Genomic DNA, 144,179 nt, shown 5'->3' on the forward strand with positions numbered 1-144,179 from the left:
TTGGTTTCCGAGGTTTTTGATCCATTTTCTGGGAAAATGGTGGTTTGGGTCATTATCTGGGATAATGGTGAGGCTTGGTTTTAAGGATATGTTTTTGTGGGCCAAATGGGTTTTTTGGCGTGCGTGTAAAAATCATATTTTATGGTGCATGTGCATTGGTTTTTATTTCATGCATATTGTTTGAGTTTTATATGTTTTTATCTAGTGGTGTTTGGAGTTTTCTTACCTGCGGCACCATTTTTGGTACCATAGATTTTGGTGCAGAAATCGAGGATGAGGAGGAGGAGGCTGAGCCCGAGGATGCGGCTCCGCCAGGGTGCTGATGTTATGTTTTGTATTTAGTTTAAAATTATATTTGTGTCTTGTAATATTTATTTATGTATGTTTTGAATAGTTTTGTATTAAACAAGAAAAATTCTGGTACTTAGTTATTGACTGGCTTTTCGCTGCGTATTTTCTCGTGCACATTCGTCGCTTTTTCACACACTTGGTACACGTCGATAGGATGATGACCCGTGATATCATCATCCGGACGTCTCGATTTTCCCGTATTCGTGCGTGGGGATTTAGAGGCGTCACACTCCATGATAGTCAAATGCAGGTGTCCCTTTTTTCACCAAACAACATTGCTTTTTGTCTTGCTTTTTTTATTTGTTTTGCTTTTTCATGCGTCAAAAAAGGTGGTCCCATTTGATTTTTTTTTCCACGTGCAAAAGTGGTGCTTTTCTTCTTATGTATGTGTCCTATTGAAAAATCAAAGATTTAAAACAACACTTTGCCTTCTTCAAGCTAGTGCATGCATGAGTAACCAGGTGCCCCAAGCTGTCAAAACATCTGCATAGAGGTCACAGCTAGAATTATTATTTAAAAGCAATAAAAATAAGAAAGAGAAATAATATAGATAGAAAATTAAAAATAAATAAAAAGTAAAAATAAAATATCAAAAATATATTGTACATGTGAGAAAATATTACCCAATTAAATTAAAAGTTATAACTTTAAGTATAAACCATGATATTAACCAATTTAAATCATAACTCAAATTTATACCTATTAACCATTTTTCCAACTAAAACTAATAATAATGTCACAAACCAATAATAATGTCACAAAGCAATTAAAATACATTGGTTGTAAATATATAAAATATGCAATATTTCAGCTCAATCTATTGTCTCAGAAAAATTTTCAAGATCATTTTCTAAATTTTCCAAACTAGTACTTAGTGCATAATGATCTTGAAATAATATTGATAGTCGTCTGGTTCTTTTACTCCCACAACCTCCAACATCAATTCTTGAAGATTGATTTTCATCTGACTTTCTTTTATTCTTATTATTTTGTATTTGAATAATATCATAATTTTCATTGTTAGTGTCCGTGGAGATCTGTTGATTCTCTAAATCATTTAATAAATTTATCTGATCAACTAAAGTAATAAGGTTTGTATTTTTTAAGAAAACAGCATACCTACTTTCTATCAATCCTATTTCAGAATGATAAAATCTGTAACTACTTCCGTTTTCTACATGCCCAATAAACCTACATTCCCAGGTTTTACTTTTTAATTTATCCCTTAGTGGCCTTGGGATAAGCACTTGTGTCTTACAATCCCACATTTTGAGTTTGTTTAAGTCTGGTTTATGTCATGTCCATAACTAGTAAGGTGTTAGAGGTTTTGCTTCAGTTTCAACTCTATTTAATATATATATATATATATATATATATATATATTACAGTCGATAAGACTTCACTCCAAAAATGTGTTGGTATATCAACATATGTCATAATCGATCTCACCATATCCAATAGAGTTCTATTTCTTCTTTTTACAATACCATTTTGTTGAGATTTATATGGCATAGTATAGATTTGTCTTATACCATTCAATTTGGAGAAATTATCCAAAGCTTCAAATTCTCCTCCTCTATCACTATTCAAATTTTTAATGAGCCTACCCAACTGGGTTTTTTATTCTAATTTAAATTATTTAAATTTCTCAATCGCCTCAGATTTATTTTTAATAAGTAGATATGCCTATATCTTGAATAGTCATCAGTGAAAGTAATAAAGTATTTCATTCCTCTATGAGTTTTAGTTTTGAAAGGTCCACAAACATTAGAATGTATAATTTCTAGTAAATCGATGGATTTCCAACTTTTTAAAAAAGATTTACGACTCATTTTCCTTTTGATACATGGTTCACATATATGAAAATGATTTGAATTTATTTGTGGTATTAATCCACTTTTACACATTCTGATAATCTTATTTTATTTATATGACCTAATCTTAAATGTCATAAATATGCACAATCAGTAGACACATTCAAATAAACAAAAATAGATACTTTATTGATATCAATATTTAGTACATACATATTGTGATATTTCACGCCTTTCACTAATACATTTCCCTTAGTTATTACAACGGTTCCAAACTTAAATTCAATTGTGTAGCCTTTTAGATCTAATACAGGCACTGATATTAGATTCCTACAAATACTAGGTACATATAATACACCACTTAGTAAAATAACGGAACCATTTACTTTAAATTTACATGTACCTTGCCCCATGTCATTGTAGTATGTGTTGTTGCCCATGTACATCCTATGCTCTCCTGTTTGTTTATCTTTAAGTTTGACAAATATATCTTTGTTCCTACATATATGTCTTGTTTCTGCAGAGTCAACTCACCATGAATTTGATGTTAGTTCCACAAGCATTATTTCTGAGACTGTCATCACAATTTCCTTACTTTCTTGTGCTTTTTCCTTATTAGGATATTGTGATTTGTAATGTCATTTCTTCCCACACTTAAAACAATTTTCAGTAAATAGTTTCTTTTGTTTAAAATAATTTTCAGTAAATAGTTTCTTTTGTTTCTTTTTCAACCATTTCTTTTTTTTTTAAACTGTTTTGGCTTCATTTTGTTATGTGTAAAACGCTTGTCCTGAGTCATTAACAAATTAGATGATTCACCATTTATTTTCCTCTTCTTCATCCTTTCTCCTTCAAGTACTAAAAGTACTAAAAGTGATGTCATTGTTATTTCATTTCCACTATGTGTTAATGAAATAACAATATGATCCCAAGATGAAAGAAGACTATTAAGTATAGTTGTAACTTGCATTTTATTAGTGAGAGGATAACCCGCATCATATAATTCTGTTGCAATCAAATCCATTTGAAGTACATGATCGCCAATGTCATTATTCTCTTTCATGCAATTTCGGTTATACTTATCTAATAGTAATTGTATATATGTATCCGATCTTAAATCATATTTTGTCTCTACTGCATCCATAATTTCTTTAGCAGTTTTATAGTTTTCAAATAGAGGAATAATGTAATCATTCATACAATACAAGATTAAAGATTTTGCCCAAGTATTGTGTTCTACCCATTTATCTTCACTTGTCACGTCACTTCCGTTTCCATTTTCTACATTTTCTAATGGCTTTAGTGTTGTCAGTGTATATAAGGTTTTTTCATGGGTTAGAAGAAAAGTTATATGCCTTTTCCAAGCTCGAAAATTTCTTCCATTTAATTTTTCTATCCTCGAGGGATCAATAATTTTCTTTGGTGCAATAAGTATTAAACCTCAATAATTAATAATAAAGAAAATGTATAAATAATAAATGTATTATATTGTAAATAAACTTAATACAATAGTTCAACTGTGAATAAATTAAAAATTATTACAAACCTAATAATGATAATACTTGGATTTAATTCAAGGAGGCAACCTTGAAATTCTCCTATTTATGTAAGGAGAATAATGAAAATTACATCCCGATCGAGAATTTCCACGACCTTTCCTCGATATTTTACTGCTTTTAAAGAATTTTCCACGATAATTTTGACCAAAAAATGTTTTTTTTAATGATTTGACACATAATTTGGACTACAACGGTTTTTGAATGGACTAAATTTGGCTTGAAATGATCTCGAACGGCTCGAAAAAGAAAATCTTCATGAATCGGTTCAAAAATCCGGGTAAACTGGTTCAGCCTGCTCAAATCGGGTCTAGCAGAAAATCGGCAGTCAATGGCTCCAGTCTCGACTCAATCAATGGCTTTGGTATTGGCTCGACTCAGATATCGGCTTGCAGCACGGCCTGAGGATCGGCTTGGAGATTGGTTTGTGACTCGGCTTGGATATCAGCTCATGGCTCGGTCAGCGGCTTGGCTTGATGGCTCGGCTTGATTGTTACTGATTCATTCCTGGCCAAAACGACATTGTCGTTTGGCACTATAGGCTCAACGACTATGTCGTTTAACCCACACAGATTTTGATTCTGATGATCGTTGGACGAAACAAGGTCTTCTTCTTCACGTTGGACTTCTTCTAAAATTGAAAAACTGGTATTCTTACTTTCGTTCGGCGAAATGGTCACCAGTGTTGAGGATTCCGACATGCTCTTGAGGTCCACAAATTCCATCAGCGGTGATGAACTCCAGCGACCCCCCCCCCGAAATAGTGACAGTGGGTGATGAAAAATTAGAAAATGCACTATATTTTTGTGTAAAAATATTCCAATAATTTTCTTCAAAATAATAACAACTTACAAGATTTTGAAGATTTTTAATATACTCTAATCCTCCCACTATGATTTGAAAAAGTTTCTCTTGCATTTTCAAGCCTTCGAAGATGGTTATAATATGCAAGTGTGGTTGCCAAACCAAGCACTTGCCTATTTATTGTCTTTAAGATGCGTGAAAAAATTTCCTCTGACATGACCTGGCTCTGATACCACTGTAGAAAAATTGAGAAACAAAATGGAAGAAATTGAACGTAAAATTGACAAAATTGTGACATTCCCATGAGAGTATTTGTCCCACAAGTTGGTTATAGATAAAGGGAATTAAGTAAGTTAAATTGTGCACCAATGACCCCTATTTATAGGCCATCATGTAGCGGTTGGCAAATAGCACAACCATTAGTAACTCAATGATTGGCAAATGATACAACCTTAAGAAATGACACAACCTTTTGACTAAATCAAAAGGTTGTGTCTTTTAACACTTCATTAGTCACATAACCAAAAAGTTATACCTCTTAATACTTCCTTAAACATCACCCCTTATGGGAACCATCACTATGAAGAGGGTGTCATTCCAAGGGGAATACCGTTTGGTGATCACACCTCTTAGAATTACAATAATTACTTATTTATTCACCATAATCATTGTTGTTAGTTAAAAAATTTACAATAAATATTGCTAAATATGTTTAGTTAAAAGAGAAATGATTTTTACAATCGTGGAGTACGTGAACGTCGTACAATTTGTTTAGAAAAAAGTAAGTAAATATGTGACTCTCATGAAGAAAAACTAATTTTTTAATAGTAGACTCCACTTCTTTTTAAAGTGACTATGCAGCACTTGCGCACTCTATGACTGTATATAATATTACTCTTTTAATCTTACCATCCACTTTCATATACCACAATACAAAACATATTTCACAACAAATTATTTAACATTTTCTCCCACATTTCACAAAACTTAATAAACAAAGCATTTGTCACATGGTCCTCTCCTCTCGTTGAGGTTTGCTTCAGCTCTTTCCGTTTTTGGGAAGTGCTGGTATTAGTCTCTAAGGCGAGAGTCTGTAGAGAGTGTTGGGACTATGGCAGAAGATCTTACAAGACGTTGGGAATCTCTAAAACTTACAGAAGAAGAACAAGAAGAAATTATTCTTCCCGAAGAAGCAGTTTTATCCACAAACATCAAGGGAGAACTTTGTCTCCTTGGCATGATCTGCAACGACAGAATTGCAAACAGAAAAGCTTTTAAAACAACTATGTCCAAGCTTTGGAACACTGAGGGATGGATCACCTTCAAAGAACTGGGAGCAAACTAGTTCCTCATTGAGTTCCAACTATACTCAGACAAGCAAAAGGTTCTACTGGAAAGGCCGTGGTCTTTTGACTGACATCTTGTCTGCATGAAAGAATTTGAGGGAACTCTATTCCTTGTTGAACTACAATTCCATTCTGAACCTTTCTGGGTTCAAGTTCACAACCTTCCTTTCACTGGTATGAACAAAGAAGTCAGCTTAATAGTGGGGTCTGATCTAGGAAAAGTCCTTGAAGTGGAAGTCGATACAGAGGGTTATGGTTGGGGTTGTTTCTTAAGGATCAAGTCTGATATCAACATCACTAAGCCTCTCCCAAGAGGCCGTTTCTTGAAGATTGGCAACAAACAGTACTGGCTCTCCTTCAAATACGAAAGGCTTTCCATGTTCTGCTTCAAATGTGGGTGCCTACTACACGCAATAGGGAGCTGCACAGAAAGGCCATTAGAGCATCAAGCAAAGGAGCAATATGGGCAATGGCTTCGAGCTAGTCTATTTTCAGCTAAAGGAGCTTTCATCAAGAAGTACGGTGGATCAATGGACCAAGAGCACAGTAGTTCATCTTGGAGAAGAAGCACAAAGGAGGAAGGAGACTGCAGCCCCTGTCATGGTCAGGCCATGTCAAAGTCAGCAACTGAGACACCTACCCTGTCAGTGGCAGCAGGATTCAAGGGAGTCAACTAGGATAATGAAGGTACGACCCATACCAAGGAAGGCCTGAAGATGTCAGCAATAGGTAACCCTCCTGGTCTTAGAGATCATGTGTTAAACTCATTACATGAACCCCAGACTCTAGCACAGGTTAGCATCTTAGAGGATCCACCCACACCTCATGATCAGCCCATACCCTTACACCCTATAGCCCTTCCTGTTGATGATGTAGTAATGCCTTATTCTGAGACTAACCCTTCAAATGGACTACAAAAGTCAAACAAAGAGGCCATCTATCCCAAGAATACCCCCGAGAATAAAGAAAATTCCTCCTGCTAGCCTGTCACAGGCAAAACATGAAAGAGGAAAGCTAGATCTTTCTCATCCCCCCTCTCTGAAGTTACAAACACAACCAATGATCCCCCTTTGGTTACCAAAACAAAGAGAACCTTTCATGGAAGAGTTAACATCCGTACAAACATGGTCCATAAGAAATAGAAAACTCTGCTCCAACAAGATATGTTCTCAACTCAAACTACATTGGTGGAGGCTGTAGTGCAGCCCCATCTTCCCAAATGAACTGCTTGAGCTGGAACTGTAGAGGGCTTGGGAACCCTCGTACAGTCCAGGAACTACACCTTCTAGTGAAAACAAAGCAGCCCCATTTGATTTTTCTTATAGAAACCAAATGCTCATGAGGAAAAATGGAAATAATTAAAACAAGACTAGGTTTCGATAGTTGTTTCAGTGTAGACAGCAGAGGTAGAAGTCGGGGTATAGCCTTATTGTGGAATGATAATGGAATGGTAGAGGTGCTTAACTATACTAGTTGGCACATCTCAGCAATGGTAAATCACCCATTTGACTCTTTCAAATGACAAGTCACAGGGTTTTATGGCCATCTTAACACAGCCAAAAGACAAGGAAGCTGAGACCTACTTATGGGGTTAAAACCTGCAATAAACATCCCATGGCTGTGCTTAGGTGACTTCAATGAAATCACACACCAAAGAGAGAAATTTGGTGCCTCCTTCAGCCTTATAGACAAATGGTGCATTTCAGAAATGCTCTCTCATATTGCAACCTGTATGACCTGGGCTTCAGTGGAGACAGTTTCACATGGTCTAATAATAGAGAGGGAAATTCACTCACTAAGGAAAGGCTTGATAGGGCATGTGGGAATACCCTCTGGATCAACCATTTTGCCAATAACTCAGTGAACCACCTTGATTGCACACAATCAGACCACAAGCCTATCCTTGTCCAAACCAAAGGCCAATCACATAGAATGAAAAAGAAGAGAATTTTTAGATTTGAAGCAGCCTGGACTATACATGATGACTGCACTAGCCTCATCAAAAAGGCATGGGACTCCCCTTTTACCCACCCAAACTGATTACAAAGGACCTTACAAGGGCTTAACCTCTGTAGAGATAGTCTAAAGTCATGGAGTAAAGCTAGGAAAAGGGACCAAAGGAAAGGGTTAACAAAGAGATCAGAACTACTAAAACACCTGCAAGAGTCAAACCAAGGCAATCTGTATTAGGAAATAAAGAAGGTTCAACAAGAGATAAATGTTATCATGGATGAAGAAAATCTAAAGTGGAAGTAAAGAGCTAAACTGGCATGGTTAAAAGATGGTGATCGAAATACTAAGTACTTTCACAAGTGTTCAAGTTAGAGGAAAAAAAACAACACAATCAGTAGGATCCAATCAGAGTCAGGACTTATTACCCAGGACCCCCATGAAATATGTAGTGTACTTCAGAGCTTCTTCACTAACCTCTTCTCAACCTCACATCCTAGTGGCATTGAGAACTGCATTTCTCACATGAAGCAATCAGTTACAACATACATGAACTCAAAACTCTCAGCCAAATTCACTAAATTGGAAATCAAGGAGGTCATCTTCAGCATGAATCCTCTCGGATCCCCTAGGCCTGATGGGTTCCCTGCCTTGTTCTTCCAAAAATACTGGGAGACAGTGAGCACTAGTGTCTGTAAGGCAATTCTAGAGGTCTTAAATGGAGGAGTGTGGGACACAAAAGTCAATGAAACCTTCATAGCCCTCATCCCAAAGAAACTGAACCCATCTACAGTCACAAATTTTAGACCAATTAGCCTATGCAATGTCTTTTATAAGATTATTGCAAAGACCTTGGCAAATAGGTTGAAAACAGTTTTACCAAGCATTACCTCCCCTATTCAAACTGCCTTTGTGCCTGGAAGCTCATCACAGATAACATCATTGTGGCTTATGAATCTCTACACACCATTAAAGCAAGATTGAAAGGTAGAGAGGGTTTCATGGCTTTAAAACTGGACATGAGCAAGACCTATGATAGGATAGAATGGGCCTTCTTGAAACTTGTCATGAAGAAGATGGGGTTTTCTGCAACTTGGATTGGCCTCATCATGAAGTGTGTGTCATCAGTGTCCTACTCCCTCATCATCAATGGAGAGTCACAACCTTTTTTCTGGCCCTCCCGAGGCATAAGGCAAGGAGATCCCCTCTCTCCCTACCTTTTTTATCTTATGCACTGAAGCTCTCAGCTGTCTCCTGAACCAAGCTGAACACAACAAGCTGATCACAGGTCTGCCTATCAGGAAACATCACCTACACATTAACCACCTTTTCTTTGCAGATGACTTCCTCCTTTTTTGCAAAGCAGACTCCATTGAGTGGAGTCAACTCTACTCTCTATTGGACTCCTCTGAAAAAGCATCGGGACAAAGACTGAACAAGGACAAGACTTCCATTTTCTTCAGCTCTAATACCAGAGAACATACCAGAGAGATAGTTACAAGGATTGCAGGGATTCGAGGGACCAACTCATATGAGAAATACTTGGGCTTGCCAGCACTTGTAGGAAGATCCAGATCTCAGTCCTTCAAGGATATACTAGACAGAGTTCAAGCAAGACTGAGCAGCTGGAAAACAAAGTTGCTTTCTCAGGCAGACAAGGAAACACTCATCAAGGCAGTCATCCAAGCAATCCCCACGTACAGCATGGGGATCTTCAAGTTACCCAAACAGCTTCTTAAGGAATTAAACAAGTTAGTGAGGTCTTTCTGGTGGGGACAAAGAGCGCAAGAACACAAAATAAACTGAGTACCATGGAGCCAAATGTAGAAATCAAAGACCCTAGGAGGGCTGGGGCTTAGGGACTTTGAGAACTTCAATTGTGCCCTCCTAGCAAAACAAGGTTGGAGAGTCATAACTACCCCCAATTCCCTTGCTGCCAGGGTTTTAAAAGAGAAGTACTTCAAGCATAGCTCTTTTCTCTCTGCAAAATCTGGACACAACTCCTCTTTCCTATGGCAAAGCTTCACTTCAGCAAGACCCTTACTGAAGGAAGGATTGATCTGGCGTGTGGGAGATGGAGAGTTAGTGGAAATATGGAATGATAAGTGGTTTCCACAGAAGACATCATACCAACCTCAGAGCACCATCAGGTTCTTCTCAAGTGACTCAAGGGTTGCCATGCTCATCGACAAGACCTCCCACCAATGGAATCTACCACTAGTAGAAGCCATTTTCAACAGGGCAGAAGCTGATATCCTCAGAAGGATTCCTCTCAGTCCTTACCCTACACTAGATAGGATGATTTGGAGATGCACCACCATAGGCTCCTTTACAGTCAAGTCAGCATACCACTTAAGAATTGAGATGGAGAACCTAAGGAAGGGACAATCCTCAGATGGACCAAGTGAAGAGTTGCCCTGGACAAAGATCTGGCACCTTAAGACTCTACCTGCAAACAAGACCTTCCTGTGGAAAGCTAGCTTAAATGCCATCCCTACAAAAGCCAATCTCTACCAGAGAAAGGTCACTAAAGAGGATGTCTGCCCCATATGCAAACTCCAACCTGAAACTATTGAACATGCTTTATTGGAGTGCCTTTCTGCCCAAGATGTTTGGAGTCAATGTGGGAAAAAGTTACAGAAAAGCAACCTCTTTTTCCAGTCTTTCAGAGCTTTGTTGGAATCCCTACTCGAATCTCTTGAAGAATAAGATATGCTAGAATTTACTCTTACTGTTCGGCTTATTTGGAAAAGAAGAAATGATCTGGTTTTCAATAATTAGTTCCCACATCCCAGCTCTATCACTCAAGCTGTCAAGTCACTCACTGCAAATCTTCACCAATCTCAGCAGCCAGCTCAGGCAGCTTCCACTCACTCAAATGCTAAGGCTCAATGGGAAGCCCTTCCACAAGGAAAACTGAAGTTTAATTGGGATGCTGGAATTGAAAAACTCAATTGCAAGGTGGGAGTAGGGGCAGTAATACGTGACTGGGAAGGGACGGTGCGTGCTACTTTAAGAATGAGCCACAACCTTTTCCCAGAACCTCTTCTGGTTGAAGCCTTTGCAGCATATCAAACTTCCATGTTCCTCAAAACTCTCGGGTGGCAAGATGTGATAATAGAAGGAGACTCACTACAAGTGGTAAAAGGCCTGATGTCCCCATCTGAAACAGACTCATACACAGGTCTTCTGATTAGAGACACCAAGATCACTCTGAATTCCTTCACCAACTGGTCTGCCAGGCACACTAGAAGAGCTTGTAACAACTTAGCTCATGTTTTGTGTAAAGATGCTCTAAGCATCAGTAATAGCATCGTGACTGTGGATGCTATCCCCTCTTGTATTCAATCTTTGGTTTAATCTAATGACAACCTCAGTTTAAAAATAAATAAATAAATAAACAAAGCATTTCAAAATCTTCTAAAAAGTTATCAAGATTTTTTCAAAAATTGTAAAACTAAATATGTCCAAACTTTCTGTATCTCCTTTTGCCCCTATGTTTTTTCCTTGTTCCACAAGTGTAACACTAGGAAGCCCCATCGTCAATAGGTAAAAAAGTAAATTAAATATATATATATATATATATTAAATTATCCTTGGTCTTAAATCCATTTATGAAATATTCCCTTATTTCAAAACGATATTTAATTGGCCTCACTTTTTAGATTTATCAACTTGATCATGAGTTGATTCTTCCGTTCATTCATATTCAATGAATCTTTGCACTAAACGATATATTAAACTGTTGTCATGTGAACAATGTTTACTACATTAGTATCTCTTTAAAGAAAACAAAAATTAAAAATCACTAGAAAATGAAAATTAAGGTTCTTCTTGATCCAGCCTTCGTCTTCCCATGTGATAGAAATTAGATTTTGGCTTGTTGAAGTACATTTAAGTATTTTCTAGAGACCACAAAGTAATAGAAAATTTGGATAGAATATATATATATATATCTATTCTATTATATAAATTTCTATCAGTTTGCTACAATAATGAATAGTATTTTCATTGTCCTTCCTTGTAATGTGTGCTTACTTACTCTTTACCCTTCTATTTTATTCCGTGTGCAGTCCGTGCAAAAGTCAGTAGGTTGTGTCAGTGGTTTATTTATGTTTATTTGTATCCAGTGTATGTTTATTTGTGTTAGTAAATTGTGTTTATTTATTTTATAATTTTTGTCGGTTGTGGCAGTCTAAATATCAGTTTATATATTTATTTTGTAATTTCCCATAAGTTGTGTTAATGATTTATTTTTGTTTATTTGTGTTTATTTAAGGCCTTTGTGCGTTTAGTTGTGTCAGTAGGTTGGGTTTATATATATAGCTCCAAAAAAAAAATACTCTATTTAATGAGTGTATATATATTTGCAGGTGGTCCTACTGCCAACCAATTCTAATTATTTTCTTCTCTTCTCAAAAATCAAACTCTCTTGTAGCACTCTCAATGAATTTTTCATTCTATCATTTAAAATATATCATCAAAATTTATTTTTTCTATTTTAAATATTAATTTTTATAATATGTAATCTATCAACTTATCTATTTTTTCTTCATATCATTTAAATAATCTTTTTTATTCTTTTTAAATATTCATTTTTATCAATAAATTTACAATATCCATGTATTTTTTTATATTTACAATTTATTTTTATATGCAATGTAAAATAATTCAGTCTTATACACAAAACAAAAATATATAAGCCAAATAAAAATTAAAAATAAAATCAAAATATGAAAAAATTGGTTTAAAAATATTTTCAAGATATTTTTTAGAAGAAAATGAAATATATGTGTTTTAAATGATGAACAATAGAAAGAATTTACTTACATGGTAAAAATCAAAGTAAAAGAAAATGAAGAAGTAAATGAAATATAAATAATAATAAAATATTTAGAGGATGAACAGTACCTGCTACATATAGCGGGTTATTGTGTCTAATTGTATTTTATATTTCATTTTACATAATCGAATGGAACTCTTTTCTAGATTAATTCTTTAAATAATATACATTTTTTATATAATACAAAAGCCATTGATTAGCAAAGCTCCTTAATCCGCTTTCCATCCTTTTTTATTCTTTTAATTTTTTTTTATATTTTCTTAAAATGGCTAGGTATTCTACAATATTACAAGTGAATATTCCGGTATTTCAAGCCACACATTAATAAAATATGATGTATAAGAAATTATGTTCAATTTTTTCGTTCCATTTTGTCATAAATTCTTTTTTTTTTCTAATTTTTAAATTTGTGAATAAATGTACTTTTTTTCGAATTACCGTGTATATTATTTATATTCCATCTATATATAATTCATATATATCATTAACATATATATTTTCTATACATTGGGCAAACGTCCCTTGGACGTTACCCAACTACTAGTATAATATATATATATATATATATGTATGTCTCTAGAACTTGGGGTGTGGCACTCTGTTTTTAGATAAAGGACCTAGCAAGGATATGTAGTGATAATGTTACCAGTTGATCGACAACACCCAATGTTCAAATTAGGTAAGGCTTGCAATGTTCACTATGAAGTATGAAGTACATGTATGAGGAAAGGACATATGGTTTGTAGTAGAAAAGTAAAGGTTTAGTTTGAAGGCTAAACGTTATCGTATAAGAGATTCATAAGTCTACAAAATCATAGTGTCTAATTGTTTGATTTGTACACCCAAAATAAGGCCAACCGAACACACATAGTTGCCTCACTGATAATTACAACTACATCTCCCATAAGTAGACAAGTTATACAATAGAAATAAGCCTACACGCCTATTGATCGGGCTAAGTTGGCTCTTCCTCATCGGGTATCACTCCTAAATTTATCTCTGCATCAAAGTCTATAATTCTGACACTGAAACCATAGGCAATTATGACAAGACCAATAATGAGAAATAATGCTCGTGAATATGCAATGAATAATTTCAGGTAATGAAATGAATGAGTGTATTAGTGTGGTGAGGAATCATATGCTCAGACAAAAACACATGTATTCGTAAACATGATGAGAAATTACCCTTTCAGTAAAACACATAAATATGATGATGAATCACCCTCTGAGAAATCACCATCTTCTTAGGTATGTAAAACTCATCACACCAATCACATAATCGTTCACAATTATCATATAGATCATTTTCATTACATAGACATCTATCACCTGATAGGCCAATAAGAGAAGAGCCAATCCACTATCTAGAATCTGAAGATCACTCCCATCTGGCCAAAGTGATGCAAGTCGACTCGTATGTCCCCAACATAGGTTGACTCTCACACAAAGATATACATATTGTACTGGAGAACGTCTATTTGACTGACTAACTAACTTGAAGACACCTCACATGATACGCCCAAGGGATTCTTCATCCCGTCTATCAGGTGAGGCCAACACGATACTTCCCTACCCCAATTATCACGGGAACTCTCTCTACTTGTATGAAGCTCATGGTGACACATCGTAGGAATGGTCCAGGGAATTGTCCTTTTGGTCCATGATTATTGCCACACAATACCATTACTCACATAGAGATGACATAAAAAACAAATGCATTCAAATCTTAGAAAACTGAAATAAAAATATTTGTAAACATAAGGGCAAAAACATGTATTATTTCATAATTAGAAAGTTGGAGATTATATAGAGTATGCATATACCAAGATTTCATAACATTCTTACATAACATTTATCCCAATTCCTTGACATTGTCTTATAAGATAACCTACCTCCCTACTTTAGAATTATGGTGTAGTTGCGCTACTCCTTTCTTTGTCTCATTTGACGTTACTTGTTTCCTTAAAAGAATCTGACTCCATTGGCTCTTAGGTGTTCATAATCTCATAAGTTAGATTCTGACTTTTACTTTAAGCCTTTTATAGAGCGGGATTGTCAGATGTCCTTTTGACTCTACACATGCTTGAATAGGAGTCCTTTAGACTAAATTTGGGTATTGAGGAGATCTAAGATAATCTATGAATATAAGTGAAAAAATTGTGAAAAAGTAATGGTAAAATATTGAACAGTAGTGAATAGTAGTAAAAAGTAGTGAAAAGTATGTGAAAAGTAATAATAAAATACTGAATAGAACTGGACCGGTCCAATACTTTAAAAAAAAATCAATTAATAAAATTTTTTTATTTAAAATACTAAATTAAAATTAAGTGACTTATTAAATGAAAATTGCATAGTAAATTCTACAATTATTAATATATACTAATCCTATATATTATAGTTATACATTAAAAAAAATATAATAATACATTGATTTAAATATATATAGTTATAGAGTTAGTACCAATATTATAACTAATAACTATACTAGTAGTAGTATTACTAATATACTATATATTAGTGATAAATTGGTAATACTATATTAAATAATACTCTATGTAGTTATAGTGATCTAATACTAACATATTAAGTTAACTATATTAATAGTATTATAAATTTATACATATACTATAATTTATAATATAACTTTTATAATATGTTAATATATTAATATATACTAGTACTATATATTATAGTTATACTTTAAAGAATATAATATTTATGTAATATTGTAATATATTAACAATTAATTGTATACAATTATTTCTATAAATAATAAAATATAGATTTTTAATTTTCATTTGGTCTAGTCCAGTACGGGGTGAAAAACCCCTGGATCGGGGACCAAACCGAATGAATTCGATCCTACATAATTTGGACTGGTCTGGTCCAAAAATGGTTGGTCTGGTCGGTTTTTTCGGTCCGAACCGGCCGAATCTCACTCCTAGTCCTACTATAGGATGATAGAAACAGACTAACAAGGCCTAGTTCGCACGTCCTTATGACCTGCCTTATGTCCAATCCTCAATCTCTCTTCGAGTAAGGGTCTCCTACATGGCGTTGGACCATACCTCTAGATTCAAATGATATGATCTACTGAGTCACAATCTTTTATGTTGGCCCACTCAAAATGTGACTTTATAGGCAGAGTGTGGGCCTCCATAATATTAGAAAGCTCATACATTAGTAAGGGTCTTGTCCTTGACCATTTCTCACCTTAAACTTGTTTCTCACCTTCATGTGTTGGGCGGCTTTTTTAGCTCACCTACCATAAGATGAAAAGTCCTTTATCACCTTGCACCAGGATGTTTCTGCTAGGCATGCACATTTGCTAAACTAGTTGCACTCTGTAGTAGCCATGACTATTTTTCACCAACCTGATGGAATGGCTTCTCATTCTTTTCTTTCACTCATACTTGATTGGTGGTCTGTGTCCTTACACTAACATGGTCCTTACATTCTCCCCTACAAGAAATGTCATCCTTGAAATTCGGTGAGGGTTCTCACTTGATCTGTCCTTACAAGTAAGGCTCAAGAGGTAGGGTGTTCTACAGTGTTCTCTGCAGCACCACTTGAAGCACATCCCTTCCCTTACCTTACCTCAATTCATTAGTGAACCTGCATAGTCCACTACAAGGACATGAGCTCTCTCCTCTATTGGCTTCTACCATGTCACTTGCCAATTGTGCTCTCTCGTATCCTAGCCGCTAAGTTTGGCCTCATAGGACGTTGGTGAATCCTCACCCTTGCCCTTTTCTTGCTCGTAATGCTCTAACATTGCTCCTTTCTCTCCTCAAGATGCTCTAGCCATACCATCGTGATCCAAAATCTTCGCTTTTTAGGCTTTTGCCCTTCGAGAACTTTCTTCTTCTCGATAGCATTCCTCCTCTACTTGTAGGCATTGGGCTTCCAATCTCGTCGCTTTGCATCTTTCCTACAAAAATCGTTACATTATCTCAGATGGTATAGTTATCCTTTGTGTGGTTCTTTTCTCTTACACTATGGTTATGGTTCTAAGGGCTCTAAGTATTATGGTCCAAAGGGGTAAATTCAAGGCATACTAGCCTTACTTTTACCCTTGATTTAATTGATTTACCCTTATCTCGAATGTTACAATGCACTCATTACTACCTGAATAAATATGGGAACTATTCTTGAGTGACCCACTCACTTTCTTAGGTAAATTTCTCGTTTCTTGCATCTCTCCACTACACCTTTACTAAGGACACAGACTTATATCGCAATCTCTACTCCTTCCATTATATTAACATGATGTAAGATAATTGCATATACATTATTATTCTAAAAACAAATATGTTCAAGATATTATTAGTTATTTTAATAATAAGAATTATTGTCAGTCTCTAGTGTTTGGTCATATTTTTAAATGGCCCTTAGTATAAAAGAGTTCCAAAATGACACCTTAGGTAATACCCATGTATTAAAGAGTAGGTGCTATTCAACCTCCTATTTGTTAGCATTCCTATATAGTTTGACGTGGCAAAGGCCTTTTATTTGAAAAATGTGCTTCTACTCAAACTCACGCTTTTGCCTAGAGGTGCTAACTTCCTTGCACTCTGCCCTCGCATGGGTGAGGGGCTGGGGTTTTCACTCCCACATCCTACCCCCACCCCTCACCTCATCTCACTTAAGCAATGCGAGACTCTTGTATTGTCTTGTCATTTGTCCTCTCAAAGAGTTACCACTAGTGTAATTGCATTTTTTTTCTTTTAAAAATTTTAAACATTTAAAAAATTACACAAATTCATTAATAATTACTTTCTTAACCATTAAGAAAAATATATTATCATCCATTTAAAAAAACAAAACGATCCCCATCACCATCTACCATATGCTTCTCCAAATCTTAAATAAAATAGTTTTTTTCACTCAACAACCTTGCACCACATACTTATTGATGTGAGTCTTTATTTTGTTATCTTTTTATTTTTTTCTTAATAGGTGTGTGGTGTAGGGCTACTAAATAATATATGAACACCTAAATTAATATGCACTACAGCTGCGGCAAAAGAGAAAAAGATGCATCTTTGCAGTCGAAAAATATACAGACATCTTTGCAGCTGCAAAGCCTCAAATTTTTCCATGGATAATAGAGAGACAAAACGGAGTTATGAGATTCTATGATCCTTGTTTTTGTTCTTTTAATGATTGGATTTTCATAAAGTTTCTATGTCATTGTTATAGGGAGAACCCATGTACAGTCATGCATCCATCTACATAGGTTGTCTAACCAGTGATGTATGAGGATGTTGGTAGACACAAAAATGCCACTAAACAAAGTTTGAAAATTTTCAATTTCTAAAAGCTTTCCATTTAGATCTTGCAATAGTATTATAGTAACATAAATGAGTTATCTTATATCACAAGAGTGCTCAAACATTAGTATAAGTAACATGGATTGATTTGCTTCTTTATTTTTATGAGGAGGTAAAACATCAGGGCCCAAAGGCCAAGCCCAGCCCAGGTTAGGGGCTAGGGGGACACGAGGGGGGAGTGGGGAGGCCAGGGAGTCTGAAGGTAGGCAGGGGGCTGTCAGGGGTCAGGAGGCAAGGGATGCGTGGGTTAGAAAAAAGAGACAGTTGGACACACGAGATAGACTTGGCCTTACCATTGTAGGGAGCACAAGGGAAAAGTAATAAGATAAATAGGGGGATTTGTTCTTCTTCCTCATCTGGGATTTCTTCTTCTTCAACTCTACCTTCAACCTTTGGACAAAGGGCTCTAGCATAGGTGTTCATCTCCAGTAAATGCATTTGAAACCATCATGGTATAGTGAGAAATGAGAGACGATGAGAAATTGTAAATAAGAATATTATAGTAGATTTCTCCTCCTCAAACGCTCGTGAACGTAGGTATTATGCCGAATCATGTAAATATGCATGTTCACCTCTTTTATTTTCTCTGCACTTATTTCTTTTCACCGCCATAAATGTACGTGCCGACACTGAACGTGGCACACCGGACCACCGTTGGGGGCACCAAACCAAGCCATTCGAGGCTCGAATCGCCTCAGTGGGCCGGCAATGACTCTTCTCCTCTTCTGGCCTATTGTGCAATTTTTAGAGTATTAACAATTTTATCTAGGTTTGAAACTGAGAGAAGGGGGATCGAACAAATGGGGATGTTTTTGTTTTCATTTTTTATTTATATAAATACGTGACTGTCACATGAGGAAGCCACATCAAGCAATATAATCGGGTGGTGACAAGTAGTATGCCAAGCAATATTTTCCTACATTAAAATGGAAAAAATGATATAATCACTAAGGATTTGTACCGATTATGTGTACCAAAATGATTTTTTTTTAACATGTGTTTGCTTCTTCTTCTTCTTTTTTTTTTTTTTTTAAAGTAGTGTGCATGTTTATTTTTCTGTATTTTAAAAGAAAAACACAAAAAGTGCTGTTAAAAAAAAAAAGAAGAAAAAAAATACTTTAACACTATGGGTATTGTCGATGGCCCATCTGTCTAAATTTAGTTGACTTATTAACGAAATTTGTTTGATATAACACTCACTTATCATGTTGTGACTAGTTAAGGGCAAACACATTTCATAAATGTATAATAAGCTTTTTCAGCAATTTAAAAACAAATTCCAATATAAACATGCCATGAATTGGCTCTGGCCACATGGCTCCCAATGTTCTCCAATTGCTCACCTTGGACATGGCGGTGACTAACATCACCATGTCCAAGAACACCTGGTGTAGCTCCTTGAAATTCTTCTCCATCTCCCTCATCGTATAGTGCCTTTCTTATATATAATGTATTATGTCCAAAACTCTTCCTCTCCCTTGCTCTTGAATCATTTTTTGCAAGAATGTCTCGCTCTCTGTGGATTTATCCTTATGTTATATTCTCTCGAATTTTGCTAATTTGTATATAGAAGATGAAGATTTAATTGATAAGTAACTGGAAAGATCATCTTAACAGAGTTTGTGAATGATGAATATTTTTCCTTGTATTTCATTTATACATGATGAGATATTTATACAAGAGGCGGAGAATAAAAAACGGTTACATCACAGCAGGGACTTCGTCTATAACACTTGCTAGAGTATTCTTATTTTCTATACAACTATCATTTAGCTTAATATGCCCCCTCGAGTCCAATTCGGTATCTAACACATTGAGACTCGACCTAAACTAAAAGAATTTTTTAGAAACTAAAGGCTGTGTAAAAACATATGCAATTGATCTTTAGAGCTAATGAAAGAAATAGTTAGACTTTTAGCAACAACCCGAGCTCTGATAAAATGGGAATCATAGCCAACAAGCCACGAACTCAGTTGAGCATGCCATGCTCTGGGCACTTGCTTGTGTCCATAAATTGCTTTGTATAATTTACAGACATATGTGGGATGAGCCGTATCAATGAAGCCCTGAGGCTGTTGCATGTACATTGTATCAGTAAGAGACCAATGCAAAAATGCATTCTGAATATCAATCTATCTCAAAGTCCAACCATGAGAAATAGCTAGTGCAATTATCAAACGGATGGTGGGCATTTTTACCACAAGACTAAGGTTCTGCTTGGCCACTGAGAATTCTCAGATGAGAATTTTGAATTTTAAAATTAAATATTAAAATATTATATTTTAATATTATTATGGTATTGGGATTTGAAAAAGTTAAGAAAAAGTTAAATTGTTTATTATATTTTGTATGGGGATTTGAGAAAGTTGTAATGATGAGATAAAAATTTTATATTTGAGATGAAAATTTTTTGGGGCCAAGCAGAACCTAAACATTTCATCATAGTCAATTCCATGTTGCAGATGGTAGTCCTTGGCAACCAAGCGCCTTCCATCTTTCAAGTGACCCATTTGTGTGCAATTTAGTCTTGTAAATCTAGCAACACCCAAGAACATTGTTAGCTGAATTAGGTAACTCACTAAAAAATGAGTAGCACAAAAGCTATCCTAAGTGTAAGAGGATGTCATGTAATAATTAGGAATAAAATTCCTAAATCGTCTTCTCGAAAAAAGTTGTTTAAATCTAAACTCATAAAAAATTGTGAAAAGTTTTACATATAAAAGTGGTGGTATATATAATGAATGGAATTGTGCAATGGAAATAAAAAGGGCACTAGTCATAGATTAGATTCATACTTCTGGATTTTTTTAAAGTCGAAATGGAACATAAAAGACTAACAAATTGAAATTAACAATTAAAGATTCAACTACGCTAAACAATTTTAATTAATCTAAAAATTAAATAATAAACTGAAATTAATCTAAAATGTAATTGTAATGCATATTTAATAGAAGCTTAAATAAATAAGAAAAATAACTGACATAGCATAAAATAAACAACAAATAAAATGCCCCACTTTTAATCTAAAAATATCAAGAATACACCATAAATTTCAAATTGAAATTAAATAAAAAATAGGGAATAAAATATCAAGCCAATTGAACGGAGATGAAAATTGAAAGCAGTGAAGGAGGCTAGACTATAGTAGCAATTGGACCTCTCAAAGAGTATTTCAACGGCACTGCGTGAAAATAGTGTACGGTACTTTATGAATTAATTGGCTGAAAAGAAGCCGTTAGGTCGTGCGGCTTGAATTGAATCAAAAATGAAAAGAAACAATTTTTTCTCTTGTGCGGCGTGAAAAGGCTTAATAGAATAAAAGATGTTGCCCAGATCAAAGTTTTATTTATTTTTTTCCGAATATATGTGTTGCCGTGCGCCTAGGAGATAATTAATGTTGCAGTATAGTCTTCAAAGTCCCCCAAGTCAAAAGTTGCCATAGAATCCCCTTTAAATAAATGCATATCAAGGTCAAAGTCCCATAGAAAAAGTTGCCATCAAAGCCTATAGAAAAAGTAGGATCAATTCATTAATACTAAAAGTGCATTCCCTTTTATAAATGAAAAACTCTCAATTTCTTAGTCTATGTAAAAATAAATAAAAATAAAAATTAGAAATAAAGTAAAATAAAATAAAATAAAAATAAAGAATAAAATATTAAAAAAATGTTATGCATGTAAAGGAACATTATCCAATTAAATCACAAGTTATAATATTAAGCAAAAATCATGCTATTTATCAATTTAAATCACAACTCAGATTTATGCATTTTAATCATTTTTCCATCTAAAACTAATAATGATGTAATGAAAGAATTAAAATATATTGGTTCTAAATGTATAAAAATATGCAATATTTCAGTTTAATCATCAGGCAGAACGAGGCTCCATGTGGAGTTTTTGGTTAGAGCATTAAACTCCTGCAACATGGCATGTTGCCATTCGGCCCATTTGGAAGCAACAGAATAACTGAATGGGGCATCCATCAGTGAAGCATTTTCGAGATGGATATAGCACAATGCAATCATGAAGAGTTCGAGATCATGATAAATTAGTTTGGACTCTAGTAATAATGGGAGACCGCAGAGGGATTGAGGGAATGAGATTACGTACGAGATGGACAGAGGTGGACGGAGAGGAAGAACTATGTCAAGGAGACTAAGAAGGGACAAAGTGATGAGAAGAGAGAGGAGATCGCGAGGTTGAGGATGAAGTATGTGAAGGTGGTTGCGCAGAACATGAGAGACTAGTGTAAGGGATGGGTGGCCCATTCTATGATGCCAATTAGCAATGGAGGTGTGTTCGCCAAGTTGAACAGAAGGAGATGCGTCAGTTGACAATGCGGATGGGAAGACATATAAGTCGTTATGATTGGGTCCTGTGAGGAGGATCTTTTCGCTCAGTTTGTCCTTTACAGAGAAATGTGAATCATGAAATTCAAAGAAGCAATTGTTGTCAACACAGAATTTACAAACAGAGACAAGATTTTTAGTTATGGAAGGAATGTGCAGTAAATCATGGAGGAAAAAAGAAGATGTATGAGAAGAGAAGGAGGAATCACCGAAATGTTGTATTGGCTGAGTTGAACCATCGCCAACCCGAATTTGCTTACTGCCATTGTACTGCTCTGAGGATAGGTTAAGATTGTGAAGATCATTAGTCACGTGGTGAGTAACGACAGAATCTGGGTACCATGAGTCATCAAAAAAGGAACTAGGAGAAGTGTAGTTTGCTGAGAAGGAAGAAGGAGCCTCGAGCTAGTATGAATGGTCAAAGCGATATCTTCATTGAAGGGCAATGTGACCCTGCTTGTTGCACACTTGACAAGTTGGGCGAGGGAAGACTTGTTGAGGTGCTTGAGTGGAGGAGGAAAAATTTCTGCCACCCCAAGAAGATGGACTAGATCTCCCATGGCCATTTCTACCCTGTCTTCTACCTCGAGTGAAACCACGTCCACGAGATTGACGACCTCCAACAGAGGATAAATTAACTGATGGTTCAGCAATGTCATTGCCATTCTTTGTAGCTAACTGTGAGACTCTGCTTTCATGGACTAGTAACAAGTGATACAACTCATGAGAAGAATTTGGGTTAGTTCAAGTTGTAATATAAGTGACAAACTACTCATATGAAGCACCAAAACCAATAAGTAGATAGGTTACAAATTCCTTATCAGGTAAGGGATTACTTGTAGCAGCTAATGTGTCAGTAAGAGAGAGTACTTTGCCGAAATATTCAGTAATATTTTGAGAACCTTGAGAGAGATGTGTGAGTTGAAAATAAATGTTAAATTCCTTTGCTTGTGACTGAGAGGCAAACATGACAGCCAGAGAGTTCCATAGCTCTTTAGAGGTATTTGATAAGAGAACATGCCCTATAACAAAGTTTGAAAGAGATGAAAATAGGACACTGAGCATGAGTTGGTCTGTTCTTCTCCAGGAAGTATATGCTAGGTTAACAATGGTTGTTTGGTTTGGCAGAAATTCAGAAGGAGGAGAGACAGAGCCGTCGATGAAATGGAAGAGATCTTCACCTCGTAGGTAGGTGCTGATGTTCACCTTCCATAAATGATAATTTTCAGAGGCAAGTTTTGTGGTTACAATATGAGAGGAGGAGATGATGGAGGTATTTGTGATTGCTGAATTGGAGAGGGCCATGGATCAGAGAGAAACAGCTAGTCGTGTTGCTTTGATACCATAATAGAGTTTGTGAATGAGGAATATTTTTCCTTGTATTTCATTTACACATGATGAGATATTTATACAAGAGGCAGAGAATAAAAAATGGTTACATCATAGCAGAGACTTTGTCTACAGTGCTTTCTAGAGTATTCTTATTTTCTGTACATTTATCATCTAGCTTAATAGTATCTATGAAAAAAGTTCTGATTTCCCCCCTAATCATTCATAGTAATCAAAGAAATTCACCAAATTATCATAACAAGAAATATAAGCACAAATTTAAAAAAAAAAAAAAAAACTTATATCAAATAGAGAGAGATGGAAGGCGTTAAGATTGTGGAAGTTGGTAAGGTAAGATCAAGCTCAAACTTGCGAAGATGAAAATGGCAACTGTTTTGTCATCTAGATTTTCACTGGTGACGGTGAGGTATCTTCGTTGTATGGTCTCCTTATGCTCGAAGGAGATTTGTTGCCTCAAAGTGTTGAAGCTCTCCATAGAGTCCTTGAGCTTCTTCTTGAGATTGTTCACCATAGAGGTCTTGGTTTAGTTGGAGGAGGAATTGGGTTCATAGCCGAGGAGGTTGTGATTGGTAGCGTTGGAACAATCGAGGGCCTCGAGCTTTACCTTGATGAGCTTAGCCTTATTGAGGGCAAGAGAGACATCAGCATCCATGTGGGATCGAAGGTCCTTGCCGGCCTTGGCATCTTGAAAGGTTTGGCTCTACTTATGGGAGCTACAGAGGGTCTAGTTGAGGCAGTCAAGCTCCTTGAGCTCGTCCTTGACGTACTCGACGTCCTTGAAAAACTTGTCCATATTGAGAAAAGAAGGGAAAGAGATGCTACAAGGGAATGTCAAAAGGAGGATGATGTTTTGGTTTAGATCCATACCAAAACGCGCCATTGCATCACTAGGTCCCATTCCCACAACACAGCGTGTAATTTTTTGACGTGGCACGCTAGGTCATTTTTGTGTGCAATGGGTGTGAAAAAATGACTGTATTTAGAGTTTGTTATTTTAAAATAAAAATTATATTTAAATAATTTTTTAACTTTAACTTTACACTTTTATGAAATTCAATATAATATTTGTTTTTAAAGATATTTTTATTCATTTTTTTGTAAAATTTAATAAAATATTTTATTGAAACAATTTTAAAATTTTGCTATTAAAAATTATAAACGTATATCACTTTTCACATTACTTTATATAATAATGTTCTAAAAGGATTGATTTTTTTATAAAATATTTTTTAAGAGAATATCATTTCATAAAAATATTTTTATTTTACAATATATATTATAAAATATGCTGTAAAATATGTCATGCCTATGTAAAATAATTGAGTGCTGCCAAGGAGCTGTTTAGCAGTGACAGTGCCCCCAGGCCAAATTTGTTTTTATAATTTTTATCATTTTTTCTTTCATATTTTATTAAAATTTTTATATATTTTAAAAAAATATAAAAAATATCAATATTCTAATAATTAATTTCTTAATTAATAAGTAATTTTTTTTTTTAAAAAAAATTACATATATGAGCCGTAAAAATAAATGGATAAAATAGAGAGGTAAAAATTCATTATTAAAAGAATTCACTGCCTTACACCGTCGCCGAACTCAAAAGAGAAATGACTTTCACCGTCGGCTTGTTAAACCCCTAAAAAGTTCAAAGCCCTCTGAAAAACCCTAAGGTTTCGCTCCAGTGAAAGAAAGAGCGAAACGTAAAGAGAAAAACCCAAACAATCAGAATCGCCACACCTCTCTCTTGATTATTTCCCAAGGTTCGAGAATATGAAGAAGAAAGGTCCAGTTCCGAAAGGAGGAGGAAGGAAGGGTAAGAGGTTATCACGGGACCCATTTTTCATAACGGAGCAGAAGAAACCGCGGAAGCTTCAGAATGACGGTGACGTAATAGAGAGCGGCGACTCGGACGAGGACTATGGGTTGGTCCGTTCCGACAGGGACGAAGGGGAAATCGGGGTAGAGGAGGCCGAGTTGGCGGAAGAGACTGCAGGCGAGAAGAGGCAGCGCGTGGCCAGGGCTTACTTGGATAAGGTTCGAGAGATTGCGGCGAGAGAAGAGGAGGATGACGAGGAAAAGGAAGGTGGGGAAGGTGAGATGCAAGGCGAGAGGGACGCCCTCGTGGCGAGGATTTTGCAAGAGGAGCAGCTCGAGGAGACCGGTCGTGTTCGCCGAGCCATTGCATCTAGGTATTGTTACTTCTAACTCGATTAGAGTAGCGTTGGGTTGCATTGCAAGTTGAGAGTTTTGACGTAATTTGGGTCAAAAGCATGTGGTATTACGTCTCTTCCTCATATGGCATTGTAATTTGTGGATGGTTTATTGGTGTTAGTCTTTTTATTGGTTTTCGTGTGGGTTGGATGCTACTTTTGACGAGGAAATTACGGCATAAGTCTCCGGTTACATTTTTGGAATGATAGAAGCTTGCTACTCAAGCATTAAATTGCTTTTTTTCGCCGATGGATACTTTAAACAAACGTATAATCCTGAAATAGACTTCTTTAATGGTATTATCCTTTCTTTTGAAGTGCCGGGATATGGAAGATGAGTTTGAACAACATGGTTTTGACTTGATATGGTTTATTGGGAGAAGTGGAGAACATGTACATACAGTTAGATGTTTGGAGATGATCCAGAAAAACTTAGTCTAGGATGCTTATAATGTTTAATACATGTGATGCAGGGTTCAAAAGCTAGAAAGTGCTGATGAGTTCCGGGTCTTGGTGAAGCATCGACAGCCTGTCACTGCTGTGGCTCTATCTGAGGATGATTCGAAGGGTTTTTCAGCTTCGAAGGATGGAACCATTTTGCAATGGGATGTAGTTAGTGGGATACATGAAAGTTATCGGTGGCCTAGCCATGATGTACTGAGGTCCCATGGGGCCAAGGATCCGCAAGGTCCAGCCACAAGGCATTGTAAACGTGTCTTAACACTAGCTGTTAGCTCCGATGGTCGGTATTTGGCAAGTGGTGGTGTAGATCGCCATATTCATCTATGGGATACCCGTACGCGAGAGCATATTAGGGTAAATCTGGTTTGTTACTTATGTTGTGGAAACTGCGTGTGTTGATTTATAAGTTTAAATTTAACTACTTTATAGAAATTAGTCTAGATTGTGAGCAAAGATGTCAATATGTTTTGGCACCCATAAAATGCACATATTGATAAACATGATCTTCCTGTCTGGTCATTCATTAACATGCTCAAGGTGTGAAGCTTTTCAAATGGCAGACAAAATTCTGAGCTATGTGGGACCCTTCATGTGCCCTATTTATTTCTTGTTTCTTTTTTGGGTAGCCTGAACATTTCTTTTATTTGATAAAATTTTTTATGTCCTGTTGTTAAAGGCCATGCTTTAAAACCTGTGACGGTATGGATTTTATTTGCTATTCTTATTGCTTAGTTGTGTGTTGACAGGCTTTTCAAGGTCACGGAGGACCTGTATCATGTTTAAGTTTCAGGCAAGGGACCTCAGAACTTTTCTCTGGTTCATTTGATCGAACAGTCAAGATATGGAATGCAGAAGACAGAGCATACATAACTACATTATTTGGTCACCAAAATGAAATATTAACTATTGATTGCCATCGTAAAGAACGGGTGTTGACTGTTGGCCGTGATCGAACAATGCAGTTGTTTAAGGTAAGCACTCTTTTAGTGATTTCCTGCCTTTAGATTTACTCAGTCAAATTGAAATATATGGATGATAGAAATTTTGCATGAGCGCAAAGGGTGATGTGTGGCTGGTTTCTAAAACAAATGAAAGGACATGCTGGTAGCATTCGTTTTGTATTTGTTCCCTGCACTCCTTTTGACCACCTATGTACCTAACACAGGAAGGGCTATGAAAAAAATATCAAAATGAGGGTGCAGTCTAAAAAAGATCACTAGGCCATGCACAGTACTCGGTGATACTAAATCTAGTCAGTGTCTTCTTTCAATATAATCTTGTTCACCGATAAAAATGTAGTTAATGTCTTCCCGGTCCGTGTGGTAAGAATTGTCTGACATTTCAGAGAGAGGACATTGAATGGTAGGTTTTTCCAGGCATCCTGGCACCATCAAGAGTAAAGAATTGACTAAAAAAATGTTCGCTTACTAAAAGATAATTGGACATGAAGAGTTAAAGCATTTTTTTTTTTTTTGCTTCAAACTATACATGAAATTGATTTGTTGGTATTTTTAGGAGATTGACTGGTCCATAATTATTTTCTGCCACATGCTTTTTTTTTTTTTTTTTTTCAATAAAGATTTACAGCCAAAACAGGAGAGGACATGATTTCAGCTAATCTACATCTTTGCCACCACCTTTGATAAAAGGAGATTTATACAACTTATAAAAGTCTTTTTCTGACTATGATTTCCAATTTTCCACTGAAGATATTTCAGATTTATATTATTTAGCCAAAAAAATATCACATTTATACAATCTATACTGTGTATGTCTTTGTATTGGTTATCTTTTACCAATAAAAGAAACTTTGTAATGGCTATTATTTTTAGTATCATTGAGCTTGTGATGTATTTGTGCTATACCAGTTGGATATCTTTTTCAGTTGTCAGATGCTTGGTCTTTACATTACTTCTATACTTCTGAAATAGGTCCCTGAGGAGTCACGTTTAGTATTTCGTGCCCCTGCATTTTCTCTGGAATGTTGTTGTTTCGTTAGTAATGATGAATTCTTATCCGGTTCTGATGATGGAAGTATTGAGCTTTGGAGCACGTTGCGAAAGAAGCCTGTTGACATTGTGAAGAATGCTCATGCTTTGTTGGGTGCAAACAAGAATCTTGAACCAAAGAATAGTGGGAAAATCCCCAATGGACATATTGGTAAAACTGCAGTATTTTGTTTCCATATGGTTTATCATGAAAGTTGCTTCTAAAGTTTATCACATGGCCATATTAATCTTTGTATTTCTTGTATTACTGTATTTGGATGTGGGAAAATATTTTTGTAGTCAGTAAGAAAATATCTCAACCCATTTTTAGGTAATTATTGTTATTACTCTGTGCTGCTGTTATTACCCATGAATTTGTGGTTTTTCCACGTTTGTATAAGATTCTTTCACCTTTAGGGAGGAGACCAAGTGGTTTATATCAATGAATCTGAAACATCTGAGCAATTTTATTGTTTTTGCCTTTTGATTTTTCATTTGATCTGTATTCTAATAATATGCTATTGACTCCCATGCTGTAGAAAATGGTGACTGTGGTTCTGAAAGTTATAGATGTCTATCAGCATATTCCTGGGTCAATTCGGTCACAGTGTGTAGAAGCAGTGATCTTGCTGCATCTGGAGCTGGTAATGGTTCTGTTCGATTGTGGGCTATTGAAAGTGAGACTAAAGACATTCGACCGTTGTTTGACCTTCCGTTGGTAAGCCAAAGCAATATTGTGACAAAGCTTCACTTTGTGATTATAACTACACAACAGTGTGAATATAGCCTATTATTATAGCATCTGCTTCCACTATTTCTTCGATTGAATGGTTTCCTACCTGTAGTAACCAAAGATTATAGACTTTTAGGCAATCTATAATTTATTATGTAGGAAGATTATTTAAATGAATTGTTCAATAATTGCTACCAAGGTTGAGAATGATAAATGATCATTTGTGATTTTAGACTAGCTTAGAAATGTGGATTTGGTCAGCCTAGTGGTCAAATAGTGGATTTGGGGTGCGGTTTAGATTCAGCTTGGAACACCCCCTTCCCATTGATTTGGAATGCTACCTGCAAAAATAACTTAACACTGGGTAAGAGATCCAAAATAAAACCTGGACTCATTTCTTTCGATGACAAATATAGCATAGCAGGATAAGGTTTGAATAACTGATATAATAAGATTTTTGATGACATCATGACATAGTAAAAGACCAAAATTAATCCTATATGTGAAACACTTACGGAATGGACTAAGTATCACCACCTAGATCTGGTCCGTCCAGTTATTTTCGCCCTCATTACATGGGAATTTTAAAACGTCAATAACAAACAAACCGAGTCGAATACGTAGTAAGTAGTACAACATACCATAAACTTATTTTAACTTCAGATTACCTTGGAAATGTCCAAACACAATTAAGCATGCATTGCATATATGGCAATTAACAACAAACACACATCGACCACATATTTGTCATATTTGTCTTTTGCTTGCTTTATTGCCAAGCCAACAGACATTAACTGTGCATTGGTCCGCTAGACTACTGATGGTTCTAATCATCTCAAGTGACCATACCTCTTGCCCGTGTACTTGGGGTTTTGCCTATTCTGATCAATAAAATTTTATTTACTGATCAAAAAAATCTGTGGCTTCCATATCCATTCATCTCTTTGCATTGGTACCAAGCATCTCATATGGCAAACATGTTATTATTTATTGCATTCATGCCTACACTATGGAATTTATCTTGATTTTTATAAGCTTTTCATAACATTCATGATATGGGCATTGTCACAAATCTCATATTTTCACATTGTGACATTTATATAGTTATTCGTAGCATAAACTCATTCCTGACATACTAAATATTGCATGCATTATGCTAAGGCATTCATTCCTCACTTGCTTGTCACTTATCAAAAAAAATTCCTCACTTGCTTGTCATATTATAGCATAGGTGCATAAAAAGGGGCTTACAATGAAAGGGCAATAACATAGCATAATATTTGATTTTTTTTTTCAACCCATAGAAAGGCGTGATCATTCTAATTAACTTGTGCAATGTAGCTTATAATTAAAAACACCTCCTTTATGCCAATCACAGAATTTCTTTCCTTCTTATTAGGGTTTGGGCCCTTCAATATAACAGAAAATTTGATTTGAACTACCTAATTATTATATGCTAATTTAATCACATGGATACTTCCTGTGTACTTGGGCTATGCCTATTTCATTATCAATAAAATATCTTCTTACTTTTAAAAAAATTTATTATTTGCTAATGCATAACACTTCTATGAGTCATAATTAAAAAAAAAAAAAACACTTCTATGAGTGGTTAACAAGTTCTAACCGAAGCCATTTTTTAGGGTTTCTTTAGACAAGATTAATGTAGCAGAATCTGTCCATGTAATCTTTTTTTACCAAAACTGGATTTTGAAACTTGTAGAGTTTCAAGTATTTTGCTGCCTAGAGTTGTAACGAACATCTTAAATTCAATATTCATAAGAATTTTTGTAATATGGGCATAATACTTGATAAAAACTCACTTAAATTTAACTCTTAGAGGTTGCATAAGTGTTTGCAGCCCCCTAGAACTCCTTAGGACTTGAATTTGGGCTGTTGGAGTGTGAAAAGGTGCAGAAACATCAGATAAAGTCTGCTCTGGATGGCTGGAATAAAACGAAACAGGTGTATTTAAAATAGACTGTGGTGGCCGGTGGGCCTAAGTGGAGGTCTCCAAGGCCTTCTTCTTGAATTATTGAAGAAATAGAAACAAGAAAATCCTGAAAATCTAGCTCATTGAAGTCAATGGCTTTAGCCCATAGGAATAAAGTATTAACAAGGAAATCTAATCTCCTCCAGTGAGCGTTCCCTATCTTCAAAATTCCATTAATTTTGTTCCCTTCTTATGCACCATAGAATACAAATAGGAATGAGCTTCCACAAAGCTGTAATTTGTGGAATACCGCCAATGTCGCTCCAGTTGGCCAGAATCTTGATCACAATAGCTGGCATAACTCAGGCTAGGTCCGATCTTCGAAAGACATCCTCCCATAACACCCTAGTAACCTCACAATGGAGTAGCAGATGATCCACATTCTCACCACTCTTCCTGCACATACAACACCAGTCAATAAGAATCACCTGGCATTCTGTAGGTTGTCCATAGGCAAGATCTTGCACCTAAGAAGTTGTTCATGTGAAAAATACCACTTTTGGAGGCGCTTTATTTCTCCAAATGCTTTTCCAAGGAAAATGATTGTTTTGTGGGTTTGATAGGACCTTATAGAAGGAATGAACAGAAAATGTTCCTCTTCTAGCAGGTACCCACCACATCTTGTCAGTCCCTTGAGTCCTCAACCTCATGGAGTACAAGAGGCTGAAGAAATCAGAGAAACTGCCAACTTCCTTATAATGGGCTGCCCTATTAAAGTTTTTTTTTTGATGTCGGGGAACCTCTCCAAGGCAGGGCCCTTTGGACCCACCCCTGCAGAATAAACCCCGGTCCCGTGCACCGCACCCTCGGAAGTTTCTCTACACGGAATTGGTTAAATCGCTGGCTTTTCACCAGGGGGTGTGGCCCCAAAGGATTGTTTGCACCCATGAGGTGTTGAACCTTGGACCTTGAAGGGAATGAGACCCCAAGACCAAGGCCTTCACCACTTGGGCCAACATCTCCAATAGGTCTGCCACCGATGCCTGCTGCTCTCGTGCAACCCTGCAAACAGTAGGGAATGTGTCCTTGAGGGCTCTATCTCCACAGCAGATTTCAAGCCAGAATTTAATTCTAGATCTGCCCCCCATCATGATTCTAGTGTATTGAGAAAAAAATCCCATCCTCTTCTGATATGCTTCCATATCCCACCCCATAAGCCCCTTGTACTTCCATAGTACTTCCTCCCCCCCCCCCCTCCCCAAAAACAACAACACACACACATGCCTTCCATATTTGGAACCAATCATCGTCTTCCACACAGCCTCTGTCTCATAGTTATACCACCACAACCATTTTCCAAAAAGAGCCCGATTGAACACACTCAAATTTCTAATCCCACAAATACCATTTTTTTAAATAATAACTGACATAAAAGCAGCTATTGATAGTTGCTTTTTTCTATAGGTCAATTTCCTGAAATAGTTGTTTGTTTGTCTTGTCAGAAATACAAGTGGGTGGAAAGAATAATTTGGGCCGGGTTTTTCCCTTTTTTTTTTTTATAAAATTGTTTTAAGCCAGAGTTCAGCCCTTAATGTGGTTATATTTCAAGTTGGCATCTCTTCCTTATCCTGCCCCCTTTTTTCTTCTTTCTTTCTGCTATCTTCATTTGCCTTTTTGATAGTGCTTTTTGATGTTGGACTCAGGTGTAATCAGTTGTCTGATTGAGTTTATGAGGGCCTCCTAAAATTTCTGTTTGTTGCTTATCTATAAGTTTTTTGTGCCACAGGTTGGGTTTGTAAATTCCCTGGCCTTTGCAAAATCTGGACAGTTCCTGGTTGCTGGAGTTGGTAAGGTAATTTTCTTTATAGATCCCATCCTTGACTTTATCACACTCTTTTTTTATGTTATCCTTTCTGAAATTGCTATGAGATCTTAATTTGCATGACTTAGGCTGCGTTTGGATGTTGAGCTGAGTCGAGTTCTTTATGAATAATAGTGAGTTGAGTAGGTGGAATGACTTATGTGGAGCACATCTAAAATGAGTTTAAATGTGTTTGGATGTTAAGATGAGTTTAGTACTATTTATTGGAAATTGAAAAAGGTTGTGGATCCCATGTATAAAGATAAGTTGAAAAGGTTTTGGGTCCCACGTGTAAGGAGGTTTTGAGTTGAGATGAATTTAGTAATTTGAGAGTTGAGTATTTGGATGTTAGACTCAATTGAAAATTAGACTGACCTGAGTTGATCTGAGCTGAGTCTTGTAACTAAAGGGGACCTTGAGAAAATCCGATCTTTTAATTTTAGCTTTATGAGGTTGTTATATCACGTCATTGTATGAAGATTGCAGCCAAACCAGTGTTTCCATTAAACTGAATAATAATGATATGGACACAACTATTTTATAACTCATTTTACAACAAACCAATGTAATAGTTGCTACTTCTCATCTGATTTGAATTTCAAATTTCAAATTTTATGTAAATGCTCTCTATTTAAAACAAAGTTGTAACAGGAGTTGAAAGTTTGTGTAGATTTCGTTTGAGGAAAACCCTTGATTGTCAGTTATTAAAAAAAGGATAGCCCTCTTTCTATTAAGAGGAGGAATATAAGATTCTGCCATTAATATTTATAGCACCCAGGTTAGATTGCTAACACAAATATGATGCACCTGCAACAGGAACCTCGTTTGGGAAGGTGGGGCCATAACGAGTCTGCTCAGAATGGAGTTGCGGTTTATTCTCTTAAGCTTTCATAAGACGGGCAAATGAATTTTATAGCACTCCAATTTTGATTAATCTGAGTAACTGAGTTTTGATATTAAATGAAAAACTATTTTTGTTGTTGGTTCCCAACTATATATATATTTTTTATTACAATTTATTTTACAACCTTTCTGCGTTTGTATCCTTATGAGTTGATTAATCTTGTTTGATTTATTTTTCATCAGGAAGCCAAGTTAGAGACCATCGTTCAATGCAAGGACAATGCTAGGGTGCCGCCCAGCATGTAGCGCTGGACGTGGCCCCTAGTGGATTTAGAACTTTTTTTTCTTCATTTTTTAAAACATTTTTTTAAGAAAAAAAAATATACAGCTTTATTAATAGTTACTTCTTAACCATTAAGTTAAAAAAAAAAAAAAAAAAAAAAAATTACACGGCGCAGTCAACCCAGCTTCACAAGTTGGGTGGCACATTATCATTTCCCTTTAATGTAAAGAGCACTTATCCTTTGTAGTTAGGTAGTGCTCTTGATTGGTATTTAGGATGGGATGGCTTTATGATTTTGGATGTTTGGGGGAGTTTCATTTAGGCATAAATGTCCAAGATACATATTTTGGTCATATACGAACTAAGTGTCTTCGGTACATTGCCCAAAATTGTCTCACCATGAGGTTTATTTAATTCAATTTAGCTTTTGTTTTCCCTGTTATGAATACCATAGGGTTCATTTGCCACACCATACACATGGATAGAGCGTCTGTTCAAGGCACTCTAAGATCAGCATCTCTTTATTTCCATACTTAGCTGAGTTTTGAAATGAAATCTCCGATTTCAATATATTTTGAGGAGTCGCGATACACCCACCATGGGTGTATCCAGAGAAACACTCCCAAGAAGGCCATTTGATATTTTTTATTTTTATTTTATAACATTAAATAATACTTTCTTAATTATTAAGTCAAAACATCTATTGGGATCCACTGTCAAGACAATCCCTCGATGAGTTTAGTGTTTTCCTATTTTGAAAACTGGCAATTTCTGACTTGAACCGGATTTATTTCTTTCTTTTATTTTCTTTTTTTCGTTTTCCTTGAAAACATATATGGTAGGCTTTTCTTTGACATTCTTGTGCCTTTTGTTTTATAATTTTTAGAACTTTTCTAATCCACATGGGACAAAATTTGGAAAAAACCCAAGCATGTAATTACACGCGATTTTGCTAATAAAATACTGTGGTCACAATATGATTTTCCAACCTCAATAATCCCCCCAAAAAACTTATTAAATTAAAACATACTGCACAGTAAAAATGAACTTTCATAGCACTGATTATATTTCATCATCAGTAAAAAAAAATCCAATTGAGAACCATTCCGCATGTTTTAAGAGTATTTTTATTTGTAGTTTGTAAAAGTTATATTGATTTTTATGTTAAGATATTTTATTGAATAATAATTGGATGAAAATGTTAAAAAATTAAACTATAAAAATTTAATGTACATAGATATTTGGTTTGATTTAAAAAAAAAAATTGAAAATATTTGTCAAACCAAATCTGGTCATTACTTTCCTGCAAAAACACTAACCAACAGTTGAAAAAAAAAAAAAAAAGAATCATGAAAAAGATCTTGAAGCAAAGTGACACATCTAATTGTAAATAGGCATTTTCTTTTCTATTTCTTTGATGAACATGTTGTGGCACCCCCTCTTTCATAAAAGATTGGAAAAATATAATTGTAAGTATAATTATGTACTAATTTGTACACTAATATGATGTGATTGGTCAAAAAGTAGATTTTATTGAAAATAATGTTAATTTAAATTTTAAGTATGAATAAATCAGTATTAGTGTACAGATTAGTGCGCGACTGTACTTGTATGTAGCAAAACTCTAAAAGATTTAGCGGGGTTCCATGGTGCTAAGGATGCTAATTGATCGGTCAACACCCAGAGGAATTACTAGGTTGCAGTAATCCCGAAAAAGTATACGTGTATGGAATTCGATTATGAAAAAACGAAAATATAAATAGAACATGTTGTAGTTACAACTTAGAAAATGTATGTAGCAGAAACTAAACTTCATACAAAAGGGGGCTTTTCGCCATTCATAACCTCAAAACATTATATTATTTAATATACATAGAGTTAGACGCCATAGATGGCTGACTAAATAACAAATGAGTACTTGGCTCAGAAATGTACATCCTACAAAAGCATATGTTAGCTATGACGGGTACTTATGCTTAGATGGGTCCTCATCTCCTTAATTAGGAATCAGGCGGGACTGACTCCTCTTCTTTAAGCGTCTTGCTTGGATATGAACCTGCTCAAAGTGTATGGTCTCGAGAGCGAAACAATAGGTACGTTAGGCATTTATGATAAAACCATTAATGAAAGATAATGCTATCAAAGATACAATAAAAACATTACATGTAAATACTAGAAGAATAAGTATGTATGTGGGGAGGTATCACCCGTTCTCTTACAACTACATGGATCCTCAAAACCTGGCAAGGAATTATCGTCTTAGTGAAAACATATATATATATATATATACACACACACACACATACATACACATATATAGGCCTGGCGAGGAATCACCCTCTTGGGACGTATTCCTCTCTTTATACAAATAGATAAAAGCTCAATAATACTCAATTATGGCGAGAAGTTACCCATCTCCATATAATAAAAACCTATAAAAACTAGTATTGGGTCAAGTATCGTTCTTTTCTCATAGGCATTCATCCCCATAATTACTCATAGGCACACACGCTTGTTCGTAGGCACACACTTGCTCAGAGGCACACACTGCAACTCGTTGCTTCGGGAATGCTACGCTACCCAACCGCAACCAATTCGAAGACACCATCACGTGATATGCCGGGGGATCCCACATCTCGACTATCAGGTTAGTCCAAGTACGATATCATTCCACCCCACTCTCTATGAGGCATTCTTTTTCTCATGTGATGTACGTGGCAACACTTCGCAAAATATTCTTTGGGGATTCTCCATCCCTTACCATGAATGTAGACTCTCACTGACTTTATAGACACTTACACACAAACACTGAAGACACATTGGCATCCAAGGTTCCCATTCAAGATTTCACATTAGCAGTAGAAAACAATTAAAGCATCGAAAACAGTGAGAGGATTAGAAACCAACAAGTAAATATAGTTAGAAACATAGTATTTGAGATGTTTATTCATGGTTGAAGAAAAGGGGAGAAGATTATAGAAGTAATGCAATGCCTTTCACACACAACATTCACCCCATATTACCCAGCATTCTCTTAGAAGTTAACCTACCTTCCTATGTCAAAAGTTCACTCGTTGCCTCTCTGCTTCTTGCTTTATGCATCAATCACCTTCTTGAGCTCTAGTAAGGTCTCAAAAGTGAGATCTCGTCCCACGTTTAGATGTTTTAAATAGAGTGGAAATGTCAGATATCTTTTCTGACATATCGCTAGCTCCATATATGCTTAGATATGAGTCTTTCATCCTTGTTTGTCATACTACAATTTGACAGAGACAAGTGACAGGCGACCAGGGCATGGCCAGCATACCTTATGGTCCACAACTCCACAATTCTTCTTTAAAAAAGGGTCCTCCATGTGGCACTGTGCCATACTTCTAGGTCTTGACGACATGACTTGTCGTGCTTTCACCTTTCATTGTAGAGCCATTCCAGATGTGACCCCTTAGATGGAGTGTGGGCTTCTGCACACATTACTGACACTTCTCTGGACTCTTTCGTGTTATCTCGGAAAGTTCTCATGTCTGGTTGTGTCAGTATTTGATTGTAGCTCCTCTTTGGCAAGTGATCATTTCTTGCCTTGGGCGGGTAGTTTGTAACTCACCTGAGCTCATTAGTCTCTTTAGCTCATTGTTCTTGTCCTCATAGGAGACGAATTTTCTAACTCATCTGCCGTGGCCGAGTTTCTCATCTCTGCCTCACTCTGGGACATGCAGTTGGATTCTCATGAGGTTGCTCGCCCAGATGTTGGACTGGCAGCACTCAATGTCTCTTGCTTATGATTCCTAAGACCATTGGAGCGTTTCTCTTCTTTGTCTTTCCTTCAACAACATGAATGACATGCCCCCTTTCACATTAGGTAGGACCCTCACATCCTCCCTCCTTATAAAGAATTTCGTCCTCAAAATTCAGTGAGTGCTCTCCCTTGTTTGATCCTCTCAAGGGAGATATGTTCAGACATGGGGACTCATCAATGACTTCTATGGCTTTGAACTGCAGATGGGGCTTTCCCTCAATTGCGTTAGTAGTCTGACCTTCATCATTTGAGATCGAGACATGAGATGACTTCTCATGTCTCATCCGTCTTTTTCTTCTTCAACCATGTCCCTTGGTCGTGGTCTCTGGTAGCCTAGTTGTGACCAACCGCTCATTTTTCCTCTTGATTCATCACGAGTCTCGCCTATATGTGTTTTTAAATTTAGCGCATGATTTTCTTAAACTGAGAAAAGTGTTTTGAAATCTTCTAAATATTTTTATAAGTCCAAAATTATTTTAATGGGGGTATTTTAGTGTTATTGGACCAAGCCTAATTTTCAAGTAAGCCTTTTTAATTTTGGTGCCACAAAAATAATATAGTTTTAGAAAATCATTTTATGTAAATGACTTTATTTCTTTACAAATATTATTTAATATTCATCATTTTATTTTATGTTAAAAGCTCTACTTATTTAGGTGATTTTATTTTTCCTAAAAAATATTTATTAAACTCATCATTTTATTTTATGATAAAAATATTATTTTTGGACCAAGAAAAACAAAGTTTGATTTACTTTTTACTTATTTAATTTGTCATCCTATTTTATGTTCATCTTTCTTTCTCTATATTCCTTTTATTTCTCAAGAAGTGATCTCCACCCTTAGATTAAAGTTAGGAACCCCAAGTTATAGGGCTAGAATTGGTTTTGAACAAAAACTCTTAACTCCCCTTTCTCTTTACTCTCTTCTCTTCTCTCCCCCACCTGTGCCATCTCCTTCTCCCACTCCCGATTTCTCTCTTATCCTCCTCAACCTACAGTGCCACCTTTAGCCACTGGTGTAGCAACCCACAATAGCCCAGTAGCCCACCACTGTGCCCCTACGTCTCTCTCTTCTTCTCTATTTCTCTCATCTCTCGACCTTAGCCCCTACATTCTAGCGCCACCACCAGCCACCTCTGCCACCACACCTCACCGCGACGACCCCCTCTCATCCCTCTTAGTTTCACTCTCCCTTTCTTAGAGGTTTCTTCTATCTTGTATGCGCTTTCTCTTTCCCACCTCTACTCTCTTTGTGTCCATTGACCACTATTGCAGTCTACAACTTTCTGGCACTACTCATAGCGGTGACCACCCCCTCCATCTCCCTCTTTGATCAGCCCTCATCTCTATTTCTCTTCTCTCTTGGCTGCTAGCTACTATGAGAAGCCACTGTCCTTCACCACCATTAGCCCCATCATCACTAAGCTCATAAGCTTTTAGGCCAAGGTAGCACACCCTCGACCTCTCTTTCCACCATCTGTGGCCAGTTATGCAAAATTGAGAGCCAAACCCTCTATGTCCATCCCAACCTCCTTTGTTTCTAGAAATATGAAATAGCACTACCCAACTATAAACCACTGTCTCAGAGAGTGAGGATCTTGGCTAGCCACCAAGGGGACACTACCATGCACCACCTGCAACCAAAATTGAACCACCGTGGACCAGTAGGCAGCAAGTTGCCTGAGCTCATCATCCAGCTTGTTGCATCACTGCCCAGCTCAGCCCTCAATATATGTTATAATTTTCTATCTCTTTATCGCAAGAAATATTATGTTTGTAAAGTTAAAATGATGTTGTGAAAGGTGCTCTGTTGTGGATAATTGTAAATGTGCTTTGTATCATGCATTTTGAATTGTGAATGGTGTTATTGTGATGTGGTTGTGTGTAATATGAATTGAAGAGGATTATTGTGTAGCTTGTGAAGTGGCAGGATGCCATGTGAAATGTGGGGATTGTGGATGTTGGAAAATTGTGAAGTGTGATGATTGTATGGGTTGAAAATTTGTGAAACCATGTGTTTATGCGGTTGTTATATATTAGGTTTAAGGCCTTCAATTTTGTACATCAAACCACTAGAAATCAGAGTGTTGGGCTATCAGACCATCTACCAGATACTATTTTCTTATGTTACCACTTTCTCTAATCAAAGATTATGAGAAAAATGAAGTGATTGTTTCTTTAAACCAAATTAGACCAGCAAAGTGCATAACAACATAATCTATTGCAGCTTTTAATCATAGTAGCTTCAAGCAGCTTTCCCTAGTGGGAAATGGGTAAGAGCCATTGACTTCTTTTTTTTCTCTTGTTGTATTAACTGGTTCGGAATGATTGTTGGGACCACCTACTTTTTAGATTCTTGTATATTGTAATTGTTTAATAAATGTGTATATATATATTTATACCTAGGAGGCTTGATTAGATAAAAAAGAGTTTAGGTAGATATCATTAATACATCGTCCACATGGTACCATTGCTATTTAATGCTTATGTAACTATCTTTGCTTCAGACCATTGCATTATTGGGCATTATTAGTCTTTTTTAAAAAAAAATCTAATCAAGCAACTTCATTAATAATAGAAAAGTAAAGGTTCAAGGAGGTTTAAAAGAAAGGAAGAGAAGGAAATAAAATTAGGGGGTTATGCTACCAAAGACAAGATTGGTGGCTGCCCATTGTGTAACAGATTGTGCACATCGATTCTAGGATCGATTAATTTTTGTTAGAGTCCAATCAAGGTTGCTCCGGAATCGCTTTTGAATTTCTTCAATGATTGGGGATATTCTCCATAAAGAAGAGAAGTCTGGATCTTTTATGGCTTGGTTTACTTGTGGGTCATCCCCTTCAAAAATGACTTTTCTATGATGAAGTGTTGATGCCATTTGGGTAGCTAGTAAGGTTGCCGAAGCTTTTGCTGTCAATGGGTTTGTCATAGGATTTGCTCTGTTCTGATGTCTTTGATGTCTCCATTGTGATTTCTGCATAATGCCAAGATAACAGAGAAGACATTTCTAATTGCGGCGTCAAAAGTGAAGCTTAGAAAGAGTGGGGGTGGAGCTTCCCATTGTTTCTCAATAATCCTTTGTTTCCTTTTCTAGGCATTTATATAGTTATGATAAACTTGCTTGAGATGAGATTTTGCCCTGTTCAGATCAAAGGATGCATGGTTGTGAATGATGTCATTTCTCAAGCACCAGATGTAGTCCATGTTGACTACTGCATAAAGCTGGAAGTGGTGTTTTCTGGTTCTTGCAGCCCCAGCTCCCTGTTTGGATGTATTATCTTTTTTATCCAATCCGATATAAAGTTAATCGAGAGATTTTCAAAGTACAGTGGCCATGAGCCTTGACTCCAAAGTATGCGAGTGACTAGACACCGTGTGAAAAGATGCTCAAGAGTCTTTTCTGTTTGGTTACACAACAAACATTCATCCTGAGACAAAGAATGAACTACTTCTTTCACTCTTCCTTTGGTGGGGGAGGATGTTCCAAATCATTTTCCATAATAGCAGCTTATGACGTTCATGGATTTTCAGATTCCATAAAGGCTTGAATAGATCCCTGATATGACTCTCTTGAGCTTGAGCTTGTTCATTTATTGCCAATTTATAAGTTGATTTGACTGTGAATTTTCCATTGTGATTTGGGGGCCATACTATTTTGTCTGTCTGTTATGAATTGTTTGAGAGTGAGATTTGTTGGATGCTATTTAGATCAAAAAGAGTTTGCAATTTCTATATATCCCAGGATCTTGGATTTCTGAAAATTAAGTCAGAGACTTTTTAAGAAGAGACGAGTGGCATAGAGCTGTTTTCAACTTGAAGTGGCTTTGGTCTGTAGTTTTTAGCAGTTGGTATCCAAGGGTCCAACCAAATATTGGTTGAGGATCCATCATTGATTTGAAAACATCTTCCTTTCTTGAGGAGTTCTCTCGTTTGGAATATTTCTTTCCATTGGTTAGAATCCGAGCGTTTTGGCGTAACATTCTAGAAATCTTCTCGGTTTAGATATTAGGTGCTTAGAATGTTGAGCCATAACCCATTTCTGTTTTCACTTATTTCCCAACATGTTTTAGCCAATAGAGCGGTGTTGAGATTTTCTATTTTTCTAAGTCCCAACCCCCCTTCCTTTTTTGGTTGGCATATTGATTTTCAAGATTTTAGGGCCAGGTTACGAGTTTTTCCTTTCGGGAATCCCCATAAAAAATTTTTGAATTTTGTGTCTAGGGTCTTGTACATTGATTTTGGCAATTTGAATGAAGTCATGACATATGAAGGAATTTGCTAGCGACAGTTCTGATTAACATAGTTTTTCCAGCTTGTGAGAGTGCTTCGATTTCTAACCTTCTAATTTTTTCTCAATCTTTGTCATCATTTCTAGAAAGTGGCTGTTTTATTAATCCATTTGTAGGTTGGAAGGCCTAAGTATTTCATATTTGTCGATGAGCTTTTGCAGGGCAGTCTTTGGGAAATAGCTTGCTTAACCGCTTGGTTGGTATTTCTTGTGATGAAGATAGAAGATTTGCTCAAATTTACTTTTTGACCTGACCATTCTTGGTATTTTGCCAAACTTTCAGAGATGGACTTTGCATTGCTTTCTAAGGCTCTTGCAAAAATTATGGTGTCATCTGCAAACAGTAAATGAGAGATGGATGGGCTGTTTCTGCTGATTTTTATCCTGTCTAATTTGCTTTGGACTTCTTCTTTGAGTAGAATTCTGGAGAGAGTCTCTGTTACTAGTATGAAGAGGAAATGAGAGATTGGGTCCCCTTGCCTAAGTCTTCTTTGTGCTTTAAAGAAGTCTTTTGGATATCCATTTATTAGAATAGAGAAAGTGGCTATGGTTACAAATTCTTTAATCAAGCCTATCCATTTTTAGCTATATCCCAAAGCTTGCATTATGGTGAAAAGGAAATCCTATTCTACTTGATCAAAGACATTTTCCATATCTAATTTGATTGCCATTAACCATTTTCTCCCTGACTGTCTCTTTAGATGGTGGAAGAGTTTTTGTGCAATGATTGTATTTTCTTTTATGTTTCGACCAGGGACAAAAGCTGTCTGTAGAAGGGAGATGATTGATTACAACCAAAGAATAATGCAGTAGTTGTAGCACAGCTTTAGGGTGTTGATTCCATAGGGAAACAAATTAAAGAATAGCAAAAGGAACAAAGAAACTAAAGAAAAATATTAAATAAGTAATGGAGAACAAAGATTAATTTTAAATGTAAATTAAAGTGAAGCAAGGTGATTAACGAAAAAAGTACTCAAATTTGACGAACAGTAGAGCGTCGGGAATCTTTTGTACAAATCTGGTATTTTAATTATTTTTAATCTATTGAATAACTCAATTAGGAACTCAATTCTTGAAATTCCCAATTGGAAGGTATGGATTTATAAACCAAAATTAAATCAAATGTAACCCTTTGAAAAATCATTCACCACTTTTAAAATATGTAAATTACTATCTCTATTGAGAAAATCTAATGATGACAATATACTCAGGGAGCGATATTGCAGCAAGAACTAAATCAATATAGATAAATAATTGATTTAAACATAATCAAAGAACTAATCCATTCAATAGAAAAAGCATGACTAAATCCATAAACAGAATAAATTCTATGATTATTCGGAGAATAAAACATCAATGATGAATTGAGAATGATAAAATAAAAGAGTTTTAGTAATTGAAGATCAAATACATAAATTAAAAATATCATTTAATTTGCAATTTCATCCCTAACCCTACTGGAGAATTTAGTTACCTATAAATATACTGAACAATAAAAATTTCCAGAGAAAACTGAAGCGAACGGAGGCCATGGAAGTGATTTTCTCATCTCTTTAGATCTGCCTCTTATGCCTCATCCTCCCATTTCGTGCTAATGATATGCTTATATAGGGTAGGAAAGAAAGCCAAATGTTCTCTTAATTTCCGCATAAAAAAATCACCTAAATTTTAGAACTTATCTTGGCAGCCACGTACGCTCTTCAGGAGTTCTAATTTGGAAATTCTTATTAGAGATAAAGTTATATCCCTTTAAAATGCATCAAGAATTGCATCAATCTGATATGTGAGTAAAAAGATACAGTAAAAAAACTAAAGTATGTCTAGACTATCTTCTAGCGAATTTCAGACTTGGACTTCTTGTGGTTTCATTTTGTGATTATTTATTTATTTTTATTTTTTTCCAAATTTCTCTCAAACCCCATGAATGTCCTCATTTGAATTTGACTGGACTTGACTTACTCTTTTATAAACTCTGAAATTAAACATAAAAAGCTGTTTAGGAGTATCCCAACGTAAATAGAAACTTAATTTAAAAATACACATTAATTCCTATGATTTCTATTCACATTTTAGCATTTTATTCCAAGAATAGGATATTTAGAGTGCATTTTCACACACTCATCACATAAAGAAAGAGACCAAAGAAAATCACACATAAAGGATATCAAGTCACACTTTCGAGATTCACATATCAAAATAATTTTAGGAATCCAATAACCCATCAAGATCAATCCACCTATAGCAATCCATAGAGTGTGTGTGTTCTCCAAACCATAACCATCTTACTCATTGCTAGTCCCTATCAATTTTCATGTCAAAATAACGAAAGAGACTAAAGAAAATCACACATAAAGGCCATCAAGTCACACTTTCGAGATTCACATATCAAAATAATTTTAGGAATCCAATAACCCATCAAGATCAATCCACCTATAGCAATCCATAGAGTGTGTGTGTTCTCCAAACCATAACCATCTTACCATTAACCTTGACACATGCAACATCAAGAACGTCTCAAGTAAAAGGTTCAACTCCGTAACTCAAGGGTATAATAGTGTTTCGGGTAAGGGCTCTCTCTATGGAGTTGACAATGGGTGTATACACACTCTCATGAAAAATTAGGCAATTATGTACAAGCAACAAGCAAAAATTAATTTTATAATAGGAACACTAACAAATGAGACTTCCACTAGTTTTTCCAACAGGTTAGTTACGATCAGAACGATCAACACAAAAGGTTTTAATGTGGCTTGGTTTCGGGGCTATATGAAAAAAAATGGATGAAAGGGATTCAAAAACTTCCAAGTACATACAAAAGAAATTTTATTAAATATCTCAATAGATCACACTTCTCACTTGATATACTCTCCAACTATTCAAATCATCAAATAATAATATTTTTTCTTCTTCTTCCTCTTCCTTTTTTTTTTTCAACAATTTGATGGATAAATACATGCCACTTTTGTATTTTTTCCATTTCTACCAACTTTTTTTTTTTGAAACTCACTCAATTGAACACTTTGCAATTTGTACTCTTCTCTTTTTTTATTATGTTGTCTTCTTCTTCTTTTTTTTAATTGAAAATGATAAAATAAAAGAAAGAGAATGCAAATTCTACACCTAGTATACACTTGGAAGTAAAAAAGGTAAGAAAATCAGTGTATAGGTTATACTCTAATGTGGAGAGGCATGGATGATATGTGCATATGAAAAGAAAAGCTACATGTGTTTATTGGCTCAAAGTTGGCTACCAAGGGTCTATGATGGAAATGGATAGCTTGAAAGGCTTAAACGTTAATCCTAAGTTGACCTTCGATATATCCCAAGTATATCCATCATCGTACCACAAACCATGTAATGATATTCTCAAAAGAAGTGCCCAATTCAATAGATCAATAAATGCTTATCACAATTTACTATATTTGTATGCTCTCAATCCTCTCCAAACTCACATGAATACTTAAGCAAAAGAGTTTTTTAGCTATATGTGTCAAACCACCATCTTACCATAAAACTTGGATGAGTGCATTAAAGGTTCTGTGAATGTTTCAGCAAAAATGATTATGGTGGATTTGGTGAATTCACGAAGATGGCTATGAATGAGAATGAATATACATGTGAAAATGATGCACATGCGATGCAAATTAAAAAAAAAATTGACTCATGAAAATATGCCACAAAGTTCAAACAAACATTTTAAATACTGAATTTGCTCCACCACCCCCCAACTTAAATGAAACATTGTCCTCAATGTTTAAGAATCAAAATTGAATGGGGAGTAACAAAAAATGGTAGAAGACACCTGATGAGTGACATGGGTAGTTTGCTAAGCACCAAAGATGGTAACTTGAACTGACAGAATAAAACTAACCTATAAACAAAGACAAAGAAAACAACAGCAAACAAAAATAAAAAGAAAGAAAATAAGAGAAAATAAAAATAAAACAAAACAAAACAAAATAAATAAAGAAAAACATACTTGGGTGATGTGGTCAAGGTTGATAGACTGGATCCACAAGTGGAATGTCTTCCACTTTTGGAACTTGCCTATCAATTAATACTTTAAAGCGTTGACCATTTATTTTAAAGATTAGACCATCCTTAGGATCGTCTATTTCTACTGCCCCATTTTCAAAAATATATTTCACTATAAATGGGTCAGTCCACCTAAACCGAAGTTTTATTTTGTGCTTGTAAAATCCAAAATCATATAAGTATATTCGATCATTAAGTTCAAATATCTGCCTAAGAATATTTTTATTATGAGACGCTTTCATTTTAATCTTATAAACTTTAGACTTAAGCAAATGTTTCAATTTAACTCTTGATGCTTTTATACTTACAGGAATCTATTTTCCACCTTTCTTAGACAACTCCTCAAATTTCTGTTGCCAAGCCTATGTGCCATAATCCTTAATTTCATAAAAAATAGCACAAATATCAATAATATCAGATGAATCACTAATAGTATCAAACTCAGAATTCACAAGGGAATATTCAAGGGGATCAAAATCATGAGTTGTGTGAACTCTCTTATCTATGAGTGCGTCAATCATGTACGTTTGGTGGCACTCGTCATCTGTTGGCTGTTTCTTAATATGGAAAATGTTGACCTCCATAGTCATGTTTCCAAAAGATAGTTTTATCAACCCATTCTTGCAATTTATAAGTGCATTAGCCGTAGCAAGGATATGTCTACCTAATATGAGAGGAACCTTAGAATTAGATTCAACAACTGATTGAATGTCCAAAATTAAGAAATCAATAGGATAATAAGATTTTGCTTGGCCATTGAGATTTCTCAGATGAGAATTTTGAATTTTAAAATTAAATATTAAAATATTATATTTTAATATTATTATTGTTTTGGAATTTGAAAAAGTAAGAAAAATGTTAAATTATTTATTATATTTTGTATGGAGATTTGAGAAAGTTGTAATGATGAGATGAAAATTTTGTGTTTAAGATGAAAATTCTTTGTGGCCAAACAGTACCTAAAACTTGTCAATTTAGATAAAAACATCCTCAACTATCCCTCTCGGTTTCTTAACTGAACAGAAATAGACTTAATTTCACTCAAATCAAGTTGCAAATAAATGGAATAATACATCAAATTAATACTAGCTCCTAAATCTAGCAAGACTTGTCCAAACTCATAATTCTCAATACTGCATGCAATGGTTGGATAACCAGGATCCTTGTACTTGGGAGGAATCCGCTGCTCAATTAGAGCACTAACTTGCTCTGTCAGGAATGTTGTCTTCTTCACATGGTGTTTCCTCTTAACTGTACATAAATCTTTAAGAACTTTTGCATAAGTGGGAACTTGTTTAATAACATGCAAAAGAGGAAGGTTAATCTTTACCTGCTTAAGGTTCTCTAAGATTTCATTACTAAAATCCGAAATTCACATACCAGATTTTAAAACTTGAGGAAATGATACCTTAACTGGACTCTTGATTACCTCGGCTTCCTTGGGGAATTCAGTATTATCATTGCTTTGTTCCTCTTCAACATCCTTTGGCTTATCAGTTGTTGGAATGCGTAAGGACTTACCACTTATTGTCACAATGGCATTGACCTCTTTCAAATTTTTGTGTGCCATATGCTGACCTTGGGGTGCGATTTGAACTTGAAAAGGAAACTTACCACGCTCATTCATACTCAAGGAGCTCATTATCTTGGATATATGACTCTTTATCTCTTTATTTTTTTCAACAACCTGTATAATCAAATATTTAAAATTTTGATTAGTTTTACTCTGTGCCTTAATAAAAGCATGCAAAATATCTTCTAAAGGATTCATAAAAGATGAAGGTGCATGATATGGTGTAGGATATGATCTAGGGGGTTGTGCAAGTGGCTGGTTTTCAGACTTCCAGCTAAAATTGGGATGATTACGCCAACTTGGATTATATGTATCAGAGAAAGGTGTAAAATGCTTTTTGTACATACCTAAGGCATTACATTATTCCTCATACATTCCTCTTATTTCAGCAAATGTGGGACACTCTTGGGTAAGGTGATCTACCCCGCCACACACAAAACATGGTTCAAAAGATTTGCATGATTAGCCACGTGTGTTGGCTTTAAGTCTTTATTCTTCAACACCTCTAACTCCCTAATAAGCATCTCAACCTTAACTTTTAGGTTATCCTCTTCCATGAGATGTTAAATTCTACCACCATTTAGGTTTCCTGCAGGTCGTGACTTATTTGTACTCTCAGCAGCACTTGGTCCAATCCAAATGTGAGCTTTTTCAGCAAGCTCATTGAGGTATTCTATGGTCTCATTAAGATTGTTCTGTAAGAACTCACCATTACACATCATTTTCAAAAATTGACGCTCTTTAAATGTAAGTCTCTTATAAAAATAACTCACTAAGCGCTAATGCTCATACCCTACATGGGCGTGCATGGCTTGATTGGTTTGTAAGGAGGGGTACTAGGCTGGCTTTTAAGCTAAGGAAGGATGGGCTGGGTTTTGTGGTTAGTATATTTTTTTCTGGGCCCATGAGGTTTCGGTTGGAAGGAGGGGGAATTTGGATTTGAGTGGCCCGATTAAATAAAGTAGAGTTTTCAGAACTCTCACCTTGATGTGCCGAGTGGGTTGGGAGCTTTAACTTGGTTTGGTTGGCTCTGAAGTCTCTCATTGCAGTGTAGACTTGTCTCCACTGAGATTTCCATGGGGAGTTTCGTCTGGTTGAAAGGATATCTGCGGATGGGATTGTTCGAGCAGCTAGTTCATCCGTTGGGAGTCATTTCCATACTGAACCTTCCTGAACTTGATGATGAGTTGAAGTTAAGGCCCTCTGTTGTGTTTGACGGGTTGAATGCAGTTCTGCTGTGGTGATGATGTAGAGAGAGAGAGAGAATGACAACTTATGTAGAGAAGGTGTGTGTGCATAACTGAGAGGAAAATGATGTAGCTCTTGGTTTGGCCCTGGTATGCTGTGGTGATGCGTGACTAGAGGATCCGTTGTGGGGAAGGAATCGTGGTAGTTGTTGGTAGCTCCATTACGGTTTCAAGGCTGGGCTACGGTGCATGTTGGGTGGGTTTTGTGTGGGGTTGATGTGCGGAGGAGCCGTGCTCTGTTTCAGTGTGGAAAAACAAAGGTGCAGTTGGCGCCATGTACGTGGGCTGCGGAACAACTCTGTTTGCCGTGTGATGGTTGTTGCGTGTGGGAAGGCTGGTGGTTCTTGGTGCACTGCTGTGTGTGTGTTGTGGTTGAGGGAGGAGACGTGGAGGAGCTTCCTGCGGCTCGAGGTGGCTGGACGTAGAAGAGCATGCAAAGGCTATTTTCCCGTGGCTGTCAATGGCTACTGGAGCGTGGAGGAGAAAGTTTTAACGTGAAGGTTGTGGAGTGGTGCACTAGTTGTGTATGGAGGCTTGGGTAGATTTGGTTGGCCGTGAGGGGACGGAGCTACAGTGTTGCAGCTGGATGTTTGCTGGTGGGTGTGATTTATGCCGTGGAAGAAAAATGAAGGTGGGAAAGGGACTCACAGGTAACATGAGAAAGGGATGTGCAGCTTGGAAAATCAAAGGGAAGGGAAGAGATATATAGAGAAGCTGGGATAGGGTGGCATAGATTTCAATTTGGACTTGGATAGTAATCAACAAAGCTTGAAATAAAATATAGTTTAAAACTTCAATAGTTCATCATTAGAGTGATTGAAACTGTCTAGAGGACTTTAATTAACGATGATTACAATGAGCAAAATTCTAATGGTTGATCTTAAATTCTATAATGAGTATAACTCGTCCAGTAAATGTATTTGACTTTTAAAAGGATTTCTTGGGCTGATTACTAATTTAGTAGGGTCCACTTAGTCCGTAAATAATAACGAGCTTTAAATCTAATATTATTCATCAAATCTAATTTAGACTCAATAAAATTGATTTTAAATTATTGGACTAGGTTGTTACATTTTATACTACAAGATAGTTGTATGTTAGGGACTGAAAAGGAGATAATTGTAAGGTGCCAATCCTTTTTCAACAGAGCATTACCATTTACATGAATATAAAAGCTACGTTTCCTATGATTATTTATTGATTATCAAAGTATAGCAATCAGCTCTCTAGGTTCTAAAGCATAATGCATTAAAGAGATTTCTTACTTGTTTGTCATATATATATATATATGAGAAAAGCTAGGGAGCGGTCGGACTATTAAAATTAGAAGAGTAGCCCTTCAATGAGATGGTGACATGTAGGAAATTCATAGTGTTTAATCTGCACTAGCATACAATTGATCAACAATGCAAACCAAACCCAAACGAAATTCCTCTGTTGTCTTCCAGGGGACCTCAACCCAAACGAAATACCACCCCACACTCATCCTCGACAGCGCTCGACCCATAATGTGGCAAGGATGGAGCTCGACCCAAACGGTGACAAAGCTCAATATTTCTCTCTCTCTCTCTCTCTCTCTCTCTCTCTCTCTATGATGAAGAATTCCTCTGCTTTGGTTCTTCAAGCCGTTAAAGGTATTCCCCCTCTACTTTGGTTCTTCAAGCTGCTAAAGGAAAGTGGCTTTCTATGGAATGCTTGTATTTTCATATTTTTCTTGTTTTCCCTGTGACTTAGGTGAAATTTATCGTGCCTCATCGATTACTTTCGTGAAAAAAGACATATTTATAAATTCCTTGAATACATGTATACTTTCATGAGTAAATTCTCAAATATTTTTGGTCAAAGGAAGCGGAACCTTTGGAAGTCTTCAATTGTTAGGCTTTCATAAGTTTTTGTTCTGTTTTTCTAGGAGTATTGCATGTGAATTTGTTGGTTGAAAGGAACAAAAGCTGGTGGTTGGGGTGAAGGAGAGGAGGAATAGCTATGGAGGATTTATATTCGATAGGGAGGATTTGAAACCTCAAAAATAAGATTTTTTTTCCTATCTTTAATTTTCTTGATATCTTGTAATATTTTGATTGGTTGTTGTAATATCTTGTAATATTTTGATTGGTTGTTGTCATTTTATTCGGAATTTCTTTGAGATTGAATCTGTATTGGTTTATGGATTTGGAAGCATCTTTTAGAGAGATTTGGTCAAATGGGATGTATATGTTCCGTTGATCAGTAGTTCTTCACGGCTCGACAAGGTTGAGCTCTGTCGCGGGTCGAGTTCTGTCACGGTTTGACAGGGTCGAGCTTTGGGGTGGCAGTGCAAAGTGACGATGACGATGTCAACATGTAAAAGAATTTGGCTTGTTTGAAATGAGGAAGAGAAAACACAAGCATGAGGAAGCGCTTGTGGTGATTCTTTGTGGCAAGGTTGCATTTCTGTATTGTGTTTTTTCCAACGTGTCACCATCTCATTAGAAGGCCGCTCTTCTAATTTAAATAGCCTGATTGCTCCTAAGCACTTCTGTGTATATATATACGAGTAGAATTAAAAAGTCCAAGGGACGTTTGCCTAGTGGAGGTAAAATATAAATGTAAAACTTTCCCATAAAAGTAAATAATAGTATAAAAAAAAATACAACAATTATATTAAAATAATTGTATGTTTGAGAAATTAGAACATACCAAGTTGTCTTCTATAACAATAATAGATTGTAACTCCCAAAGACATGGACCATGGTCAAAAGCCTGATGTATAACCTTCACTGCTAAATCAACACAAAATGATAAAATATATATATATATATATATATATATATATATATATTCATTACAATACAACATAAAAGTTTTGGTATTAAAGTTCTACGGCGCCTAACAGTTACAGAAGAGCGATGTAATATTATAGCTGCGGCACCTGAGAGCTACAGAAGAGCGATGTAGTATCATAAGTGTGGCGCCTGACAGCTACAGATATTTATAACATCGATAGTTTTAGCAAAGTTTCATGTCATAAGTTTAATACCAGCCCAATGAAAACATCAGTTCAAAACATAACTTATTGCAACACATGTGATAAGTTTAATACGAGCCCAACAAAAACATCATTTCAAAATATGAGTCCTTTGATGTTTTTACTCTGATCCATCATTTTGTATCATCCTGTACAGCATTAATAGAAACGATATTGAAATTCTTGTACTCCTTTTGGTTGAGTCGATTGAGGTCTACTAAAAGTTCAATCTTCCACTTTTTCTGTGAAACTTGTGCCACAAGATTTTCTATATATGAAAAATGTTCCTGCAAAGGGAATTTTTAATTATAATTGCATAATTAATAAAAATTTAAATACCTTATATGCTGAAAATTTATGTGTTCTAAATTAACACAAATTTTTGAATGCAATGTTTTTAATTAAATTACTATGCATGTTATAAATAAAAATAAAATTGACATAATAGAGAAGTATATAAAAATCAATTTCAACGATTTTTGTTATAATTTACTTTTAAATTTTTTTTAATATAAACCCAATGTATTTATAGATAATGTATTAAATATGTTAAAAATTTTGAGATAGACTTTTCTACTTGCAACAATAAAGCGAATGAAAAATAAGAAGACATACATCTCCAGTATGATTCATAAACTCAGCTGCCGAACAACCAAATGCTTCTTCTATAATTTCATCAAACATAACAGCAGATAGTCTTCCTGTACCATCGTCGGGTTCAACATATGCTCGACAACTATAAATTTGTTAGAAATATCATTTTAAGTTAGAATCAATAAAAACTATACATTAAATCTATTACATAAATTATCAAACAAAAGATTTGAAAGATACATACCGTGGTTGGGAAATGCTTTGGTGTTTGCAATGGTAACAAAGGAATGTATCAGTGAGTTCCTTTATTACAGCCAATACATAACATGTAAAAAAATATCTGGCACAAATCAACTACAATTATCTTCGCCTTTATTCAAAATTTTGTTTTCTGCATCACATTAGAGACAATTTTTTAGAAGAATTGATTGCATAAATATTTGAATCTGTTACTAAGAATAGGATTTTACCACCATGAGTTGCAAACTTTTGATGAATTCAGCAACATCACAATTCTTAATTATTTTCCGAATGCCAACGGAAGATAGAGATGCAGATGGGTATGTCAAGCTTTTTGCAATAATACTCTTGAGTAATAAATCATTAATCGCCGCCCTTAAAATTCATAAAAACAAATACAACATAAGAAATAAAAATATGAAAATTTCAATATTCAAATTGTATGAAACAAATAATGACTTATTTGTAATGATTACCACTCTTGCAATGAAGTTGCCTCAGGAATAACAGGATTGATCATAAATTTACTTCTCGGACGTGATGATAGAGATAATCCTTCATTAGAAATATGCATCATAATTAATGCAAGCATATACAATGTAAAAGAAAATATAAGATTGTTAATTATTAAAAATATCATTATAAGAACGAACTCTTATTTTTGTTTAAAGTATAATTGGCTTTGTCTCAATTATTTCCGAAATTTTTTTGCATTCATCTTGCACGAATCGACCCTACATAGTTAAACATATGGGGTTTAAGCTATAAAATTGGAATAAAAAAAAAGAATTAGTAGAATATGCAAGAAATAAAAATTGAAATATAATTAAAAAAGAGTGAACTATTCAAAATTTTTTTTTACCCTTGATCGATAACATATATCTCTTGAATAGTTGTTGGTCCATGCGCTAAAGTTATCTCTCTACATGGCTTGATTTGGATTGCAACAACTAAACTGTCTGATAAATAAGATTTAAATTTTTAGTATATTGATAATTAAATATTCTAAAATAAAGAGTGAATTACCTATTTCTGCAATTGAATTCTTGTAAGCATCTAATTCATTAAATGGAATGAGTTGGTACTTTGGTGGCTCCAATTGTCCTTCATCCTTTGGAACTTCCTCAATTATCGTTTTAGCATTCAAGATCCATTGATATTCATGTGTTTCAATTCTATACTTCGGATCCAATGGCTTCACATATGCATTACTGATATAATATGACTGGAAAATGTGCAAAGTATCTTGTCAGGAGTCAATATCCTTATCAAATATCGTAGCTTGCAGTTGATTTCCCTGTATAATATAAAAAATTGTAACAAATAATTTACAAAAAATAAATTGTAATAAATAATTGAGTATAATGATTTTCTTTGATTTTAAATTGTTTTGAGTTATGTGTAAAATTTTTGTTTTTAAATGTGTTACAAGAAGATAACTAAATTAATAGAACATCATCGACATTTATATAAGGAAGCCAAAGATTTAAAAAGTCAAACATCAAAAGACCCAACAAATTAGTAGTAAACAAAAAAAAAAAAAAAACTTAATAGATAGAATGCAAAAATAACAAAATCATTTACCAGTTTTTAATCCACTAAAAAAAATATAAGACAATATATAGAAATAAATACTATACCTCTAGATCAATCAATGTTAGGCTTTGGTACTTCACTGGTGAGCGTTGGCCTGTTCGTTTGGGTGACTTTTTTGCCACAATCATTTTGATTTTCTAGTCTCTTGTACTTGGAGTGATATCTTTTATCGATATATAAACCGTCCGCATCTTTAAAGCTATTCACATACAAAGATATTAAATGTGTAAGTATAGTAAACGCAATACTAAATTAAAAAAAAAAATTGCAAAGAAAATTTAAGAGTATAATAAATTAAAAAACACAATGCTAAATATACAGAAAAGAAAATTCTATTAAGTGCACAATGTTGTTGAAGTAATTAAACTGAAATTATACAATCGAATCATTACCCATTTAACATTAATCTGAAGATGCTAATCTTAATAATTCCGTATAGACAATATTCTTTGTGTAGTTCTTTTCTGATCGTTCAGTTGACACTGGCCGTATTAAAATCCTTACTGTAGATGCAGTCTTTGCCCTTGATAAAGCCACATATAATTGACCATGTGAGAAAACAAGTTGAGGTAAATATATTCCAACAAAATCCAATGTTTGCCCTTGTGACTTATTTATAGTCATTGTAAAACTTAATCTGATAGGGAACTGAGTTCGTTTGAATGGGAAGCCACTATTTTCATCAACATTTGGTAAAAATGGAATTTTTGGAATAAAGACCATTTTTTCCGCTGTGGTGCCCAACTGCGATTTTTGCATCAATAACATTTCGATCAAAAGCCCGACAAATTATACGTGTTCCATTGCATAGTCCTTCTGAAGGATTAATGTTTCTAAGCAGTATGATAGAATAGTTTATCTTCAGTAACAATTCATGAGGAGGAAGTCCATTTGCAGTTAGACTATTCAAAAAATCTTCCATAATTGACTGTTCAAATGTATCTATTGCTTCATCAAAGCTATAATATCGCTTAAACTCACCAGGAAATTTATGAAGTAGTAATGCATTTATTTCATCAACATAATTGTTTTTTGGTATTAATATGGCCCGATTCATCATAGCTGAAATATTTATTAAATATTCATGAATATCATGGAAAATAGCATCTATTAAATGATCCAAAGAAGTACAGTCATCTTCATACGGAACAAGCATGCTATCAGGAATTTTTATAGTTTCATCAACTGTGATTGGTGGCATTCCGTTGCCCAATTCTAACACATATTCTGAAAAGATTGGATCCAATCTTACTCGCATATTTTCAGTAATGAAACTTGATCAATGTAGGCCACAAGTAAGAAGAAACCAAACTGGCGTCAACATGTTCTTGTCTTGTTCCTTTACGAACCACAGGTAAAACCTGGTGAAAATCTCCACAAAAAACAACAACTTTTCCACCGAATGTTAACTCTGAATCATTAATGTCTCGTAGCATTTTATCTAATACTTCAATATGTTGTTTTCTTGACATAGGGGCCTTATCCCATATAATTAACCTTGCCACACGTAGCAACTTTGCGATGACACTTTGTTTACTGACACAACACATGCTATGTTCATCAGTATCCAGTGGAATCTTAAAGCGCGAGTGTGCTGTTCGACCTCCAGGAAGGATAGATGCAGCAACACCAGATGAAACAGTTGCAAGCGCGACTAATTTTCTTGATCTTACTGCGACAAGAAGTGCCTTGTACAGGAATGTCTTCCCTGTCCCAGCAGGGCCATCAACAAAGAATGTAGCAGCTTCATTAGAAAAAACCTTTCCCAAAACTGAATTATAGACATGTCATTGTTTACTATTAAGGGCTTCTGATGCAACAATATCTTATTCTGGAATTTCAACAGCCAATTCATCATCGATTTCCCTAGATTCGAGTTGGTCTTCACCAAAACAAATGTCATCATCAAGAAGATGGAACGAATTAATGTCTTTTCCCATTGATTCAAGTGTAAAAGAGATTGAGGGCAAAATTTACATTCTTACATTCAATATAGAATCTTCAGTCGACCTAAAATCAGCTGACATATATTGCTCAAAACGTTCCCAAAGCTCTCTCGGATTGGTTGAATTACAATAAACCAAAATAGTTGCAAATAGTCGTCTCAAACTGGACGACATTTGATATAAAGATTCTTCATGTAAACAATCTTCTAATCTACTGTCTCTTTGTAGCAAACCATGCATAGTTGCTGCCTCACGAAATGTTGGAGCCATGACACCATCAATTGTCCTAAGATCTTTAAATGACAAAGGTCCTCTTATATGATTTAGCAATATTCGCAGATAATACCTCTCACCTTCAAATGGATTTCCTGTAACAATTCGACCTATAATAGTTTTTTTTTTCCGACGAGTCCACTCTTTGTATTGTTGGCTCCAAACATAAAATTCTGGAAATTCTCTGTACAACAATGTCCTGGCATTTTCATCCACTCGGTTTAATGCAAAGAATTCTGTTAACATTGATTTTGCAGACCGATCAGAGTTGAGAACATTGATTAAGTCTTCATTTGCTCGAAAAGTTACTTGGTGTTGATTCTGAAGATGTAAATGTAAGCTATATAATGATGGGTACATTTCATTAACAATGAAGCCGTATATTCTCCACATAGCTTCAGGTGGAGCAATCCATCAGGCCGATTGGAATTGTTGGATTTCATCAATTTGTTAATTAGTTTGTTCGGAAACCAAATTGAAAGCAACACGATCATGCCCTTTGTAAATGTACTTATAAAGATATTTGACTGCTTTTATCGTAGAACAAATCTCGATATTAATGTGACAGTCAAATGTTGCAAGCAAATATGGATTATATGGAACGACCCAACGGTTATCCAAATTATGGCCTCTCAGTTTGACATTTATTCCATTGTCAGAACGCTTATATATTGGGAAGCAATCATTTCCAACAGTCGTACCTGATGCAAAACTTTTTGGATATTGACTTTTGCAACAACCATTTTTTTTCATGCAAACATTTGTTGGATTCAACATTCCACATAGTCCATGCATCATATGCTTGATAACAGCATTATGCAAGTGCAAATTTGTATTTTTATCAGGTATTTCTGCCGATACAATCTCATCAAAAGATTCAGGCGCATAGAATTTCCAATCCCTCTGTAATATAATTAAAAAATGCAAACATGTGGAAGCCCTCTTTTTTGGTGCTCAATAACATAAACATATACCGACACTTTTCCAAATATATGCTGCTTGAATAATCGATCTTTTAATTCTTCTAATTTTACACGAAAGACCCGAGCAACCAAATCAGGCCGATTTTGACTCTCCTCATGCAGGCATAATTCATTTGAAATTTCTTGCCAGTTTGGATTGCACCTCATTGTTAAAAAAATGTCTGGTTTACCATAACGCTGAACTAAAGTCATTGCTTCCATATATCTTTTTCGCATATCTCTTGGACCCCCAATAAATGACGAAGGCAGAATAATTCATTTTCCAACATTAGAAGTATCAGTTTCCCCAAGTGTAATAGTATCAACAATACCTTGATATAACTCAGATCGAATATATTGTTGTTTGCTACGGAAATGATCTAATCTTGACGTCTTGATCTTAACATACATATCGACAACAAATTGTTGCAATAGGTGACCAGACAATAACAAAATTGATATGACATTTTCTCTGATTTGTAACTTGTACCAATAATATTCACGACACGAAACAATTGGATCCTTCCTTTTTCTGTTTAATGCTGCAAAAGTTGAGAGGAATGAAATATTACAAAATTGGATGTCTATAAACTAAGTCCAAAATGAGAAGATTAAGATACAAAATAAGAAGATTAAGATTACACTATAACCTCGCTATTCTCTTCTAAGTAATTCTTCTACTGACATTGATCGGTGAGGATCTATTGATCGGGTTGTTTCGTTACTTGTTAATGTGCTTCCTCTATTGACCCTTTGAATGCCTTGGTGTCAACCAATATCGCCAAGAGGAAATAACAACAGATACTGAAGTGGATCATAGTAGCCAAAATAATATTGAACTATATGACTTCCACCAGAATGACTAAAGACACAAATGTCTCGTCCTCTTAGCTGATCTGCATCTTCATTTTCAACCCATATTGCTGCAACTTGTGAAGATGTCGAGGCATTGAATACACGTTGATCTAAACCAATATCTGATCTTATATGGATTACTTGATTTTCCAAATTTGACAAATCATCAAGAGACCGGAAGAACATAGAATATGGATTGATGCGAAGAATATCAATAAGTTGAGCTATAATTGATGGATTCATTCTGTCTGAATCAGAAATGCGATTTTCTAATTCATGCTCCATATCATAGAAATACAATTGAAGATAAGAAGGACGACCATTTAAAGTGATTAAATCATTGATATAGTGATAGATCTGTCCCTGAGTTCGAAAGGTATAGATTCCTCTATTCCGTCTACAAAGATCTTTATCGAATTTAACTCTAAAAGATGTAAACGCGAACTTATTATTATAAGTCCGAACATAGGTCTTAAAATGCGCAGATTCATCTGTGTTAGACGTGAAAAGAACATAAAGTTGATCAGGGACAGCATTTGTGGCCAAAGAAATTGTCCCATCAACACAACAAAATCCGTTTGTTTCATGATAGAATCGCTTTACTTTACAATGTTTGCAACAAGGCACATACGGCAAAGAATATGCTTCAGATGACACAATTTGTAATAATTGCCTAAGTCCAGCAGAGCGGCGATGCCCCTCACCTATTGAGTTCAAAAGTGAATATAAGACAATAGGTGTAAACTCATCGATTATTCTTTGAATGATTTGACCAAGGAAACTACTGGAAGAGTGGCAAGAGTTGACAATGGAATCAGAAGAATGAATAATATAATTATACTGGTTTCTTACCCCTACAAGGTGGCGGTATACTTGTTTCAAAACTTGATTGTTCCCGAACAACACATGGAGCCTATTTGAATAGAATGTTCCCAAATTTCAATGAAAAAGAATAGAAGGATGTTTGAATACGAAAGATGACAAAATAATTTCAGGAAAACCTGTTGAATCAGAAACTAATTAGAGACGGTTGTTTCATCTATCTCTGTATTTCCTGATTTATGTGTTAGAAAATCCATAGAATCACTTGGACAATTAGAACGATCTGTCACATTGTTTAATGATGAAGTTGCCTCTGAATCAACCACACAAACATTTACACCAGGAGGAACACATACTTCATGAGATGAAATCAATTCACCGATTTCAACATCAGCATGGAAAATCCGTTGTCTCTTTGACACCTTTTGTAGAACAGTAAATCTTTGACACCTTTTGTAGAACAGTAAAGTCTTGAATGATGTTTATATGTTGGATATCATCATTTGAATGTTCATCAATTGATGTAGTCAGTTGATCACCATCAAATGAAGTTGAATCTTTTAATTGGAGGGAATTGCTGCTAGATGCCTTTTTTTTAGTGTATCTTTCTCTGTGTTTTCTACGGAGTTCTTTCTTTTTCTTTTCTGGTAAATCTTTATACGGGATATTCTCCGCTTGTTCTTTTCTATAATCTTCAAAAAATAGTCTCCAAACCTAACTTTTACAAAATTAATATTACTATTTCAAAACAAATGCTACATAATTTATTAACACAATCTTACCACTTCTCATTATGTTAACGAAGCAAATGATTCTTCCAAAAGTTGGATATTGTTTCACACAACCAAAACTAAATGAATAAATAACAATTGCTTAATGCGAAATCCATACCTCCATGATGCATTTTAAATGCTATAAATAATTTCGTTGATTCATATGTTGAAAAATACATATAACCAAATTATTTATACTTTAAATCAATAAGGAAATGAAGATAAGAAAATAACACATGGAATAAAAAATACCATGAAAATGGAACTTATAAAAAGCATAGATCGATATCACATATCAAAATTCTTGAATAAAATATTTCTCAAAATTAATTTGCCATTCAAAGCAAGTACCCACAAAAAAATTATAAGTAGGGACCAGCAAAAAGAGATATATAATATATATATATATAAAGGTACTTACAGGTCTTGAAATGAACAATAGAGAGTCTTTTATATATTTAGATCTCTTGATGAGGACAATTCCTGTTTAGACACAAAAGACATTGTAAGTTTTAATTGTATTATATATATATACAGGCAGATTATGTGTAGGTAGATTTTCCTTACCATGAAAAAATAAATAAAACTAAGGAAATACGTACCTTCTGAAACAAAAACCGAATCAGCTATACGAGACCAAGTTAGAAGTGAACACAAATGAGCCATAAAGACCGTTTTAAGGTGCCTGTTGTCCTCAATCATCCAGATGTCCTATCACCCTGCAAAACCACTGCTGCAACCAAATCTTTCTGCGGATTCATGATGACTTATAATCTATTACTGTATATCTTTAGTCATATTTGTATGATGTCTGCCCAATTACTTGACACCATTGTTTTTATTACAGAAGACAAAATTTAGTGGAAGATGGCAATACACATGCAGTGTTTTTATTATTAATATTGTTATAATTGATTGAGATAAAGAAGTTTTATCATTATTCTATTCATGTTCCTGCATGTGACCTGGTTCCAGCCTTTGATGTGTCCATTTCCCGTCCTCCTTTTTCACCAATAAAAAAATGAGTTTTCTTTACCTGTAAGTGGAGACCTCGAAGTCAAATCGCCAGGACTGGCTTATTTGTTGTTACATGACTATCTATCTAGAGTGAGCTAGATAGACACAAACCAGTACACATCTCGATGTCACCCTCTACAGTTCCCACGTCTTTCTTCTAAAATCTTCCAAGACTTCCACTTTTGCATTATTGATATGCATGTGCTCGAGATCTGTGTGATATCTTGTCTGTCTGATTGAGTTCAATTTTCTTGATCCATTCGTTGGATTTGCCTTATATATATATATATATATATATATATATACATCTATATAATATAAATTAACTTGGTTGTTGACATTAGACATTGACTTCTTGAAATAAATTATTGAATTAAGTTTTAATATATCAATTTCCAGACTCCATCGCTCCAAATAATTTAGTTTCTATAAAAACAATAAATAATTTAATAAACAAATTAATTGTGTGTCAATATATTTAACTGGTAATTAATTCTCATATTTGTATGACTAAATTAAATTGTTATTATTAAAAGAATATAACCTTAAGATCGCATTAGATTTAAAGAATGATTTTGGATAATATATCTATTAGAATTTCTACCAAACGACAACCAAGACATTAACTCATTATAATGGTTAGACGATTTTTTTAAAATTTTTTATTCTTAATCATGTCTACTTTTTTCCTAATTTGTCATTGTTTTTTGCTCTTGCCAACTGATTTCCCTTATTTTAAGTTTCGATTTTGAGTGAAACTGAAGTTGATTCAGCACTATTAATTTTAACTACTTTTCCTAATGATCAGACCATTGACATAGAAGATTTAACTTTTGAAAAATTGGTCCTAAGGGAACTAAATAATTATAAAGAGTACAAGGAATAGGACTGCCGTCATTAATCGTAGACACATCAAATTCATTGTGTTTGGTATCATCTTTTCCAGCTCCCATAGCTAACACTACCTAAAAAGAAAATTTAAGAGTTACTATTTTTAAGGATAGTCATATTAATATATTAATATTAATTTATTTATATTTAAAATTTAAATTAATATTATTTTTAATAAAATTTATTTTTTAACCAATTATATTAGATTAATATACATATTATTGCTACTATCTTTATAACGATTCTCTGTTGGATTTACCAACTATCAAAAATAAAGAGCGAGTCAAGCAAGGAGAAGAAAATATGAAGACAAACTAAAAAATTTAAAAAATATATTTAGATAAAAATAAGATACGAAAATTATTCCAACCACCATCCAGCTTTAGCTTTTAAGTTTAGATTTTTGACTTTTGTCCTGCCAAAGATGAGAGAGAGGCAAAGAAAGGGATATTTTTGGGTCTATCGGAAGTGAATAGCTTTTTGATGGCAATATTGTCAATTATGGGCCCACAAGCGGGGTCATCCTCCATGCCAAGATTCCTAAAAGCCAAACTCACATCTTCCTCATCCGGCTCGAATGCGTAAACGTACGGGTCCCATCCCTGCACATTGTACAGCGTTTGTAAGTCTATCGTCTGCGACGCCGACACCACCGACACGTTCAGCAAGTAGCAACACCGCTATGCACCGCTCAACAGTAGGTAAGAGATGGGTGAAATGCCCAAAAATAAAGAACAGAAGAAATAAGTATATCTCATTCAGTATACTGAAGCAACTGAGGTTATTAATGTGAATCAACATATTCAGAAGAAGAGCAGCAGCACTGTCATGATTGTTGATATCTTGATCTCCTGGAATTTTTCCAAATAACAAGCAAAGATTTTACAAGTGAACTGTAACTAAAACATTTGTTAAAACATTTGTAAAATGAGAAGCTTTAGTTGGGATTTAGAGAACATTCATGGGGGTGATAAATGAAATTATTAGATCTAAAATACCATCTCTTAAATACAATTAATATTTTAGATTCATATTACAGTTTTGTAAGAAATTGTACATTATTAAAGGAGAAATAAAGTGGAACACATAGAAGATCTAACAGAAGATAGAAACACAAATATTAATATTTGTAAAGTATTATTTTATTATTTCGAAGCAAAATTACATAAATTTGAGGCTCTTCGCCTCATTGCTTAAACGCTCTTGCTCTTCAAAAATTTGCATGACCCTTATATCTAAAGGAGTAGGCACTCGAAAAGAAGATTTAAGCAAGGATTTTAAATTTCTGTTTTCTTGCTTTAGTGCTTCTATCTTCATGTTGGACTCCAGAAGAAGCCGTTGAAGGATAGAAATATTCTCGTTGAGTTTGTTAATCCCACCAGTCTTGGATTGTAGTCGCTGAGAAAATGCGACAATGGTTGATGAGTATCGGGTACCGAGACTCACAAGCTCGTAGATAATTTCATTATTTGACTTATTAGTCAGATCATTATTGTATTGCATTATAGCACCTACGGTAGAAGCAGAAACAACTGGTGAACGAGGTGCATAATACCTCATATATTGGTTATGAGAAGATTGCTGAGTCATTGTAGAGTGAGAATGCAGAAAGAGATTGCAGAGTAAGAATGCAGATTAAATTTAGAAAAGTGAAGAAGATGAGATGTGAAAGAAGATGAGCTGAATAATTCTTTTATAGAGAAAATTGTGACAAAGTATCTCTCTATTGCTTCACAATATCTTTCGTGAAGCATCTCTCTACAAAAGACAAGAGATGTAGCATCATAGCTGCGGCGCCTGACAGATACAGAAGAGTGATGTAGTATCATAGCTGCGGCGCCTGACAGCTACAGAAGACCTGTAAAAATCTTACGGATCAGAGTTGTCTGGTCTAAAACAGAGGGTCACCGTTTTTGTTGAGAGAGAGAGAGAGAGGTTAACGGCTTAATTTTGATGAATTCTTTACTAAGTATGTTATTTAGAAGAACACTTAAAGTATATTATTTATGTTTTTCTAAAACAATCGAGAGTTTACCATTGAAACCGAAGATGTTAGACATGGGTACAGCTGAAAAAATCCCGGGAGGTCGAATCCGCACCGTTTTCCATCAAAAACCCTCCAAACAGAGCAAAAAAGAGAAAACCAAAGAAGACAACGGCCAAAATCTCTTCGTACAGAGCTTTAGGGCAGGAGTTCATGAGAGAAACAGAACTACTAGAACATAAAAATTCTATGAGATATGGCAAAAAAAAGTAGAGAAAATAAGTGAGAGGAAAGAGAAGGTGAGGAGCAAAAGCTTAGGAGTCGGGGTGGGTCAATGGAGAACACTTTAATTTCGTGAGAGGAATGTGAGAGGTTTGTGTACGTGACAATACACATAAGGGAAACCCACATGCAATGTATTTGTACTGAGAAGTGGATTCTCTCTCACCAAATGAAAACCATGCATCCTTAAAGCGGTTTTCGGTTTTACTTTTTGGTGAATTATGACTTGTTTGGATGCTCGACTAAGTTTGTCTTCGACCCGTTAGATCCCTAGATTAACTACTCTACTCGCAACACCATCAACATGATATAATATCATATTTAATACATTACGCTATCTGTGAGTTATATTTTCTTAAATTGTCTATCTTTATTTTTTAAAACCAACAAATAGAATAGTACTTAGCTGTGTTATTTTTAGAACATGTAGACCAATTAATTAAACTCATTGTAGAAATTAAGAAACTCATACATATATGCATCACAGCTAGATGTTGTTAGGTAGCTAGCATGTTGAAAACTTGAAAATTAATTAATTAATTAATAGTGGCAGGGGATGATTAGGAGTGATGTAGTAGTAGTGGATTAAGGTCAATGATTATCTTCGCTTAGGTGAATTAGCTTTTGACCTTTATAGACCATATCTATTAGTTCCCTTTTTAAAAAAATATTAATTAATAATAATAATGGATGATTAGGTAGCCCAATTAGAGTAAGTGTAATCCCTGCATTTGTTCACGTATTTTTTTTTAAAATAGTATCCCCATGAATATATAATTAATTGAGGCAAAGACTAATTAGTCGTTCATAATAAAATAATACAATATTTAACTCTAAATGCTTAATGGGTGGATGCATGGTAGGAGCACTGACAAAGTGGAGGAGACCTCAAGTCAATATACACGTGGAAAGCTTATATAATTGGAGCTAGTAATAATGTATTCGTCAATATATATATGGTCCTTAGCGGCTGATTAAGAACTTGAGGATCTGAGGTGATGTCGGCATAGTAGGAAAATTTTCTCAAAACATATTTTAAGCATATAATTTTTTAATACAATTTTTATTTTAAAATTTGAAAAATTTATCTTATTTTTTTTGTTTTATTTGAAAGTTTAAAAAAATTATAATGATTAAGTAATAAATAGGTAAAAAATTGAAAATTGAAAATTAAATAGTACTTTTATATATGTGAACGATCCTTACAAATGAAATTATTATATCCTAAAAACCTTTTGATTGGGAAACCCTGGGATTAGTGTTAACGTTTAAATATTATGGTATTTAATAGTATTTTCCTATATGTGCAATTAAATCAAGATTCAAGATCAATCTGTAAGTAATGATGATGACGAGCTAGACGTTGCAAATAGAGATGATAACCATGACAATAGTGTTTGACTGCTAGCTATAGCTAATATGAATGAAGTAATAGTGTTTGTCATGTAGTAATAGTAGTGGAATCAAGGTTAACAACAACCAGGCATCAACTCATTATAGTAATTAGACAATTTTTTTTAAAATTTTTTTATTCTTAATCATGTCTACTTTTTCCTTAATTGGTTGTTGTTGTTTTTGATTGATTGAATTAAATAAATTATATATACGTGCATGACATGACAAATGTCACATGATCAGAAATAGTTAAAAATACAATTATTTTTTGGCATGTGGTCAACATGATTAATTCCTTCTAGATTGATATTATTCATCATGTATCCTATAGCCAAAAGATTTTGGGGAAGTATACTTGTTATTGGCATCTCTCAGACACAGAGCGAGAGAGAGATCTAGAGAGAGAGATTAATTCATAGTGGAGAAGTGAAGGGTTGAATTATTGAGTACAAGCACATTTTTTCTGCATTTCACCAACTCTTTCTTTAGAGTCGTTTTCAGGACTTGCTTTTTGTAAGATGAAAAATCGAACAAAGTCATGCGTCTTATTTAACTGGAACGAGCCTTTAAAGTTTTTAAGTTGCCACACAAAAAGGTGTTGGTTCATTTGATTTATGAATGCAATTAATCAATTCACCCATATAATTGAATCCACCACTCTAGCGACTCTCACTCACTAACCCACTCAAAATCACTATCAATCAATCATTCAATTACAGTATTAATTTTTTTTAAAAGAGCGTAGGGCACTTAATTCATGAGCTAGAGAACCCCTAGCTAGCCTTGAATCATGGGTCCACGCTGCATGGCGTAGAAAAATTATGGTGAGGGTGAGAGGAGGTCTAATCAAATCATGAAAAAGAAACACAGCATGAGTTAAGTGATAAACATAATTTCCCATCAGATTATAACATTAACATGATGATGTATGATATTGAGGTGGTTTTATTTATTTGTGATATTTTTGCAATATTCGATGATCATCATCGGTGCCAAACAACATCATTTGACTGGTGTGCTTTTGTTAAATTCGATCACCTTACAATCTTGATTAATTTTATAAGATTCTTTCGTTCGGTTCTTTTTCATCAAACATGATTAATTAATGGACCCTCTTTTTATAAGTTATTCTTTTCGATCAATAACCATGCATTATCTTTGCGATCCACCAAAGATAATCTCTACATTAAATAAAGTTATCAAAAGATCTCCTGACAAAATATAAAGTATGAAACTAATCCTGCCGTTAACCTTGTCTTTAGAAGAAGAAGTTAAAGATGTGCATTATTTTCCAGTTTTTTAAAATAATGCATGTTGACCTTCTATTATCTCTTCTATTTTTTTTTTAAAAAAAGTATTTATCTATAAAAAGATCTAAATTCACAAATTGATATAATTTTATATAATACGTTAGATCTATTTTATAATAAAAATAACTTTATAATCTAATCCGCCTCATAAAACTACGTTGAATTTACATTTGTGAGATTTGTTGCGGCTAAAGTATTTATAGTTTTTAAGATAAATGATAGTTGCAGTTTTGAGTGTGTAAACGCCGCACAATTATTTTAAAAAAGTGAATAAATATGAGATCTATATAAAAAAAATTAATTTTTTAATAATAGATCATAATCTTTTTTAAAACGATTACACGACACTTACGCATTTCACGAATGTATGCAGGATTACTCAATTTTTAAATAAGTTTTGAAACAGTGATTCGATCTGCTGTAGGTATCTTATCACCATCATTAAGAAAGTGAAAAGAATGAAAATGAGGTCGCGGTTGTTTTCTTTGTGAAAAGCATCTGCCTTTGATAATGATTTTGCACCTTCTACAAGATGTTGACCCCACCAAAACATTATTAACCAACTCCATTGAATAATCGAGACTTCGGGTTTATGCATTTTCCCCCCACTCACATGGGATTTAGCATCCGGTTTATTATAAGTTGATTGTAATGATCCAATGAAATCATATATGTATATATGTTGATTTGATTACTGCTTTTTGAAAAACATATAGCTCATTGATATGAAATTTGAATTAATTAGCAGATAAATTGTCGTCTTCACTGAAATGATCGAAATCTAATTTGTGTGAAAAGAAGATGATAGAATAATTAAAGCATGTACACGCACACATATGCGCGTGTGTATATATAGATATATTATAAAGGAAGAGTTATTGAATTATTAAAAAGTAACAGTCTCGTCTCATCTCTTTGCCCCATATTCTCTCTTCTTCTCCTTCTTCAGATCTCTCGCTCTCTCTCTCTCTCTCTCTCTCTCTCTCTCTCTCTCTCTCTCTCTCTCTCTCTCTCTCTCTCCATGTGTTTTTGAAGCATCTTAGAGTGCATCGATAGGCATCGATGGACTCCAGCCCATGCCACCCCTGACCCCACCACCACTGCAACACCAACACCAACAACAACACCCCTCTCCGGCGACGACGCCGAGGGAATCTGAGCCACGATTTTCTCTCGGTAACCTCTCTCTTCTCCCTCAAGGCATGGCTCTCTGTTATAGTCGACGGTTTGAGAATAAAGGTTGAGTCTTGGAGGTTTCGGGAAGGAACAAGACACTGAGACAATATGAGGTTGTATCAAACAATTAGAGGCCTCAAATGAATCAGCAAATAAAAAAAAGGATGAAGATTTCAAAAATCTACAGAAAATTTTGTTTCCTCGAAAAAAATTAAAGAAAAAACCTCTTCTTTCTTCTCTTCAGGCTTGAGAGTCTCTTTTTCCTGAGGCTTCTTCTCTTCCTCAGCCTTTGGTTTGGGGATCGGAGAGATAAGATTGACCTGCTTATGGCTTTTCCTCTGAAATCTCTCTCTAAACTCTGTGGAGCCTACATACGGTAAAGAAGAGCAACTGATAGAATTAATCTGGACCGTTAAAATGGCAAGAATCCGTAAAACTGTAGGATGGAAACCCAATGAAGATCAGGTTAGCTTAACATCAATGGGTGAGGAGTTGAAAAGAAAAAAGACATGGAGTTAAAATTACCACGATCTTCAAGCTAATCGGAGTAATATTTTCCTTCTTCTGCAAATAAAAATCACAGATCATCAAATCCATAAACAAAATAATACATAAATTCAAGAGAGAGAGAGAGAGAGAGAGAGAGAGAGAGAGAGAGAGAGGTTCAGCAAGATGGAGAGCGGAGACAAAGAGATAAGAGAGAAGAGAGACGAATGAAAAAATATCACCGACACAACCTCACTAAAGACCAAAACATCCTTATATAAACAGATACAAAGGAAGAAAACAAAAGGTTAAAAAAGTAACTATGCAATAAATACGGAAGAAAAAAAATGGAATGTATGAATTCACTGTTCATTCCTGTAGAAGCGCGATAGGCGCTTATTATTATAGAGAGATATTTATGCTATTCAAATATTTTTACACTACACACAATCTATATGTCATAATTTAATTTGAAAGATAAATTTTAAATATAAATTTTGATTGTTATTTTATTATTTTATATTTTTTTATATGTTCTTAATTATTATTAGTTATGTTGTTTAAATAGTACTTGAAAGTTTTATTACTCATCATCTATACACACTACATATCATTTTTTTTTTAGTTTTATTTTTTTAAACTAATTGAATTTTTTTAGTTATCATCTATATTCCACACATTTGGTAAAATAAAAAAAAATATAAAAATTAAAAAAAATATGATATATGATGTGTGTGAAAAATGAATAGAATTTTTCGGGACACAAATTGATTTCTTATAAGCTTTCACCAACCGCGTTGGTATGATTAGTACGTAGTTAAGCACGTGCAGCCCTCACCAGTTAAAACAAAAAGAAAAATATTTCACTATCTATTTATTATTATTTTTATTTAAAATTTTTAATTTTATTTAATAATTAAGAAAGTGATTATTAATAAAATTATCTATTTTTCTTTAAAAAAAATTTTGAATGATTAAAAATGTTAAAAAAATACTTAAAAAATATTAAAAAATGAAATTCTTTTTATAAGAACACTAATAATGAGCTCAACAAAGTTAAATTATAGTTAAAGAATAATTATAACATGTGAAATAAAGTCCTATAATGGACTCAACAAAGCTACAGTAAATTTAGTTTTCAACCAAGTGGTTGGCTAAATTTATTGAGGCAAACACACTAGCTAAATATTATTTTTAGAGTAAAATAATGCTGGATTCTTCTTTCACTTTGATTTCTGTAGCTTGGATTCTCAAGCTTTGATTGATTTTTTTCTTACATTTTTTATGCGATTTCTGCAGCTTGGATTCTCAAGCTTCTTTCACATTTTTGATGCGATCGTTACTGCATTTAAACCATCAAGAGGGAATAGAGTACATCAAATTAATAAATAAACACATAAAAGAAGTTATAACATTTGCAATTTATTAAATATTTACTGTTGTCCAAAAAATTAATATTTTAATAAAATGATGAAAGATTTATTGAACTTATTATTTAGTGTTGTAAAAAATGACTAACTGAAATTTGTAAAAATGAATTGTTTAGTTAAATTTTAATTAAAATTTGTTAAGTCCATAGTACTCCGAGTAGTAAATAGGATGCTAACCGCCTGTCACTAGCCGGAGAATAAATAGTCTCGTTGCAAGAGGGAGGGAAGAAATTACGTTACGTCAAACATGTGGGGGTTTGGTAGGGACCGTTGGAAGGACACGCGGAGCCACTCAGCTGCGTATAAAAAACACGTGTGGGGTTTGGCCGGTGGTGGTTGGTGGTAGTTGGATGACAACCTCTCGCGTGGAGGAAGATCGTCTGCCCATCTTTGATCTTTCCTCTCATTTCTCCCTGTCTCTTTCCATGGGGTATGTACCAACCACCCAAGCTTTGAATTTACTGCACCATTTTACTCTTCGTATACCCCTTGTTTGGGGCACTCTCTTTTGCTTCTCTCAGACCACTGCAACTTCACTGCTTGTGTGAGTCTCACTTTCTTTTTCTTCTCCATGTTTCCTAGTGTTGTAGATTCTATCTTTCTTCCTCCCATGTAAGCTTCTTTTTAGAATCTTTGGAAATTTTTGGGCTGTTGGCTTTGATCAATTGTTTTAAGGAGTTGGTTTTGCTTGAAGAAGGGAATGAATAGGTTGACATTCTTTTAATTTAAGTTGTTTATGCAGTTGTCGGAGTCAAATCCAACGCCGAATTAGTCATTTTGATGGCACAAGAAACTGTACGCCCAGACGAGGAGGTAATCTTTATGTAAAATTTTAATGACGGAGATAATTGAAGCTTTCTCCATATATTATTTTGTTCTATTTTCTCCTTATTTTGTTTATTCATGTTGCGTCTACGGTTTTACTTTTTTTTTTTTTTTTATTCCGGTTCTATGGTTATTTTTATTATCTGTGGTTATATTACTCGCAATTGGTGCTAAAATAAAAGTATGGCTCTTAGGTTGTCCTCGGAGAAGAAATAGATTATGTGAGGTTGATCACCTTAAACCGGCCTCGTCAACTGAATGTCATCTCACATAAAGTGGTATGTTCGATAAATTTGACTCACATTGACTTCGTTTGAACTGTTGGTCCTCTTCTCTTCTGTTTTTTGTGTACAAGTAGTTATTTATTTATTTTTGTTTTCCTTCAACCAGGTTTATCTGCTAGCGGAATACTTGGAAAAGTGGGAGAAGGACGACAGAGCTGAGCTTGTAATAATCAAGGTTAGTTCTAAATCCTTCTGAATGTCTGAACTATCTGGGAAACGTTTTTATAACAACAATATTTTGAGAGAAGATCACTCATTTTCATTGTCTGGGAAATAAATGTGGTGAAAAATATTTTCTGGCGTTACTATCGACTTTGCATATGTGATCCATTTTCTGTTCCTACAAAACACCTAACTGCGAAAATGTTTATATTTCCATTGAAAAAAACATAGCCTAATGAAATAGCACTTATATATATACAATTGTATACTTACTAATAGTTTGCATTCTGTCTACATGAAGTGGTAGGTCTGTTCATTAAAATTTCTTATGTTGATTGTCATGTATCTTATCCAGGGAGCTGGCCGAGCTTTCTCTGCTGGTGGAGATCTGAAAATGTTCTATGATGGCAGAAAGTCGAGTAAATACACTACTGTCAAAAAACTTTATGGCTTTCCTTTCTCTACATGGTTCTTTATGCAACAGCATGCAGATGAAAGTTACTTATGGGTTTTGAATTTCATCTTGACAGAGGATTCTTGCCTTGAAGTGGTCTATAGAATGTATTGGCTTTGTTATCATATTCATACCTATAAGAAAACCCAGGTACCATTTTGAAGTTGTCCCTTATGATGAAATTATGTAGAGGAAATATATGTGCTATAGTTTTGCCTTGTGTATGAAATGGTCGATATTTACTACTCAATTTGTAATGCTGTCAACAGGTTGCCCTTGTGCATGGAATTTCAATTGGTGGAGGTGCAGCTTTGATGGTCCCAATGAAGTTCTCGGTTGTCACAGAAAAAACAGTGTGTATTTGGTTCTTGTCAGATGCTTCTGCTTACAAATCTGTCTGTTGGTTTTGGTTTTATGGGATTAATTTCCAATTCTGTGTTTTAACGCAAAATTACATTGTGGTGTATGCAATGAATGTGGTGGCCTAGGTATTTTCTACTCCAGAAGCAAGCATTGGATTTCACACTGACTGTGGCTTTTCCTATATGCTCTCTCATCTCCCTGGGCATTTAGGTTAGCATAAAATTAATAAGAGGAGATTGAAATTAATCTTTTTATATATGACAAAGATCTTCCTATGTTTATTGGCTAAATGACTAGTAATACCTGGGGTACATTTGCAGGGGAATTCTTGGCCTTAACAGGAGCTAGGCTGAATGGTAAGGAATTGGTTGCTGCTGGACTGGCAACCCATTTTGTCCTTTCTGAGGTTAGTTTGAGAGCACTTGTCTAGAATCCAACCTTGTCGCCAGTTGATATATTTTCACAATTCAGTGGTGTCAAGTATTCGTAAAAGCGCACTTCAATGAAAAGTGGCAAGGCCAAATAAAAGTAGAAATTTATACTGATGTACTCTACTTAATATACAAAAATGACTAGGAAATGGAAAAATCTGACAACACGTCCAAATAGAACTGGGAACTTATTGCTTCATAATCTTGCTTTCAACAAGAGTATATTCACATGATTATTCAGTAACAAGATTATATCGGTAGAAATTCGCATGCATTCTTGTTGGGTGTAGTATCAAATGTTGCCGGCAAAGAGGAGATATTCAATGCATTCTTGTTGGGTACAATATTTTCATCGATTCTACAACAAAAATTGGGGTTCCTTTTCCAGTTGTGACTAGGCAAATATGGCAGGTGATGGAGCAGCTCTCCCCATCATGGAAAATTAATATTCTGAAAGTTCAATATAAGTCAAAAGCCTTAGACTTCTAACACTAAAAATTCTTGAGAAGTTTTTCTGATCATATATGTTTATCTAGGGCCATATACCTTTTTATATCATATGCAACATGATGTCTATGCTACAGTTGGATTATGACATTCTTTTTGGTCCTCTTGCTGGTTATTCTATTTTTTGTAAACTATCCTATACCCACTATTTTGTGACATAATAGAGCCTCAAATAATATCTGACAGCACGGCCCTACCATATAATTTGCAAATTAAAGAGAAGGAACAGAGAACTTTCAGTAATGGACTTAAAAAGTCTAATTATTACATTTCGTAGTTCCTCATGAATTCTACTTATCATAGAATTGATGAGGAACTATCAGGATGACTGACCTCTTCAGTTGATTTTTTATATTTTCCAAGTGCATATAATGTTGGTTGAGTTCTTGGGAAAGAAGATTGTTCCTTCTTTAGACAGCCTCTGTTCCAAGCAGGTTCTCATTTTATGAGAACTTTGATCCCCATTATTATCCAAAATAACAGATGCTTATTAGCATAATGAGAAGTGCAAGCTTGCCTCCTCCCTTACGTGTCAGGTTCTTTTATATGTGCTTTATTATTCTCTGCTTTGCTGCTCTATCTGCTACACCACTGGGCTATTCTTAAAATATCAACAGATTTTGTTCATACCTATTCTTTATCTGTTAAAGTTGGCATTTCTTCCTTCTTTAGTTGCTGTGTAATTTGTGTTTATTACATTAAATAAAAATAAAGTGTATCTGAAGACATAATTTGGACAAAGAGAAGGTAACAAAGATAAGTTTTGTGAAAGTGTATCTGAAATATCTAAGGTTTTGATGGTATTGACCGAAAGTATCAGGAACTAAAATTTTAGTGTGCAAGATCCTCTGAATGAATGGTGATAAACCAGATACTGCGATATGAATTTGAGCGACAGGGCGTTGGGGGATGAATAAAATTTTATTTTATTTTATTTGGCACCGTGTATCCAAGAACAAAGTCCTGACTAATCCTAGGGTGCGCAGGCCCTCGGCAAGGATTTTCCCACAAGGGGAGCTCAAGTAATTCAATGGGAAGTTCCCCCATTCTGATGGCCCCTAGAAATTGTTTGCACTCAAGAGGATTTAAATCTTAGACCCGGGGGGAGCATACCACCAAGACCAAGGTTTTTACCACTTGAGCCACAATCCCTAGGAGTTAATGAATAAATTTGATAGAGCTAATAACACAAATTTCCATGGGGATATTTTAATATATTGATATGGTTGGCCTATTTGTGGGTCAGACGTGAAGGATGGATTGAATAAGTAACAACTGTTGACCATTTGAATTTTTTCATTTTAATTTGAGGAACTCTTCTTGGCACCATCAGTGCTGTTGATCTTGTGCCGATCAGATCAAAGGGAATCATTGTAGGAAATGGCCATCCTTTGTGGTAATTGGTCCCAGACCCTAGCTTTTCAATGTTTTCTGGAGTTCTTATAAAAGTTGGTCTCGAGCCTCTTAGTATCAGCTCTATATGCTGCACGTAATTAGAAATTTTGCTTATTCAACCAAGCAATTACAAGAAATTGAAAAGAATAAAGAATCTGTATGAAAATTTATAGGATTGGAGAAAAGACTCCTTGCATTACAATGCTATCTTTAGAGTTAATTAAAAAATAAGTCCATGCCCAACTGCGCTTTTGACCTTTTCATGCTCCAATATCTTTTCAAATCCAAACCTGACTAGATTGAAATGATCTATCAAGTAAGTTGTAGTCCTTTCCATATGAAAATATTAGATTAGACAAATTTCATTCATTCATAACCCCAGAAATAATCTCCTTCATGCTGTGAAATTAAAATTACACCAAATGTCATGTGAAGCAAATTTGTTTCATTGTCAAGGCTATTTTAAAATCCAGGGGAATAATTATAATTTCCTAGACTTGTAAGCACCAGTTCCTTGTATTTAATTGTTGATCCAATACCAGCTGTGTTGGTGAATGACCATTTTCTAATTATGATATCTTGTAGATCTGACTAATCTTCGTTTTTGTTATACATATTATGAACAAATTGTTAATGACAAATTGAACTTTAATTCATTCAAGAGCTTCACAGTGACCCATTTTTCATTGACTTCTGAATGAAGAAAATATGAACTCAGTTTGCTTGATTATATCACTCCACTTACCATTTTTTGCCGTTGATCAGAAATTGCCTGAGCTAGAGAAGCGTTTGATAAGTTTGAACTCTGGTGATAAGAATGCGGTCAAATCTGCCATTGAAGAATTCTCTGTGGATGTTCAGCTTGATGAAAATAGCGTATTAAACAAGTAAGGGATCATATCAGTGCTTTATGTCTTTAAATATATTTTTATATCTATATAAACAAACAAACACGTAATATCCCATGTAACCTCTCCCTTCACCCTTTATTTATGGGAGGACAAGATGCCATATGTTCCAAAGATTATCATTAGCTGCTGTTACGAATGGGATCCGAGATACCATCAGTTTCTGATATTGCTAACAATAAGGTTTTGGTTACCTTTCAGGAAGTCAATAATTGATGAATGCTTTTCCAAGAATAATGTTGTGGACATTATAAAATCATTTGTAAGTAATTTTCCTTTTCCTTTCACAAATTCCATTGGAGAAGTTCATCCTATTATTAAATCTCCACATCTTTGCTGAGCCATGTAGTCTGTATGTAATCTGCTTTTCAGGAATCTGAGGCAAGCAAGGAAGGAAATGGATGGATAGGTGCATATCTTAAGGGCTTAAAGAGATCATCCCCTACAGGATTGAAAATAACATTAAAATCGGTAATGGTTTGTGCAATTTGATTCATAACAAATGCCATGATAAATTTCTAGCTTACATTGAATGCTTCACAAGGGATAAAAATTTGGCCTGGAATTTGCAACATCAAGAGTTTATAAAAGACACCCAAGACTTGAATATCAAGACTCAGTTCAAGGTGCAATTGTAAAGGCTCTATTCCTAAAGCTTTTCAGTCATGTATTGTATGAATCATGACACATTTGTATCCTTCACACAACATGAAAAGCCTCCTCTTTTCAGAGCTTGAACATGTTGTGGTTGATATGCCCCATCACCCACAACCCTGGCTCCATATGGCCTATAACATTCCAATCCATAAGGAGAAACGATCATGCATGACTCGGACCCTAGAGTGGATATCATGCATGAAATGATGGGCAGTGGGGGAGAAAGTTCAACCCATATCAGTCAAGCTTCAGGAACATGTGGGGAAGATACAAATAATGTGTCAAACACACATTTGCATGATGGATTTATTAGGGTGCTATTTCTGTTTGTTTGGATTGCTGGAGGTGTTTTTTGTGTAGAAAGAATAGCCATAGAAGCAGCAGGTAGAATCTTGATAAATTTTGAGGTCTCTTGAATTCGTGATTCTGTTTAATGTCACTCGTGTCTCTTTTTTGTTCCTTGTCATCTGTGGCGCATGAATTGGTATAAGGACTGTGTCACCTACAAAGAATGTATAGACAAGCTAAAAGCTGACATGCATTGCATAGATGAATGCATCCATCACTTGGAGGTGAGGGTACACATAACTCTGGATGGATGCACCTTGTTGAAGGAGCCTTGAAAGAGATCTTGGAGACTCTTAGGGGGTCGTGTGGCCTTCCGAGTGACCATTCTCCATTTCCTTGGAAATAGGGAGTTCATCAGGACCATCAATGGAGAAGGAATGAGGCAACCCTTCGTGTCCCACCAATTACTTGAATGTTGATTTCCAAGTTGTACTAATCCTACTGAGCATCCCAATAGAGTAGCTTAGTCATTGTAAATCAAGGCACACCCGAGAGCAAGGAGCCACTTTAGGTTCCTCCCCCTGGAAGGAGAAGTAATCAAAGGCTCCAGTGGTTGCAACAAGTACATGAAGAAGGCTTGACCATTTTGTGGGTAGTTTTTGAAAAGGTGTTACTGGCCAAGTTTGCGCATTTTGATGAGGCCTTATTCATATCAAAGAAGGCAGGACTCTCAGGGATTATGGCGTAAGTTTGAACAGTTGCCAAGCATGTAGTTAGCTGACCTCAGAAGGTTATTGGTAGCTATAACCTTGTGTGAAACCATGTGGATGGGACATCGCCTCTCATTTCAAAAACTAATCTCCATGACCTATCTTTGTACCTTCCATCAATAGCCAAGGGACTGGTTCTTTGGTAAATAAATTCCTTGGGATGAAATGCGGCACAGATACGTAGAAGGCTAGCACTTAAATTGTAATGCACATTTCAAGCCTAGTCATAAGTGTCAGCCACCACAATCGCTTCATGAAGAGAATAACTATTCCAAAGAAACCGAGACAATCTATAACCAATGTGCTTTTGTAAAGATATTTGACTCTTAGAAATGTGACATGAGCTCCTGGAAGCCCAAAATGGTGATATTTGGTCTTGTTGGGTGTTGCTCAAAGAAGACTTAAGGAATGTTCTCTATGAGTTCAATTTTAGGGGGAAGTTTGAGAGAAGCCGTAATGCCACATTTGTTGCAGTTATGTCCTAAGAAATCAGGGTATGGAGATTAAGTGCTGGTTTGGTTACCCAAATCCAAAATATCTCATCTCATCTCATATAATCATTACAACTTTTTCAAATTCCCACACAAAATAGAATAAACAATTCAACTTTTTCAAATCCCAAAACAAAACTAATATTAAAAAATTATATTATAACAATATTTTATTCAACTTTCAACAAAACATCTTATCGCATCTCATCTAAACTGTGTAACCAAATGAGGCCTAAGAATTTTAGTCCCATTAGCTTTTTGGGATTTTTCTAGAAGATCATTTCTAAAGTCTTAGCAAACAGGATGAAAGTGGTGATGGAAAATTTCATATCCAGCACATATTCATTAGGGGAGATAGATCTTAGACTTAGTCCTTATTGTCAATGAATGCCCAGATAACATAATTCAATTAAGGGTTTCGGGACGTTATCTAAGTTAGATTTAGAGAAGGCTTATGACCATATCCATTGGGATTTTTTGTTGACTATGTTGAGATGTGGCTTAGGGGTAAAGTGGTGCGAGTTCATAGGACACTGTACATATTCTGTGCGCTTCTCTCTTCTGATAAGTGGTACATACTCAGGTTTCTTCAAAGGCTTTTGTGGCCAGGGAAAAATGGGCCAATAAGGAAAGCTTGAAGAATATGTTGCTAAAAATGGGCCATCATTCATGTTAAAGAGGTTGTTGAGTTGTAGATTGTGTCAATGTGTGATGGTTATGTTGAATATGCATCTTCATACAGGAGTCATCAAGGGTTTGTTAATGTTTTAGTTGGCCTGCATGCATTTAAAGAATAGCAAAGAAGCTGCAATGGGACTATGAGAAATTTCCATGTCTGTTGTACTGTGATGACTCCTACCCAATGGTGGTGTTTCCATTGAATGCACCTTGTGTATATGTTTTATTATTTTCCATTCATGGATTCATGGGTGGTTCTCTTTTACGGAAAAATTCATGCATCTCCTCAAGCTACGTATATGTTTCAATTCCCACCCCAAACTATCAGAACCTCAATTCGCATCGTACACTACCAATTTTTGGCTGTTTGCAGCATTTACAATATGATCATCAGGATTGTACTGTGTAACTTAATTTCATCAACCTCTATGGTCAGATCTAAACCTTTGATGCAAATTGCCAAAAAAAAGTATAGTCTGTAGGTGCAAATATACAGTTGTTGCAGTTTATGGTACACATTTAAAAAATTAGTGGTAGTTTGGGGGGTGTAAAAGCATATTTCCCTTTATTTTTAAATTTTATAGCATTGAAGATCATCCTGACATGAGTCAGATGTTTTCCCCGTTGCTTACATTATGTTTATCCTTTTTGCTGTTAAGTGGTTTGAAAGTCTTGGTTACATTGAACATGTAAAATAAATTGATAAACGAATCCTGTGTACTTGTTGCCCTAAATGCTTGTGGAATTTAATTAGTGAATTGCTTTATAAGATTGCATTTGTCCATTAAAATTAATAAAAACATTTTCCTAAAGACAAATCCAGGATTTGTCCATTTAGTTGGAACACAGTGCCTTTTTTTTTTCATTCATTCTTCACATAATTCCCCTTTCAGCAATCGTTTACCTTTTTCTTAAACTTTGGATTTTTACTTGAAATTGTTCTTACTTGTTCTTATGACTCATATTTTGACATCATGGAATAAAAACGTCACCTCTTGCTCTCTATCACTCCTGTTTTTATAACAGTGTTAGAAACAGATAGGTTTTCTTGTTTTGTTGGTAGTTCTTCCATATGTTGCCTCAAATGCTTGTTAAACATCTCCAGATTCGTGAAGGGAGGAAGCAAACACTGTCCAATTGTCTGAAAAAGGAATTCAGACTCACAATGAATATACTGCGTACCACAATCTCCGAGGATGTCTACGAGGTGACTATTGCAATTTCAGTACTTTCATAAATTTACAGTAAGTCCTCCATTCATGGAAGAAAGAATATTTCATCTGCTACACCTTACTGAATGTTTGTTTCTTTTTTCTTTGATGATAAAAAGGGTATAAGGGCGCTCACCATTGACAAGGATAATGCTCCAAAGGTAACAAGCATATGAATGCCAGTAGTCAATAGATGTTGAATTTAAACAGAAAAAATGTCCATGTCATTTGAAAATTACTTTTATTTTAATTTTAATTATTTAGCTAATATTAGTGACATGACTCTGAATCTCTAAATCATTAATTCTGCAGTGGGAGCCACCATCCCTCGAAAAATTGGATGATGAGGACGTAGACCTGGTATTTCAGCAATTTAAAGAGATTTTGGAGCTCCAGATTCCAGAGGACAACAGGTCAGTATGGCTTCAATGTCTATATATCTGCAGTATGGAATGTTTATGTTACTAAATCAATCAAAATTATCAGGGAATGAAAAATTACTATTAAATCTTATTTATCCAAACCAAATTGCAGGTGGCATGGTAAATATGAGAGTACACCCTATGCGACTTTAAAGGTGAAAGACTAATCAAAAGAAAATCTGGTCAGCAGCTCTGCTTGTTCTGTAAATCGTTGTGTAATGAGCAAAAACTATCATCATCTCGGACCCCTATTACTAGTGCATGTCATCTATCTGGTTTCTGTGTTTCTCTCTGTTTGATGTGTCGGAATAAAATGGCTGTTATCATGGTTTCAAAATCTTTCCATTGAAAAAAGAAAAGAAAAGAAAATTAAATTAAAGGAATTAAAGACATACTAAGCTTTGGACAAGGAGCATGAACGGTGCAAACAATACAAAAATTTGCATATCCTGAACATTACTCAAGACCTAGCGTGGGGAAATTACAAGAACAAATGAACAGTACCTGTGGAGGGGTGTAAGTGAAAGAATTCTAGAGCTGTTCAACTTTTTTTTTTTTTTTTCTTTTCTATACATACCCTATCTGTCCTAAAACAGCAATTCACAAGCGACTTGAGAAGTCCATACACCACTTAACCCGAATTGTTGCTTGATCCAACCCGATCTATCTTGAAAGCAGGTCTTTTGTGCCAACTTGGATTGATTGAACGTGTGTTTTCTAATAAAATTACAATATATATTTTTTAAAAAGAATAATTATGTTTGCATTATCCAACCTCACTAAACCCCAACTATCTGATTTCACTATTACTTCGGATTAATCGAATTGGGTTGGAAGTTTTTAGCTTTGACCGTAACAAGAGTAACTCTATATAAAATAATAATAAAACTTCACTCCTTAGAGTTGGGAGGGTGGGGCTAGTGAGGAAAATCTCTGCCCTTCATGGTACTACACTGAGAGCTCAGGAAAGGCGGTTCACCTTCAAGTATTACAAATTGTCCCAATGCACCATGCAAAGGTGCGGACACAAGCCACTCTCATGGTAACCATATCCTTTGCACGGAGAGGTGCACGAAGAGTCGGCTAAAGGTAACCTATTTTCAAGGTGGATTGCTATCTACCCTCGCATTGTGCCTCAGTCTGGCTTTGCCTAGCAAAGGGGGTGTTTTGGGACAAGTATCCCTGGCAAAAAAATGGGCCAGTGCCCATGTTCTAAAAAACCCAGAAGATTTAAACCGAGGGCCCGCTCAATTAAACCCAAAGTTCAAACTGGAGCACTTGTTTTAGGCCATACAAAACCTTCTTCAACTTGTACACATTCTTCTCCTCATTTTTTTACAAAGTCTTGTGGTTGCTCTATATAAACTTCCTCTTTCAAAATTTTATTTATGAATGTTGATTTTATATCAAGTTGATGCAAAAACTAACCTTTTTGAGCTACCAAGCAACAAGAGATCTAATAGTATCAAGTCGAGCTACTGGTACAAAAGTTTCTTGGAAATCAATTTTGGGATGTTGATTATATCCTTTTGCTATAAGTCTTGTTTTGTTCTTTTGAATGGAACCATCCAGGTTGAACTCTATTTTGAAAATCCACTTCACACCAATAACTTCTTTGTCTTTTGTCATCTCCTCCAACTCCCACGTTTTTTTCTCCTCCATCATATAAATCTCTTTTTCCATGGCTTTTTTCCACGCTTCTTCTTCAATTGCATATTCAAAACACTCCGATTCAACAACAAAAAAATTACGACTTGCATAAACATAGCCTTCTCATTCTTCTTGGAGTTGAACTTGGAGATGTGGAGTTTGAGCTTGACGGAGAAGTTGGAGATGATAATGAGCTAGCAATAGGAGATATCTCTTGTGGAGCTTCAATACTATCTTCAACTTCATCTTCTTAATTCTCAAATTCTCTATTGAAGGTAGTAATTTGATCTTGAACTTTCTTTTCTTTTCAATCCCAAGAGGCCTTCTCATTAAAACGCAAATCTCTACAAATAGTCAACTTATTTCGTGTGATGAATGTCAATGTATGGCATATTTATCTTGAAGCAAACATGGTTGCTGATTTTCTTGTGAAGAAAGGGGCGAAGGGTCGAATTTTTGTTTTCTGGGGAGAAGAACTTAGAGAGCAGTTTTCTTGGGCTTGTACGTACGATAAATGGGGTCTCTCATATATTAGGGCCCAATAATGTGGGGTTGTAAGTTGGGATGAACTTGGGATCTGATTTGTATTTTTTGAGTTTTGGTTTTTTTGGTGTCTTTGGTTTGATTTTATTCAGTATTCCTTCACCATAAGTAAGGGCTTTTAATAAAATTAGGGAAGGAGTCACTTTTGGACATGTAACCTTCAACTTTTTTGAAATAAAAAAAAAAACTTATTTTTCTTCAAACTGAAGAGTCTATAGTCCTATGATTTTGAGCTATGACCCACAAAGATGCATTTTTCACTAGTTTCATCAAACTTGTGCCTTACTTCTTTTGGAACATGAGCAAAGCGAATACAACCAAATACCTTTAAGTGATTCAAAGATAGTTTTCTTCAGCACCAAGCCTCAAATAGAGTTTTATTTTCTACCCTATTTGTTGGAGATTTATTCATAAAATAAACTGCTGTATATACCGCTTCACCTCAAAAAGACTTAGGTAACCCCGTCTCATGAAGCATAGATTTCGCCATCTTAACAATGGTTTTATTATTTTTTTCTTCCCCTCCATTTTGTTATAGAGTTTATCCAATTGATAATTGTCTCTCCAGGCCAAAATCTTCACAAAACTTCTCAAGTTCATTAAAGTTGTACTCACCACCTCTATCATTTTCCAACACTTTCATAAAGTGTCTACTTTACCTCTCAACAAACTTTTGAAATTTTTTGAAACTTGAGAAAATATCCGACTTTTGCTTCCAGAAATACACTCACATCATTCTTGTAAAATCATTAATGAAAATTATATAATATTTGTTACCTTCTTGAGTTTGTATTGACATAGGCCCACATACATCGGTATGAACATAGACCTGATATTTCAACAATTTAAAGAGATTTTGGAGCTCCAGATTCCAGAGGACAACAGGTCAGTATGGCTTCAATGTCTATATATCTACAGTATGGAATGTTTATGTTACTGAATCAATCAAAATTATCAGGGAATGAAAAATTACTATTAAATCTTATTTATCCAAACCAAATTGCAGGTGGCATGGTAAATATGAGAGTACACCCTATGCGACTTTAAAGGTGAAAGAATAGTCAAAAGAAAATCTGGTCAGTAGCTCTGCTTGTTTCATAAATCGTTGTGTAATGAGCAAAAACTATCATCATCTCGAACCCCTAATACCAGTGCATGTCATCTATCTGGTTTCTGTGTGTTTCTCTCTGTTTAATGTATGGGAATAAAATGGTTGTTATCATGGTTTCAAAATCTTCCTATTGAAAAAGAAAAGAAAAGAAAAGAAAAATTAAATTAAAGGAATTAAAGACATACTAAACTTTCGACAAGGAGCATGAACGGTGCAAACAATACAAAAATTTGCATATCCTGTACATTACTCAAGACGTAGCATGGGGAAATTACGAGAACAAATGAACAGTACTTGTGGAGGGGTGTATGTAGTGTAGTTGAAAGCATTCCAGAGCTGTTCATTTTTTTTTTTTTTTTTTTTCTATACATACCCTATATGTCCTGAAAATAGCAATTCACAAGCTAACTTGAGAAGAAGTCCATACACTACTTAACACGAATTGTTGCTTGATCCAACCCGACTCAAAATTAGGTCTTCTGTCCCAACTTGGATTGATTGAACATTTGTTTTCTAATAAAATTACAATTTTTTTTTAAAGAATAAATGTGCTTGCATTATCCAACCTCACTAAACCCCAGCTGTCAGATGTCACTATTACTTCGGTTGATCGAATTGGGTCGGAAGTTTTTATTTTTTACCATAAACAAGAGTAACTCTATATAAAATAATAATAAAAATTCACTCCTTGAGTTGGGAGGGTGGGGCTAGGGAGGAAAGTCTCTGACCTTTGTGGTACTACACTGGGAGCTTAGGGAACGATGGTTCACGTTCAAGTATTACAAATTGTCTCAATGCATGAAGCAAAGGTACGAACACAAGCCACTCTCATGGTAACCATATCCTTTGCACGGAGAGGTGCACGAAGAGCCGGCTAATGGTAACCTCTTTGCAAGGTGGATTGCCATCTACCCTCGCATTGTGCTTTAGTTTGCCCATCAGATGGGTGTGTTGGGACAAATATCCCAGGCAGGAAATGGGCCAGAGCCCATGTTCTAAAAAAGCCACAAGACTTAAACCGAGGGCCCGCTCAGTAAAACCCAAAGTTCAAACCACGACACTTATTTTAGGCCATACAAAACTTTCTTCAACTTGTACACATTCTTCTCTTCTCCTTTTGTTACAAAGTCTCGTGGTTGCTCTACATAAACTTCATCTTTCAAAACTCTATTTATGAAGATTGATTTTATATCAAGTTGATGCAAAAACTAACCTTTTTGAGCTGCCAAAGTAACAAGAGCTCTAATAGTATCAAGTCGAGTTATAGGTGCAAAAGTTTATTGGAAATCAATTCTAGGGTGTTAGACTATATCCTTTTGCTATAAGTCTTGTTTTGTTCTTTTGAATGGAACCATCGAGGTTGAACTCTGTTTTGAAAATTCATTTCATACCCATAACTTTTCTGTCTTTTGTCCTCTCTTCCAACTCCCATGTTTTTTTCTCCTCAATCATATAAATCTCTTCTTCCATGGCTTTTTTCCATACTTCTTTAATTGCATATTCAAAACACTTTGGTTCAACAACAAAATAATTACAACTTGCATATACATATTCTTCTCATTCTTCTTGAAGTTGAACTTGGAGATGGGGAGTTTGAGCTTAACAGAGAAGTTGGAGATGATTATGAACTAGCAATAGGAGATATCCCTTGTGGAGCTTCAAGAACATTTTCAACTTCATCTTCTTAATTCTCTAATTCTCTATTGAAGGTAGTAATTTGATCTTGAACTTTCTTTTCTTTTCAATCCCAAGAGGCCTTCTCATTAAAAAGCACATCTCCACAAATAGTCAACTTATTTTTCTTCAAACTGAAGAGTCCATAGGCCTATGATTTTGAGCTATAACCCACAAAGATGCATTTTTCACTAGTTTCATCAAACTTGTGACTTCTTTTGGAGCATGAGCAAAGCAAATACAACCAAATACCTTCAAGTGATTCAAAGATGGTTTTCTTCAGCACCAAGCCTCAAATAGAGTTTTATTTTCTACCCCATTTGTTGGAGATCTATTCATAAAATAAACCGCCGTATATACCGTTTCACCCCAAAAAGACTTAGGTAACCCCGTCTCATGAAGCATAGATTTTGCCATCTTAACAAATGGTTCTATTATTTTTTTCTTCCACTCCATTTTGTTGTAGAGTGTATCCAACCGTTAATTGTCTCTCCATGGCAAAATCTTCACAAAACATCTCAAGTTCATTGGAGTTGTACTCACCACCTCTATCACTTCTCAACACTTTTCATAAAGTGTGCACTTTACCTCTCAACAAACTTTTGAAATTTTTTGAAACTTAAGAAAACATCTGACTTTTGCTTCAAGAAATACACTCACATCATTCTTGTAAAAATCATTAATGAAAATTATATAATATTTATTACCTTCTTGACTTTGTGTTAACGTAGGCCCACATACACCGGTATGGACAAATTTCAATAGTGCTTTGGCTCTCCATGCTTTCTTCTTGGGAAATTACTCTTGGCGGTTCTTGCCAAGTGCACAATCTTTACAAACCTCTTGCATTTCTTGTATAGTTGGCAACCCATATACCATGTTGTTTTGTTGGAAAGTCTTCAAACTTTGAAAATTCAATGTCCCAGTCTTCTATGCAAAAGTCATGACTCATCTCTCACATCCATCTTTAAGGCCATATTATTTTAATAAGGGAAAGTGAAAGGAAAGTTTCTATTATTCTCTATCTTGATTGTTGCCACAACTTATCTTATTCCTCCTTTGTTATAAATATTTCAAAACCCCCTTCAAAGTAAAAAGAGTACCTGTAACACCTTGTTCTCGGAGGACCGGAGAGTTATATCTTATCGTCTGATAATCAACTTAAACAAGACTAAAATATTCTCCAACTTCAAACATTTACTTCCAAAGACTTCAAATTAGAAAAACAAATACCTCCAATATAAAATAATAATTCAGATCCCCAACACAATAAACCAAAAAAAAAACCGAACATATCTACATGTCAAAAGAAAAAGAAACATAATGGCTGAAATAAGGTTCACGAGAGACTTCGTGACCATCCAACCTAATTAAAACCGTTTTCAAAAATAAAAATAAGACACCACATCTTTCGTACCCCAAGGCACCCCAACTACTAAGCACGCTAATCTTGCCCAAAGGTTCTATCACTGATCATCAATTGATCCATCAAACTCACTTGAAAAATATTGAGGAGATAAAAGGGTGAGTTATCAACAATTTAGTAAGCAAAGTAGATATACTAGTATGTAAACATGAGCATTTACAACATTCAGAATGCATAACAAAATATTTTCTTTTAGAATGCAGATTCAGATCTTATTACAAAACATTAGAGTGAAACTTTTTAGAAAATAAACTTTTCCCAAAAAAGGCAAAATCCTTTGGCATATCCAATCTGAAACATTATATTCATATAATCTCATAGCATAACATCGAGACAAATATCATGTTTAACCCCTGTGGTAGGGTTGTGTCACATTATACCAGTGGTGAGGCCGTATGCCATTATTATACTCATGGCGGGGCTGTATACCACTATTATATCCATGGTGGGGCCGTATCAGAAACAAAATAGCACAACAGAATCAGACTTTTATTAGAATACGTATTCATAATCTCATACCAAAGCTTTTAGAGGCCACATTATATCAAAACCAAGTACTGAACAACTTCATATCATTTCTTATGTTTGGAATCAGAATAAAAACATCTTCATGTATTAACAGCAAAACTTTTAGATCTCATGAATAAGAACATCTTCATTTTATCAAAACAAAACTTTTCAAAAAGACTCATTCGCTCTTTCTCAGTTCAGAAAAAGAATGCACAAAAGCTAGCTCATGTTTACACCAGTCATGATAGAAAACACTTTCTCTTATAAGATTTCATGCATATGCAGAACAAACATTTGAGGTCATTTTCAAATTTCTTTTAAAAAATAAACATGCATATTTTCAAAGTCAATCTCATTTCATTTTTTTTTTTTGTACAAAGCTAATATATGAACCCCGCTTACCTGACTTCCGTGTATTATCTACACCTTGGGTTTGAACTCGCATATTATCACCACCTAGTCAAAATATAAACCAAAAATTTAATAAACTAACTCAATAAACTACTAATTATTTGATAACAACCCAAACCAGCCCTACTAACTTAATTTCCATCATAAAAAAAAGCTCGAATAGTCACCTAAAAACCCGAATAGCTTCGTAATAATCCACCTCAACAATCCCCCCCCCCCCCCCCCCCCCCCCACACACACACACACACACACACACACACACAAACAAAAAGACTCAAACAACCATCAAATACTCCTAGCCAGTAACATAAAAGAATACAACATTGTCTATTGATTTCATCATTCCAACATAACCCAAAGAAAATTTTCTAGCAACTTCCATCATTCTTATTTCCCAACAATACCCAACAATTACTTCAAACTCCAACAAAACAACATATATAGCCTGCAACTACAATCCTCACAACCCACATCAATTCACAAACCATCCACCCTTCATCACCAAACCACAATTCCCAACACGAAATAAAAAAATCAACATCTTCCAAAGATACATATATACAAAAAAAAAAAAAAATACACACATAAAAATTAATTACTTGAATTTGGAAAAAAAGAAAAAAAAAGAACATCAAGAGAAAAATAAAAAATTGAGATTTAGAAAGTGAGAAGTCTGACTTTCTAGTATTCACACAAAGTGTGCTTGTGATGGTTGGACTCAAAAGAAAGTAAGAGTACAATCTGAAATTGGTTACAGTCTCATAAATTAAGATGAGAGGAATGGGCATGTGAGTGAAAATAAAACAGAGGGTGTGTGAAAATAGAGAGGGAATGTGAATCTATGTGTACAAGAGTAAGAGTGAAGATGAGATCATAGAGTAGAAGATTGAGGGGAAAGAGTTCACTTGCGTGAAGAGCAAATGCTAGAGATAACATTAACAACTTTGGTCGAACGGACATAGAAGGAAAAGTTCTAGGGTTCAAATTAACACAAATCCAAAATTAAAATTAGGGTTCATATTGAATACAAGAGCAACATAAAGAGAGAAGGAGAGAGAGACGATAAGAGAAAGTGACTTACCAGTGAAGATCAACCAACGGTGACGAGTGTGCAAGGCTTGTGAAAAACGTAGCAGCAACGTGAGATGAACCAAAAAAAATTTTGAGAGAGAGGGAGAGCCTGAGTATCTTGGTATGATAAGGTGACACTTTATGTGAGAAAAAAAAAATTGCATTAATCGTGCAGGAATTAGAATTTGAGGAGAAGGGAAAAAAAAAGGGTAGTGATGATGGAGGTAAGAGAGGGCTTCGAGCATGGGAGTGATAGAGGGTAATGGAAAAAGGAAAAAAAAAAAAGAAGAATTGAAGAGGAAAGAGTCAACTTACCAAAATGACACCGTGTAGAGTCTTTGTGGGTCTAGCCTTTGGTGCGGCTTAGGCCCTGTCTCGACCTGGGTATTACAGTACCCATGCTGTATAAGTTGTCATGTTCTGCTTCAAATTCGGAACAAGCAATACATCCTGAATGTAATTTGTGCATTTCTTTGTCTTTATAGCAATTGTACATTTTCCTTTTGCTTAATCTAAGGAGTCATTTCCCATCTTTACTTGGAATTTGATAAAGTATCAATCTCCACAAAAGTACTTTCATCTATGGTCTTGTGATTACCACACCCACTATCAAGAAACTACACATCATTTTTTTGCTCCAATGCACTTGACAAGCATAAAACAAGTTTGCTTTACTTTCTTGCTCTTCGAAAAAATTTGCTTGTTCATTCTTGTTTAACTAACGATCTTTTTTAATATGCTAACTTTTTACAATTGTGACATTGAGGTTTTCCCCGAAACCAACAATTTTTATCAATATGACTGCTTATTTTACAAATTCTACATTTTTGTTGAGTGGATTCCACATTTCCATTTTTGTCAAAATTACTCATTCCTCTTCCTCTTCCTCTTCCATTTCTTCCTCTTCCCCTTCCATGTCTTCCACCACTAGGAGAATAACTTTAAATGTATCTCTTTCTTGCATTTTTGAGTTAATATTGAGCTTAGATTGAAAGGTACTTTCAATTGATTTTTTGGAGTGCCTACTCAACTTTTGCTCAAATGTTTTAATTGAACCCATCAACTCTTTAACACTCAACTTATCAATTTCTTTAGTTTCTTTAATAACGGTAACAATGGGATCAATCTTCTCCAGCAAACTAATTAGTATTCTTCAACAATTATTTGATCCAAAAAATTTTCAAAATATGAAGATAATTGTTAGAAACTTTCATTTCAACAGCATATAAGACTTTCAACAACAATTGAAAGGAAAGTGAAAGGAAAGTTTCTAACAATTGTCTTTCAACAACAATTAATTATTTCATCCAAAATATGAAGATGAAAGTGAAATGATAGTTGCTTGGCTCCCATATTTTTGTCATTGTTATTGTCTTTTACGGGGTTTGTTTTCCTGCTACAAACCTCCACGTCCAACCAATTTTTTTTTCGAACCTTGCTCTTAATACCACTATATTGGCATATGAAATAAGATAGAGAGACTTTCGTTTAAGAAAAATCTTGTCTAAAAAATAAATAGAAAAGAAGAAAAAACCTCCAAAACATAGACTCTAAAAGAGCAAGAAGGGGAATTAAGGGAAATTTCGTGGGTCTCTCCTCTAGCCAACCTAGAACCTTCCATATTCAATGTCTTATATTATAAGAAAAATGCTGGATGCAGTCGGATGATACAAGTGTGGGGTAAACGTCGTTGACATGGAAAATATAAAACGGCACCGTTTTAGTTTTAGTTTTTTTTGTTTGCCCACATTTCCTTATTCTCTCTGTGTTTCGGATTTGTCCTTTTGTGTTTTAGTTTCACTTTCGGGCTGAGCTTCTGATTCATCTTCCATCTGCGATGAACTTTCTTGTTCAGACCATATATCCCCTTCTTAGTTCTTAGCTACCACTGGTTTGTGCTTTGAGAATGTGAAGTAAATAGCAGACAAGATAAATACTGTAGACGAAAGCTGGAACAAGGATGAGAACGCTAGCCCGAGAAACCAACATAAACAGGAATATTAATAGAGCAAGAACTGCAAACCAAGGTAGTGGGTTTCTAAAGCAACATAAAGCAGAAGCCATTTGATCTTTAACTGTGTTTACCAGATTCATGAATTAGAAAAAACCTAGCGGCCTACTAATCAATTATCCTGAGAAAAGTAATTATGCAAGAAAAAGGAACTAACTTTCGCTTTTATCAAACCGGAAGAACAGCAGATGAGATCAATCGGAAGAACAACCACGAACACTCTGAACAAAAGCCAAAGTTTTCTCCAAATGCAAGAAGTAGCTCAGAAACAGAGAGTGTTCAGCATTTTTCTTCAGTTTCAGAACAAACATGCAAGAAAATAACTAAAGTGGACACAACAATGGCATTAATTTATTTTAACACAAACAGATACCTTATTTTAAAGGATGTCTTTGTTTTAGAATTTTATATTCTACTTCTCAGGCCAAAATCATGTCAATAATACATTGAAGTTCACATAGCACGCAACTACTAAGTTCCTCGAGTCACTTTATTTTATACTTTGTTGTTGGGGGTTTATAGATTGCTGCTGCAGTATAGGCTGAGTACCCATGAAGTTAACTCTTTTTAGAAAATCGTAGAGAAAGAAAAGGAAACTAGATGCACCCACTGGTAAAAATGGTGCAGACATAAGTGCTAATGTCAAACCTGACTTAAGTAGCAAATGTGCATAAACTTTTGAGTTTGAACTGATAAACAAAAATTGGTGTCTCTATTCAATGAAGTTTTCTAAGTTATTGGAATAAAGTTGCCTCTTAATTTGTAGAAGAAAATTTCCATTTGATCTAATGGGTGAAGCTGTCTATTTCAATGCTTGTTGGAAACATAGTCCTAGGCTGTTAAGAGGGGAGGATGAAACAAATATACTTCTTTGAAAGATTTGTATGTGATAAAGGCCATGGGCTTGGGGTTATGCTCCTCCTAGGTCTAAGGTTCAAATTTCTTTAGGTGCAAACAATCTCTAGGAGCTTTGGACTATGGGATTTTTCCCTTGAATTACCTGAGATGCACTTAGGGAAAACTCCTTGCTGAGGGCCTGTGCACCCCTGGGATTAGTTGGGATGCTGTTTTGGACACCCGGTGCCAATAAAAAAAAAAAAAGATTTGCTTTTACACAAAACCAAAGGCTTTACATGATCCAGTATAATGAACTCACTAGGCATATAAAATCATAAAAATCAATAACAGATCATCTATGCCAAGATTATACAAGGAAAAATTCGGAAGTATTGGTCATATAAACTTCATAACTCTGCATTTAGTGTAAGGAATTATAACTTCACTATAGTAAACTAACATCACATATGTCAGGGAAAAAGCTGTACATAACCAGTTATTATTGCAATTCCTAGTATTAAAAATGGTGGAAGAATTATGAAAGCTCCAATAGTAGCAAAGAAAACCGTATCATTCCTCTGAGACACCTCATCCAGGTAAGCCTGTCTTCTGACATTTCTCTTCTGTGAGATGGTTAAGAACTTGGGAGTAAACTTCTTTAAATTTTTACCCAAGGGAATGCTGAAGTCGTCATCTCTGTCTCCAACTAATTGTGCTAATTGATCACGAATTGTTCGGCTCTGAGAGCTGCCATCACTCTGATAACCTGATGATGATAAATGACACCAAGTAAATTTCATATTCAAATGACCCGTGTAAAAAGATTAACGAGTGAGAATCGAATCATATGACTATTTCAATGTTGGATGAATTCACATACCATCAACCACTGAGCTAGTGGAAGTGAGTTGTTCCAGCAGATCCAGCTGAATCCGAGTGGAAGACACAGACCCTTTAAGATTTAAACATTAAAAGTGCATCAGCATCAACATCAAAATTTTTGCAGTTAAAACTTTAATGGTTTTAAGTTAGTATATTGCATCAGTGAGCAATATTTGAAGTTGTTCCACAAGCTTAGTGCTTGCTTTCTTTCTAAAATAGCTTCTGAATAAGAAGATCATACAGTGTGAACCTTTAAAAAAATGTGACATGACAAAGCTTTGCAGATTAGCAGAATGCGCAAGATGGCAAGTAACATAGTGTCCACAGTTAGTAAAACCACAGCGTGCGATGATCCTTACAGAATTTGTTTAGTTTCTTAAAAGTTTAGCCGATTGGTGTTGGAATTAAGATATGACAGACATGAAGCAACAGAATTCCTCTCCCTATGACGAACAATATGCCAATAGCACACAAAAATCAAGGTTTGGAACTTGGAAGCCTTATAAATTACTCTAACGTGTCAATCTCGCATCAACCAAGAGCTTTAACGTCAAACAAAAAAAAAAAAGACTAGAACAGCTATTTGTTTAGCCGGAAGATCAGTTTATGCTACATACCACATTATAAGGTGAGATTCTCACTAACCCCAGTTCCACAAATCAATCAAAGATATAAAAGGCAGTAACAGATAAAGAAACAATTCCTCAAAGAAGGAAACAAATTGCAGTACCAGATAAAGAAACAGGGGGATCCTCCTCTGTAACTCCTCGTTCAGTGCCGTCTGACTGAGCAGATGTTATAAAGTGAGGAGGGGAAGAAGACTGAAGCTTGAGAAGGCGCCTATGTTTTGGGAACAAAGACGGAGGAGGGCTCGTAGAAGGTTTTGGGTGAAGAAATGCTGCGATGAAATTCAAGGCCATGGATCCTTTCGTGAAAATTGTACCAAGTTTATGGTTTTGCTTTCCATTGCGTTAGGACTTTTGAGGCTATAATTCAGTTAGTTTTCAGTTTTTCGAAAAAGAAGCTGTACGTAATGGCCGCCTCATTTTTATATTTTGGCCAAAAATATATCCTCCACACGTTTATGTTCAAGAATCAAGAGGCTTCCATGCGGCGAAGCTATAAAATCAAGCCGATTTGTATTCTATTTTTTTTTTTTTTAATTATATGAAATTTATTTCTTTAAAACTTACATCTAACATTAATTTTTATAAAAATAGAAGTGCCGTTGACTAGACTGACTTCAAAATTAAAATAATTTAAAAAATTTTATATACAATTATTTTTGTATATTATTTGTGTATTTTATTAATGTCATTAGTTGTATCATTTTTTTAATATAAAATAATTATTCTAGTAAATCATTATAAATTTCCTAAATTTCTATATAAAATATAATAAAAATTTTAATTTTTTCAAATTTTAAAATAAAAATAATATTTTATTCAACTTTTAATTTTTATCTTATTTCATTTCATCTCATCTGTGTAACTAAATGAAGTCTTAAAGATAAAATAGCCAATTGTGACTTTTTTAGAATATGTATCGTTTGGTTACGTAGTTTAAATTAGATAAGATGAGATGTTTTGTTGAAAATTGAATAAAATATTATTATAATAAAATTTTTTAATATTAAATTTATTTTAAAATTTGAAAAAGTTGAATTATTTATTATACTTTGTGTTAAAATTAAAAAAAATTATAATGATTATAAAAGATGAAATGAGATAATTTAATTTTGTGTAACTAAATCAACCATAAAGATTATTTCGGCAAATGTTAAAAACCAAAGAATCCCTTTGCAAACTGTTTAAAACTTGAAATTTGTAATCATCTCAAATTAAAATTGGATCTTAAAGATCTATTTATTTTATAGCAATGCTACGTACAGTTTCTATTTAGAAACTGCAATGCATATATAAGTAATTTTATGTTTAAAAATTTTTAAAATTACTAAAATATCTCTCATAAAATGATATTTTTTTTCTTTTAATAAAGTGCCTACACATGTAATCCCTACTTGAGGATTGTAAATAGAATTTTTCTTTATTTTATAACTTATTTAGTTATAAAACAAGTTATGAAATAATTATAGTTGCATCATTATCTTTATATTTAATAGGAAAATGCTACATACTACATTTTATTTTTATATTTTAAAAAATAAGAGATGTTTCATAAATGATGGAAAGTATCACATTTCCAAAATGAGATGAGAGAGCAATATATAGAATTACTCTACTTAATAAATTTGTAAATTTAATTTCTCGAATCCCAAAATTCATAACAGGCTTAAATTGAGTGTTTAAATATTAAAATATAAAAAATAATACACATATAATCATTATAACAACTTTTTACACAATTATATATATATATATATTCAATGAGGAATATTTTTGTAAAATAATTTATAAAAATAACATTATATTAAAGAAATACCATCAATTTAAAGCATAGTTATACAAAATATTGTACGTGTAAAATTACTCTTGAAATATATGTGAAAAGCATATTCAATCCAATATTTCAAATATTACTAACATGTATACAAGATATTAAAACATGAATTTATTTATTAATTTCGATTATATTACAATTTATTCATTTTGCTTCGAGTGTCCTCATTTTTTCTCAAATATCTTGATCTACGAAGAAGATAACATCTCTTATGTTATAAGGTTATTTATTTCATAGCCACAAACTTAAAAACAAAATACTCATTTCTCTTCTTTTTCTCTTCAACAGAATATTTTAAAAATGCTGTATTTTTATTTTTCAATTAATTGTTACCTTTCTTACCAAATACAAGCTTAGAAAAGTAATTAATATGTGTTTAATTTTATCATATTGTTGTGAAAACCCATCTCTCACGCAATCTTGAAAAAATTAGTATGGTTTTGGATTGGCTTGAATTGTCTCAAATAAGTTCGAATCAGCTTCAACTCAATGGACTAATAAACTAGACCGATAGCAGAACTTTAATGTTTTTGGGACTCATTCTACTTACTATTTATTTATTTTTATTATTTTTTTAATGTTAAAAAGAGTGGGAAGGGGCGGCTAATATAACTTTTCCTTCTGGGTGTAACCATAAGGGTCCTCACTCGTTGCTACTAATCCTGAGTGGAGAAGCTAGCTAGCTCGTCACCGCAAGCCTACCAAGGGCCCCACTCATGTTACTTTGATCTTAAGGAACCCTAATGAAAATTGGACATGTTGTTAAAAATATTAATACTGAAAAAGAAAGGAAAAAAAAAAGGGAAGATTATTTATTTATCTTTTAAAATAGAACGTGGAAGTGTTGAACTTTAAAGTTTTTAGAAGTCGGCCAACTTCATAGTCTGGAATTGATGACAGTAATTTGGAGTTGCAAAGTATGTTTTCCCTCTTTAAATTTGCACTGAGTGATAAATGTGATATTAAGGTCTTTTTAGGGGTGGGCAGCGGGCCCCCGCACCCCATCGCACCGTCTCGTTTGCCCTGCCTCCTCATATGTGGAGAGGGGTATCCACATCATAAGGCAGGGGAACGAGGGCCCCCGCCCGTATAAGAGTTTTGCAACGGAGGCAGGGGACGGAGGGGCTAAGCCCTCGCTTCGTATTTCCTCCGCCCCGCTCTGTATTATGTAATAGTATATATCTCTTTATAAATGAAACGGCGTCGTTTTATCCATGACAAAATGGCATCGTTTCATTAAGTAAGTTAACCCCCCCTTCCCCCCCTCCTCTCGCATCTTCGACTTTTTCTCGAATACTCTTTCTCTCTCTCTCTCTCTCTCTCTCTCTCTCTCTCTCTCTCTCTCTCTCTCTCTCTCTCTCTCTCTCTCTCTCTCTCTCACAAGATGCACGATATCCAGATTCAAGTATCCTCTCTCACCGTCAGCCCGTCGCAAAGGTAAGACTCCGCAACCCAGTTTGGCAGTTTCTCCATTTTTTTTTTTTTTTTTTTGAGTTTTGATATGAAATTGGAGTAAGGATGGGTTGAATCGGAGATGGAGGATGAGAATTTGTGAATTTGTGTGTTGTGGATTCGTAGATTGTGATTGTGCATGTGTATTGTATATGTGAATTTGTTTGAATTTTTTATTTTTTATTTTTGTAGTTTTTATTGTTTTGAAAACCCTAAATTAATTTAGGACAGGAAACTCAAAACTCCTAAATCAATTTAGGGTTCCGGATTGGAATCCTAAATTAATTTAGGGTTCCAATCTGAAACCTTAATTTTATTTAGGATTGGAAACCCTAAATTGAAAACCTCTAAATCAATTTAGGGTTTTGGATTGGAACCCTTAATTTTAATTTATTTTTATTAATTTTTAGAATTTAATAACTTGAAATAAAAGACAAAATCTGAAAAATTTTACCATATTTAACATTTTTATGATTCAAAAGAGTTTTAATTTATTTATTTTATTATTATTATTATGGACACCAATTTTAAATGAAATTGAAAGGAATCAAAAGATTATTGTTTTCTAAAAAACTACTAATATTTATGTTTTTTCATAAATATTTATGGATTTTTAATTTTACCCTTTTAATTTATAATACTTACGGTTACAATTTTTTTTTTAGTTTTTTTATTTTATTTAGTGATTAAGAAAACGTTGCTTAATAATATTGTGAATTTTAAAAAAAATATTAAAAAATAATGTAGAAAAACAAAAAACCCCTAAATTGAAATTAATTGAAACCCCTAAATAAATTAGTTTCAATCGTTGCACTTTACCTTGTTTATTGTTTGATGTATTATTACATTTTTTTTTATGTCTTGTGTTTGATTGCACTTGGCCTTTTTATTATTTATTTATTTATTTATGTCTTGTGTTGGATTGCATTTTGAAATTTTTTTATTGTATTGGAGAATTAAGAATGTCTTCTCAAAGGGATCTAGATTTCAATAATAACTCTCATGCCTTAGCCAATACCCCTACCCCATAACCTAACCGTACTCCAACCTTACGGGGAGTACACCTTGCCTTGCCTCCAAGCTCACATAAGGCAAGAAACCTGTGTCCATAGTTTGGTCTCACTTTACCAAACTAAAAAGTGGTGATCCCAATAACCCACAAGTTAGATATAATCACTGTGAAAAAATATATGAATGTCACTGTATGAAACATGGTACATCTCAGCTGAAGGTCCATTTAGAGCAACAATGTAGGAAGAGTCTAATATTAAAATCCTTAATAGAGAAGAGTCAATCTAGACTAGATATTGGATTAAGAAAAGTGGCGGATGGGAGTAGTGGGACAGGGGTCTAACGTTGAAGGGATATACGAAGTATAATCTCAATGAGTATAGAAGGAAGTTAGCTTGTATGGAACTGAGAATTTGTCATGGACGAGCTGTCTTTTCAATTTGTGGAGGGTTAAGGGTTCCGAGAATTTTTTCAAGAGTTGAAACTGAGATTTATACTTTCTTCTTGCCACATTGTGACAAAAGATATTAAAAAGATGTATAGAAAAGATAAAGATGTTTTGAGGGGCCAATTGGCGGGTTTGGTAGTTTGCCTCACTATCAATACTTGAACTTCTATCTAAAATATGAATTACATGTATTTGACTGTGCATTTTATTGATTCTGATTGGGTTCTTCATAAAAAAATTATTAAGCTTTGTCAAATAACTGATCACAAGGGTGAGACGATTGGGAAGGCCTTGGAGGCCTCAATAAATGAGTAGGTGTTGGCACGTGTTTTGACTGTTTCAGTTGATATTGCGTTGTCTAATGATGTTGCTTTGAGATATTTGACGGCTTATCTTAAAGAGGAAAATAAGACATTCTTAGGTGGTGAATATTTTCATCTTAGATATATTGCATATATTTTGAATTTAATTGTGACTGAGAAGTTGAAAGATGTTAATGACTCGGTTGCACGAGTTAGAATGACTGTGAAATTTGTGAGGTATTCTCTTTCTAGATTGGAGAAATTCAAAATTGCAGTAAAGGTTGCGGGCATAATATCGAAGAAGGGTCTTTGTACTCATGTTCCTACCAGATGGAACTCAACCTTCTAGATATTGGAGGCGGCCTAAGAATATAAGGCATCATTTTCAATTATTGGGTGATGAAGACATCCAATATGTCAAATACTTTGATGAGCTCAGGGAATTAGGAAAGCCTAATGATGATGATTAGGTGATAGTTTCTACTTTTGTTGATTTTCTCAAGCTTTTTTACGATGTCACGTTGAATATATCTAGTTCTTTGTACCCTACATCCCATGAGTTTTGTCAACAAATATGTAGGGTGAAAGAAGAATTAGAAGACATGCGTAGGGATTCCAATGAAAGGATGAGAGGGATGACAATGACCATGATACTAAAATATGACAAATATTGAGGAGATTTAACTAGAATGAATATTTTGTTATATGTGACTGTTACATGGTTTGAGACTTACTCATGATCAGGTATGAGCTGATCTTATTGGTAAAATGGCTCGAGATACCTTGACTAAATTGTATAATGAGTTTAATGCAATTAAGGGTGGTACTGCATCTAAAACACATACACTTACCCAACACCTCCTATAGACACCGTGACCGAGCCTCCTACAAAAAAGCGTAGAATTCCGAATGCCGTGGACTAAGACCCTTACACAGAATCCCACACTAGTCCATCAATCTATGGAGGTGGTTTCGGAGTTAGACAACTATTTGTCAACGGATGATGATAATTTCAATGTATTAGGATGGTGGAAGACCGCAGCAAAGAAATATCTCATCCTTTTTTAGATTGCCCGTTGTATTTTGGCCATCTCTATTAGCACCGTTGCCTTAGAGTCAGTCTTTAATACCAGAGAGCGCATATTAGATCCTTTTTGTAGTTCATTGTCTCCTACAACTGTAGAGGCATTGATATGTACACAAAGTTGGATGATAGGAAATGATATTCATGTTCCGGATGTTTTAGATTTTAAGGAGATTGATGAGGAGGAGGGTGGTGATTAGTCTGAATCTGGACTACCTGGTAATTGTTTTTATTTTATTATTTTGATTTATTTATATTCATTTCGATTTCATCGGTATTAATTTTAGTATTAATTGATAATTGTTGTAGCAACACATGAGACAATGTCTAACTCTGCTACAATATGAATATGTGTTCAAGCCCGAGCCGCCCCAAATGTCATAGTCAAAGACAACTCACAGTTCTCTCTTTAGAATATTCAAAATTTGAATCATTTGTTCATATTATATATTCAATCATTTGTAATATTGATACAATATCTATTAGATACTTTTATGTTTGTAATTTTGTAATTATTTAGCCTTTCAATTTTGTAATAGCTTAGTTATTATTATTAGTTTATTATATATTAGACTAGTAATTTTTATTCATGTAACTTTTTTTTAGTAGACTAGATTGACTAGTAATTATTAGCCATAAAATCAAATTTTATTCATGTAACTTTTTTTTTAATCTGGTTTTTAATTTTTTTTTACTGTTTTTAAACCTTTTTTTTCTTACTTATAATTTTATGGGCTCAAAATGGCCTAGAAGCTGAATCTGGGCCTAAAAGCAAAACTTGTGGGCCATTTTAGGCCCATTTTAACTGTTTCAGAAACTGCTTCTAGACCCAAGACCAAGTAGGGGGTAGGGGGACGGATCCCCTCCAATCCGCACTCCGTTATGAGGGATAGGGTACCCTACCCTTGCAGTTTGGGGGTGGAGAGGGGCAGTATTTTTAGATATTTCTTTCTCAAATGTCAATAAAATACAAAATACTTTTTAATTTCAAATTTTTAACTATGATGACCAGCTTTTATGTGTATTTTCACTGAATGAGTGTTTTTAATTTAATTAATATATTGGTTCTTTTATTTTAAATTATTGTATTTTAATTGGTTTTATTTTATTTGATGCAGTGTTTAATTTATTTTAGTCGTTTTATGTTTTTGAAATCGTTTTCGGCGGATCATTTTTTAGTTTCCGGAATGAGGACTGGACCTCATTTCTTTTCCTCATCTTTTCTTTTTCTTTTCTCTTTTTCTTTTTCCCTTTTCCTTTTCTTTTTTTCCTTTCTTTCTTTTCTTTTTTTCTTCTTTTTCTTTCTTCTTTCTTCCTTCTCCCGCTCGCAAGGCCTCCCTCTCCCTCAACCGTTCGGTCCAAGCTTCCAGCCGGTGCCCCCTCCAGCTGCCGTGACCCACCTCTACCTCCGGCATGTCCCTCCCACACTGGCGAGCCTTACTGCACTGGTGGTGTGCTACGCCGGCCACCCACTCTCTCTCTTTTCTCCTCCAAACAAATGGGTCTTCAAGCCTTTTTCTCCTTTTTGAGCCACCATACATGGCCAAATCAGCCACCAAGCACCACCATTGGATTCACCACATCAATGGCTTCCTCTCCATGTCTTTCTTTTTCCCTAACTCTCTCTTTTTCTCTAATGGGTCTCCACAGCTAGAGTTTCGGTTGCACAGCCGTATGCCGCCATACACGGCCACCCATGGTGTTTCACCACCACCATCTTGTTCCTCTCATCACCATGACCTTCTCCAAGAAATTTCATGACCAAGGGATTAGTGTATAGCCCTCACTCTCCCTCACTCTCCAAGGCCGAAATTGGCTCCAAGTGGCCGATCCACCACCGTGCGCCGCCACCCACGGCCAAAGCTTACTTTCACTAGTTTTATAAACATCTCTAGACCCTTTCCTATCAATTTCGTGCCTTGGTTTGTCCTCGTTCGAAAGTGGGTAATTTATTACCCACGGCCACAGTGTAAATTACACTGTTATGTTACTTTTCCTCCACCATTTGCAATACCACGAGCTTTTGAAAAATACTTATGAAAAATACCGTACAGCGCTGTAAGTATTTTTCAAACTCTACTTTTATATTTAAATGTATTTTACTCTTACAATAAATATTTGCTGTTGGTTGGTTGATTCCGGACTGAGTCTGAGGAGTTCGGGAGTCAGATGGATTGAGGACGAAGTGCCTGGTTTTGGTTGTTTGTGATTGGTTGGTTATTTGTGCCATAAGGCCTGCGTTACATATTACATACATGTGCATTTTATTTTAATTGAGAAAATCATGTTTTGTTGGCGTAAATGGATTTTCGGGTGCGTGTGTTTCACGAGCCCAAGCCGGGATGGGTTATTATCTCGGTGGAACTCCTCTGGTCACTCGGGAGTGGATAATACTGAGTGACATCCCCGGGTTGTCGCAGGGCGACGGCCGGATCGCATGATACGATAAAGCTGTCGTGTCGACTCCGTGGTCCCTAAAGTGGCGGGGACTAGAGGATGGCCTGGCCAGGTACGCGCTGGGCGCAAGTCTGGGCATTGCTCCTTTAGGTGTCACACGCGTAGTCGTTACCTGCAGTGTGGCACAGAGCCAGGGTGTGCGGATGATCCCTAGGGGAGATCATGGTGCATGCATAATTGGATCGTTTTTATGGTTTTCGGATGCGAGCCATTTTCTGGGAAAATGGCGAGGTTTGGTTTTGAGGCTTTGTGATCCATTTTCTAGGAAAATGGTGGTTTGAGCCATTATCTGGAATAATGGCGAGGCTTGGTTTTAAACGATATGTTTTTGGGCCAAATGGATTTTTGGCGTGCGTGGAAAAATATGATTTTATGGGACATGTGCATTGACCGTTTTTTCATGCATATTGTTTAAGTTTTATATGTTTTTATCTAGTGGTGTTTGGATTTTATTTCAATGTTTTGAATACCGTACCGGATGCCGTATCGGTCAAGGCACTGGAACGAAATATTTCGGTACCAGTATCGTTTCGTGTACCATTTCGGGATAGTCGATATATACATAAATTATATATATAAATATATATTAATTATATTTCAAAATAATAATTTATATATAAATAAATTATACATAAATACATATATCTATATAAATTATAAATAGTTTAGTCTAAATTGGGGGTAAAAAAATAAATTTGTAATTTGAAAAAATGAAAAAAAAAAAAAAAAACGAAACCGAAATATCGGCCAGTACGGGCCTGTACAAGCCGAAATATCGGCCGGTATTTGAACCGGTACATAATTATAAAATTTCTGTACCGGTCCGGTGGCCGGTACGGTACGATTTTTACTTACCTGCTGCACCATTTTTGATTCCGTAGATTTTTTGATGCAGAAATTGAGAAAGAGGAGGAAGCTGAGCCCTAGGATGTGGCTCCGCCGGAGTTTTGAGTTAAAGTTAATATCTTGTTGTTGGTTTGAATAATAATATTTGTGTTTTGTAATATTTTAATATGTAAGTTTTGAACAGTTTTATATTAAACTAAGAAAAATTCTGGTACTTAGTTATGACTTTCGTTATCCGCTGCGTGTTTCTTCGTGTACATTCGTTGCTTATACACACACTTAGCACTCGTCGATAGGGTGGTAACCCGTGATGTCATAATCCGGACGTCTCGATTTTCTTGTGTCCGTGCGTGGGGATTTAGGGGCGTCACATTAACTTTTTCACCTAATCATTACAACTTCTTCAAACTTTCAAACAAAATACAAAAAATAATACTACTTTTTCAAATTTTAAAACAAGAATTATATTAAAAAATTATGTTAAAATAATTTTTTAACTTTATAATATTTTTATTCAAACTTTCTCTCTTTTCTTTCCAAAAACTCAATAAAACATCTTAATTCAAGCCATTTAACTACTATTCACATATATACTGAGTTATTCTAGGTATCCAAACAGGGCCTAAGTATTGATGCTCCAGATCAATTAATTTGTTGTAAGTAAGAGTTTTTCAACCTTTACCATGAACCTCATGGAACTCACTACTATATATTTTGTCTAGTCAAACAAAAATTTGCAAATCTGTATTATGATTTTCAAGGACCCGAAATTGTGTGGATCTTGTCAAAGAAAAAAATCCCTAAATATCATGAGTCTCTCTACAATGAAGATGTCTGTAAGGTGGCCCTTATTGTAGATAAAGCGCATCACAATGGTGCCATTAGTAACCATATTATGAACAAAATAGAAATCAATTTCCACATGTTTGGTGCGAGCATGAAACATTGGATTTGTGGAGAGATTGGTGGCTCCTATGTTGTCACACTAAAGAATAGGAGGCTCTGTTGGTAGAGCACCAAGTTTATATAATAGAGTTGAAAACCAAGACAATTCAACAACAGTGTTGGCAAGGACTTTGTACTCAACCTCGATGTTAAATCCAACAATTATTGCTTGCTTTTTGCATCTCCAAGATATAAGATTATCACCAAGAAAGATGCAGTAACCACTTGTAGATCGTCAATCATCACTACTACTGATACAATCAACATTTGAGAATGCTTGAATGGATAAGGAAGCATAAGGTTGAATATGAAGCCCAATGTTGATAGTTTGTTTAAGATAATGTAAAATATGTTTAATTCATTTCCAATGATGAGTAGCTAGCTACTTAAGAAACTGAGACAACTTGTTAATTAAGAAGGAGATGTCTGGTCGTGTAGAATTTGAGAAAGGATCACCTTCATAGGCTGAGAGACGAGTAGAAGCAGCATATGAGTGCTCACTAGTTTTGCCTCTACCATATTAGTGCATTTGAGTATATCCATGATATACTTGTGCTGAGATAAAATTATTTCACTAGAACTTGGAACAATTTCAACTCCTAAGAAAAAATCTAGAGAACCCAAATCCTTGATAGCAAAATTATGATGTAGTGTAGCCAATAAGTCACAAACAACAGTAGGATTTGAACTAGCAATGACAATATTATCCACATATATAAGAATAAACATGGTCATAGATTAATTTCTCTCGACAAAAAGTGAAAAATATGATCGTGCAACATGAAAACCAATATCAATCATTTTGTTACTGAGCTTAGCAAAGGGCTTGTTTCAAACCATACAAGGACTTTTGAAATTTATAGAGATGAAATGGGAATTAAGGATGTGTACGCCTAGAAGGTTGAGACATGTAAACCTCCTCCTAGAAGGTTGAGACATGTAAACCTCCTCCAATATAGAGTGTCAAGAAGAAAAATATTTTGAATATCAATTTGGTAAGGAGTCCAACCAATATATATAGCTATGGAGAGAAAAGCACATTCCATTGCCGGTTTAACATCTAGACTGAAAGTTTTATTACAATCCATGCTAGGCTAATGGTGATAGTTTTTAGCTACCAACCGAGCCTTATGCTGCTTGATTGAATTGTTGGCATTTCTTTTGATTCGAAATACCTATTTGCAACCGATGATATTAGTTGTAGCACTGGGAGGAACCAATTTCTAGGCTTGATTCTTTAGTAATGCATTGAACTCAAGGTTCATTGCTTGGTGCCACAATGGTTCTTTGATGGTTGAGGTGTAGCAAGTTGGCTCAGTTAGGTTGGATGAAGATTCAGAGAGGATTCTTGGAAAGGGGTAACAAATCATGCCAAAAGGGAGAGGTTTTGGTTTGAAAATTTGACTTTTATAACGAGTTATCATGGGATGGCATGTAGTTATGGGTTAAGGGATGAGATTTTGAGGTTGGTTGGAAGGTTCAGTAATGGGAGATCGAGTTGATTCGAGAGACGAATGAATAAAAGTAAAGTTTATGTAGATAAGTGATTGGGTTTTTGAGGGATGGGTTGGGCTTGGTGTGTAGAATGTGAGTTCTATTTCTGTTGAATCAAAGGTAGAAAATGCTCCAGATGCTTCTGTTGCATGCTCTGTATGAGTAGAATGACTAACAGATAAAAGAGAATTTGAGTTGGATGGTGGAGGATAAGAATTATTGGTTGGTGTTGGGAATTTGGACCTCCCAAATTCACTCTCCAGGATCTACTGTTTGCAGGAATAATAAGAAAAATAGAAAAATAATAATTCAAGATTTTACGAGGAAACTCCTAAACCGGAGAAAAACCACCAGACCTAAACAAGAAAATTCATTATGTGAAAAATTATTACAATCACATAATTTTTCTCCTCACCCCTTTACACCCACAAAAACTTCTCCACTATCAAACTTTAATTCTCACATCTTCCATTTTTACAAAAAAGGCTAACTGAGGAATTTACTAGAATCAAAGGTTTCTAATTAAGCTTTTGATTGGTGCACTTTACCAAGGAGGATTAGCCTCCTTTTATAGGCATTGGGCCTTACTCTTCCTTCACTCCCAATTCATGTGGGACGAAAGGAGCAAATCCCAACAATCTCCACCTTGCGACTTTGACTCGTCCTACAACAAGCTCTGCCTTAATGAAGATTTTCATAACTTCCACTATCATGATTCACGATAAAACCATATCTAATAAGAAAAAACCAATTACAAGAATTTCACTTCGGTCCATGTCGAAAATAACCTTGCTGAAAATTATGGTGTAACTTCCACATTTCGCTTTCCTGGAAGTTCATTAGCCATCGACATAAATTTCGACCACATACCCTGCATTAATGCCAAACTAATAGTTGTGTGCAAACTTGTGGACCCGTTAATATTAACACATCCTCTATCATGAAAACGTTGGAAATTAGCAGCATGCCATAAGGATATATATGTCCATTTTTGTATGGAGCAAGATACAACATTAGCATCAATACCAGTATCTCAATTTATTGACTTGGAGCTACTTACTGAACCTGCTCATTGTACTAGAGCTGTTTCACTAGTCGCTAGTATCACTACTGACTTCAGGGGTTGATCTCCCTTCAACGCCTTGTGTAATCCAATTTCTCCACCTCATTTTTCACATCGTCTCGATGAATTTTTATCGTAGAAATAAATAGTATTTTACTAAGTAAGTTCCTATGAAAGATTAGAGGGTCACAACGGACACTTTAAAATTTTCAATCTCCTAAATAGAAACTCCTTAGGCAGTACATATCCACACTAACGGCTTGGATAGTGGGTTGAGTTGAGATGAAATTTTAAAATATTATTATTATTTTAGAATTTGAAAAAGTTGAATTGTTTATTATATTTTGTGTTGAAGGTTGGATAAGTTGTAATGATTAGATGAGATGAGTTGAGTTGAGTTGAGTTGGGTTAGGCTTGGTAACGAAATGCTGCCTAAAGCTCCACCCCACCAAAAGGACATAGGCTCTGATACTACTTGTTGGAAATTTGGACCTCTCAAATTCACCTCCTAGAATCTACTATTTGCAGAAATAACAAGAAAAATAGAAAAATAATAATATATGATTTTAAGTGGAAACTCCTAAATCGGAGAAAAATTACTAAACCCAGAGAAGAAAATCCACTATGTGAAAAATTGTTAAAATCACATAATTTTTCTCCTCACCCCTTGACACCCACAAAAACTTCCCCACTATCAAAACTTTAACTCTCACCTCTTTTCCTTTTACTAAACTCTCACCTCATTTCATTTTACTAAAAAGGCCAACAGAAGAATTTTATTAGAGTCAAAAGTTTTTAGTTGAGCTTCTGGCTAGTGCACTTTACCAAGGAGGATTAGCCTCCTTTTATAGGCCTTGGGCCTTGCTCTTCCGTCACTCTCAACCCATGTGGGACAAAAGGAGCAAACCCTAATAATTGGATCAGATTTTGAGTTTTGAAAGGGAAAGATTAACTCATCAAAGATAATGTCTTGAGATATATAGACATTATTTTGTTGGAATATGAAGACATTTGTACCCTTTGTGAAGATGACTATAATCAAGAAAGATATATTGAAGAGATTGAGGTTGGAATTTGTTTGAGTTATAGGTATGAAGATTAGGCCAACATGCACAATCAAAAATCAGTAAAAGGAAGTAATCACATTTTCAATTAAATAAGGCTTTATATGGATAACGTTTTTTGAGAATGAGAGTTGGCATGTGAGTTATTAAGTAGCATGCACTGAGGAAGGCATCATCTCAAAAAGAATGAGGAATGGTTGCTTGAGAAAGTAACATTAGACCAGTTTCAACCATGTGGTGATGTTTACTTTTTATGGCTCTATTTTGTTGGTGTGTAAGATGACAAGATACACAATGAAGACTACCTTGTGTTTCAAAAATCTTGTGTAGAGAATGATACGCGCCATCCCAATCAAATTGAACAACTTTAATTTTTGAACTAAAGTAACATTCTACCAAGTTTGAAATTTTACAAAATAGTGCTAACATAACTTTTTAAAGAAGAAGTAAATTGTAATTGCTTGCTTTTGGAACCCAAACAAGCTAGACATTTTGGAATGATATTATTCTTAGACACCGGTAATTGAAAGGAACAAAGAACACGATGGACGATCTTGAAGGATGGATGACCCATGCAATGCAAATGTATGCTCATTTATACTTGAAATGCCATTTCTACTTGGACCGTGCAACTAAAGTTTCCCCATTGCTCGATCCTTCAAAAGAAAATAGGAAGGGTGAAATTAAAAAAATGTGCTAGTATCATGCGTAAAATGTCAAATAGAGAGAAGATTTTTACTAATTTGAGGAACTCGAAGGACAATATGTAAATTCAAAGCAAGGGAATGAGTGGATAGGAAGCCCATTACCATTACCAAGTTGAATTGTGTCGGTGCCATGGTAGTCCTTAGCTTTGATATTCAAATTTGCAAGATCAGAGGTAAGATGGTATGTAGTGCCAGAATCAGGATACCAATTTCCATCATATGTGGTTTGAGGTGTGGTGAAATATACTTGAACTTGAGTGGCATCCCATTAATAAGAATCATCAAACCGATGATAGCAATCCAAAGCAACATGATCCGCTTTGTTGCACAATTGGCAAAGGGGTCGAGATTGATTTGAGGAAGAGGTGGAGTTACGTCCATGCCCCTTGATTTTAGAGTTATGTCCACGACCATTGGAGGAATAGGTACGTCCACCACGAGATGTGGAAATAGCTAGAAGCAATATGTGCACTTGCAAAAGATAATTTAACTGCCGACTGGTGCTGTTCAAGGCATTTTTCATAAGCCAAGAGATTCAACTCGGATTGTGACATAGGAACCATATTAGTTCATAATTATTAAGAGGTTGGTCCACTGTATCCAAGGGATTAGCAAGGGTGGAGAATTACTTAAAATAATCAACAATTGATCAAGCTCCTTTCTTCAAAATTGCAACTTGAAAATGGATTTTTATAATCTGGGTGTGGGCAAACATGCGCTCAAGAGAGAGCCACATCTCACAGGAGGTTTTGCATTTTACCACATGAGAAAGAATCTTCTCACAAAGATAAGTGAGTGCACTAAGAATCAGTTGATCCTGTAAGTGCCAGTGGTGAAAAGCAGGGTTCACTTGAACCTCATCTTGGCCATTGAGTTGAACAACAATGGAGGGGGATGGGGCTGAAATAGTGCCATTGACGTAGCCAAACAAGTTAGTGCCCTTGAGATAGGGAACAACTTGGGCCCACCGTAAGAGATAAATATCTCGATTGACTTTGATGGTGATAAAGGAATATGGATTCATTGAGGTGAGTGTGGTAGGAATAAGAGTTGAGTCATTAGAAAAGGAAGAAGCCATGAGGATAAAAAATGACACGAGTCCTTTCATGCTCTTGATACCATATGAGAATTTTACAATGACTAAACTATTTGTCTTACCATAACACATACTAAGGCTTTGTATTTAGAGATAAGAATTCTGTACAGAGATAACAATATATATTTGAAATATAGATTTGAAATTGTAATAGACTTTATCATATTGTTATCTCAACTGGATATGTTGGTGTTATCATTGTCTTGAATTTGAGTGTTGGTTTTCATCATCTTGAATTTGAGTATTGGTTGTTTCTGTTGACTTGGTCTTAAATTCGTTGGTTACTGAAACAGAGTTATCACTTACATGTATAAAGAGGGCATAGTTGCAAGAAAGGAAAACTCTTCTTCCACTTCCCTTTTATTTTCATTTTCTCTTCTTCAACATGAGAGAGAGAGAGAGAGAGAGAGAGAGAGAGAGAGAGAGCTTGAAAATTTTGTAACTCGTATTTTTTCATGGTGGATTACCGATTCGGACACGTGGATGTTGGTCTTCCTGTCAATCTCACAGTAATTCTTATTTTGTTTCTCATTTTTCCCCTTATTTAAAATCATCTTATTTCTAGTATTTTCCCATTCTACAACCATTGACCACTTAATCCAAAATTGGGAATCAACACTTTCTTCAAATTCCATATGCACACATATATCTGATCTCCTTAACTAACTCCCTTGAAGAGTGTATCTACACAAATACCCATTTATAGTCTATTTTTGCCTTTATTTGTAATCTTCAACCATCTATTGAGGCTTGCACATGGTATTATTGGTCATGATTCTGATAGACTTTAACTTGCCCGAGATCAAATAAAGACGTGACACCATGGTGAAAAAGTCATCTTTGTTTGGTTACATAATTCAGATGAGATGAGATGAGATGTTTTGTTGGAAGTTGAATAAAATATTATTAATAAAATTTTTTAATATTAGTTTTGTTTTGAGATTTGAAAAAGTGAAATTGTTTATTATATTTTGCATGAGGATTTAAAAAAATTGTAATGATGAAATAAAATAAGACAAGATGAGATAGTTTATGCTTGGATAAACAAACAGGGCCTAATGAATTAGGTTTTTTTAACCATTTTTTATAACTTAAAAGTCGTTGGAACAAAAGCAAACATACTATAACAAAATTACAGCATGACTCACAAAACACGTTATTTTAAATCCATTAGGGTCATTGCTCATAAAATATTACTTCTTTTGTTAAGGGAAATCCAGTGCAGGAAAGAAAAAAAATTGGAATGAAAGGAAAACTTAGAATTCATGAAGGTCAAGGAATGAACTTTATTCAAGGAAAGCTCAACCTCCTTCAAGAAAAGTCTTCGAACAGTGCAGAACCCCTTCCTAGATCCCTTCCCGCATCCTTTATACAACTGCCGTAAGAGTAAAATGCACTGTATATATTAAAAATACAAAACACGTTATTTTAACATCTAACTGTAAGACTAATTCGAGAGGTTAACAAACCGCCCTATTCCATTTATTTGCTAACCACCGTTTCATCCATGCTTTATTCTGCCTCCAAGCCTTGTATAAAACTCACCGTATCATTAATCCAATGCACACGATTTTGTCCACCATGGAAGTATCTCCAGCATACAACCCTTGCAACTTCATATTTCTTCCCCCTAACTCAAACTGCATAGTCATTTGTCTGAAATCCCACACAATGAGACCATGTACAAGCCTAAGGTTAGTAGGTGGAATGAAATAGGAAACTTATTGCCTAGATCTTAACAATAGATCATCCCTCACATCTTCCCTTACTAACTTCTACCCATTAGCTAACTTGACTTTGTAGTCGAGGTCCTTCACATTCCTTCAGCTTATCTATCTTAGCAATTTATGGGTCAAGGAAATTGTGAGTGTTGCCAAAATCAACCAGAATCACCATTGGTTGAGCACCAATAATCCCCATCAAGCTCATAGTATTAAGACTAGGAGGACCTTGTGATAGCATGAATTAATATCTCCAATTCTACGTTATGATCTTATAGCTCTACTGCATCTGTGATTTCCCCCACTTCTCTTAATTCCTCCAATTCTCCTTCATTCCCTTTACAGTTATCAACTCGTAACAGGTACACATTTGGAGTCTTACACACATGTGAGGGGTTCCACTTTTCTTAAGAGTGGTAACATACCCCTTCCTCCTCTTCTCATTTATATTTATAGAAGAGACCCTCCAAGCTTGAAAATCAATCTTCTAACTGCCTTTACCCATACTATTACCCAACCCTTGTGTACTACTATCACTACCACACCCCCCCCCCCCCCCCCCCCCCCTCCCCTCCAAAACCAAAATTGAAAACTTAAGTGCCATTCTCAAACTCAACACATACTTCTCTTGAATTTTTGCTACCCCAAAATCAGCACTTAAACTAATGGGGTTTAGCATTCTTACAGGTAATCTGATCTTATCTTTTAGACAACTTAAGAAGCAACTCAACTTGTGCTTCTCTGAAAGCCCTTTAAGCCTGTTATACACTCCTTCAAACTCTGTTTTAGACAATGCCACAATAGTAGTTTGTTTAAACATTATCAAGGCTTCCATGGGATCATCATATGTCATGGGCCCAAATTCAGTCAAGAGGGCCTTAACCAAGATTTCCAACTATCAAACTGCCCTCCCTCTACATCATCTTGGTACCAAACCGAAGCCTCCCATTTCATGTGGTAAGAAGCCATTAGATGCTTCTAAATGGGTGGAGTTTAGTGATAACCAAAGTATTGGTTGGCCTTAAAGATCTAATCTCAAGGATTTCCCCCGTCGAGATGGGGAAAATTCAATCTGACCTCCCTAGACAAAGACATCCTATCTTCTTGAACCATTATTCTTGGTACTTGCATTTCATTTCTAGGTGAACACACACGTTGATTCTTAGTCAAATTTCTAATAATATTAGTCATCTGCTCTAACCTTTTAGAGATGACATATATGGACTACTGCTGGTCATCCAACTCGCACAACATTACTTCCTGCTATTTCTAACTCATCTCTTGATGGCCTTCAAACTTCCTCCTCAAGGACCTTAGCCATGAGAGGACTTTCCCTCTCTGATACAAACTGGAATGAAAGGAAAACTCATACTTCAAGAAGATCATGAAATGAACTTTATTCGAGGAAAGCTCAACCTCCTTCAAGAAAAGGCTTCATACATTTCATAACCCCTTCCCAAATCCTTTCTTGCATCCTTTATACAACTTCCATATGAGTAAAACATACCGTATATACTAAAAATACAAAACACATCATTTTAACATCTAACTGTAAAACTAATTCGAGAGCCTTACAAAATGCCTTGTTCTACGTTTGTTGCTCACCGTTTCATCTATGCTTTATTCTGCTTCCAAGCCTTGTATAAAACTGATCATTGTATCATTAATCCAATGCACACCGTTTTTTCTATAAACCTTCAACCCTCTTCAGCCTTTTACAATACTCCAAATATTTATCTTAACTACCACTTTCCTTCCACACATAACATCTTTTATCTTTATGAGGGTGGTAAAAGAATTATGTGAGAGTGTTGGTATCCCTAAAGATCAAAGAATTTGAAATTTCTTGGGAGAATTATGGTGCATGGACTCCAAAAGGCTCATAGGTCCACCCCTGAGCTTATGCATTGTAACGTTCGTTTTTATGGTGGAACCTTTAAAAAATAATTTTATGAAAAAGAGACGGATATTACCATTTATTTAAAAACAACTTTTTCTTTTAAGCCAAGATATGAAAGACTCCATGTTTATAAAATAAAACGTGTTTTTTAATTTAAAGAGAGTTACAGCGGAAAACATTAAACATTATACTTAAAAGTCTTTCGTACAAACCATTGTGTGGCTTCCGTGATCTTCCTCTTGGGCCATGTCTGTCCTGATGTGTACTGTTCATCTTATCCTTGGGAGGGCACACTTAATTATCAAGAATAGTGAAGAGCACAACTACAGCTGATAATCCTGTTATGTATTTTTTTTTTTTTTAACTCTTTCCTTATTTTAGATACAAGTTAATATGTTCCTATGTTTTGGGTTAATTAGGTTGAAAGACTGATGTGTTGATGATTATGTTTTGTTTGGATCACTGAACTTGTACTTGAATCTGGATTGTTTGTTTTTATCTCCAAGTCAATTTATTGAAACACAAATTTTTGAGAATTTTTCTATCTCTTTGTGGTCTGTTGTTTGAAATGTACAACAGGGAATTTACATTCATCAAGATGTCTTCGTCACCAATCCGCCAAAGGGGGAGATTGTAAAGGCAGAAGTTGACTAAGATTAGATGACTAAATGATAAGGTTTATCTTATCATTATTTGATTAAATTTGGATAAATGTAAAATAAGAGATGACTTTATCCTTAACAATATTGAGTTTATCTAGATGTTTATAAAGTTGTTTAGATAAGTCAATTACATGAATTTCGAATCCATAAGAGTCTGCAATTATAAAAAATTGAAACTGAACACAGATAAGAAACTACAGTGAAGAGTTATCACAAAATATCAGCAACCAGTCAGGAAATGTTCTCGTGACTGTCTCTACCTGTCAGTAGAATCCTACTTCAACTATGACTCTTTCCAGACCTAATACTTAAAGGGATTCGGTGTCATACTTCAGAGTTGGTTTTTAATTGAGTATTATTGGGTGAGATTTTTGTGTGCCTAGAAATGGAAAATTCGTTTGAGAATTTTCACTTTGATTTTCACCTCTCTTTAAGTGTGATCGTGTTCCGAGTTTGGAGGATCGTGTGATTGGAATTCAGCCCCTAGAGTTCTAGGAAAAAAGGCAACATTTGAAAATCGCCAGAGGTTCTGGCTGCCATTACGGTAGAAAATAAACGGGTCGTTTGTCTGAGCAAGTAAGAGAGTCAAGTTGTAAAAGTTTTGTAATTAATGAATACTTGTAAATGATTTTCAAATAATAAAATCGACTTTCCTGAGTTTGACTGCCCTGTAAGGTTTTACCTTTAAAGAGTTCTTTAAAGAGTTTCCCTTCAAAACTAATTGTTATATCATGCAAGTTTATTTTTTTATGTTAAGTATTTGATTTATTATATAATTATAAGATTGAGATCTAATTAATTTGTTCAAATAAATTGATAGACAATTTCATAGTCCATAAGAATATGTTGGAAATTTTACAAAGGAATGAAGGCAACATGGTAATGTGTCGGATATTAAATTTTATGGATCAATATGTCTGCTCTCTATTGCTTAAAAAGCAACAGAGAGTAGAACAAAAAAGTACATACCTCATAGGAAACCGTTTCGCATATACGAAAACAACGGTAGAACTGTAGAAGAATGAACTAAAAGAAATTCCATAGCCAAACCAATGAAGAGAAAAGAAAAAGGAAAAAAAGTAAAGCTTTTCTAGATTATTCTCGACTGCTTGAAAGTAGACTATATTTTATTTTCAACGACAGAGAGAGTGAGTCTGTTCTACTAGTTATGCTGCAGTAGCTGAACGGATGTGGAACTAAAGACCAAAGAGACCAAAGAGACCAAAGAGGAAAGAAGAGAAAGGAGCAGGCAGTAGTGTTGTTTTACTGTTGACGAAGATGAGACCCACGAAAATCATCAAAATGCTCTCTTCAAGTTCATCTACCCACATCGAGAAACCCATCTCTTTGAAGACAAAGAGCTCATACACTTGTCTGTAGCTTTTTGTTCTTTCAGATGCCTGGTTTTTTCTTTTATTTTTGTATGTAACTTTTTGTTCTTTCAGATGCCTAGTTTTTTCTTTTATTTTTGTCTGTTTTTCATTTTCTTTCTTTTTTTTTATTTTTTTATTTTTTTATTTTAAGTGCCAGGCTGATGTGGCAGGCTACTCCCCAACCGTTCCAACTCCCCGTACGTAGAAGAACTATTTTTGATTTTTTGAAAGGTGGCCAAAAACGAATGTCCAGCTATAACGCACTTCCTAAAGGGTAATCCAGTAATTTCATGTTTAAAACTGACATTATCAGAGAAATATGACCGTTGAGAGACCTACTGACCCAGACGTTTCAAGTATATCGTTAGAAAATCTCAAAATCTAAAGCAAGCACTTCGTTGAATCTGATACCAAGTAGTGACGTGAAGAACCTTTGGCATAAAAGCAAACAAAGTCTTAAGGCTCCCTTAAGAGAAAGCCGAAAGAGGAAGAAATTGAGAAGAAGAAGTGCGGTTTCGTTGTTGGTCAATGGCAAAGTGTGTAGAGGAGGAGATGGCAGCAGAGATAGCAAAGGAGGTGTTGGAGGGACAAGAAGAGGCTCATCCCTACGCTTTCCATGTTTCGGGACCCCGCAATGTTTCCGCTCCTAATTGGAGAGACCTCATCAGTTCCAGTTGGTTAGTACCCATTTCAATTCTCCATCCTTTCTATACAGAATCCCTTTTCCCCACTCTTTGCTTACCAGCTTTTACTTATTCGAAGATTTGAGACGAAAGCAGTGAATTGATAGCCTCGGAATCAAGTGGAATATGTGAAATTTAAAAATGGTTTTCACAATTTTGCCAGTGTAGGTTTCTCCCTGTTCTTTTTTTTTTTTTTTTTTTTTTTTTTAAAGGTAATCTTCGATGCCGGGAACTTTTAGCTTTGGAACGATTTACCTTGTGGTATTTTTGAAGAAAACGATGATTTACCACAATGAATTATCAGAAAGATAGAGAAGTAACAGAAGCTAGTATCTGGTTTTATGTTTCATAACGAAAATATTGGTAAATAAGGAATGATAGTTTCGGTATCTGATTTCTGAGTTACAAGGGTTTGTAGCGAGACTTTCCATTTGTAAATTCCTCGTTTTACCTATACCCACACCACGCTTTTCTGCATTAAAACAGATTTAGCTTTCGGTTTTAGATTGAGTGGATTTTGTGGGTATTTTTCACCCACCAGATCCTCAGAAATTTGCTTATGGAAGGTTGGTGCAGTCATAACATGGTACCTTATGATAGGTTGGTTTGGATGGAGTAATTTCTGCATTTGGTTTCCGGTTGTATTTTTGGTAATTTATCCTATTGGCTTAAATATTAGTTGGATGCCCGATAATTTGATCGTACTAGGATCTAGGAAAGTAATTGAATTCTATGGGTTATATTTATTTGAACTTCGAGGTGACTTTAATAAAGAGGATTCGGATTTGGATTTTGGCGAATACTCGTGAAAAAAACTTGCCTATATTTGAATTAACAGCTGGGCATTATTTTTTGAATTGTTTTTTATTTTTTAAGTATTCAATTAACGGCTCTCCCCACCGTTACACCATTACACCACGAAGTATATTAAGAATGTGTATACAGGCAAGAGCTTGATCGCTTCATGGCATATAGTTCGGTTTTCTAAATATAAAATTAAGCTTTAAAACTCTTCACTCCCACTTATTAAAAAAAAAAAATGTGTACACATACGCACATAATATTTAGGTGCCATTTGGATAGTAAATTGAAATGAGATGAGTTGAGACAAAAGTTGAAAGATGAATATAATATTGTTATAATATTATTTTTTAATATTATTATTATTTTAAAATTTAAAAAAGTTGAAATGTTTATTATATTTTATATAGGAATTTGAAAAAATTGTAATGATGGGATGAAATAAAATTAGATGAAACAGTTTTTGAAGCTCACCTTATTCATGTGTACACATTCTCCTTGTTCTTTTTTTATTTTTTTTTATTTTTTTTTAGCAGTTGATTAAAATGGTTTAACATTTATTCTCATCAACCGAATGAAGTGATTTGTAATTTAGAGTGGGTTGTGCTTATAATATGTGAAATTCCTAGGGATGGACCTTTTTAAGTCCAATTATCCGCTTTTCAGATTCATTGAGATCAATAGCTTGGTGATTAGCAGGTTGCTTATGCATTATCATCTTCCACATACTTTGCCTCTGGGACTCAATCGGTGCTATGTCATGTTTTGCACCCTAGTCGTCCGTTCTTGTTTTTGAAGTACTCTTATACTTGAGAACAAAAGGAGAAAATAAAGTAAAAAACAAAAGAAAGAAAGGAAAAACGGCTCAAAAGGAAAGCAGTTAGATATCTTTACAGGCATGATACCGGACCTGAAAAGTTGTCGGTCATTCCGGGAGTTTGGGAGCGTGTATATCAGATTTGAGATGGGGCTTATCTCAAATTTCGTTTTTGATTCTCAATTGTTAGCTTTTTTTATCTCCTTAGGCTGTAACTACATCCACCATTGTCATGAACCGACAGAAGCCATTTGCTCCATCCATATTCTTAGTGTGTGTTAGTCAAAGTCCACCTTTCTAAAGTCAACGGAATGAAAATGTGGACTTCTGGAAGATAATTGATGAAATTACTCTCTCCGTTTTGCTTAATCTATTTTCTTGCATCACTTACATGGGAATTTCTGTTTTATATTGCTAGCACTTTTTAATTCATTGTACAAACAATTATCTGCAGTTTCAACCCATTGATGCCTTGGATCTTCTAGTCATTTTCCTAATGTTTTGATAAATTAGTGTATCATTGTGCATTCTGCTGATAGAGCATTGTACACAGGAAGGATGTGAATTACAAAAGAACGGTCATTGCTTGTTTCATACAAGCAGTTTACTTGCTTGAACTTGATAGGCAAGAGAACAGAACTGAAGAAAATGTTCTTGCTCCAAAATGGTGGGTGCCTTTCAAGTACAGGCTAGCACAAACTTTAATTGATGAAAGAGATGGATCGATATTTGGAGCAATATTAGAATGGGATAGGACTGCAGCATTGGCTGACTTGGTAATCGTCAGGCCTAGTGGTGCTCCAAGGGCTGTGTTAGCACTTAGAGGAACATTGCTAAAAAGCCAAACAATCAGAAGGGATATTGAAGATGATCTTCGTTTTCTGGCTTGGGAAACCTTGAAGGGCTCTGTCAGGTTCAAAATAGCCTTGGAGGCACTGAAATCAGTTGCTGACAAGTATGGAAGCAGCAATGTTTGTATTGCAGGCCATTCCTTAGGGGCTGGGTTTGCACTCCAAGTGGGAAAAACATTGGCCAAAGAAGGGATATACGTGGACACCCATTTATTCAATCCACCTTCTGTCTCACTTGCTATGAGCTTGAAAAATGTTGGAGAAAAGGCTGGATTTGTTTGGCAGAGATTTAAATCAATGCTTCCTTCGAGTAGTATAACTCAAATTAGCGGTGACGATGACAAAAAGACCCTGGGTATCGGATTGAAGAATTTGGTACCCCATTTATATGGGCCTAAGAATTCTGGTGTAGGATTTGGAAAATGGGTACCTCATTTGTATGTAAACAATAGTGATTATATCTGTTGCTCTTACACAAACCCTGATGGTACAGAAGAAAACAATGCATGCAAGGAGAATGTGGCTCCTACAAATGGTCATTTGGCAGCAAAGCTCTTTGTAATGTCCAAAGGGAAACAGAAGTTTCTTGAGGCTCATGGGTTAGAGCAATGGTGGTCAGATGACTTGCCGCTTCAACTGGCTGTCCACAATAGCAAGCTCATGAGCAGGCAGCTGAAATCCTTGTATACCTTCCCAGCTCCACAGCAAACGCAGGAAAAGCTTCGATAGGAAATGGTCGGAGGGTTTCATTTTTTGCTCAACGATTCATTTCTTATCCATAAACTTTGAGTCGTAATAAACATTACCATTATCATTCAGGGGTGTGAATATGTCCTGATATACTGGCTTTATTGGTTTCTTGTTTTTGTTGCGAAAACGTTTGCCTTCTTGCCTGGATATATGAATTGTCAAAAGAGAGAGTATTGAATTGGCAATTTCTAGTATACTTGCTTTCCTTTTAGTTCACAAGTTCAATATGTGGGGTGGCTAGTTTCTGATACCAGGTGAATGGTAAATGATCCCATTGTGCGTATGTAAACTAGAAGACTGCAGCAACTATTTTCTAGACTTTCAAGACAGCAAAACGGCAACACAAAAAACACTGATTTATCAAACACTGAATTTCAGTATGGCATATGATAACAGATTATCATGCTGAAATTCAAATCACAACTGATTTATCATCATATTTTACTATTTTCTATTTCTTTTAAATGTTATACTCAAAAGAATCATTATGAAATCCAATTCCATCTAAAAGGATGACTTTACACCCAGGAAGTGAATCACCATGGCATCGTTCCCCAAACCTCGATATCCACGGGCACCCATTAGGCCATTCATACAAGTTCACCATTAATTACCTTTTTTGTTGATTGGAAAGCATGGGACAGTAGCAATAAGAAATATAAGACCTCTGAAAACAAGTAGGCTCTACCAAAATAAGTACAAAGCATTGATCATTTATGGACCCAAAGTTTGTCTCTACCGTGTAGTCAAATTGTATGTATCATGCTCTTCCATTTCTAGATGTCTAGGAGAAGATGAGAAAGACAAAACTAGAGTGTCAACTTACCAAAAGAAAGAAAGCTAAAGGATTAGCACCTCCTCCTTGCTTTAGTTCCTCATCAAATCAACATATCAAGGTGTTAATCAATCAATGCTCAATCATAACTCTTAATAATCAAACCTAGGAAGCTTTATCTAACTTCCAAGAACTCACCTAAATTGACGAAGCCCATGAGCTACTAAGCCCTTTCTTTTTCCATATTATTTATTCTCCTTTCTCTCTCAGTTTCGAACCCTCTCTTGCCACTTTCTTAGTCAACAATTCACATAGGCCAGCTTATATTCACAAAATCTTTGGTCCAATATTCTGCATCTACTTCTATTTTTCAACCCAAAACTCCTTTGGAACCATCGGCCTGTTGTTTAGGCTTTAACGGCCTCCAACAAAAATTTGCCACGTCAACAATTTTACACAAATATCATAGACCCATCACATCCAATAATTCCCAAGAGTTCTAAAGGCTGAATGCTTCTTCTATTTTCCTCGTTCAGGTTTCAACCTTATTATTTGTGAAGTTTGGAGACTGCTGCAAACCAACTCTATCGCCGCCACTAAGGGTGGGCAGCAGGACCTCGCACCCCTCTGCACTGCCCCGTTTGCATGCCCTAGCCCATGCGGGGCGGGGGTTTCGTATTGTATAGGCGGGGGACGGGGGGCCCTAGTCAACACAAAATGATGCCGAGCAGAGGCGGGGGATGGAGGGGGCTAAGCCCTGCTCCGCGTATAATATATATATATATTTAAAATTATAAGTATAATTTTTCCTTAATAAATGAAACTACACCATTTTATTTAGTGACCTTATTATTTGTGAAGTTTGGAGACTGTTGCAAACCAACTCCATCGCCGCCACTAGGGGTGGGCAGCGGGACCCTGCACCCTGCTGCACTGCCCCATTTGCACGCCCCAACCCGTGCGGGGCGGGGGTTTTGTATTGTATAGGCGGCGGACGGGGGGCCTCGTCGGCACAAAATGATGCCGAGCGGAGGCGGGGGATGGAGAGGGCTAAGCCCTACTCCGCATATAATATATATATTTATATTTATATATTTAAAATTATAAGTATAATTTTTCCTTAATAAATGAAACAACACCATTTTATTTATATATATATATATATATAAAATTATAAGCTTAATAAACGAAATAGCACCATTTTATTTAGTGACCTAAGCCCCCCCCCCTCCCCCAAAAAAAAATCCCCATTCTTCTTGACTCCACTCTCAAACTCTCAGCTCTCTCAGTCTTCTCTCTCATTCAGTCGTTCTCTCCTCTCTCTCTCTGCCTGCATAATCGCACAACGCATGAATCTCAAACCAGTTCCAGACTTTAGTATCCTCTCTCGCTGTCTCAAAGGTAACTCCTTCACCAAATTTCTCCATTTTTTTTTTCTTATTTTTTTGAGTTTTGATCAAAGATTGGAGGAAGGATGGGTTGAATCGGAGATAGAGGATGAGATTTTGTAAATTTGTGTTCTATGAATTCTTGGATTGTGATTTGCATGTGTATTGTATAATGTATTTGTGAATTTGTTTGATTTTTTTTGGTAGTTTTTAGGGTTTTGAATTTGGAACCCTAAATCAATTTAAGGGTTTCAACCCGGATTCCGAAACCCTAAATTCCCCAATGCCCACCCCGAATCAACTCATTGCTTCTTAGAGGTGTAATTTTTATTTATTTATATTAATTTTCAGAATTTAATAACTTGAAATAAAAGACAAAATCTGAAAAGTTTTACCATAATTAACATTTTTATGATTCAAAAGAGTCTTTATTTATTTATTTTATTATTATTATTATAGACCCCAAATTTACTTTACAATTCAATCCCACTAAATAAACTGTAAAACTGGCTCGAAAGAGAGGGGCTTTTATTTTTATTTATTATTTATTTTTATTTTTTAAAAATTATAATCCATAAAACAAAAACTAGAAATAATATTATTGACCCTACTGATCTAAAAAATATTGGTAAATATATGTAAAAACGAATTTGGCTATTTTCTAAATTTGTGTTTAGTTCCTAGCCAGTATAAGATTGTTTTAATTGATCTTCTACTTAGTTGTTATGTATATTATGAGGAAAGGGAATATATCTAGGACTTAGGAGTTTGAGTCCTATATTTTACATTCAGTAGATATTATATATTTTAAATGAAATTGAAAGGAATCAAAGGATTATTGTTTTCTAAAAAACTATTAATATTTATGTTTTTTCACAAATATTTATACATTTTTAATTTTCCCCTTTTAATTCATAATACTAACGGTTACATCGTTCTATTCGTATACTGCAAAAGATAACGATTGTTAACATATAAAATGATAATGTATTAAAACATCATGATGAAAGCCAAGAATAAAAACACTAAGAAGAATCATATCACCTGAAACAATAGAAGCTTTGATGCGACGTCTTATATGATAAGTTTGGAATATTTATTTTCTAAATTCCAGATTTTAGTGGGAAAGTTTTTTTAGATAAGCTTTTATTTATTTTCTAAATTCCTAATGATGATGATTGAGTGATAGTTTCTATTTTTGTTGATTTTCTCAAACTTTTTTACGATGTCATATTGAATATATCTGGTTCTTTATATCTTACATTTCATGGGTTTTGTCAACAAATATGTAGGGTGAAAGAAAAATTAGAAGACATGTGTAGAGGTTCCAACAAAAGGATGGGGTGGATGGCAGTGACCATAATACTAAAATATGACAAGTATTTGGGAGATTTGACTAGAATGAATATTTTGTATGACAAGTATTTGAGAGATTTGATTAGAATGAATATTTTGTTATGGAGTAATGCTACGTACAGTCATAAAGTGTGCAAACGCCGTGCAATTGCTTTGAAAAAAAGTGGGGTCCACGATTAAAAAAGTTAGTTTTTTTTTTTAATGTGGGTCCCGTATTAATTCACTTTTTTCAAAAAGACTGTGCGGCGCTTGTACAACCACGATTGTAAATATCATTTCTCTCTTTTGTTATATATGGTTGTTATTCTTGATCCTCGTCTGAAAGTTTTAGGCATGTTATATGGTTTGAGACTTGCGCACAATTAGGTATGAGCTGATGTTATTGGTGAAATGGCTTGAGATACCTTGGCTAAATTGTATAATGAGTTTAATGCGATTATAGGTGGTACTGCATTTAAGACACATACATCTATCCCAATGCCTCTTACAGACACCGTGACCGGGCCTCCTACAAAGAAGGGTAGAATGTCGTGGACTAAGACTCTCGCACAGAATTCTACACTAATTCATCAATCTACGGAGGTAGTTTTGGAGCTAGACAACCATTTGTTAGCGGATATGGTCCAAGATGATGATGATGATTTCGATATATTAGAATGGTAGAAAAATGTAACAAAGAAATATCCCATCTTTTCTGAGATTGCCTATTGTATTTTGGTCATCCCTATGAGCACCTTTGTCTCAGAGTTGGCCTTTAGTACCAGAGAGTGCATATTTGATCATTTTCGTAGTTCATTGTCTCCTACAACTGTGGAGGTATTGATATGCACACAGAGTTGGACGATATGAAAGACTATTCATGTTCCGAATATTTTAAATTTTAGGGAGACTGATAAGGAGGAGGGTGGTGATCAGTCTAGATCTGGACCACCTAGAAATTGTTTTTATTTTATTATTTTGTTTTATTTATATTCATTTCGATTTCATCGGTATTAGTTTTAGTATTAATTGTTGTAGCAACACATGAGACGACGTCTACATCCACTGCAATATAAATATATGCTCAAGCTTGAGTTGCCCCAAATGTCACAGTCAAAGACAACCTACAACTCTCTATTTAGAATATTCAAAATTTGAATAATTTGTTCATATTATGTATTCAATGATTTGTAAAGTTAATACAATGTCTCTTGGACATTTTTATATTTGTAATTTTGTAATTTTTTAGCCTTTCAATTTTGTAATAGCTTAGTTATTATTATTAGTTTATTAGGTATTAAACTAGTAACTTTTATTCATGTAACTTTTTTTTAGTAGACGAGACTGACTAGTAATTATTAACCATAAAATCAATTTTTATTCATGTAACTTTTTTTTATCTGGTTTTTAAACTTTTTTTTTTCTTACTTATAATTTTATGGGTTCAAAATGGCTTAGAAGTTGTTTATGGGCTTAAAAAAAAAGCTTATGAGTCATTTTAGGATGCGGGATGAGGTACCCCATTATGTGAGATGGGATACCCCGCTCTTGCACTCTGGGGGTGGGGGACGAAAATAGATTTTGTGACGCCCCCAAATCTCACGTACGGACACGGGAAAATCGAAACGTCGGGATGATGACAATACGGGTTACCACCCTGTCGCCAAGTGCCAATTGTATGTACATGCAACAAGTGTGCAAAAGAAAACACGCAGTGGATAATTAAAATCATATAACTAAGTACCAGAATTTTTCTTTGTTTAATACAAAGCCGTTCAAAACATACAGAATAAAATATTACAAGCAACAAATATTGTTTCAAACCAAACTACAAAGCATAAACTCCAAATCACTACTTCAGCGGAGCCGCCTCCTCGGGCTCAGCCTCCTCCTCCTCCTCGATCTCTACATCAAAATCTACGGTACCAAAATGGTGCCGCAGGTAAGTAAGATCCAAACGCTATTAAATAAAAACATATTAAACTCAAACAATATGCATGAAAGAATACCAAATGCACATGTCCTATAAATCTATATTTTTCCACGCACGCCAAAAGTCTCATTTGGCCCCAAAAACGTATTACTTTCCAACTCACGCCAAAAGTCTCATTTGGCACAAATCCAGCTCAATTCAATAACCAATTAATCCGAATGCACCATGACCTCCTCTAGGGGTCATCCGCACACTTTGGCTCTCATACCACGAGCAACGACCGTGCGTGTGACTTCGTAACGAGCAATGCCTAGTTCCGCGCCCCACGCGTACGTAGCCAAGCATCCTCTAGCCCTTGCCAGCGAGGGGCCACGGAGTCGGTACGAGAGCGTTACCATCTCGCCCGCTCCCGTTGTCGCCCAGCGACAACTCAGGAGATGTCACTCAGTATATTACGCTCCTGAGTGACCAGAGGAGATCCATTGAGATAATACCCTATCTCGGCTTGGGGTCGTGATACACACGCATCCGAAAATCCATTTACACAAATAACACCAGTTTTTCTCAATTTAATAAAATGCACATGAATGCATCATGCAATGCACACCTCAAGATACAAACATCCAACCAATCACAAAATCAACAAAACCAAGCAACTCCGTCCTCAATCCATCCGACCCCCGAACTCCTCGGACTTAGTCCGGAATCAACCAACTAGTCAAATAATTTATTGTAAGAGTAAAAATATATTTAAATCTAAAATAGAGTTTGAAAAATCTATAAGGTATTTTTCAAAGGGTCACGACGTTGCAAACGGCGGATAAAAAGTAACGTAACAGTGTATTTTACACTGTGGCCGTGGGTTGTAAATTATCCACTTTCAAATGGGCACAAACTAAGATACGAAATTGATAGGGAATGACCTAGAGATTTTTATGAAACTAAAAGAAGTAAGTTTTGGCTGTGGGTGGCAGTGGAAATGGCGGTGGAAGCGAAAAAGGAGCAAATCGGAGTTGAGCTCGTGGGAGCTGCTCTAGCAACGGATCAGGGCCGGAAATTGGTGGGTTAGGATGGCAAAAGGTAGGGGATGAAGTGGTAAAAATATGGTGGCCGGAGGTGGGAAATTACCAAAAGCCGTGCGACTTAGATGGACTATAGGTGGCTAACGGCGGCACGGATGAGGCTGATTTTTGGTGGGGTGGTGCGCCGGCTGGAGGGGAGTTGACCGGTGGGGGTGGTATTGGCCACGTCGGCCGGACGGCGGTGGTCTGGGTGGGGTTGCTGGATGGTGACGGGAGAGAGGGAGAGAGAGCAGCTCGTGCGGGAGAGAAGGAAAAAGAAGAAGAAGAAAAGAAAGAAAGAAGAAAAGAAGAAAAGGAAAAAAGAAAAAAGGAAAAAGGGAAAAAAAAAAGAAGAGAAAATAAAAGATGAAGAAAAGAAATGAGGTCCAAACCTCACATTCGGAGTCCAAAAACTGATCCGACGAAACAAATTTAAAAACCATAAAACGACTAAACTAAATTAAATACCACATCAAACTAAAATAAAACCAATTAAAATACAATAATTAAAATAAAAGAACTGATATATTAATTAAATAAAAAACTCCTTCAGTGAAAATACACGTAAAAACGGGGTATCACATCCTCCCCCCCTTAAAAACAAATTTCTTCCTCGAAATTTGCAAGATCAAAACATCAGTGCCAAAATAAGGTGCAAGATACAACTCCAAACATATTTGAGAGATACATAACATCAACAACTCCCAACAAATTTCAATAGTTATTATCTTCACACCATAAATTGCTAACATCAACGACATCTCTGCTTTACCTTCCAAACTTTCATCCTATTCCAACTTTGGTAACCTAATAGCCACTTTCAAAGTTAACCATCCATAAACCAAATTTGCACGACCAAATGATGAATCTCTCATTAAAACTTTGAATCACCACTAATTCTTCAAAATCACTACAAAATTTGAATTTCTAAGCATCTCCAAAAATTAGGCTTTCACGCACACTCTGATAACTCGTCAAAATACATAAAGGTTATATCCTCATAAATTAACATCATCAAGTACAAGTTCAATCCACACCTAATCACAAGAAAACCTTTACCACATTTCCATAGAAAATAATATACCTCCAAAAACCACAAATCTCCACTCATTCCTCAGTTGGCCATCGCCGCCCTAATCAAAAAATCAACATTCCGTAAAAATACATCCATTGATTGATGACAGAAATCAGTACTAATCAACCACCATGCCCCAAATTGAAAACACATAACATCATCCCAAAATACATCTGTCTCTTCTAAAGATAAGGAACATATCCAAAAGGCCCAAGTCCTTCTCGGCCAACCAACGAGAGTGCCTACAACCTCTATCCGATATCCCACACTTCAAGTTCATTACCTATATTTTGAATAACATCTAATCTTGCAATAACTAACTCATTATAAACCACCATTGACTTCACATAGACATAATCGAAACGCTCTTGGTAACTCACCCACCTATTTGTACTCTCAAAAACTCTAGTTTTAGCACAACTAATTCCTTCAATAGCACTTCACAAATAAATCTCAAGACAGGCCATACTGATTAAATTTTCAATCCATCAAAAACTATAAAACAACACCCATGGATCCTAATACTTTATTACTTCATACATATGATTATGCTACCCACCGTTGATGCATAAATTCCAACTTCTAAGATTTTTTTTTACACCACACATGGTGACCTAACAATCTCTTTTCAAGTTAATTAACAATATCTCTAATTCTCCCAATTGGATACTTGATCTCCAAAGAAAAGTATAGCCTCACAAATTTAAATTCTTATGACTTCAAGTCGCAATTAATTCTCAAGATAAACACAACAGTTGTTTCAAACCATCATTCCAATGGGTAACCCGCTTCGACTGCACATTCCGTTCAACTTACCAAACAACTCAAAGCCAAAATCTCTTGAATTTAATATTATCACACAGATTTCTCTTGAACTCCTACCAAGCCAAAAATAGATGAGACCAGGACCAGCACTCTCCAAAATCCACACACACTTACCATTACTACTATCGATCTCATGCACTCTTAGCCAACACCAAAAATCATTTAAATGTAGAAGTGATCCATTACCTTTAATTCTCAAAAAAATATTCTCCTTGAAACTTCCTATATCCATCATCCCACTATGTTCAACCCCATTTAAATGTTACAGCCTAATCAATCTCCAAAATAAATCATACTAGCACACCAATCCTACGAAACTAAAAACTTCAATCTCAATTAAAAAAAAAAAAACAGTCCTTCAAATCTGCGACCCTACAACCTTAAATTATGCAAAACTCCTTCCCTCAAAATCCGCTAGGTTAGTAAACTTATATCTAATAATAAAACAATTGACTCCCGAAACTTTCAAAATCTAAAATCTTAAATAACAACCAATCATTTCCTAAAATTTGCAAAACCTTAAAACTTTGCTGAAACTTCATAAAATCTATCCTTGAAATTTGTTGAACTTACAACCTACTACATTATAGACCATTTCATAAACTCCACGGAACCAAAGAACTCAATTATTCTACTTCCCTAGAAGATTACCCAGATCATGCCATTTTCTCCCAGTCTCGATAATATAAAAAAAACAAACCACACAAGGCGTTCATCATGAAAGATTAGATTAGACCCATACCTGCCATGATTCCAGCATTCTGAGTCTCCATAACCTCGTCTCCAATGGTACCAAGAGTCACTGCGTACATTCGAGCCCGAGCTAATTGCCTCTGGTTAGTTCTACCACTGCGACGAGCTCCACGGCTTTCTTGAACTCGACTAGGGCACTCACGAGCAAAATGCCCCGTTTGACCGCATTCAAAACATTGGTTACTATCCAAACGACACTCGCCTCTGTGAGCTCTATTACATTTGCCACAAACTGGAACTCGGCCTCGCATACGCACCTCGGGGGCTGCCAACGATCGGATTCCTGTCCTCTACATAAATTTTTTTGTTAATTCAGAACTGCTTCCTTCACCATCAATGTTCAGCCTCTGCTGACCTAGAGGGGAGCCTACATTCAAACTAATCTCACGCTCTGCTAGAGTGGCCAAATCAACTAATTCCTGAAAAGTTGTAATCTGGTAGTAAATTACCATTCTGCGTATATCTGGTCGCAAACCTTCCTGGAAACGCTCGGCCTGCATCTCCTTCGTGGCGATGAAGTGGGGAGCAAATCGCCCAAGCTCTATAAATCTTCGGGCGTACTGTTCCACGGTCATACTCCCTTGGACCATGCTTGTGAACTCTCTTACTTTTTGCCGCCTCACAGAAGCGGGAAAGTATTGATCATTAAATTCTTTCTTAAAGCGCTGCCAGGACACAGCGGCAAAAGACCCTAATTCTGACTCCAGCATTACTCTTTTTGTATCCCACCATTCAGAAGCAGTGCCTTACAACAGATAACTGGCATAAAGTACTTGTTGTGCCCCAGTTCAACCACATACTTCAAACGTTCTTTCTAAATCTCTAACCCACTTTCCAGCCCGAAATGGATCATCTTCTCCCGTGAAGGGTGGAGTTCTATGCGCTAGAAAGTGCTCATAGGTGCATCCAGCTTGTACCACTCCACTAGGCCCTCTTTGTTGTGGCCAAGACCCTCATTGTTGTGGCCAAAACCCTCCTTGTTGTGGCCAAAACCCTCATTGTTGTGGCCAAAACCCTCATTGTTGTGGCCAAGGCCCTTATTGTTATGGCCAAGACCCTCCTTGTTGTGCCCTAAAATTTTGTTGCGTGAACTCAGTCATTTGCCTTAGCGCTTGGGCTATGGCATCATCTTTCGGCGTATCATCCCGAGGCTCTTGAGTAGACTTCCTTGGCCTAACCATTTTCCTGCCACAACACAACCTTTGACCCCCTTTAAGAAAAACAAATAAAACCAACAACATAAAACCAAAAACCAAAACCGAAACCACATAACAAGAAAATAAAACATACTAGCATGCAATAACATAACTAAATAAATAAATACAAGCAAGGTAACTTCAATAAATTCAAATCAAATAGCAACTTTACTTAAAATAAATTTCAAATCACAACTTTAAAAACTTTCTGGTATTACACTTACGGGACATGTGATTTTATCTAGAGCCAAACAGCTCTGATACCACCTGTGACGCCCCCAAATCCCACGTACGGATACGGAAAAATCGAGACGTTGGGATGATGACAACACGGGTCACCACCCTGTCGCCAAGTGCCAAGTGTGTGTACATGCAATAAGTGTGCAAAAGAAAACACGCAGCGGATAATCAAAGTCATATAACTAAGTACCAGAATTTTTCTTTGTTTGATACAAAGCCGTTCAAAATATACATAATAAAATATTACAAGTCACAAATATTGTTTCAAACCAAACTACAAAGCATAAACTCCAAATCACTACTCCAGCGGAGCCGCCTCCTCGAGATCAGCCTCCTCCTCCTCCTCAATCTCTGCATCAAAATCTACGGTACCAAAATGGTGCCGCAGGTAAGTAAGATCCAAACGCCACTAAATAAAAACATATTAAATTCAAACAATATGCATGAAAGAATGCCATATGCACAGTCCTATAAATCTACATTTTTCCACGCACGCCAAAAGTCTCATTTGGCCCCAAAAATGTTTTACTTTCCAATTCATGCCAAAAGTCTCATTTGGTCCAAATCTAGCTCAATTCAATAACCAATTAATCCGAATGCACCATGACCTCCCTTAGGGGTCATCCGCACACCCTGACTCCCATCGTCACACCACGAGTAACGACCGTGCATGTGACTTCCTAACAAGCGATGCCCAGTTCCGCACCCCGCGCGTATGTAGCCAAGCATCCTCTAGCCCTTGTCAGCGAAGGGTCACGGAGTCGGTACGAGAGCGTTACCATCCCGCCCGCTCTCATTGTCGCCCAACGACAACTCAGGAGACGTCACTCAGTATATTACGCTCTCGAATGACCAGAGGAGCTCCACTGAGATAATACCTCATCTCAGCTTGAGGTCGTGATACACACGCACCCGAAAATCCATTTACACAAATAACACCGGTTTTTCTCAATTTAATAAAATGCACATGAATGCATTATGTAATGCACACCTCAAGATACAAACATCCAACCAATCACAAAATCAACAAAACTAAGCAACTCCGTCCTCAATCCATCTGACCCCCAAACTCCTTAGACTCAGTCCGGAATCAACCAACCAGTCAAATAATTTATTGTAAGAGCAAAAATATATTTAAATTTAAAATAGAGTTTGAAAAATACTTACAGTGCTATAAGATATTTTTCGAAGGGTCACGACGTTGCAAACGGCAAATAAAAAGTAACGTAATAGTGTATTTTACACTGTGGCCATGGGTTGTAAATTACCCACTTTCGAACGGGGACAAACCAAGACACGAAATTGATAGGAAATGGTCTAGAGATGTTTATGAAGCTAAAGGAAGTGAGTTTTGGCTGTGGGTGGTGGTGGAAATGGCGGTGGAAGCGAAAAAGGAGCAAATCGGAGTTGAGCTCGTGGGAGTTGCTTCGTCAACGAATCGGGGCCAGAAATGGGTGGGTTAGGAAGGCAAGAGGTAAGAGATGAAGTGGTAAAAAGATGGTGGCCGGAGGTGGAGCGACGGCGCCGGAAATGGCCAAAAGCCGTGCGGCTTAGATGGGCTATAGGTGGCTAACGGCGGCACGGATGGGGCTGATTTTTGGTGGGGTGGTGCGCCGGCCGGAGGGGAGTCGACCGGTGGGGGTGGTGTCGGCCACGTCAGCCAGACGACGATGGTCTGGGTGGGGTTGCTGGACGGCGACGGGAGAGAGAGCAGCTCGCACAAGAGAGAAGGAAAAAGAAGAAGAAGAAAAGAAAGAAAGAAGAAAAGGAAAAAAGAAAAAAGGAAAAAGGAAAAAGGGAAAAAGAAAAAGAGAAAAAAAAAAAGATGGAGAAAAGAAATGAGGTCCAAACCTCACATCCGGAATCCAAAAACTGATCTGACGAAAACAAATTTAAAAATCATAAAACGACTAAAATAAATTAAACACCACATTAAACTAAAATAAAACCAATTAAAATACAATAATTAAAATAAAAAAACTAATATATTAATTAAATAAAAAAATTCATTCAGTGAAAATACACGTAAAAACGGGATATCACAGATTTATTTATCCGCCCCATGCAGGGGCGAGGAGGGGGCTACCCCACACAGTATGGTGCGGTTAGGACCCCTAACCGCCACAACTACACAAGGGCGTTGCCACACCTAGTTTCGTCTCCCACTAAGGTCCGTCACCCTCTCATATTGAAGATGAAAGATGAGGCCTACATGGCACTCACTTGTTAGAAGACTGTTATTTGGAAAAAAAAATAGATAGACCAGCTAAAAGGTTTTATTTTCAATAACAACAACAACAACAACAACAACAATAATAATAGTTACAATTGTGATAATGCAAGTGTCGTGTAATTATTTTGAAAAAAAAAAATAAATATAAAAATCATATAAAAAAATTATTTTTTTAATAATAGACTCTACATTTTTTTAAAATAATTATATAATATTTATATATTTTAAAACTGTATATAACATTACTCTTTTAACCATATTAACGATGAGATCGTGTTGCTCAAGTCGCTGTCTGAATGAGTAGTAGCCACGTCATTTTCGTTCTTTCGTAACCAAGAGTAATGGGCCTGGCTACGGAGCTCTGAAGCCCACAATTTATACACAGAAGTTCAGCATGTATTTCACTTAAGAGGTTCCCTCAAAAGTTCAAAACAAATATAATTGAAGCCCAAACCTCCGTACAGAGAGTCCACGAGTTTTTAAGAAAAATAATCTAATTCTGTCGTTGGTCCATCACTTATTGGGTCCATTGGGCATGAGCATCTTAAACAAACACGCGATTATGTAGCTTGGCATAAAACTATTCATCCGGATCTGAAACCTACTTTTACATTGATATTCTATACGCATGCCGAGATTTCAAAAAAAAAAAAAACCAATTTTTTTAAATTAAAATTATAAATGGCCACCTATAAGACTATAAGGCTCTTTTCATTCTGATTGTTCATTCTGATCGAGCTCCTTTTCTTTTTTATTTTATTTTATTTTATTTTTAATTTTAATTTTTTTTTTTTAAAATTTTTTCAGTTCAATTTGGAATCTAATGATCTAGTCCGGTTACGATTTTTGGTCCATATCAAATTTGGGTCAAAATTTGCATTTCAAAAGGCAAACCTATTTGATTTCGACTGGGTATGAAATCTGGGTTTATAGAAAAAAAGAAGGAAAACTTCAACTTCAGTAAAAAAAAAAAAAAAATATTGGACTTTTTTTTTTTTAATATTTTTTTTACATTCATTTAGTTAAAAAGGTAATTAGTTATTTCTAGTTTTATTTATTTTTGAAATAAAATTTATTTTTCCATTTTAATATATTTTTATTATTATAGATGATGTTCAATGCATTAGTATTATGGTTTTCAACATTTTTTTTTTTTTTTGAAAATGCTTTGATAAAATATAGACATATATATAGGCTTTTAGATAAGCTTTTCAACATTATATAAAATATAGGCTTTTAGATAAGTTTTTCAACATTATTTTTTTCATGGAGCATATAGACCACCATCGCACCCATGTGATAGAGTAAGCTACGAGAGGAAGGCTTTGCCTCATGAGGAGCATTATCCGCCTCTTCACCTGACCACTTGGATGGATCGAGATAGTTTCAAGGCGAGGATGTCATGGGATGGAGTTGACTTTGGTCAAGTAGTTGAGGAGTTGCAACCACTGATCCTGAGCCTAAAACGTCAGGATCATCAATGTTGTTTACTCATTAAGGGCGACTACTCGTTCAGGATCACATACCGAACAATGATGACAAAGAGGTCAAACAACATATTGACCTTAGGCATTTCAGTAACATGATTTACGATTCTGATGGCGATGTGCTTTATTATATCGACCCCGCTCATCCCCACTTGCATCGACTAGCGACTATATGTCTAGTGATGGACAGTGGACTTGCTAAGCATCATCTTCTCTTTTGTGAGATAGTAGTTCATGTGCGTGCGTAGATTTCAAAGACAAAATCTTTTTTTTTTAAGAAGGGAGGACGTAATAGCATGTCAAAAATTCAGTGGATGAATTTTTTTAGACTTTAGGAATGTCGTGAAAATCTCGAAAATGTTTAATGAATCGATCAACCGCTTAAATTTTAATCTATCAGTGTAGTCAATTCCTTACCTGCTATGGTGATAAAAGTGCCATTTTAATTGTTTGAGATACTTAGGAGCATGAAATTGAGAAATGGTTTGTACCATTAGTTTTAGATGAATTAGTTTTAGATGAATATTTAGGATTTTACGGTGCAATAATATGATTTTCATTTTTTGGATGAAAAATTCTTGGAAATGTTTTTTCATTTATTCGGGGTACTTAGGAGTCAAATTATGCAAAACGAATTGCACCACTAGGTTTGTATGATTGTTTAGGATTTTATGGTGTAATATTTATTTTTTCTTTTATGGAGTGAATAGTAACATCCGTGATAATGCCATGTGGCACCCAATTGAGTTGATTTTCAAATCTTTGTATAGATTGTCCAAATCAGTTTAGAGAATTTTTATTTGGACACTTGACAAGTTTTTAGCTACTTGTTCAATAGTGTAGGACATTTGGCACTAATAGGAACTAGGAGATGGGTATGTGAAGGAATGGAAGGAAAATCAACCATTGTAATTATGCCACTTAAGCCAAATACTATTCCATCCAACTATAGACTTTCTGGAAAACCAAAAAGAGTTTCAACCCTAGTGAAATCTCAAACCATTGAAATCCATTTCAAACCCTAAAAACCATGGTGGAAGCCAAAACCTTAAATGGTTTCCCAAAAACCTTTTTGGCCATTTTTAGCTTAGTGATTAATCACTTTCACATGCTATTAACCACTTAAATTCATGTCATTACACCCTTATTTATTCTTTTATATCTTGATAATTTCAGTGGGTGAAGAAAATTTAGATTTAGGCTTGTTAGAAACCGAAACCTCAAACCAAACTCTCTTTATACCCTAAAGTGAGGCCCAATCGGTTGAGGCCAATTAAGGCCCACCAAAAAGTACCATCCATGCATGGCTTCTTGAGGAAGTTTCCCCCACTTTCCTATGTGTAATTTGGCTGCTATTGTTAGCACAAATAGTGGTTGATGGGAAGCCAAACCACCACCCCTCTTGGCAACAACAACCGAATACCATGGGTTGAGTTGCCCATGGTTTTGCCTCTAGTTTTGGTTGAACAAAAACCCCCATCATACAATCTTAGGCACTCCACATAGCCTGACTATCTCTTTAACATATAATCGCATTAGCTTCCCTAAAGTGTTCATGTTGGTAAATGGAACAAAATGGGCACTCATGGTTAATCTATTTATGATCACCCACACTGAGTTCTTTCCACCATGAGTCCTTGGCAGCTGGACCACAAACCATTGCTATATCATCTCATTTCCATTCTGGGATTGGTAGGGGTTGAAAGTTCCTAGTGGGTCTTTGGTGTTCCACTTTTAACTGTCTACATATGGAACACTTATCAACAAATTGAGCTATGTCCCACTTTAATCTTTCCCACCAAAATCTTTTCTTCAGATCAAAGTATATATTTGTACTCCCCAAATGTACCGAGTAAGGTGCGGCATGGGCCTTGGCTAGTATCTTCTCCTTGATCCCCAAATCCGTAGGGATTACTTTTCAATCCATATACAATAGGATGCCATCCCTACTGAGATTGGAATGCATGGGTCCCTTCACCTTCCTGACTATATTGTCTGTTTCTTGAATTGTGTTCTCTCTACATGTTGCTCATTTGCATCGTTACTGGCCTGATTAGACAGTGCTCACCTACGTCATTACTCGCCCAATAATGAATCTATTAATCTTGTATGCGAAGTGTTCCTTCCCTCGAAGGGCATAGATCTCATAGCTTGGTATTTGATTGAAATCGAGGGATATTTAATGATGGTTACACGCCCCTTAAGTCCATGACAATTAATAGGCATAAACCTAGCATGTTACTTGCAAAATGCAATAATCATAGTAGAAAGGTAATATAAAAGCTTGTACGAAGTCCATTACATTCCAATTTAAAACCCTTCATAACCTTCATAAAGTACTCATATTACGAAACATATGTCACAAACTAAAAACATTGTCAACTGTTTACAAATATACATAAGCCATCTCTCCAAAATGTTCAGTAATTACAATATTAGTCTTCTAAGAAACTCTAGTTCGTAAACTCTTGATTGTTTGTCTACTCCTCCTTGGCTTGGTCCTATGTATTTGCTCTGCAAAAATGTCTACAATCCCAAGGGTGGGGATCGTAGTGGGATACTACCATAGTGAGATTATAAAACTCTAAGTAAGTTAGCATTAGAATTAAACTCATGATAATCATGCAATGACGTTTATGAACAAATATGTAATTGAATATGAATGCCAATGTACATATAAAAAAAAAAAAAGACTAATTCCACTTTCTTCAAAAACTATGAAACTTCCAACACTAGATTTTATCTTTTTATAGAAACACCATGACCTCCGATCATGACCGTGTGCCCGCCTAGCTCTCTTCATTACACCTTCGAGTAACGTTTGCCGATGTGACTTCTTCTCAAGAATGCATTTACCATCTCTAGCCCCCGCCAGTTGGAAGTCTCCTTACGTCTCAAGGTCATTACATACCTCTATCGTGGAGTTGATTGTTCGCCATCAACCTGTGAGATCCCACTCTATTCTTAAACGCTCCAGAGTAGACAAAAGAATTTCACCAGAATAATTCTCCATTCTAGCATTCGAGTTGTGACATTTCATAAACGACTTCATGTGAGAATTCCATGCTTATGATAAATGTAAATTGTTTTGTCAAAAAACAGTGCATTTCGATCATGCTTAGCTCCAATAGTCAATAAACTATCATTCAAATAGTATTAAAGAGTAGAGTTCAAATGTTACTTAGTTTCTCTTTAACATATATTTGTCTTGGTGTTTGTTGTTTGCATAACATATATGTGCGTTAGAACTTATTCGAAAGCCGATCTTAAACTCGTAAACATTTTCTATACACTATGTAAATAATTTAATCTAAATCATAAATTTCTGGTTTTAGTCTCCAAATTTTGTTGGTTTTCAAAATCTTCACTGTCTGTATAAAACTCAATTTCAGCTCAGTGAAGAATTGAAACTTGACTGTTCAAGTCTAAATCTCAGGTACAAGGTGAAAATTGAGAGTCTACTGAGCATTTCATGTATATTGTAACGCCACAATGGAAAGCTCAGGCCACATAGCTTATACTCCAAAAGGACTAATTAATGATATAATTAGAGTCCTATTGGAAGATTATGAAGAGCAAGAACTTCTCATTCTTATGCAATGTAGGATCCCATACACCACCACCCTTATCACTTATCAGAATGGAATATTACAATCACCCTCTTATATTTCCAACGTCCTAATCAGGCCAGTTCATTGTAGGTGGCATGATTCAAGTCCCACATTTCTTGTTGTGATAGGGTCTGATACCATTTATAATGTCCAAATGGAAAACCTCAATGGAAAGCTCAAGCCATATGACCTATACTCCAAAATAACTAATCAATGATATAATTGGAGGCTTAGTAAAACATTATAAAGAGTAAAAATTTCTCCTTTCCAAACCATGTGGGATCCCATACACCATATACCCTCATCACTTATCATAATAGTGTATCACATATATTCTATAAAAATGATTTCAAGGCATTTTGACCTAAAATCATTTATTTCTCATGAGTGCTTTAATAGAAAAGCAATAGAACATCAACCTAGACATTCATACATGCAAGCACATATTAGGGGTTCGCTATGAGAACACATTCTACCTACAACATTATTCAACCAAAAGTCATTGCTTGTTACAATTTCAAGAGAGAGATCAAACTCACAAAGTCCTATTCTAAAACTCAACAAATTCAAAATATATTTTATCATATTGCATAAACAAACCCAATCCAAGGTTATTCCTTCAGACTATACAAGGTTCTTGTGTTAGAAAGCTAAAAACAGATTCTTGTTCTGTCATACACCTGGCCAGTGCTCGCTTGCGTAAGAGATTAACTTTGGTTTATGCTATAAAAACAACACTCAAAAGTATATGAACCTCACTCCATGTCTTATCCTTGAAGAAATCATAGATTACGACAAATCAAACACTAAATAATGGCTAAAATCTCCCAGTATTGAAAGTAAAAATGAAAGAAAATAGTTGTAGAGCATACTGTGCATGATCCTCGAATGCAGTGACTTAGATGGAGGTCTATCCGAGCTCCCCCCCACACACTCTCTCTCTCATTTAGTGTGACTAAGAAGACGAAGTTGTCAGGGTTTAGAAATGATTGAGTGGAGTTCTAAGTGAGTGTGTTGACCAACTAAAAGGGATTAAGTGAAGCATGTCCGTCTATATATAGCCTTTTGCCCTAATGATAGGTGTGCTATATGTTGTCAATAAAGTTGCAAGGCATCAAGCTTTTAAATGTGAGGTTTCATGTGTAACGTCGTGCAATGTGGCATCACATACAACGTCTTAATCACTTAAAGAGCTTTGATGAGTGTGCGAAAGTTCACTCTAAATACCCTATTAATGGACTAAAATGCTAAAATGTGAATAGAAATCATAGGAATTAATGTGTATTCTTAAATTGAATTTCTATTTACGTTGGGATACTCCTAAGCAGTTTTTTTATGTTTAATTTCAGAGCTTATAAAAAAGCAAGTCAAGCCCAGTCAAATTCAAAGGAGGACATTCATGGGGTTTGAGAGTAATTTGGAAGAAAAGAAAAAAAAATCACAAAATGAAACCACAAAAAGTCCAAGTCCAAAATTCGTTAGGAAACAGTCTGGACATACTTTAGTCTTTTAATTTTATCTTTTTACTCACATATTGGATTGATATGATTCTTAATGAATTAGAAAGCTATCTTAAAGGGCTATAACTTTGTCTCTAATTAGTATTTCCAAATTCGAACTCCTGAAAGCCGTACGTGGCTGCCAAGATAAATCCTAAAATTTAGACGATTTTTTTATGCGAAAATTAAGAGGACATTAGGGTTTCTTTCCTACCCTATATAAGCATATCATTAGCACGAAATAGAGGGGGAGAGGAGGCACAAGAGGTAGATCTGAAGAGAGGAGAAAATCACTTCCAAGGCCACCGCTTGCTTTAATTTTCTCTAGAGATTTTCGTTGTCCAGTATATTTATGGGTAACTAAATTCTCAAGTAGGGTTAGGGATGAACTTGCACATTAGATGGTATTTCTAATTTATTTTTAATTCATATATTTGATTTTCAATTACTAAAACTCTTTTGTTTTATCATTATCAATTCATCGTTGATGTTTTCTTCTCCGAATAATCATAGAATTTATTTTATTTATGGATTCAGTCATACTTTTTCTATTGAATGGATTAGTTCTTTGATTATATTTGGATCAATTATTTATTTATATTGATTTAGTTTTTTGCTACAATATCGCTCCCTGAATATATTGTCGTCATTGAATTTTCTCAATAGAGGTAGTAATTTACGTATTTTAAAAGTGGTGAATGATTTTTTAAAGGGTTAAATTTGATTTAATTTTTATTTATAAATCTATATCTTCCGATTGGAAATTTTGGGAATTGAGTTCTTAATTGAATTATCCAATGAATTAAGAATAATTAAAATATCAGTTTTGTGTAAGGGATTCCCAACGCTCTACTGTTCGTCAAATTTTAGTACTTTTTCCATTAATCACTTTGCTTCACTTTAATTTACATTTAAAATTAATATTTGTTCTCCATTATTTATTTAATATTTTTCTTTAGTTTCTTTGTTCATTTTGCTATTTTTTTAATTTGTCTTCATGTGGAATCGATACTCCAAAACTGTGCTACAACTACTGCGTTATTCTTTGGGCGTAATCAAATTTTGGCACCGTTGTCGGGGAGACGATAGAAGAATTGTGAGATAGTTTTTCTTTTCAACAGTTTGTAAAGGTGGTAACTTCGTTTCCTTTTTTTAGCTGGCTGCATCTTTATTTTATTTTCTATTTCTTTTTGTAGTTTTTTTTAGTGTTACGGTTTTCTCTACCTTGCATGCATAGGTATAGAGACGCCTTGGATCGGTTTTCTTGTAGACCTATGTTAGAGTCAGAGTTTAATTTTTCTGATCATTTGTTTGATAATTCTTCTAATTCTGAGAAAATGAGTAAACACGAAGATCAACCCACTAGGACCCTTCAGGATTACCTCCACCCGACACGCACAGCCATACCGTCATGCATCATGTTTCCAGCTAATATTCGCCAATTGGATTTTAAAACAGGGATGATACAGTTACTCCCTATTTTTCATGGCTTGGAAAATGAAAATCCATATGTGCACATTAGGGAGTTTGAGGAAGTAGTTGCGACTTTTCATAGTCAAAATGCAACTGATGACATTGTGAGACTTAAGTTCTTTCCTTTCTCTTTGGAGGATTGAGCTAAAAGTTGGCTATTCTCATTGAGACCACGATCTATTGGGTTATGGAATGAGATGACTCAGGTCTTCTTTAATAAATACTTTCCCCAACATAAGACCAATGCTTTAAAAAGGCAAATCTCCACCTTTGTACAAAAGGATAATGAGACTTTGTATCAGTTTTGGGAGAGATTTAATGAGCTATTGAGTATGTGTCCTCACCATGGTTATGAGAATTGGCACTTAGTGAGCTATTTTTATGAGGGACTTACACCTAGAGAGCGTCAATTTGTGAAGATGATGTGTAATGGTGAGTTCTTGTAGAAAGATCCTGATGAAGCCATAGAATACCTCAATGAGCTTGCTGAAAAAGCTCACACTTGGACTAGACCTAGGGCTATTGAGAGCACAAATAGGTCACGACCTGCAGGAAACCTAAATGGTGGTGGAATTTACCATCTCAGGGAAGAAGATAACCTAAAGGCTAATGTGGAGATGCTCACTAGGGAGCTTGAGGTGTTGAAGAATAAAGACTTAAAGCCAACACACGTGGCTAATCATGCAGAGTCTTTTGGACCATGTTTTGTGTGTGGCGGGATAGATCACCTTGCCCAAGAGTGTCCCACATTTGCTAAGATAAGAGGGATGTATGAGGAATAATGTAATGCCTTAGGTATGTACAAGAAGCCTTTTACACCTTTCTCTGATACCTATAATCCGGGGTGGCGTAATCAACCCAATTTTAGTTGGAAGTCTGAAAACCAGCTGCCTGCACAACCCCTAGATCATATCTTGCACCATATCATGCACCTTCATCTTCTAGGAGTCCCTTAGAAGATACTTTACATGCTTTTATTGAGGCACATTGTGACGCCCCCAAATTCCGTTTGGGATCGGACGGACATTTGAAGCGTCGAGACATGCAACACAAGGTTACCTGCCCCGTTCATGACATATAAGATGCAATATTCCTAACATGCATCTAACAATATGCAATATTCGCAGCGGATAAATTTTTTCTTTAGCAATACTATGCACCAAATTGAAAATATCCCAAATGCTTAAAACATACTTCATACATAAAAATCCATTGAACAACTAAGATCACAACACTAGTCCAAAATGGTTATGATCCAAAAGGTAGTAGATATGCAACTCAATCGTACAAGTAGTAATTTACGTTAATTACTATATCAACATTTATGTCGCACCGTCACTTAGTCAACTGTGTCTAGTTGATCAGCTCCTGATTCTCCTTCAGGTCCTGTAACAAGATCTACCATTCGGGGGGAATGGTAGTTGGGACTACCAAAGTGAGATTTGATTACAAATCTCAGCAAGTTAACAAAAAACTTCCATACAGACTAATGATACATGTATGACAGTAAAAGCATAAATGCATAATCAAATTCATAAGTAATTAAAGCATAACTTAGCGTACAACATAGCATAATTGACATAGCTTAAATTGAATCATGAACTGAACTTGACTTGACATGAACTTGATCTGAAACTTGACTTAGCATGAACTTGCTCTGAAACTTGAATTAACATGAAAAATACATACTCCACAGTTGTTGTGCCCCATGTATTCTACACAAACTTGACTTAACACTAAAAATACATACTCCACAGTTGTTGTGGCCCCATGTATTCGACATAAACTTGACTTAACATGAAAAATACATACTCCACAGTTGTTGTGGCCCCATGTATTCTATGTGTAAATACATACTCCACAGTTGTTGTGGCCCCATGTATTCTACACAAACTTGACTTAACATGAAAAATACATACTCCACAGTTGTTGTGGCCCCATGTATTCTACGTGTAAATACATACTCCACAGTTGTTGTGGCCCCATGTATTCTACACAAACTTGACTTAACATGAAAAATACATACTCCACAGTTGTTGTGGCCCCATGTATTCTACGTGTAAATACATATTCCACAGTTGTTGTGGCCCCATGTATTCTACACAAACTTGACTTAACATGAAAAATACATACTCCACAGTTGTTGTGGCCCCATGTATTCTACGTGTAAATACATACTCCACAGTTGTTGTGGCCCCATGTATTCTACACAAACTTTATGTACTCAAGATGAAACGTGACTTGAACATAACTTGAAATACATGACCAACTTGAGATAGAAACATTTCGTAACATGGCATAACATATAATAGACAACATATTTAACATGACATACTTGCAACAGTGAATATTACATGACTTGACATACATGTAATAGATGGCATACTTAGCATGACGTACTTGTAATGTACAGTAATACATAACAGAATATATTATGTAACAGATAAAAATTGATGACAGAATAAATTCTGTATAATAAACAATTACGTGATAACTTGGCGTGGCATGACATATATGATAACACACATACATACACTATAGCTCTTTTACTTAGCACACATACACAGTAGACTGCTAGTAAGTTAAAAGCTAACTTACCTCGATCTCCGCGTTTCTTATAAAACCTCAAGCGCGATCACGAGGAACTGTAATTAGTGATTCTAAAAGTTAGTACTAAATCACTAATAACTTGAAATATGGAAAAATACTAACTTAAAGAGTAAAATTTCCATTTCACTTCCTACATGTAGGAAAATGACCGTTTTACCCATAACTTAAGGATTTTGCATACTAACTCCAAAAGTCACCAAAATTTACATGCCTCATGTAAATTTTATCCTCAACTCAAATATCAATTTAGAAAAATTTAAAACTAATCACAACTATTAAAACTCCATAGGGCCGAAATTCTCATATGCTATTTCTATTGATTTTTGTTTCTAACTTGTTTTGATCAACCTTTTGATCTATGACTTATAAATATGTGATCTTCAAACCAAACCATCACATGGTTTAAAAAGATGTCCTAAAACATATATAAGCTTCTAATTCAAGATCACATGGTTAAAAATTAACCAAAACATAAATTTAGCCAAGAACATCCACACTTTGGCTTATCTGAATATCTCTTTGTATAAAATTTCATATCTTTGAAACTAACATCAAATATCTTCAAAATAATAATATAACATGTATATAAGATGCTTAGGATCCTCCAATAAAATTATCAAAGTCATTAGAATAGGTTTAAACCACCAAAGAGTTAAACTTTCTCAAAATAGAAACTGTTTTTCTTCTTCCAGTTTCTAAGTTTCTAAATCTAAGCAAATATTTCATCAAAACCTTAAATCATGCAAAAATCCTCAACCAATAGTCATATATACATGTTAACAATACTCCATAAAAATTTCGGACCAATATCTATCCATTAGCTTGGTCAAAAACTCCAAACTATAACATATTCTCCAGTTTATCTCCCAGAATGACCTTTCTATATTTTACACAATATTTGACTGACCAAATGATCTTCAAATGGGGCAAATAAGATATCCATGTAAACGAGACTCAAAAAGGAACAACTTATATGAAGGAGACTTTATGATAAAACACTTACAACAGCTTCGAAATGGGCATGCAAAAGAACTCCTAAAAGCTGTCCGAGAGAGAATGTTTGATATTCTTTTAAAGAAACGTGTAAATGAAGATAAGTTCGTGGGTGATGGCTGGAGATGCTTATGGAAGAGATAAGGGAGATGATAAGGCTGGAGTTGAGAGTTGAGTGTGGTTTTCTCCTACCCAAAATATCTATAAAATATTATCTCAAAATATTCTATCCAATAATATCTATAAAAATCAGCTCAATATATTTTCCAAATGTGGAGTAGACTTGGAAGAGTAAGGTGGCTAAAATCTTTCTATGTGTATTTTAAATCTCTATTCTTAAGATATTTTCCAAATGTGTATTTTGCTTAGGTGTCATGATCTCACACCTTGATTTCCTTCACAATTTCATCTAATGGTTTCTCTTTGTGCCAAGTATCTAATACTATTCATTATGTGTGGTTAAGATCTTGCCAAGTGTCCAAATAAAATATCGCTATCCTAATTTGGACATTTCACACTATGATTTTGAAAACACTGCGCTCAGTACATTTACCGAGGTTACTATTCACTCCAAAAATAAACGTAATAAACTTAGTACTGAAAAATTCTAAATATTTAATTAAGCCTAGTGGTGTAGACTATAATGTATTCTGACACTTTTAACTATCTCAAATAATTAAAATCGCATTTCTAGCACCATAGTGAGTGATAACACTAACTATGTTGACAGGCTAAAATTTATGCGATTAGTCGATTCGTGTAAACTTACAGAGTTTTCACGAGGTTCCTAAAGTCAATAGAAATTCCTTAATTGAATTTCTAGCGGGCTGTTACACACATAGTAAAACTAATTAAAAGTTTGAATATTTGATTATGTAGGTTGTTGAAGAAAATAAAGAGATAAAGAGTCATATATCCAAGATATTGAGCTCCTTGAGTGTAAATGAGCATGGCAAGTTTCCTTCTCAAACTCAATCCTCACCCCAAGGTCAGCATATGGCATAAAAAAAACTTTGAAAGAAGTCAATGCCATTATGATAAGAAGTGGTAAGTCCTTGCACATCCCAACAACTGATAAGCCAGAGGATGTTGAAGAGGAACAAAGCAATAATACCGAGTTCCTCAAGGAAGCTAAGGTAATAAAGAGCCCAGTTAAGGTACCATTTCCTCAAACTTTAAAACTGAATAAGCAAACTTTGGATCCTAACAATAAAATCTTGGAGAATCTCAATCAGGTAAAAATTAACCTCCCTCTTTTGCATGTTATTAAATAAGTTCCTACTTACACAAAAGTTTTTAAAGATTTGTGTACAGTCAAGAGGAAGCACCATGTTAAGAAGATAGCATTTTTGACAGAGCAAGTTAGTGCTCTAATTGAGCACCGGATTCCTCCCAAGTATAAGGATCCTGGTTGCCCAACCATTGCATGCAGTATTGGAAATCATGAGTTTGGGCAAGCTTTGCTAGATTTAGGAGCTAGCGTGAATCTAATGCCATATTCTATTTATTTGCAGTTGGGGTTGGGAGAAATAAAACCAACCACTGTGGTATTACAATTGGCTGACCGTTCAGTCAAAGTACCCTAGGGTGTGGTAGAGGATGTTCTAATTCAAATTGATAAATTTTATTATCCTGTTAATTTCCTAATCCTTGACACTAGCTCTGTTGTTGATACTACATCTAAAATTCCTGTGATTTTAGGTAGGCCTTTCCTTGCCACTATTAATGCTCTTATTAATTGCAGGAA

The 144,179-nt window shown here is 35.3% G+C and overlaps 4 protein-coding genes, 1 long non-coding RNA gene and 1 pseudogene across 8 annotated transcripts; 4 read left to right on the forward strand and 2 right to left on the reverse strand.

Annotated features, from left to right (window-relative positions):
• Positions 1 to 19,265: 19,265 nt before the first annotated feature.
• On the reverse strand, positions 19,266 to 24,598 carry LOC122306391 (annotated as a pseudogene).
• Positions 24,599 to 25,292: 694 nt separating this feature from the next.
• Positions 25,293 to 33,916, forward strand: LOC122308096 (U3 snoRNP-associated protein-like EMB2271). Of its 2 annotated transcripts, none has more exons than XM_043121269.1 (7): positions 25,293 to 25,889; positions 26,384 to 26,735; positions 27,119 to 27,343; positions 28,304 to 28,532; positions 28,900 to 29,078; positions 32,813 to 32,878; positions 33,704 to 33,916. In XM_043121269.1, the coding sequence occupies exons 1-7, from the start codon at positions 25,471 to 25,473 to the stop codon at positions 33,779 to 33,781; spliced, it is 1,548 nt and encodes a 515-aa protein (XP_042977203.1). In that variant the 5' UTR covers positions 25,293 to 25,470; the 3' UTR covers positions 33,782 to 33,916. The 2 variants fall into 2 exon arrangements, with proteins under 2 accessions (XP_042977203.1, XP_042977204.1); XM_043121270.1 differs by having other exon boundaries at positions 25,295 to 25,889; positions 26,384 to 26,726.
• A 16,458-nt stretch (positions 33,917 to 50,374) lies between these two features.
• On the forward strand, positions 50,375 to 51,541 carry LOC122308209. Its single transcript, XR_006241953.1, has 2 exons — positions 50,375 to 50,584; positions 51,127 to 51,541. It is a non-coding gene; the product is annotated as an uncharacterized LOC122308209 (long non-coding RNA).
• An 18,813-nt stretch (positions 51,542 to 70,354) lies between these two features.
• LOC122307703 (3-hydroxyisobutyryl-CoA hydrolase-like protein 5) lies at positions 70,355 to 80,169 on the forward strand. Of its 3 annotated transcripts, none has more exons than XM_043120752.1 (16): positions 70,355 to 70,530; positions 70,717 to 70,799; positions 71,006 to 71,089; positions 71,202 to 71,270; positions 71,613 to 71,676; positions 71,788 to 71,861; positions 71,981 to 72,064; positions 72,200 to 72,284; positions 72,395 to 72,480; positions 75,173 to 75,294; positions 75,517 to 75,577; positions 75,688 to 75,786; positions 79,305 to 79,406; positions 79,530 to 79,571; positions 79,723 to 79,823; positions 79,945 to 80,169. In XM_043120752.1, the coding sequence occupies exons 2-16, from the start codon at positions 70,767 to 70,769 to the stop codon at positions 79,997 to 79,999; spliced, it is 1,161 nt and encodes a 386-aa protein (XP_042976686.1). In that variant the 5' UTR covers positions 70,355 to 70,530; positions 70,717 to 70,766; the 3' UTR covers positions 80,000 to 80,169. The 3 variants fall into 3 exon arrangements, with proteins under 3 accessions (XP_042976686.1, XP_042976685.1, XP_042976688.1); XM_043120751.1 differs by having other exon boundaries at positions 70,356 to 70,530; positions 70,729 to 70,799; XM_043120754.1 differs by having other exon boundaries at positions 70,528 to 70,598; positions 70,729 to 70,799.
• An 11,277-nt stretch (positions 80,170 to 91,446) lies between these two features.
• On the reverse strand, positions 91,447 to 92,984 carry LOC122306896. The gene is made up of 3 exons (XM_043119453.1): positions 92,689 to 92,984; positions 91,957 to 92,028; positions 91,447 to 91,842 (listed from the first exon to the last, which is right to left on the reverse strand). Exons 1-3 carry the CDS (start codon positions 92,876 to 92,878, stop codon positions 91,547 to 91,549), a joined length of 558 nt encoding a protein of 185 aa, XP_042975387.1. The 5' UTR covers positions 92,879 to 92,984; the 3' UTR covers positions 91,447 to 91,546.
• Positions 92,985 to 114,377: 21,393 nt separating this feature from the next.
• LOC122306077 (GDSL esterase/lipase At4g10955) lies at positions 114,378 to 118,139 on the forward strand. The gene is made up of 2 exons (XM_043118455.1): positions 114,378 to 114,720; positions 116,898 to 118,139. The coding sequence occupies exons 1-2, from the start codon at positions 114,572 to 114,574 to the stop codon at positions 117,922 to 117,924; spliced, it is 1,176 nt and encodes a 391-aa protein (XP_042974389.1). The 5' UTR covers positions 114,378 to 114,571; the 3' UTR covers positions 117,925 to 118,139.
• The last annotated feature ends 26,040 nt before the right edge of the window (positions 118,140 to 144,179 follow it).

The sequence above is a fragment of the Carya illinoinensis genome, chromosome 4 (assembly GCF_018687715.1).
Source record: "Carya illinoinensis cultivar Pawnee chromosome 4, C.illinoinensisPawnee_v1, whole genome shotgun sequence".
NCBI lineage: Eukaryota > Viridiplantae > Streptophyta > Magnoliopsida > Fagales > Juglandaceae > Carya > Carya illinoinensis.

Excerpts from the sequence above, each read along its gene's own strand:
- LOC122308096 (XM_043121269.1), top strand. The coding sequence starts at position 25,471 with ATGAAGAAGAAAGGTCCAGTTCCGAAAGGAGGAGGAAGGAAGGGTAAG. Across the intron at positions 25,890-26,383 it reads CGCCGAGCCATTGCATCTAG|GGTTCAAAAGCTAGAAAGTG; the intron begins GTATTGTTACTT and ends CATGTGATGCAG. Across the intron at positions 32,879-33,703 it reads TGGTTGCTGGAGTTGGTAAG|GAACCTCGTTTGGGAAGGTG; the intron begins GTAATTTTCTTT and ends CACCTGCAACAG.
- LOC122307703 (XM_043120752.1), top strand. The coding sequence starts at position 70,767 with ATGGCACAAGAAACTGTACGCCCAGACGAGGAG. Across the intron at positions 75,787-79,304 it reads TGAAAATAACATTAAAATCG|ATTCGTGAAGGGAGGAAGCA; the intron begins GTAATGGTTTGT and ends AAACATCTCCAG. Across the intron at positions 79,572-79,722 it reads ACAAGGATAATGCTCCAAAG|TGGGAGCCACCATCCCTCGA; the intron begins GTAACAAGCATA and ends TTAATTCTGCAG.
- LOC122306896 (XM_043119453.1), bottom strand. The coding sequence starts at position 92,878 with ATGGCCTTGAATTTCATCGCAGCATTTCTTCACCCAAAACCTTCTACG. Across the intron at positions 92,029-92,688 it reads TCCCCCTGTTTCTTTATCTG|GGTCTGTGTCTTCCACTCGG; the intron begins GTACTGCAATTT and ends TAAATCTTAAAG. Across the intron at positions 91,843-91,956 it reads CACTAGCTCAGTGGTTGATG|GTTATCAGAGTGATGGCAGC; the intron begins GTATGTGAATTC and ends TATCATCATCAG.
- LOC122306077 (XM_043118455.1), top strand. The coding sequence starts at position 114,572 with ATGGCAAAGTGTGTAGAGGAGGAGATGGCAGCAGAGATAGCAAAGGAG. Across the intron at positions 114,721-116,897 it reads GACCTCATCAGTTCCAGTTG|GAAGGATGTGAATTACAAAA; the intron begins GTTAGTACCCAT and ends CATTGTACACAG.